Source organism: Cyprinus carpio, chromosome B5 (genome assembly GCF_018340385.1).
Source record: "Cyprinus carpio isolate SPL01 chromosome B5, ASM1834038v1, whole genome shotgun sequence".
NCBI classification, from domain to species: Eukaryota; Metazoa; Chordata; class Actinopteri; order Cypriniformes; family Cyprinidae; genus Cyprinus; species Cyprinus carpio.
In genome coordinates, this window is record NC_056601.1 from 21,065,921 (window position 1) to 21,210,099 (window position 144,179).

The window sequence follows — 144,179 nt, forward strand, 5'->3', positions numbered from 1 at the left end:
GTGCCCTTGAGCAAAGCACTGAACCCCCAACTGCTCCCCGGGTGCCGCAGCATAAATGGCTGCCCACTGCTCCGGCCGGGTGTGTGTTCACGGTGTGTGTGTGTGTTCACTGCTGTGTACACTTTGGATGGGTTAAATGCAGAGCACGAATTCTGAGTATGGGTCACCATACTTGGCTGTATGTCACGTCACTTTAAGACTTTCACTTTTTTCACTTTTATTATTCACACCACAATAGTCAATATGTGCTTTTATAGAAATTATATATTATCTTGAATATGACAAATAAAACGGTCTCTTCGTTTTAAATGGATAGAAATATATTTAATTGAAAATAAATATTTAATGATCTGTAAGCATTTCACAGATTTCAGTGTACACTTATACTTATTATATAAAACTATACTGTCAGGAAAACATATTCATATATATAAATCAAATCTATATATTTATTTCAATTCAAAGGGATAGAAAAAACTGATAGAAAAAGATTAGACTTAAAGATTCCTTACCCTGTGCCCCCTATTAAGATTCTGGCTCCTTTTTAGTGGACAACATCTTTCAGTTTAAATGGCCATTAGTTTAGAATTGTCAGATAGCATGATGAACTAATTAGGGTTCCAATTCACCTTTCCAATTCATCCTGTTACTTGCACCCCTAATAACAAAATACCAACATCCAAGGCACTAAGACGTTGTCTGTTAAACACACAACACATTATACATGTCTCTAAGCTTGATAGGTCTACCACCATATACATAAATAACATTTTTTTGTTGTTGTTTTGTTTAACAGCCCTGTTGTTTTCAGTAAAAACAAATACTAATGTTGAATATCAGGTTTGTGCAACAATCAAAGTTTTAAATGAATAATTCAAGTCAGTCATATATACTGTATTTCCAATAGAGAAAACCTAATCGTCCACAGACATGACAGGATCTTGTTCTCATCACCAACTGATTGAACTCATTAAGTGTTTTCAGTCACTGTCTTTAATTTTAACATATGATTCACACATCTTACACTTCTGTGATTTGGCAATTCGGAAAGTGTCTTTTGAGGAAATGAGATATCTTCTTGGATTTTTGTTGTTGAAGCACAATAGTTCTCAAAGCAGTTCTTAGGGTTTATTAGTCATTCTTTACAGTAATCTAAGAAAAGTAGCAATGTAAGCACTATCTAGTTATAGTGTCTAGGCTGGGAAAGACCAAAGCAGTGAGGTATTCCCAATCTGCCCATTTGTTTTCTTAATTCACCTGTTTTCATAGCTAATAGTTATAAAGCTTCTCAGCTGCTACATTATATCAGGAGGAGATTGTATGAATGCAAGAAGATTGTGTAGTTATCATAAAATGATTTTAAATGAAGGATCAGTGGTTTGAATCTTACCTATCAGATAGGTCCTTCAAAGTATCTTGGAGAGGTGAGGTGTCCAAGTCGCAACATCTAACTACTGGGGTGCCTCAGGGCTCAGTTCTTGGACCACTTCTCTTCTATGTCTACATGGCTTTATTAGGTTCTGTCTTTCAGAAACATGGCTTTTCATACCACTGCTATGCTGATGACACTCAACTCTCCCTCTCATTCCATCCTGATGATCCGATGATAGCTGCTCGCATCTCAGATTGTCTAACAGACATTTCTTGCTGGATGAAGGACCATTACCTTCAACTCAACCTTGCCAAGACAGAACTGCTTATGGTTCCAGCAAACCCATAATTTCATCACAATTTCACCATCCAGTTAGGCACATCAACCATAACTCCTTCAAAAACAGCCAGAAACCTTGGAGTTATGATTGATGATCAGCTAACTTTCTCAGACCACATTGCTAAAACTGTTCGGTCCTGCAGATTTGCTTTATTCAACATCAAGAAGATCAGGCCCTTTCTTTCAGGACATGCTGCACAACTCCTTGTTCAAGCTCTTGTTCTGTCCAGGCTGGCCTATTGCAGTGCTCTCTTGGCAGGTCTTCCAACCAGTTCTATCAAACCTCTACAATTAATCAGAATGTGGCAGCAAGATAAATTTTTAATGAGCCGAAAAGAATACACGTCACACCTCTGTTTGTCAATTTGCACTGGCTACCAAAAGTTGCTTACATAAAATTCAAGGCATTGATGTTTGCCTACAAAACCACCACTGGCTCTGCACCCCTTTACCTAAATTCATTACTTCAGACTTATGTGCCCTCTAGATGCTTGCGTTCTGCAAATGAACGTCGCTGGATTGTGCCATCCCAAAGAAGCACAATGTCACTTTTACGGACTTTTAAATGAAATATTCCCTCCTGGTGGAATGACCTGCCCAACTCAATCCGAGTCCTTAGCCATCTTCAAGAATCGTCTTAAATCACACCTCTTCCATCTTTATTTGTCCCTCTAACTTTAGCACTCACTATTCTAATTCTATTCCTAAAAAAATAAAAATTCTAACTAGCTTTCTAATCTTTTTGTATTCTATCTGTTTTCTTTTCATTTATTATACAATTAACAAAAGCAACAAAAAAAAAAAAAGACCGCTAACACTAGCTTGCTCTATTCTTTTTTTCTATTCTATCTGTTTTTTTTTATTTATTATGTTATTTAAAATCCCTTGCTACATGTACTGCCTTTAAGCTAACTGAGACTTGTTATAGTAAAGTATGAGTTATATTACCCACACAAAGTCACATGAAAAATGAAAATGTTTGGGAGAAAAGGGAAATGAGAAGTTACAAGACAAACAGTCCAGACATCAAGAAAAACAGCAGAAGAAGGGTGTGTGTGTTTATGTATGGGAGTATGTCTAGTGTGGGTGAAGAAATGTCATGAAGGAATCATGCAGACCACGAGTCTTTCACAAATTTCTTAATTTCTTCCACATTTAATGGGACATCAATAATGACTCAGAGTCAAAATGTTTACTTTTTATTATCTTGTTAATGTGGTAACACGCCTTCTGAAAAATGTCACTATCACAGGGAATCTTATAAGGTGTTCATGAATAGCAGTATTTTTTAAATTATTTATTTATTATTATTTTTTGGTATCATTTTGCCTTGTATCTTACCTGAAAAGCTGAATATTACTTAAAATGACTGCTTATTTACAAACAAATAAATAGTTTGTATTTACAATATGGTAATTAATATAATAAAATATTAACTACAGTGACTGTAGTGTCTGATGCTAATGACCCTCAAATTATCCCCTTGTGAGGGACCCTCTTCCAAAAATATAAATGCAGCAATATAATTTGCAGAAAGACCTATGTGAGGAAAGAAATTTAATAGAAATTAAATGTGACCCTGGCTGCGTTACTGTTTTCTACTTAAAATCATCCTTCATAAGGTAAAGAACATTCTGTGAAAATATAACCTGGATATTTTTAATATTGACAGACTAAGGCAATGTCAAAAATTGAAATCATAGTGAAATTAATGGTTGAAATCAAACGTTGATGCTAGTTGTCTCATAATTAGATTTTGAGACTTTAGCCTGGATTTCACAGACAGGGTCACAAATAGTCTGCTTTTATATACTGTAGTTACTGTACTGAAGCCGATTTAAAAAAACTTTGTATTAAATGTTTTCTTTCTAGCTACAGTACTATTAGAGTTATGTTAAATGTATAGACCAGAATTCTATGTATGCAGTACTTTTCACACTAAATATCAGTCCAGAGCACTTGTTGAAAAGCTGCAGAACTTTTTTTTGCGTTTTGTGGTGTGTGGGTCATGTATGTCATCACAATTCTTCCAAACTCCCCTGTGAAACCTTCTATCTTTAGAAACTCTGTCACTATAGGAAAATTAATGTGAAAATGATAATTAAGCTTTTATAAAATGACTTAAGAAGCAGTGTGGTGTTTCATCAACATAAGAGTCATGTCTGCTTCCAACTAGCAATATTCAGTGATATACAAAGCAATTTGAAGTGATAAAAAAGAGGAATAAGTGATAAAAGGCCATGACCACTTGAAAAAGAGCTTGTTTTTACATTTACTTCCTTCTCTTTTTAAGAAAACAAGGACCTCTAAAGACAAAGATGTGAATGTGAGGAACTGCTCATAGAGAATGTCTGCATTAACTGTAAGCCAAGAACGACATAAACTATTAAAAAATATGTTTGTGTGTTGAAATATGCACATATTTATAACAAGATTTATAGATTCACAAAACATTTTATCTTAAGATTTAGCTAAGAGTTTTCTCTTAAAACTTATTCACAAAGCTGCTGAGACAAACTTTTACTAAGGAATAGAGAGAAGGGCGGGGTTGGCCTCGTTGCTATGGATGATGTTAGCATGCTTACTAACTATGCCCACAGTGATCGGCTGATTGTCTCTGTCAGAGATTTATTCATAGAAATATTGTAGAGTGCAATATTATGTTGCCATATTCAAATAAAGGTTTAAAAATAAAAAAGGTTAGTTGCCACATTCAAATAAAGATTTTAAAATGCAGGATAAGTGTAACTAATTAAACAAGTATGTTCAGCTTATTGGCAGCCTCTTACATGTATGCTTTTCATAATTAGTGAATATGCATATAAACAGCCTTTTAATTAAAAGAGTAGAATAATCATGGCTGATAATAATACATGCAAATGTAAAAAAAAAAAAAAAAATTGGATGCAAGAACAGCTGTTACTTCTTGCCCACACTCTCAGAAAAAAAGGTACAAAAGCTGTCACTGGGGCGGTACCTTTTCAAAAGGCACACCTTTGTACCTAAAGAGTCCATATTGGTACCTTAAAGGTACATATTAATAACTAAAAGGTACAAAAGTGTACCTTTTGAAAAGGTAATGCCCCAGTGACAGCTTTTGTAACTTTTTTTTCTGAGAGTGCAACAAGGATATAATCAAAGGAAAATTTGGAGTTGGGATAACCTCCAAAAAGATGATATCTTTTAAAAGGTCATTATCTTTAAATGTTTCTCAAATGTTTATGTTCCGAGACAGATTGCCAGCCATTTAGGATAGTTTGTGGTTTGATCTTAGTGACGTAGGAGTCCTCTTCACTACTTCTAACCTTTCACAGATTTAGGAGCTAGTTTTAGAGCTAAAACGCTTTGTGAAATACTCTTAGAGCAAAAATTTAGGAGTCCTAAATTTAGGATTGACATGCCCATTATTTTTAAGATTTTCTCTTAAATTGGCGAGTTATGAGCTACTTTTAGCCTTAAGATGTTTTGTGAATACAGGTTTTTTGAATTTTTAACTTTTAATTTTGTGAAAGTTTTAAAGGGATTGTTCACCCAAACATGAAAATCCTATCATCATTTAGTCACCCTCAAGTTGTTTCAATTCTGTATGAGTTTTTTTTCTTCTGCTGAACACAAAAAATAATATTTTAAAGAATTTGTGTAACCAAACAGTCTCTAGTCCCCACTGACTTCCATAGTATTTTTTTTTCATGCTATGGAAGACATTGGCTACCAGCAACAGTTTGATTACAAACATTTTTTAAAATATCATCTTTTGTGTTTAACAGAAGAAAGAAACGCATGCAGGTTTGGAACATCTTAAGGGTGAGTAAATGATGACAGAATTTCAGTTTTTGGGTGAACTACCCTATAACTCATTAAAAAAATTTTTTTTTTCTTTAGTATGTAATATTTTTATTGTTCAACTGATTTATTGTAATTTATTTTTCACATTGCCCCTTTAGCGACTGTCTAGAAAGAAACATTTCTGTAATCGTTTGTGTACCTTATATTGTGTATTCTGCAAAATAGTGTCTAGTGTAAAAAACATTCTTTATCATCCAAAATATGTTAATTATCACACATAAATAAAGTTTGATACACTTACTGTAAAATGTTAAACACATAATGAATTCTGGAGTTTCCCATCAGTATTTCATCATCAGGTTGTGATGACCAGGAGTGAAAAAGGAAGTGCTTGAGTGGTCGCCCCTCCCACTGTCATGGTCTATAATAACCACATAAACCAAAGGTGATCATAACAGCAAAGCAGACTCTCTTATAGCCCTTCACTTCGTGTTCAGACCTCTGTTGTGCAGGATGGCTCAATCTTATGTGCGACTCGTGGAACTGTTAGGCTTTGAGAAAAGATTCTTCCCCAGCCAGCACTATGTAAGTAAGCTGCTCCAAAATTGTGAAGTACAGAAAACAAGTTAAGTGTTTTGAAGGTTGTCAAGAATGTTTTATCTATAAGATATAGCAAAACGGTATCTTTTTCATTCCTTGTACTAAAGGTGTACATGCTCCTGGTTAAATGGAGTGATCAGTCTGAAAAGCTGGTGTACAGGCGCTATCCAGAAGTCCACACATTTCATGTAAGTCTCTTTTTCTATTCTCTACAAGTGAAAGTGTAATAGAGTGTTACATTTCCCTTTCCCTACTTGAATTCAATTGCAAGAATTTCCTGTATTTCTAGTCATGCTATGTCATATTTATATCAGTTGATTTTCTGTAATCTATAATCAGTTATTTTTTATTTTTGCAGAAAACTTTGAAGGAAATGTTCCCTATTGAGGCAGGAGAAATTGATGCAAAGGACAGAATCATTCCCACTTTACCAGGTAAAGGCTTTTGTGATTAAAGCACAAATCTTTGGCTCATTTGCCCCATTTTCAGAAAGGACAAAATGGCATATCATAAATGATTTACTAAGTTCTACAGACTTACGGCAAGCAATAAATGTGTCATCATAATGTGATAGTTTCATTTTTCAGACAATACAGAAATAGGCTTTGGTTCTCAATGTTCCTATGAGAAGAGGAAACACCTGCTTAATGTCAAGCATATCAGATATATCCGTTTATTTATTTAGAGATCATGAAAGGTGCCTGACACGTAATGTTAAAACATTTCTATTTGCATGTCATGCATTGACATGTCTTCTTGGTTTTTTTTTTTTGGTTTTTTTTGAATACGAGTTTCAGTTCTGCAGAAGATTTTTTTATGGGGGATAAGCTGTATTTTCTTTGGACTTTCCAGCATTTCAGGCAAGATAGAGATATTGTAACCATGAGGTTAATAGAGTGTGTGCAACATGACCATACCACAGTGTTAAATTTCTCACACTGTAACACTGATTTGTGACACAGTGTGTAGTGTAGTGGTAGCTTACATAACATACAAAATATAATATATAATATAAAAGAATTACAAAATGTGTCATATGCAGTATACACTGAGTCATTTAAATGGCAAAATAAATGCTGGAAGCATTAAGTCAAAAGAGTTTGTACAACATGACCATACCACCGAGTTGCCTGCATTAAGACAATACAAGTTCCATCTGATGATCTGTAATTAAATCTCTCCCAGCTCCTAAATGGCTCGACAATCAGAAAACAACAGAGACGAGGCAGGTGACTCTCGCTGAATACTTTCGTTCTCTTCTCAACTTGCCTCCGAAGATCTCCCGCTGTCAGATTGTACGTGACTTCTTCAAAATGCGGCCTGAAGATGAAACTCCACCAGCACCACATCCGTAAGTCTGTCAGAATAGTTAGCTAGAGCTGTGGCTTAGTGGTTATTCACATGCTCTTAACGCTTTAAGTTGTAGCGGTTATGACAGTACATGATGTTCACTGATCATGTCCCTACTATAAATTTAAAAAGGCCATAAAATAATCAGATGTGAAACTGCAGCTTTGCTTTTTTACTACAGAAAATTTCTTCTTTACTTTTAACTTTCTATAGATACAAAAGAAATGAGACATTCATTATGTCCACAAACAGAGCACGGAGCAACACCACATCAGGTAAGATCAAATTCTACTTTTGATATATATGCCTTATGCCATTTCCTGAAAGGTTTTATACAGTAGCTCTCGTTGTTTTTGCAGAGATCACAGGGCCTATCATGCTTGAGAGCTACAGAGTGATTGCAGACTACAGCAAGAGCTCAAAGTATGAGCTCTCTCTAAAGATGGGAGACATGGTGGACATCGTGGAAAAAAGCCCAAATGGTGAGCAGGATGTAAAATATGGCTGTACTAAAATATGTATTAGATTTTTTATGAACTATTTTAATCCAAAATACAATGACATTTAAATTGTAAGTTATATACAATAATAAAATTAGTATATACATTATAAAGAAATATTAATACTTTTATACTTATATAATCAGCAAGAACAAGATTAATTTGATCAAAAGTGACAGTAAAAATATTTATACAAAATGTTTGCTATATATATAATATATATATATTTGCCACAAAAATATTAAGCAGAACAGTTTTCAACATTGATCATGATAAAAAATGTTTTTAGATTGGCCATCACAGGAATAAATTTCACTTCAAAATATAAGAAAATGTATTTATTTATTTATTATTATTATTGTAATGTATTTTTTATCAAATAAATACAGCCTTGGTGAGCACAAGAGACTCCTTTCAAAACTTTTTTAAGAAATCTTATACCAAACCCAATCTTGTGAACAGTAGTGTATAATATTTAATATATATGTTAAATTACTTACTAATACTCAGGTATTAATCTTCCCACATTTTCACATATTAGTAAAGGGAAACGCGGATCTGAATTGTGATGTGATCTGATGTTTACAGGCTGGTGGTTTTGTCAGTGTGAGTCCAGGAGAGGCTGGGTGCCAGCTTCATATTTAGAGCCTCCTGATGGAGCAGATGAATCAGATGAACCAGAGCCGAATTATGCAGGTTAGTGTGTTTTGCTGTGTTTACTGCCACTGATTTGAGACCCAAAACACTATTTTGGGAGTGATTAATTATGCTGTTTGTATTGTACTGATGATATTTACCCACAACAGGAGAGCTCTACAGAACCACTAAAGGGTATAAAGCTGTTGAAGAGGATGAGTTGACTCTTGAGGCAGGAGAGACGATCGAGGTCATCCATAAACTTCTTGATGGGTGGTGGGTGGTCAGGTATGAGTCAGCCTCTCTAAATTTAACTTGCTGGTGTTTTGAAACAATCGAAATGCTTGCAGTAATATGATGAGTCACAACTGAATCAGATTCCCAAATGTCTTATACAGGAAAGGAGAAGATACGGGGTTCTACCCATCTATGTTCCTGTGCAGGACGGGAGAGAGGAAAGAGGTGGATGCGGAGAAGGATGTGGTCAGAAGAGCAACACCACCACCCAGAAGGTAGAGCAATACGTCTCTGGTTGGTTGGTCAGAATTTACAAAATATCAGATTAAAACTTTTATTTATTTATTTTTTATTTTGTCCAACAGGTCTACTATACGCAATGCCCACAGCATCCACCCTAAGGGACAGCAGCGAATCAGTCAGGAGAGCTATCGAAGACAGAGTCGACGCTTCTTACAGCAGCGAGGAAGACTAAACTCCCAATCCAGGAATGTGACACGATCTCCGCTGCAGGAGAGGAAGACAAACAGAGGTGTGCATTCTCCGTAAAGAAACATAGTGCCTTATAGTAGGATATAGCAGACAGATAAAAAAAGATATATTTATGCAAATATTTTTTTTATTATATTTTTTGCTTATATATGAACAATAATATATCTAGCAATGATATAGATAGATTTTTGTGTACTGATTGCAGGATTTAGTAATTCTATAATTACATTTACATAATTATTTCCTCACATAGTAACTGTTCCATTCGTCTCTTTATGTGGTAACATTAATGCATTGTCAAATATGTATCTCTGGTTGACAAAGGTTTTGAAAAGATCAGTTTTACAGACAAGGATATATATATATATATATATATATATATATATATATATTGCTTGAAATTTATTCTGTTTGTGTTTATGTAGAGAACATCGTAAAATCAGGCTCTCCTCAAGCGGAAGATCCCGATAAAAGCATTCCAGTCATTCCTCCTCGGCCCAGTCCTCAGCTCATTCTGGAGCGCTGCACTGAGAACACATGCAAGAGAATCAGCATCCAATGGGCCAACTGAAGTGATGATGTGTTCAGTCTTGACGTGAATCTGTGTTAAAAATGGTCCCAGGCATTCAGATACTTGTTTATACAGAACCTGTTATAAGCTATGTAAGAGATTTTATACATGTAACGTTTATATTCCAGAATGCATTTTTATGACTTGCTGTGTTTGTAACTATTCTTGATGTTTTTGTAAACTGACAAATAAGTAAATAAATAATAATTTGCAAATCAAATGCATGGTGATATGATGTCAAGAAGAAATTCCATTGGTGCTGGGAGATGGTCAGTTGATAATATAGTAGCTTACATGATTAACATATTTATATGCTATAACTTCCTATAAAAAAGTTACCACATGCCATGGTAGCCTACTACCAAAGTTCCTGTCCAAAAACCCTCGGCAGTGCCATGGATCGTTTGGTATTTCTAGTAACGTACTTTTGCTAAACTTGTCTTTGTGTACAGGAACAAAATGAACGAAAAACATAAGTTACTCTAATATAATTGAGAACACAGGACACGTCCGTCCCCTGTCGGTTACTGCGACAATTACTTCACTAGTGTGTGTCCAAGAGTGAGCACAGTGGAAACAGCAGAGAAGAGACTATTTAAGACGATTAAGATTAGGACACAGAAAAGTAGTAAATAGTACGCTGTATATGACAGGGAAACACCCAACAGGACTTTGTGATCAGTGCCAAATACCTGAGAATGCAGAACATTTTCTTGTGTATTGCACAAAATCTGAAATTCAAAGGATGATCTCGGTAAAAGACATGTCGGAAATAGGATTAACTGGAAGTGGATTCAAGAACATAACTGGAATCCAGTAGGAGCGGACACGGAATTAAATATTTGATTTAATATCAAGAATATTTTAAAATAAGATGCTGTGCATGGGAAGTAACTAGCTCCAGGCGATGGCGGTAACGCAGCACCAAGGATGCACGCTGCCGTTAAAACCAAAAGAAGAAGTGGTTCGTGTGTACGTTATGCGTCACACGTCGTACGTCACCGTTCATACGGTGAGCTGTCATGGCTGCCTCCGTAGAAAACATGTCTGAGCAGCATAAAACACAGAGTAGACGAATTTCACATTACATTACTGTGTGCGTTTCATCTCAGCCGTCGAGCCAGTTTGGAGAGTCGCAGATATGCTCATGTGTCAATCATATTATATGACAGGAAGTATTTGAAGCGGTGTGTCAAATAAATTATAGAGGATTTTTCGATCATTGAGCGTGAGTATTGAGTTCACCTCCAAACAAAATAGAGTACAGAATGCTCCGGTATTATATACTTTATATATTTCATATACATATTCATGGAATATGGTGTTTACACCTGTGACCAAAAGTCATGCTAATATTACTTTGTAAATGCGACCATAATTATGTATTTATTGCTTTTACAAGCTGCTCCAAGGTACTCAAGAGAATACCAGATGAAGAACTACCACGATGAATGCTACTGTGCATTAATAAATAAGAAATTAATTTAAAATCATGCTTATGCCATGGTATTTCATGTTAGTGTTGGATAATCCTCTTCAGTATTGGTATAAAGTATATCAGAGATTATGTTGGAATTTTGTTTTATGCAGGTGACTGTCATAATGGCTTTAGTCAGCCTTCGCTCCTGTGTCCGTTGTGCTTTTCACCTGGGTCTCCGTGCGTATGCCACTCGTCCAGTTGGCACCCCAAGAAAGCGGGAGCAGCAAGATGACACCCCCGTGTTCCAGTATGTGGGGCAACACAGGAAGCCCCAAGGGAAGGTGTTTGTGTGGGGCTTCAGCTACACTGGAGCTTTAGGGATCCCTAGCTTTGTAGTGCCGGACAGTGGAAGAAAAAAGCCCAGGAAGTACCAGCTCACACCTTACCGCCTGGATACTGAACAGAAGGTGAAGTTCTACCCAAACTTAAACAAAAAAGTACCAAAAAATGAGAGAAATGTCATAAACATTTTAAACAGTGCTGTTCAAAAGTTTAGGGTTGTTAATATTTATTTACTGTTTTGAAGAAGTCTTATATATCAGCCTTTTTTTGGTTAAAAATACAATAAAAACAGCATTATTATGAAATATTATTACAATTTAAAATAACAGTTCTCTATTTTAATATATTTTAAAGCGTAATACATTCCTGTGATGGCAAAGCTGAATTTTCAGCAGCCATTACTCCAGTCTTTAGTGTCACATGACCCTTAAGAAATTAATCTAATATGCTGTTTTTTTAAAACATTATCATTAAAGTATTGCTTAATATGTTTGTGGAAACGGTGATGTGTTTTATAGAATTCTTTAATGAATAGAAAGTTAATTATTTGAAATCTTTTGTATCATTCTAAATGTTTTTACTGTCACTTTTGATCAATATAATGTGACCTGGCGGAATAAAAATGAAAAGTTTTTTTTTGAATGGTCGTATATGTTATGTTTGTATTCTGGTAGATTTCCTCAGCAGCCTGTGGATATGGCTTCACCTTATTGGCATCTAATAGCAGAGATCTGACCAAATTGTGGGGCATGGGCCTTAACAGAGACTCCCAGCTGGGCTTTCAACGTACTCAACACGACCGACGTAAGAAACCCCAAAATACCATTGCACTCTCCTGTCCGTTACTCATATGCTCACGGTAAAGCATTTCCAACAGTGGTTTGAAATAATTACCAAATTAATTGCAAGGTACTTTAAAAAACACTGCAGTTTCGTTTTTGTTGGGGAAGTAGGGTTTTTACAGTACAATTTTTCTTCTCTGTTCTTCTCTGATGGTAGCTAATGTGAAAGTGTTCTTCAGCACTTCCTATTGAACATGCCATGGGAAGATTCATGTAGTGGCCGTCGATGATCTACTCAGTTCCTCTTTAAAGGAATCAGCTGCCAACCGAATCTACTGGCACCATTACAACTAAAACCAAACCAAACAACCTTTTCCTCAAGCACATTCCTAAATCAGCTGCTCTGTCTTGTGTTTGCAGATAAGAGTTACGACTATGTCCTGGAAGCGTCTCCGGTGTCTCTTCCGCTGGTGAACCCTCAGGAGACACGAGTGCTGCAGGTCTCATGTGGACGTGCTCACTCATTAGTGCTCACAGACTCTGAGGGAGGTCAGCAAACACACCTTTCTGCCATTTATTAGCATTTTAGAGAGCCTTTCTGTAGCATGAGGTCTTCTCAAAGTGATTAAAGTTGTATTTATAGGTGCTCAGATTCTATATAAAGTAAATCGATTTCAAATGCTCTGCTGTGATGAGTCCTTCATGTCTCTCTTTCTCTCTCATTAGTTTTCAGCATGGGTAATAATGCTTATGGGAAGTGTGGGAGGAAGATTGTGGAGGATGAAGTGTACAGGTTTGTCCTTCAGCAGTATAAGTCCAGTATTTTTCACCAAAGGACTCTATTTCACATTATGTTGTGGTGGCTAAACCAAAAGAATTTCTTTCCCTGTATCCCGTTAGCTTTATATTTGAACTGCTGTTTATGTGTTTTATTTCAGTAGTTGCTTGGAGTGAAATGATTATTCAGCATGACGGGGAAATGCTGTTTTTGTGGGTTTATGATTTGAGCAGTAACATTAGAGGCAATGCTATCAACTCAAATACTAACCATTTTATCCAAGAAGAGCATGATATGTACTCTGGTTTCATTTGCCAATAATCTTTCTGAGCATGAAGCATAAGCTGCTTCTGTTGAAATGTTATTATTCTTCTGTTTCCTGCAGTGGCAGTCATGCTGTTCACAAGATTGAGGGCTTTGACAGTCGAGTCACCCAGGTATGTGATGACATTTAGTACTTTAGCATGATACAGTACATTGATGAATTCATAGTTGATGGTAAATGTAACAATATCAACATCTAAATATATTTCCTACAGACCCAACATTCTTAGTAGTTCTAATAATTCCTAATCTAGTTTTCTACTTGCATTCTTTTGATGGAAATTCACAGGTATAAAATTTGAATCTCAGAAGTCTTATTGTGTCATTTCACCCCAAGATCAAAAGAAATAATTACCCTATAAAAATGTGGGGTTATATTCAAACACAATTAAGCAGTTTCAACTAGATAATAAATGTTTCTTGAGCAGAAAGGCAGCATATTAAAATGGTTTCTGAAGACTGAAGTAATAGCTGCTGGAAATTCAGCTTTGCCATCACAAAAAAAAAAAAAATGTTAAATATATTATTTAATTAGAAAACAGCTATGGTATTAAAATTAAGTACATTTGTCAAAAAACATTAGATAGTGTACCATATCATACATTTTGTATTACATTTATTTATTTGAGTAATTTTTTTTATTATATTTTTAGGAAAATGAACGGGATGACTTTGAGTAGATTACATGTATTTCCTAGCATTAGGATAATGAGAATTTGGGGTTAAATGTGTTTAATTACTTTAAATAATTACCATGAAAATAATGTCACAATTCAAAAGTCTTTAAAGTCTTAATAAGCTTAATTTTCTTTATTCAAAATATGATTTATTGCATTTATTCAATAAAAAATGTTATTTTCTTTTTGGAATTTGGGCTGAAATATTACCTGGTCTCACTCCTTCTGTCCTGCTCCTCTCGTCCTGTAGGTGGCTTGTGGGCAGGATCACAGTCTGTTTCTAACAGACAGAGGCTCAGTGTTTGCCTGTGGGTGGGGTGCAGATGGACAAACAGGTTCGTTTCACCATCCGTCCGTCATTATCTTTGTCTCTTTTCTCTCAGTCCCTCTTTTTTGTTCAACTCCATTATGAAACCCAACTCTAGACATTTTCCAAAAACTGCATCCAGACAAACTCGGTGACTCATGGCTTATTCTTGTACACATCAGACCATGTGACCCTTCCCTCAGGATTAATGTCTCTGGTATGTATTTTGGTCTGGGCCATCACAACAAGGCCTCCTGTCCAGTACCCATCGGAGGAGATCTGGCTGGGGTTAAAGTTCAGCAGGTGGCCTCATATGGAGACTGTAGTTTGGCCGTGTCCAGAGACGGGCAGGTTTTTGGTTGGGGAAACTCAGAGTACCTGCAGCTGGCCTCTGTCACTGAGGCCACACAGGTGAAGAGCACAACTGGCAAACAAATACCAGTGATTGTTCACCATCATAAAAGCAACACTTAAGGATTTTTATATGAAAAAAGTAGTCAAAGTGCAACAATGACAGGCTGAGCAGCTCATTTGCAAAATCTGATTTTCAGATTAGCTCTCCACGGCTGCTGGCCCTGAAGGGTGTGGGTCGAGTCAGACAGGCGGCATGCGGAGGAACACAGGTGGCTGTACTGAACGGTAAGATTACACTCTTATTCAGGCAAACAACTCTTTAAGAGTTTGCTGGAACAATTCAATGCACTTAAAAAAATGACCTAAAATACTATGGTGCTCTCTGAAGTACAATGAAAATTGTTCTTGAATATGGTAAATAGCACAATTAAATATTTTGTTACGTACTTTGACTAAACAAAAATGATAAATGTTGCCATAGCAACTAGCTAAAATAAGTTAAAATTTTATTTTATTTTAAGTGATGAAAATGTTTTGTTCTGGTTGTAGCTAACAATAATAACCCCAATGCTATATAATATAATATGCTAGGTTTTGCCACCTCATAGTTTGTTTCCCAGACTGGGCTTTGTAAGTTGATCAAAAACTAATTTTTTATTTAAATCATAAATATATCAAATCATTTTGAAATAAAAACAATCAAAACACTAACCAAAAGAAGCTGAAATATTCTGTGTTGTCTGGCATGTCATGGTAGCAGTTAGTAAAGAGAACTCTGAGCATGAACGTGTTGTGTTCCTCAACTGTAAGTTGCTTTAGATAAAAGTGTCTGCTAAATGAATAAATGTAAATGTAAATTAAAAAATCTCAGGGGATGATTTAAGTATATATTTTCAAAGGGATAAATGTAAACCTGGTTTATTTTAGCTTTAAATTTTAAGTTTAGTTTATATAAATAATGTACAAAATATATTTAATATCAATACAGTAACATGGTTATATATTCAAATATGTTTTCTTCCAAACCTAGTCTTTTCATTGTAAATCATTGTACTTTAGTACCTTACCAACACACACACTTTACATGGTTACATGGTTTGTCATTATCATAATTTAAAATGCTCATTGGATTTTAATATTTGAATGCATAATTTTTGAACCAGCTATACAACTGTTGAAAATCATAAATTGTTGCAATGTTTGTTATGTAAATTAAATAACTCAATCTCTGTAGAGGAAGGAGAGGTGTTTGTTTGGGGTTTTGGAATCCTGGGAAAAGGCCCGAAACTTTCCGAGTCTGCTATCCCAGAAAGAGTGCCAGCCACGTTTTTTGGGAGGTCAGAGTTCAACCCTACAGTGAAGGTCTCGTCCATCCACTGTGGACTCAATCACTTTGCAGCTATCACAGGTAATCTACAGTCAAAACGTTATTACTTTGCATGTACATTCACTCAGGATATTAAAAATGTTGTTGTATTGACTAAGATTATGAGATTCTCCTGAAGTGATTTTAAATGTGCTCTCATGCAGGATACTGTTAAAACACCTGCTACAAATGCTTGCATAACCATGGTGGTATTAAATCCAGTCTGCTTCCTGGCTAACATCCATGTAAATAGATGGCTGAGTTATTTGCTACATGAATATTGTTTTCAGATCGAGGTGAGCTGTTTGTTTGGGGGAAGAATGTGAGAGGATGTCTCGGTATTGGAAAACACGATGACCAGTATTTTCCATGGAGGGTAAGAAACCAAAAACAGTGCATTCTGTCTTTTAACATGAAAAAGTGTAGATTGCTTGGATAGCTTGGGGTGCCAATCGATTTTTTTGACTAAAATAATTACATAAAATGCTGTTTAATTATTCTAATGAATCACAGCTAATCACAAAGATCGAAATTTGCTTAGAAAAGCTCCCAGTGAACAATTTCAACACGTTGCATTAGGTGAAATCATTGAATAGACAAAAACATATACTTTGTGAATTGTAGTAAATTAACATGTTAAATTAACAGAACTATATGCAGTAGACATTAGTTGTTAATCGGTTTTCTTTATGCTAATGCTTGCCAATTTTTCTAGGTGACAGTGCCAGGCCACGTGACGGATGTTGCCTGCGGTGTTGACCACATGGTGGCGCTGGTCAGATCAATCATATGAGACTGTCAAGGCAAATTCGTACTATTATTTCAGGCACTTTAGCGAACACCATCAGAATGCCACGTTTCATTATTTCTTCAGAACCTTTGGACTTGTTACAGGCCTTCACTAAGGAGTCTTCCTGTCACACTGCATCAAGCCAAGGCTGTACTAAATGTAACAAGGAAATGCGACACCTCCTCTGCTGTTGACAGTGCTGACCTCAAAAATAGACATGAGTCTAACTGCTAAATAACTCAAGACCTCTTAATGAGTCTTATGTTGGCTACTTGGAAATTTTGGAAGTTAATTATATATTGTTATCACCCGAGGTGGACACTGTGTGTTCAAAGAGACATTATCTGTGCTGTTTCAGTATCTGCTTTTCTTGTTAAAAATCACACTGAATTGTCAATAGGCAAAAAACTGGATCTAAAAACTGTACAGCTACATGATAAGTATATTTAAATTAAAATGCATCTGGCTTTACTGTGTTGTGGCAGAGGTTTTTGGCAAAGCACTACCCATCTTTTTAAAACTGTTACAATTTTTGAGTAATGAATAATCTTTTCATGCCTTTTTGTGATTACTGTATAAGAAAAAACAAACAACCTATATATGACCCTGGACTACAAAACCAGTCTTAAGTTGGATGGGTATATTTGTAGCAATAGCCTGTCATTACATTGACAAAATTTTACATTTTTATTTTTATTCCAAAAATCATTAGGATACTAAGTAAAGATCATGTTCCATGAAGATATTTTGTAAATTTCCTACCATAAATATATAAAAACTTAATTTTTAATTAGTAATATGCATTGCTAAGAACTTCATTTGGACAGGTTTAAAGGAGATTTTCTCTTTTTTTGTATCCTCAGTATTCCAGATTTTTTAATATTTTTCTCCTAACAAACCATGCATCAATGGAAAGCTTATATAATCACCTTTTAGTTGATGTATAAATCTAAATTTTAAAAAATTGACCCTTATGACTGGTTTTGTGGTCCAGGGTCATGTAGAATATATGGATCACATATATTATAAAATTATTAAAACTTTGATTCATAAGTTTGCTAAATAAGAACAATGAACTTTCAACTATCTCAAAGAACAACTGTGGCTTACCAGTTTTATGTTAATTGAGCAATTACTAGATGATTAAATATTTTAGAGCATAACAGATTAAATATAAATAAAATATTCTAAAGGATGTTTGTTTCCAGGCCTAAAAAAAATCATTTATATTATATATAAATTCATTGCTTTCAGGTGGCTGCAAAAATGTATAAATGTAAAGGAGAAGCAACTTATAAAGAATCATTTTAAAAGTATGTTTTTGGAGGCCTTAATTGAAGACATGCAAAAACAGACTTGGTCTTAAGCCACTTCAGGGATAGAAAATGTAATATTATATTGAAACTCTTGTATCCTTTAGAATAAAGTAAATGCTAAATTTGTACCAAACTGTAATGATAGATCACATAAGATTATAGTACCAATTATAAAGCAGTATACATTCTGAGGGAAAAGGGAATAGATGAAAGTCACCCTCTTTAATGTGCAAATATAAAGGGACAGTTTCTGACCTACACAAAGGAGGTCAAAGAAAAAAAAGTAATCAAGTCATGACCTTTTCTGGTGTCTAAGCTGGTTTAATCAACAATTTCTCCAAATCAATCATTTGTATGGGTATAGTTAGAAGAAGTAGCTTCAGCAAATATCATCCCACAGAAATCATTTGTAAATCACAGATATGACTAAATATCTTCATAAACTTGTCTAGATAACAAATCCTTAATTGGCACATGGTCTAGCAGTCGCATGGTGTAAACCCCCACTGTACGCTTAAGAAAACATGGTTCAAACAGTGAAAAAAAAAAAAAGTAACAATTGAAAATCAAATCTAAGCTGAAAAATCTATTGTTTCACGTCTTTAATTGTCAGAGAACAAACAGGTCACCCCTTCTTAACACTGATAAATATATGGTTTCTGGGTAGGAGCTGATAGAAGAAAAGCTTGCCGAAAAAAGACACCCATACTTGTGTAAAGAGCAACAAGTGACCCCTTCAAAGAGAGACTCCTTCAAAGAGGAAGATACTCATCCCCGGTAATTCACATCAGAAGAGTAAGATCTGTAAGATAGACCTTAAATAAAGTGCAGACAAGGAGAGTTTGAAGGCCTAAACTAACGCCAGTGTCTGCGACAGCTGACCTTAACTAACATTCAACAAATGACAGGTTTCCCCTAACAGTTCCTCTGTGAATGAAGAGAAAGCTTTGCGAAATATTCGAAAGAGCGAGTAGTGGTGAAGACTGAAGAGACATTTCATCCCATCGCAAGTGTGCGACGGCTCTAGGGCGGTAATAAAAAGCTACGTCCTCATTGGAACGATTTTAAAATCAAAATACAGTAAACTGCACGATTCATGCACTTGTTTGCGTAAATAACCTAAACAAGTGCGTGTGAACAAAAATGGTTTCACCTCACCTGAATCCTTGATTCCAATCTCTGTGCAACTCTGTTCGCTGCCAACTCAGCCGAGCGGACAGAAAAACCATTGATTGTACTCTGAAGGCAAAAACAACAACAACAACTAATTCATTACCCAGCCTCTTGGCATTGAAAAGTGAATATAGGATTGAGGTGAGGGGAAAGAAACAAAACCTCTAAACAAAAATGTGAAAAGCTTCTTTCAAAGACTGAACTTGTGACTGGACCATTTTGCAATGATAAAAACAACAACAACAACCCTGAACCATCAAATTGCATCCCAAAAACATCACGTTTTTAGACAAGGAGCCTGTTTATGCCCCATGTCTTGGCACTGCAAGGGAAAACAAGAAGTGGGGCAGGAAAAAGGAAATAAATCTCGAGAAACATTGGAGTACATTCTGTGTCCTCAAGGAGGAGGACCTGCCACTAACACATAATGGTTATTTGCAACGTCTTAAGAATTGGTAGCTAAAGTCCAGGCCCTGTTGCCATGGTAAAATGATGTGCGGAGGAGGAGTGGATAAGAGGAAGAGGGGTGGGGGAGAAAGAAGAGAAGAAAAACACTGGATTCACACCATCGCAGGCTTCCCTGTAGGTTTTTTTTTTTTTTTTTTTTGCAAGAAATGGACTGGAAGTGATGCTGTTGCTTTTAATACTGACTGCAATATTAGAGCCCCCCCACCCCCTCACTTATTCATTCCCCTTCCATCCGATCCTCCTCCTAGAAGCAGTCCTCAGGTAAGCTCTTGGCACTTTTAAGAGTTTGACATAAGAAATCAAAATGTTTTCTGGGACGCGGGACGCCTAGCCAATCGTAGAGTCTCATTGTCCTGTGCTCTCATTGGTCCTCAAGGCTCCGATCACACTCTGGATGTTCTCCTCAGGCACCTGGATGGACACAAGATGTTGCTGGTGTTAAACTTCACCTTTGCTAGCTGAATATTTAGTGATGGGAAAGTAGTGGGGGCTCAAACTCACCAGAGCGTGATCGAACTTGAAGGTACTGATATAGTAGGCTGGAATGTCAGCGGTCGCCAGCGGTTCAGATATCTGAGCCACAATGCCACATTCATCTGATGGAAGACAAACGACTTAGAAATTCAGCTACCAAAACTTTCACATGCTCAAGAAGCGGTCACATTTACTGCTGTTTGGGGAATTTTCATGGGTAAGTTTCACAGAAGGTCGAAACATTTCCCCATGTAGATTCGCCACACTGACCAACCGACAGCTGCTTGGTCTGAAAGTGACTTCTGTGTGACTCACTCTACACTATAGTATTGACAACAGACAATGGATCTTTTTTTACACACTAAATTTTGTAGAAATATGTGACTGGACCTTAAACTTTTTACAATCAAGAAAAATGTGAAGCATTTGTTAATGTGTTCTAGGTTTTATTTTTTTAAAGCACATTTCTAAGGTGTTCTGGGTAGTTGCCTACTGACCCAAGTCAAAAGAACCAACCCCCAAATTCTAGTCCCTAGATATTGAGGATCTCAATGTCATCTGAACTCACCAAACCCTAAAGGTTGTCCTCCGATGCGGACCATTTTCCAAAGCTCTCCTGAAGCACTGGTGAAGAGGACATTGTTTGGAAACCTGACAAGAAAAGCACAGCACGTAAACCACATGCAGTGATGACAAAACAATGATACTGTACATGTATTTAGAAATCTTTTCAATGGGCAAGTTCTATTTTAGCCACACTAACAAAGACATGGCGATTCAACAGGCTTCAAGCTAAAAGACTGGTATTTTAAAATAGTAGGAAAATTCCGATGAAACCACTGCAGACAGTTTAAGCACTAGAGTCGAAATACAAAGAAATCCACTTTAGGGTCCAATATTGCGGTGTATATACAGAATGTTTCAGTTCCTTAAAGTCAACATTAAATTACATTTCAAGCCATTTTACTTCTGTTTTCCTATTCGATTTCCTTTCGATTACTCACTCTCATGTCGTTCCAAACCCATAAGACTTTCATTTATCTTTGAAACACAAATCAAGATATTTTTAATAAAATAAAAAAGAGATGCTTCAAAATGTTTGTAGAGATAGTAAAAGTAATCCATATGAATTGATCAGTCTGATTCAATCTTCTGAAGAGACACGATCACTTTATATGGCCACTTTTAATACAGATTTAATTTTGGCCTTTATTCCTAGAAAATAATATTGATCAATTTGTAATGACATGACGGTGTGTAAATGATGAGAACTATCACCCTTTAATGTGAAATTTACATGTGAACAATGAAAAAAGATTTTATGAATTGGGAATTATTTGGAGAAATGGGTGCAGTGTTCCAGGTGGCTGGTCGAAATAGGTTGGAAAATAATAGTACAGTATATTTATACAAAAACAAACCCTTTCTCCTTTGTAATAGCATGCACTGCTGATTCATGCACTAGACCAGGGGTGTGTATTGGGATCAATTGTGTTTTCATGTTGACATTAATAGTGTGTTAGATGCAGGGCCAGGTGGTCTAACCTCCGGGTGGTTTGCTCATCCATAACTAGAGAAATGTAGCCCTCGATCAGCGAGAAGGAGAAAAAGCGGATGTGTCCAGAATCCTCGCTCTGCCCCCCGGTCTCTTTCGCTCTGTAATGAAGCGCAGCAGGGATTCTTGTTATTACACAAGCTACATTAGAGCTAAACTCAGCTGATGCTTTCACAAGAAATAGTGAAAATGGAATGGGGGAGGAGTATGATAAAGGGCAACTCTGATCTGATCTTTCCCTCTAACTGTTGGCCTGATGCCACTGTCTGAGTGGTAAACAAGTTCAGCCACTATAAGGAAGAGCAAAATAGTACATATACACACTGCTCATATTGTTTCCAGTGTTTTCTCCCCTGTCATAACATAATGCAATCCCTACAGTGACCTGTGTGCATTATCATCATTCTCTAATAGATCTGGCAGATGGCTCTCGGTTACTGCCATATGTAAGTCAGGAGGAGAGGCCTGCGTGGAGCTCTTACCCGCCCGAGTAGAACATGACGTCCATGAGCAGCGTGGCCACTGAGGGCAGCGTGTCGGGGTCCAGGCTGGTAACGCAGAACATGTTACTGGGGCTGGAGAGAGGATGAATGATTGGCCGAGGGACTGAGGAAAAGAAAAAGAGAGTTGATAAAGCTAAGAAACTGTAAACACAAACATCGATGGTGTGTCAGTCAGGATGTTTCATGAAGGAAAGATTATGTGAACAGGACATGATCAGCGATTTTTTATGTAATATTTCTATATAACAGCTTAGCGATGTTCTACACTGATGTTTTACCATGAAATCCATTTGGTCTCTGTTATGTACCAAAAGGCGCATTAGTGTTGATGGAGATGCCATTTAAAGTCAACATGGCATGCCATTCACAACCAGATTTACTACTGCAATGTTATATTTCTGAGAGAAATAGTGAGGGGACAAAATTTGAAAATAGATTTATGCATCAAGAATTGACTGGATCATGAGAAGTTGCCAATTTCAATCCCAGAAAGCCAGATCTGAATGGGGGTTTGCAGTTAACGTATAATACCAGGAACATTATAAATGTGTCAGACTGGTTTCATGTTGACTTTAAACACAGAACATACCAGTGAGCACGGAAAAATATTAAAAAGGTCTGTCTACCCAGTATATTCATAGGGCACACCAATAATTGACTCAAATGTGACAGGCAGAAACTGATGCCGAACCACACCACTGACACTTTTAAAGGGATACTCCGACCCAAAATTAACATTTTGTCATTAATCACTTACCCCCATGTCATTCCAAACCTGTAAAAGCTCAGTTCGTCTTCGGAACACAATTTAAGATATTTTGGATGAAAACCTGGAGGCCTGTGACTGTCAAGGTCCATAAAAGGTATGAAAGTCGTTGTCAGAATACTCCATCTGTCACAAGCTTTGATTTGAAAGAAAACAGCGCATCTTTGTGGCACGGATGATACAAAAGAGCATACGCAGCAGACGGTGATATGGAGAGACAACGAGATGACTGTTGACAAAGGAATTGTTGAATAAAGTGGTTATTTTTGTTTTCTTTGCTTACAAAAAGTTTTCACGTCACTTCATATAACCCAGATTGCACGTCTGATGGCAGATGGAGTATTCTGAGGACGACTTTCATACTAGAGCTAAAGATAGGTGCCCGACGGGTTCGGTCAGTTTCGGGCTTAAATTAATATCATTTTACATGGGCTTGGTCCGGGCTAGGGCTTGCGCGGTAAATGAGCGGTCATGTGATACGTTTCAACTGGTGCGAGAAAGATGCGAAAATGGATGCTGAGGAGGTGAAACGGAGGCTTGGCTCTGGCGATTATGTTTTGTTTGCACCAGCAACTAAAGCAAAGTCTGAGGCGTGGAAAAGTTTTGACCATGTGCATAATGATAATAATGATCCAGTGGGTTATGTTGCTGGACACACCATCAGTGAGCGCAGGACCGTGCTGAAGCCATCTACAGTGGATTCAATAATTTTCCTCCACAAAAACATGTAGCCTAATCTTGGTGAGTAAAGGTTTTTCAAATTATAACTAAATATTAATTGAGTATTAAATGCATAATGTAGACAGAGTATATAGGCTAATGTTGGCATTATTCTTTTATTAAATTTCAGATGCTATTCACCGTCGCATTGAGGCCGGATTGTGGAGAGAGGTGCGAAGCAAATCCCGTGGAGCCTTTATCTTAATTTTGTTATTGCTAAATACCCATCTTAATTTAGAATTTATTTTAATTTAATTTGTTAAGAAAGACTCCTTTTTATTGGCGTGTTGGCCTATTTATAGTGCTGAGATTTTAAGATGTTACAGAGGACTTATTTTATTTCTTTGTTCCAACTTCTGAGTGGCCTATAGCCTACGTTAGTCATGAATAAATTGTTAAAACATGTATAAATGACTCATTCTTGACAAAAGGCAAAAGAACTCTGTGTGTGCACACATTTGAATAATGTTGGGCTGTAAACGGGTTGGGCTTTTAAAAAACTGTCAATCAAATTGTACTTGTCGGGCTCGGGGCCTGACTTACAGCTCTATTTCTTACCTTTTATGGACCTTGACACTGTTATTTACTTGGCAGTCTACGGGACAGTCACAGGCCTCCCGGTTTTCATCCAAAATATCTTCAATTGTGTACCGAAAACGAACAAAGCTTTTACGGGTTTGGAACGACATGGGGGTAAATGATTAATGAGAAAATTTTCATTTTGGGGTGGAGTATCCCTTTAACAGGTATTTCAGATCTTATTGCTCAGTGTGATAAATCTAAGTTCAAGTCTTGGCATCATTTTGCAGTAAGTAGGTGAGCTATTTTCTATGAATATGCATAATTTCCAATTCATTAGTCACTACTGGTAAATAACTAGAAGAATAAAATTCAGTAAACGGTTAAACTATCTGTGCTACAAACCAGTGTCTTTATGATTATGATTATAAATTAAACAATATGATAAACACTAGCTTATGCTATAAAGTATCAAAACAGATTCTTTTTGTACAGGTAAAATAACTGGAAACGGCTGACACTGGAAGCCTCTCACATTCAAATTACAAATGGTCATGCTATGCTTATGTAAAAAATGATGAGTATACGAGGAGTCTAAACTGATCATTTGATTTAACAGTTTAAAGGGATAGTTCACCCAAAAATAAAAATTCTGTCATTAATTACTTACCCTCATGTCTTTCATCTTCGAAACACAAATTAAGATATTTTTGATGAAATCTGAGAGCTTTCTGACCCTGCATAGACAGCAACACAACTGATGGTTAAAATAATCCATGTTACATCAGAGGTTCAATGTTGCTGTCTATGGAGGTTCAGAAAGCTCTCGGATTTCATCAAAAATATCTTAATTTGTGTTCTGAAGATAAACGTAGGACTTATGGGTTTGGAATGACATGAGGGTGAGTAATTATTGATAGAATTTTTTGGGGGGGCTTAACTATCCCTTCAAGTTGTTACTGCAAATGCATAAAATGCCTTGTGTCAACACACCCTCAGAATAACGACAGATGATTACCCAGTTTAGGCTTGACAAAACCATTGGTGACCCCGGTACTGTTGGCAGCAACTGTTTCTCCATTGACAACCCTCAGGAGAGTGAATTCTGAAGACAGCGTGTGCATGACCATGGGCAGATCCCTCTCTCGAACCTATGGACAGAATCGCATGAGAATTTTTCCATTTAGTAAAAAAACTACAAATGAGCGATCGTCAAGAAGATTTAATGAGCTAATGAGTTATTAAAAGAGAGAACAAATAATCATAAACCATTAAAACTGTTTGCAGACAGTGGCAAACCCTGTTAGACAACATACACATGATGTACTGTGGTTTCTGAAGTACAGATGAGAAATACCAAGCAAGTTATCAGAATGTTCTGCTTCTAAACAGTGTACAGACACAAATTTTATCAAGCTTATTTTTTTTGCATTTCTGCCAGAGATGTTCAGATGTTTCAATATATGAAAACAGTATGAACGTTCAATAGAGCTCATCTTACTGAAAAACAAACATGCACATGTAGAAACCCTTAATTTAGACTCCACTTCTGCCATTTCATTCAGTAACCAAAACCAGCCGACTCAAACACATCACAAATGAATATTCAATTGCATTTTAAACACCACTACCAAACCCAGAATACATTACAGTAAAAACTATACATAAGGATGTCTTAAGCAACCAATTAAGCTGAAATTCATAGTATTCCAGTGAGGCCTTGATGGGTGCACTAAATGATCACCACACAGCATTTCAAGGGTAACTATCCATGGATTTACAGTTTCCTTGGATAATTTTACGATCTTATAAAAGCTCTAGAGAAACATTTTCAAGGTTTACATCGAATCATTACTATCTTGTGAGGAAACTAACAACAGCTCAACAACAGCAAACATTTTATATAAATACAACTACAGTAGGGCTGGGCAATATATCACAATATATATATGTATAATATACTATTAAATTTTGCTGGCAACACAAATTTATGGAAATCAGAAATAGAACAATTTTAATGTGCTTTTAATTTGGCTATTAGGTTTATGTTGTAATGGTCTCTAAATTTAACTTTAGGGTCTTGCTTATTGTGTTAATTTAGTGAAACTATGGTTTGAATATTTTAACTACAGTTAAAATTTTTGCTATACTTTACTACTTGCATTAAGAGGGTCATATGATGCGATTTCAAGTTTTCCTTCCTCTTTGGAGTGTTACAAGCTGTTTGTGAATAGATAAGATCCCTAAAGTTGCAAAGGCTAAAGTCCCAAACCCAAAGATATATTCTTTATAAAAGTTAAGACTTGTCCACGCCCTCCTAAAATGGTTTAAACAAGCCCCCACATCTCTACGTCACTGTGTGGGAACATTTGCATAATACCGCCCAAATGTTCACGCAAAGAAAGAAAGCGTAACTTTGATTCTCGCTGTAGTATTGTTGCCGCCGCTGCCATGTTGTGGAGACGCTGTGTGTTTCACTGCGAAAGCAAAAATACTTTGTTTGTCCTTCCAAAAGAAGACAACTAGAAATCAGTGGTTAAATTGTATTTACAACACTGTTCCAGAACAATTCAACCCAAATATTCAATTGTGTGCAGCGCATTTTACGGAGGACTGTTTCCTGATCCTGGGAGAGTAGCCTACAATGCCGGTGTTCTGACAAATAATGCTGACTCACAGCCTGTAAGTACGGTTTCATATTTAAATAATTTGCCACTGACTATTCAAACGCGAGGATGTAACAAATGACTCTTTGGAATGGGTTTTATTGTTTTTGTCTCGTCTCTCCGGCCGGGACACGGCATCACAGTATGTTTAGGGGCGTAACATTTTTGTCGCACGCTTGAGGTATTCGACTAATCACAACGCACTGGATAGCTAGCCAATCAGAGCACACCTCCCTTTTCAGAAAGATGAGCTACAAATAACTTTACATATATGTAATTAATAAAAATATCCTGCAGTTGTACTTTTAGTATACTAAACTGGTATACTTAAAGCCTGCTTAATTGGAACAACTGATTTTGTACTTGACGCACTTTAATTGTGCTGAAGTCCAACTAAAGATATACTGATGTATATTTAATTGTGGTAAAGTTGAACTATTGCACATATACTTCATGTACACTTTAAATATCTTGCTTTTCAATAGTGACATTAAAACATTTAATTGCTTAATATTAAGAAATGTGCAAAGTGCACAAATAGTACTCCAAATGAAGTTAAATTATCATTGTTATATCATTATAAGTCTCAAACTATATGTCAGTAAATATGTTAATAGATTTGAACTATACTTAGTATGACTTAAATGCATTTTAATTATATTCATTTTTTACTACAGGAAACATAATATCTAGAAATATGTTTAAAGCCATTTAGCTCGGCCTTTCCCAGGGCTGCAAAGCTTAAACCCATCAACGACTCCTCTGGAAGACAATATTCTCTTTCACTTGTTTTTTTTGTTTGTTTTTTTTTTAAGTGATCCAAGTGAAGGAGACATCTGTGTGCTCTAGACCTGATGGGCTGGATACAGATGGGTATCTCTGAATTGCTCTTAAAGTTTTGAGTAACCAGGCCAAGAGCGAAGGACAGGGTGAGGATGAGAAGGAAATGGCCTCTCCAGTGGCCGAGCACAGGAGGCAGGTCATCTCCTCTCTTTCTATAAAGCTCTGTGATTATTTCTCTGGCTGGGAGCAGCTGGTGTGGAACGTGAACTTTCCGGTAAATTTCCATCAAGCGGCTGCTGATCCACAGGCTTTATCCTCTTTACATAACTACCCCCAGATTACCATCACTCCCACATTGCTTGTTATTTTCATAAACAGGCTCTGGTGACCGTTCCACCACTGATAGACTGGCCATGTGTTCACAAACACACACAAAGTAGAAATGTGCTGAGATGACAGCAACTGGCTGTGGTCATGGTACATGGGTTTGGTTAAAGGAAAAGAGAAGTGATCAGTTGCTCAGGATTTACTGTATGTATAGTTTATGTAATAAGTTTGACTATACAAAAGCAATAATGAGACAATGTCATGTACCATATACTTGTATGAAAGGACAGTTTCAACTTGTGCAATAAAATGTTTTGAATCTGTATTTAAACCACTAATATGCTTATTTGTATATAATCTTTTGCAATAGACTGGCTTGTGTTTGTCATGTATATACTGCGGTTATTTTTTTCATGTTATATTTTTTAATGTGGAAGCAAGCTGCTTTCTGTCAATGTGCGAGACTTCCGGTTCATTACCCGCTGTAGGGGAATAACAAGAATAACAGTGTAGTAAATGGTTAAACTGTTTGCACTACAAGCCAGTGTGCTCATAATTAAGATAATACATTAAAATAATATGGTAAGACATAACAGTTTGCAATATCAAGCAGCAAAACACGCCGTTTTGAACAGCTTAAAATAGCTGAAAGCAGATTACACAGGAAGTCAAACACATTAAATTTACAAATGGCCGCGCCTGCTCCTATGGGAAAAATAAGGTGGATAACATTTTTTAAATTCTTATATTGATTTTTAGTTCTCTTATGTGTGGGTTCATATAATTTCCTACAGTTCAAGTAATGAGGGTTATCTAAGTAAATGTAAACTCCAGAATAAGTCAGAGACAATTCTATGCGATGCCGTATGAGCCAAAAGTGAAGTGAATCACACAAAAGAGAACAAAACTTTTCCCACAGACTTTATTTAGGTCAGGGGTGTTAAATTAAACTTTAAAGAGGTCCAGTCTCTGTATTTTCTGTCCCAGTCTGGGGATAGAACGTTTTTGGAATAGTTATACATTTTCATGTGATCAGCAGTAGTAAAAAAGTCAAAATAGTCATCGAGGATTAAGATACTGAGCCAAAGCTGCAGTGTATAATATTATTTCTCCAAAAAACATTAAAATATTTCATCATCAGTTGAGCCAAACTGGATATAAATATTAAAATGTAAGATCAGCTGTTTAATTAGGACTATTAGCATTGATTTTACATTTTAGCATTATCAAAAAACAAATCACCAGGATAACTAGTATTAGTATTAGTACTAGTATTAGTATACTAATTCAAAGTAACTCTTCTTGTTTTTATACAGTCTATGCTCCTTGCCCATCCATGCTAGAAATGAAATAATTCAGGGGTGTCCAATCCTGCTCTTGAAGAGCAAAGGTCCTGCAGAGTATATTTTCAGCCAGCTCCTACTTCCTTGCCTGGATCTTTCTATTAATCCTGAAGACCTTGCTTAGCTGCTTCAGGTGTGTTTAATTAGGGTTGGAGCTAAACTCTGCAGGACACCGGCCCTCCATGAACAGGTTTGGATCAATGCCAGTTAGAACATTGTTTTTGATGAAAAGCTAAAATAATAATTCTAACTGTAGTTGAAACATTTTGTGTAAAGGATCCATTAATTTTTCACAAACTTGATTTAGTTTAATGGACGGAGCTGCATTCTTGTTTCTATTATGACAAAAGGATCAAGTTCTTGTGTTGCTCACCACTACTGTTGTTAAAATAACGCAGTTATGATTTATTTTTTTTTAGTCAGTAATGCGACACTTTACATTTTTAGCGAGGGAGAGTAGCAATATACATGGAAGAAAAAGGGCTTTAAAGCACCAACTCTGGAGCTAAATATTAAATATTACAGCCCTAAGCACTTATGGTGTGAACCGCTCTGTTTGACTGCACTGCTCACTTAAACTGTACAAATGGTGAGCCCACTGTCTCACAGTCCAGAAGGAACCAAGCTAACTGATGACCCCTGAACTAGGTTTATGCTAGTTTTGTAGTAAATATAAATGATGCTTACATATGAATTTCCTTACTTGTATGAGGGTGTCATGTGCTTCTTTGTGTGTCAATTGTTTTAATGGAGAAGAATAACTGACTAAAAAAACTACTTAATTCTGGTGGAAATGCAAATATTACATGAATTTGGAATATAATAATTAGGCAATTATTTTTTGCTCTCTATAGTCTAAGCATCTGTGACACTCACCAAGATAAAATCAGTCTGGTATGTTGACAGCATGAACACGGAGATATTATGGTCTGCCAGTGGGGCGATGACTGATTTTGCGATTTTTGTTACTCCGATTGGTTGAGAGCTGGTAGCGCTTCCGCCCCCGGACACCACATTAAGAGCCAACCACGTAGCATCGGCCACACTGAGATACTCAGACTCCGGCAGCTCTGAAACAGACAACAGAAACCAGTTACCAACAGTTCTGTTCTGTTTTCTTGGAAAAATAAGATTTTGTTTATGTTTAGCACGGTCTCAAAGCTAACAAACATGAATTGATAGCACACAAATGCGAGGGAAGATCAGGACCAAAAAAAACGTTCTACCACTTTCATGCTTCAGATTTCTAATTCTCCAGAAGAAATATGGCCAGAAAAGCTGGCACTGACAGCTTAGGCTCTAGTAACCCATAATGGAAATGTGGGGGGACCGCTGATGGAGCAATATGTGGTCAAACATTGGCAGTGAGTCAAGCTACAAGGAATTAAAGAGAATCGGTGATACTTTACATGACTTAATCTTGCCTCACTGCACTAAACCCAGTGCACTCTTAGTAAAAGAGTAACCACAAGACCTACCTTTAAAGCCATCTTCATCCACGATAATGGTGTAATCCTCCGGAGTTTCGGTTAAACTAAAGAACTTACATCTGGAAAGAAGCAGAGAGAGAAAGAGATGGAAATTATGAGCCAAGAAGGAGCAGAGTAATGAATAGAAGTTAATAACATATTCCTGAGAAGCTTCTATGAACATCAATTTACTCAGCCTCACAGAGATCACAGGCCGCATGCAGGTCTTTTACTCAGGCCTAGGGATTTAAAGAATTAAACTTTGACGCATTACCGAATGGACAATTTTGTAAGTTCAAAAAGAGAGAGAGAGAGAGAGAGAGAGAGAGAGAGAGAGAGAGAGAGAGAGAGAGAGAGAGAGAGAGAGAGAGAGAGAGAGAGAGAGAGAGAGAGAGAGAGAGAGAGAGAGAGAGAGAGAGAGAGAGAGAGAGAGAGAGAGAGAGAGAGAGAGAGAGAGAGAGAGAGAGAGAGAGAGAGAGAGAGAGAGAGAGAGAGAGAGAGAGAGAGAGAGAGAGAGAGAGAGAGAGAGAGAGAGAGAGAGAGACCAGCAACAGGTCATATCTAAAGACCAAGAACATCATAGAGAATTTAGACAGTAAGTTAAAGGGATACTCCATCCCAAAATGAAAATTTTGTTATTACTCACTTACCCCCAAGTTGTTCCAAACCCGTAAAAGCTTTGAATTTTGGATGAAAACAGGGAGGATTGAGACTGTCCCATAGACTGCCAAATAAATAAGTGTCAAGGTCCAGGAAAGTATGAAAAGCATAACCGTAACGTTGTGAAGCAACGAGAATACTTTTTGTACACGTAGAAAACAAAAATAACGACTTTATTCAATAATTCCTCTCCTCTGTGTCTCTCCAAATCAGCGTAGCGCCATTTTGGCAATTCTGAGCAGTACGCTGACAGTCTCAAGCCTCCCTGTTTTCATGCAAAATATCTTAAATTGTGCTATGTATCTCAATCATTATTTTCATATATTATAAATATTTTTGGTCACACTTTATTTTAAGGTCCAACTCTTGCCATTAACAAACCATTGCTATATGACATTTATCTCAAACTAATTTGCTGCTTATTAATAGCTAGTAAGGCAGTTGTTAAGTTGAGGTATTGGGTAGGATTAGGAATGTAGAATATGGTCATGCAGAATATGTGCTTTATAAGTTCTAATAAACAGCTAATATGTTAATAATAGGCATGCTAATAAGGTTTACGAGGAGTTGCGCCATGTGACCATATGTGGGGGTGGTGTAGCTATATTTGTCAAGTATTTACTGTTATGACTTTGCGTTTTTTCCTCTCCAATATTAATAAGCTGTTGATAAAATATTTTTTTTTCCCTATAAAATAATAATAAAAGCTTATGCAAAATCTAAAGTATTTTTCACTTTAAGGAACTAATTCTTTTTTTGTTCATTATATCAGGAGGACAGCCATATCATGTCATAATCGTATCAAATTAAAAGCTTTTATCAAATGCTCTAAAGGAATCATTCAGGATTATAATTGTTCAGCTAAATGCTGATTTTATCTGCTTTTCACACACACAGTTTAATTTATTTCCCCAAAGATGACAAAATAGGAAAAATATATCTGTGCTGAATGTGCCTGTGCAAATATAAGCCTACATACATTTCTGCATAAATGCAAGGATTGCTAGGCTGGCTCATAACGCTGCCTGTGAACCCCAAACGGCTCCAGACACCAGGTAAGAGGAGTCCTTATTTATGGGCCTGTCCACTCACAGTGTATCATTTTGCCTCTGGGGGAAAGCAGGCGACTTGTTGACTCAGGATAGCAGCATCTTATCTGATACTGCCAAAGTGGTGCTGGGGGGAGGGGGATTTTTTTTAAGGATTTTGAAAGCTGTCGGACATTTCTGGTGCTGTGTGACCATTTGAAATCCCCTTCAGCCTAAAGGTGAAATGACATAGCACTGCAGTACAGAAAGATATCTAAAGCATGGTATTAATGAAGTACTGCTTGAATTGTTTTATTATTTAAAGCGGGGATAGGAAAATAGGAAATGCTCAGATGCTGTGCAATAGACTGACTCACTTTTTTTTAATGTAAAATTCCACCTTTCTGCAGCACTAAGAATTCATGAGTTACCGAGTGAAGAGAGAGATGTGATGGATCTACACTAATCTGAGTCCTGAGATGAGGGAAAAAAATCAAAGCAATAATCATAGAGAGGCAGGTCTTATGCCCTTAAATCAGAACAACAAAACATCTCCATTGGAAATTTTCAACAGGCTATGACTCACTCGCTCAGAGCCTCTGCTCAGAAATGTGCTGCTGACAACCGTTCCTGAGGTCTCTGAGGACAAACGCAATGAAACTTATTTTCAAACGCACAACCAAATAATTATTGATTCCAGCAGTTTATCTAAAAATACGTTTGCCGCATCCTTTTTATTTCCATTTTTATGGGAGAATCCCTGAATTTATAAGCCATTCCCATTTATCCCGTAATTTTGCTGGAAATAAAGACATAAAAACATCACACTATAACATCTCCCAGTGAAAGCCTCTGGAACAGAAGATCAATTTAATTATTATTATTATTATTATAGACAACACATGCGCATTTGGCTCACACCAAAATGACCCCCTAATCATGTCCAAAACTGTAAGACTTTCTTTCTTCTGGGAAACGCAAAAGATATTTTAATAAGTTTTTTTTTTTTTTAATAAAATATTTTTTTGTTCATACAAAGCTTTTATTTACTTGTTTGTTTGTGAACTATCCTTTAAAATCAACATTCAAAGTCTAAACAAAATCAAAACGATTCACATTTTACTCCTGTATCATGTATTTCTGAGTAAAATGAGAAGAATGTAGGCCCATACCTGATTTTATCCACTGGGAACTGATTGTATTGTGATATGATACAAACTAGAAGAGAGCCAGATGGTTGGAGGGGTTAAAAAACATGAAGTCTCGTTGACGTCAGCCGAAAAGGAGTTTCAGAGGTGGAGCAAGTTAATACTTCTTGATTTAGCATTACAAAGTCATTTTGTCTTTGGAATAATGCACACCAGAGAACTCTGTACAAAAAGCCCAAATGCAACTATTAAGAGAGTAAATAGGCCCAGCTATTATTATTATTATTTGTTGTGATGACTAATGCTTAATACTAGACTTACTGAACTGAACAGAACGACACCTGAAACACTGAAAAATATATTCTATTTTTGACAGGGGTTCTGTTTTTTTTAAACATAAATGTAAATCTTTTATATCTTTTTAAGCTAAAGACAATTTAAGCAATAAATTGAAGGGAACATGTCAATATGTTCTGTGAATGTAAACGTGTAAAGAGACAACAAGTTTAGCAACACTTCAATATTTGAAAATACAACTTCCAACGGATCTCTGTTGTCTTTTACTTTAATCGGTAAATAATTTCCACCATACCTTTGGCTCACTGCAAAAGTGATGCTCTTCCTTAGTAATTTTGTCTTGTTTTCCAGTGCAAATGTCTAAAGATGTCTAAATCCAGATATATTGAAAAGCAAAATGACTTGTTTTCTGGGAAATTGATTAAAATAAAGTCAGTTTATGATTAAAACAAGAAAAAAAATATTATGTTTGGGGTGAGAAAAATACTCTTAATTCAAAGGGAAAACAAGTTTTCATACCCTACTGACAGTTTTCATACCCCATTTACAGATATTTGTTCTTTTTTGAAGTATACACTCAATTTTATTACATTTCTCAGAAAACAAGACTTGAACCATTCAGTTTGCACCTCAAATAAACATTTTATTTAAGAATTTTTAAATACACACACACAATCACATTTTTATGCTTAATAAAGCAATAATATATTTAAATATATTTAGTTTTTTGTTTTGTTTCAGTGATGACACTGCATTTGGTTAACTTTGTTGTTTCATTTGAGTTAACAAAAACTCCTTGCTGGACAATGAGTGAGCCAGCACAACCCAAGGGCTGGCAACAATGTTTCAAACTGTAAGCAACTATTTCCAGAGCTTCCCTTGTGTTGTGTGCATTCTGCATCACACCGAGACACTTCGCAAACAGCCACGAAATAAGTTGATTCAAGCTGTGCCTCTGCAACAGAAAAACAACATCCCCTAGCTGCATAAAAGTGTTAGAAGTTAGAATCAATCCAAAGATTCAAAATAAGAAAAGAAGCTATATCAAAAATGCTTATTCTACATGAAATTGCATTTGGATCAAAAAAAAAAAAAAAGCTCTTAAAATGGATTTCATGGCCTGCTGGGCAAGACATACAGCACTGAATACAATAGAAAACCCTGAAGCAGTGCTGTTCACAGCCAGATGCAAACCACCAGGAGGAATATGTCACTGCAAACACAACCTGAATGTTCAAAACAGCCCAGCTGCAAAGCTTTCTACTGTGATAAATCTTCATTTGGCAAATTAATAACCCTGCATTTGCAGGCAGACCTTGAATGTTTTTGCTGAGACGTTACTTTGTGATTTTCAGTATTTTTCCTTTCGATCGGAGGTGATGTCATCATTGCTGTTCCAGGCTCTGAGTCATGACAAAACATCTTTGATCTCTAAAGAAAAGTTTCCTATTCAAATATGTCCAACTTGTAGTTGTCGACTGAGGTTTTTTTTTTTTAAATGGTCAAAGCCAGCATCTATCACACTTAGGCTTCTTGTGCGATATTGCTTAATTGCAGTCTCTTGAATGCATCGACCTTTTCAAAACAATAAGCCGAACATCACAGCCATTACAAGCATAAAACAAATAAAGCATTCTGAATGGTCCTAGAAAATTACATTTATGAAACGCAACAGCAAGTAAACATGCAAAATAAAAGGGGCCTGAGGGGAATTAGGCCCCTGATTTAAACCACTGAATTTTTTTTAATAAAAACACTAAAGCAGTCATGCAAACTAACCACTTTAACTCTAGCTAGAGGCCTGTGAGTGTGTCCACAGTCTAAATGACTGAGCAGGACGTTTCTCCCTGAGGTTCTGACTCCGGAGCCGGACTGGAGATGTGCTCACACACTCTGCTTACGCAAACACAGCAAGGGGGCATCTGAGACTCTATGAATAGATGGTCTTTTACAAAGACCCTCATCTGAGGGTGCATCAGTATGAGAGAGAAAACAACTGCAGAACGTAACCAGCAGCAATGCATGTGCATTGCCAAACACAAAAGGTGGTAAAAGGCACATTTCTGTTCACAGGCAGTGAGCCATGCAGCAAATCATGTTCAGGCCACAACTTTTCTCCTCCTCTTCCAGTTGTTTACAGGTTTTTTTCCCCACCAACTTCAAACAGATCTCTGTCAACCTGATCAAAACAGGTCAGTTTTTGATTAAAGCACCGAAAGGATAAGTTTCATATAAAGTCATCAGGAAGCCACCTTCATCTGCATCAAAGCCGTGATGCTGAATACGTGATCGTGCACTGAGCATCACAGACGGGGGCATTTAAAGCAACATCCCCCTCCATATATTTATAAGGCTGCACAAGAAGAAAAACAACCCCGAGCACGTACACACACCCCTCCACCGTCGAACCAACTTCAGCAGCAAGCGCACAGACAACCATTACCGCGAAACAAAACACCCATGACCGCTTGCTTGATGATGTCATGCGCCTCTTGCATGGAGCAAACAGACATTTGGATTAAAAACGTAAAGAAGCGCTGGACCTGCCTCTCATAAGAGGTGCGTAGCGGTAAGCTAACGCAATTCCGCGTCAGATTCTTCAAGAAGACATTTAACGGACAGTCATTGCAGGTTTAACACACCGCAGAGTTGATTCGTGAAGCTACTTACCTTGTTTTAGAGGGCAGAAAAGCTAGTTTGATTAATCCATGAGTGCAAATCTGGATGCCCTCTTTCGCTATACTTGCTACTTTTAAACTGTGCTCTAAAATGTGCAGCTCCATCTTTTGCGTCTTCTCATTTGTGGTACATCTAAAAAAATATATATATAACTGCCTATTCCGTTTTGATAAAACAAGAAAGAATAAATAAATAAATAACTAGAGCTTATGGACAGGGCTTTAAAACCTTCAAACGGAGCGGAAAGGAGGGGAGAGAAAAGGAAAAGTTGTCTGCCGAAGAAAAGAGAGAAAGAGAGTAAAGCGGGCTGAAATAAAAGAAAGCACAACGAGGTAAACGGGAAGGGAGAAAAAAAGAGGACTGTCGGCCCCCGTGTTTCCACTCCGACAAGGATTGGAATGGGCCAGCAGCTGGTAACAGTGAAACAAACAACCTGTCACTCAAAAAAAGGGGCGGGGCGAATTATACAGTAAGTGCATGTTGGGAAATGTAGTTCAGCTATGCAAAGTTAATCGATAAACTTTTTTTTTTTTTTTAATGTAGTCATATTTGCGTAAGATATGCTATGCATTTATTTATTTTTCATTTTTTTAAAATATAAAATAAATTAAAAACTCAAAATATGTCACTAAATTTCAGCAGTGTCTTCATTCAACTAAAATTAGCAAATAGTTTAACACGGGGGCATTGAAAATTGGCTTGAAACCGTGCTGGACATTGAACTTGTCTTAAATTTTAGCCATGGCCACCGCTGACATTTACAAGACAAAACGATTCAATAGATGACCTTATACCACCTCCAGGGACAATATTCATTTGATATAAATTTAGATTATTTTACCCACCACACAGAAAATTTACTTTTAATATTTTTTTCCTTAAAAAAAGTTTTATTAAAGCAGTATTTTAACGTTAAAATGCCTGCCTCAAGTTTCCTAGACAAAGGGTGACCTATTTTAGCTACTAAAGTACTAGATTATAAAGTATGTGACCTTTTCTTGAGCATAAACATCTTGCTAATCATTCACTGTGTAAAGATGTGATAGGGAGGTTCAATCAATATCAATCTGTTGTCTTCATCTAAACAAAAAATAAAAATAGGTGGATCTTTTGTTCCTTTTCAAGACTAAAGATTAGATGTTGGAATTTTATAACATGAACAGGGGAAAGAAAACAAAACAAATATACATACAGTAAGCAGTAAATAATTTGTACATGTAATAATCATCATGACACCCATTAATTGACCAAGTCCTGGCCCAGAGTGTGCATCATTTAATACAAGAAGGCAGAGGTTTAATAATTCACAAGTGCTGTCTATTGGCAACCAGGGCCGGTGCTGCAGAGCGTCATAAAACAACAAGCATTCTTTGTGTGCAGCTGTGATAAGATCCCTGGGACACTCGGATCTCTCACAGGGACAGGCATTGTTCAGTTCAAAGGACAGCACTCCTTTTTAGATGCTATTCTTTTCAGCATTACCACTCAAAACATATTGAGTGGTAAGCTTTGGACTTTGACTTTTTTTTTTTAAATATCAGGTATGTCCTTAAATACGTAAAACTAAAGAAAGGGCATTAATCCATTAAGAGTATTTTGAATGGAGAATCTTTAGTTTTATAGTTCAGCCAGCAGTAAATATTTCTCTTCTGTAATGCCTTTTAAAAAAATTACTTTTAACAAGGAAAGCCAAAAGGACCCACCATCAGATTACATCTTTCTCAAGTATCAGTTTTACACCTACAAGACAAAAGCAAGAAGCTTTTGACTATTCGCATATGGTCTTAATCCATGAATAAGAAAGTGACTTATAAAAGCCAATATCAAAAAAAAAAAAAAAAAAAAAAAAAAAAAAAAAAAAAAAAAATTAAAACACTTGCCTATTGTTGCTTAGCCCAAACAATTTATCTTTCCTAACCAGGCACTTTATGAACAAAATGCTCAGCTGAAAACTCAAAGAGCAAACAGTGCAATAGAACATTCAAGCACTCACAAATAAAGGCTTAGTTACACACTCAAAGGCAGCTTGTCAAAGCAGAAGTGGAGCAGAAGAAGCTGCGTTCTGCAGAGAGAATTCTTTAATCTGAACCCCATGACCCACATGAAGCCCTGAGAACCGATCTCCTACTGGCATGACACTGGCTATGAGGATTTGAGACTTCAAATCTTAATATTATCCTCTCTAAGGGGAGTTCTAGTAATGAGGAAACTGTAGTTTAACTGCAAAATTATATTCTCAAAGAAACCGTACATTCTCATGTTAGGAGATATTTGGGATTTCACATTGGTTCTTCACCCTTTTTTGAAAGAGGAAAAAAAAAACAAAAAAAAACCTTCAACCACACAGATATCTTTTGTACTTTATTGAAAACTACAATCACCACAAGACACTCCAAAGGATAAGCTTTACAATTTCCTCTGTAGTATGACCTCTTCAACAGCACCAACTGTTAGAGAAAAGCAAATTGCATTTATATTAAACATACTAATACAATATGCTAATAATATCACTAAGTGAATCAGGTGTTGCCCTAAAGACAGCAAATGGTTTATTTTCCAAAAAACCCTGCAAAACATCTCATAGGGCACTGATGTAGGATCACGGCGTTAAGGGTCACCAGTGAAAAGAAGTGGCTGACCCCCTTTGAAAGTGATCCAAAGGTGTGGAACAACTCTCACCTTCCAAGAAAAGTCTGGCTGGGAAACCCTTCACTCCCAACGGCAAATCTGTAACAGCACAAACCGTTAAACAAACACGTACAACTTCCCATTATGAGTTTAAGTGCATTTAAGGAAATGTTCCTAATAAGTCCCAACAGAAATAAAACTGAAGTGACTCATTAGAATGGGTTTTAATTTTTGGTCATGTCCACAGCAAGTCAGGAACCACGTATCCTAAAAGCCTTGGTATATGACCAAATTTATCACGTACATGCAACTGGGAAACGTTCAAGAACAAATGCCTTACTTCTCAGCTTGCAGAACTAGAAGCACGATCAGCTGTCAACATTCATTCTTCAATCTAGTCATATGGGACCTGTGGGAACAACACAAACACATCAGGATTATCAAGACACAGTGAGCTATTGAAACAATGTCACAAGGCTTCTAAAAGGAGCAAGTCGCAGTGTGTCGTTATCCTCCCCGGAGAGTGTCTTGGATGACTGCGGGGGGTTGTAAAGGGTTGGGGCATGCCGCGTATGTGGGAGAATAGAAAGCACACCAGTGACAGAACCATTGCACACTAGAGAGGCTGTGCAGGAAAGTTTACATCAAAAACAGCTTTGCTTCCAGCTTGATTAATTGAAATAAAACTGAATCATCAGACACCACAAATATTGTAGTCCAACCATCTTTACATACTAACAAGAAGCATTTATAAACTCTGGAAGAGGCCTTGTCTCGACCACCGCCAGGACCCAACAAACAAACATAAGGTCCAATAAGAGCAGAGGGTCGAGGTTCTCTAGCACTGGCATTTGAACATTCCAGTCAGAAATACAACTGGATGCAGATACCAACAGTGCATGTTATTCTGATAAGCCATTTTAATACTACAAACCTCTAACATACCACCAATCACCAAAAAGGGGTGTTGCGCCTTCTAGTGGACATCCTTCAGATCACACCTGCAGAGTGGAAATTTACAGAAGTGAGATGTTTGCTCTTTGCTATGCCTTACAAATTAAGGTTCATCCTTTACGCTCATTGAATGTACTGTAGAATTTTCCCACAAAGCTAATGATATAGGCGACATGGGTAAAGCGATACTACAGACTTTATCTCCGAGGCATTTCCAACGACTACGCTCTACTGAGAGGGGCAAGTCGGGATAGACCTCAGTTTAATAAATCAGATTTCCAAAATGCATTATCAAATGGAAAAATTATAAAAGTAACATTTACCATTAGGACAAGCTTCTTCAGCTACAAATGATGCATTTTATGCATTAATTCACAGGATTATTCACCCACATTGTGTTCTGGAGCCTGAAAGTAGAAGGAAACATTAGACAAGAACAACATGTCTACACTTAAACAAATAAAAGGGAGTTTGAGTGTTCAGAATGGCACATCCTCTTCATGGTTAATAAGAGCAGTTGAACATTAATGCCAATCATCATTACAAACTTCTAATTCGTCATTATCCCAATAAATTCTTACCTGATCACCCAGTCCGTTCACAGGAAGACCATTAATGTCATCCGAAACCTGAAAGCACACACATCTTATTTGAAATGACAAGTAAACGATAAAAACATGCACCATTTTCTGTGGTAAACTGTCTCTTCTCGATAGTAGCACTGTTACTTGGTGGCCACAACAGTGAGTTGCAAGAGAAGGGAATTGTAATTTTTGCACTGCACTAGTTCCTAAGCCCATTATGACTAGACCGTGACTAGTACTGTGCACTTACTTTCGAAAAACCAATCCAAACCACTTACCATACTGCATATGGTGCTTACTACTCCCGTCAAACAACACAGAGATGCCTACGAATTTCCTGTTGGGAGAAATAAAACAACATGTCTTCATATCGCCACGAAGTACAGCAGTAGAGGCATGTTCGGGATACACCAGGCCTCACTGTCATCACTGCAACGATTCTACAATGATGCAAGCAAACCTAGCCAAGCCGAGAGAAGAATTTGCCCTATCTGACTAATTGCGCATTTGATGATCTAACTTGGCAATCTACGATATCCGATAAATCTTTAAACACGTGTCCCCCTCAAAGACCAAATCACCTACAATTGATCGATATAGTGGAAGATAACTGATGCACTCAACTACAAAAGTAATCTGATTTTTTTTTTACCTTTTAGTTCAGTAGTTTTCTCTATGCACACGAGTCTGTATATTCACCACGTGGTGTAACGTTAGTCTACTATTCGCTAGAACGTATTAGAAAGCCTTTGCATTAAGCCTATTTAATGTTACCATAAAAAAACCACAAACTAGATAACTGAAATGCGGAAATAACAGCCACAGATATTTCCCCAAAAAATTAAACCCTAAGGAGCCTACCTAGTTTTAGGCCAGCCTTCTTCACAAACACTCGCAGGCGGGTTGAAGCTGAGAAGGACACAGGAAGAAAAGCGTCACGTTTTATATCTGACTTTACGACATTTTACGGCTCTGTGCTCTCCTCTGTGTTTCTGTAGTAACGTTAAAGGTGCAATATGTAAGATTTTTGCAGTAAAATATCCACTAGGCCAGTGTTATATATTTTGTTCAGTCGAGTACTTGCAATATCCCAAATGTTTCGAGTTATTTGTAAATCGTGAGAAAATTGCGACTTTAACCAAGGCTAGTGGACGTGTGAGGTAGTCGCCTGTCAATGGCGTCATATCCGCGTTCCTCGTGGACAAATGCGGAAGTAGTAGTTGTAGCAAGCAGTTAGCTTGTTTCTTGCAGTCCTTATGGAGCACAATTATTCTTTACCGTTTGCAGCTGGTCCTGTCGACAAAGACAAGTCCCGTGAACGTCGGCGTACGGGTCAACCAAATGACCCAAGAAGATTTTGGGACAAGAAGAGAAATAAAACGAGGATCAACATCGGTGTGGCATTTCCTAAATGGAGAGAACTTCGCGACAAACTTCAGCTTTACAGAGACGCCGATCTTGCATGTGTTTTAATAGACGGGTGAGTAACCGTTACTGACAGAACACTTCTGATTGTTATATCGATCAGCAGTGTAAGTCTTACTGAAAACCATTCAAATATGTGACGATTCAAATTGTTTGAGATGCTGAACTAATTATGATTCTCATTCAGCGCGTCTGCTGTTTCTGTTTCATGCTGATATTTTATGTCAAACCATTCTGTGTTTGCTTCAAATTTTGTAATTATACAGTTTAATTTAGATTAAAAACTGCTCATGTTGCATGCATGCAGCATCTTTGTTTGGATCATGATTAAAATGCAGTGGTTGCTTCTAATTTAAAATGGAAAGAGCACAGACAAAACCTTATTTTGTTTATATGAAAATATTTATTTTTATTTGTGTTAATTATTTGATTTCGGGCTTGTTTTTAAAATTTCAATTTAGTTTTGTTCTTTACATTTATATTTAAATTTTGTTATTTAGCGGACGTCTTTATCCAAATTAGAACAATAGAAGCAATCAAAACCAACAAAAGAGCAGATCAGTGGTAATATGAATGAAATTCGGACGTGCTACATCCGCCATGTTGAGATTGTCACGTGACATACGTCGTCACAACAGCGCGAAAACCCCACTCTACTGAAGGAATGTCGGCAAAGTTTTTCGTTATTCTTACCGCTTTCGTCAGCGTTTTTACGTCGTCTGAATTAACAGCTGCTCACAGATCACACCTTAGTTGACTGCTTGTAAATCTTTTACTAAATATACATTTATTTAGCTCGTAATTTTATTTTTTTTTTACCTCAGAATAACAGCAGCTACAGCTGTGAACAGAATGACAGCCTGATTTTATGTAAGGATAAAAAGTAATTTATTGTAATAAATGAATACAAATAAAAATACACAGAAGAAACAAAGGGAACATGAATCAATTAATAAACTTGAATGAATGCATATAGTAAACTTAGACATATATACACACACAAATACATTATAGAAATAAACACACATTTATACATACATAAATATACACACATATCTGTTCAAACACACGCAATATACACAAATACATAATATATACATTATAGACAATACACACACACACACACATACATTTAATGATAGATATAGATAAATAAGCAAAAAATGTGTAACCTATTTAAATTATATTCTAAAAAAAAAAAAACATATTTACAGACTGTGAGCATCATACAGGCTGCTGTCACTGGCCTTCGACATCCAAGTCCTGCATGACATTATGCACAGAATGAGCAGGTCTGTCATCGGGATTAGAGGAGGCTGATTGTCCTCCCCACCGCGGAAGACCTGGAGGCAGAGGGAGCAGGTTTTGCCCAGCTGGCTGGGTCTCCAGCTTTCCTTGTGGTAGCTGGAACAATAGATGGCTGACACATACAAATTGAACCACCGGCAAGTGACGCCCAATGTTATTTAACAGGAAGCTGTTTCATTCAGTTCAGCTGCAGGCCACCACCAGAGGAAGTTCCTCTATTTTTGTTGGGTATCCCAGGTCTGTGTTTGATGCCAGGGTGCTGAAGAACAGCCCTATTTAGACTGGCCGCCTGTATCCACCTGCAGGAAAACACATCCTGGGAGATGGTGGGTATCCTTGTTTGAGTGCCCCCACCTGCCTCATCACACCATACAGAGATCCTGTACAGAATCCTGTGTTTCAACACCAATGATGCTCATGCACAGAACATTGTTCGGGATGCTGAAGACAAGCTGGCACTCCATCTTCTTCTGCAAGGCCCTGGAAGTGAGTCCTGCCTTTGTGCCAGATGTTGTCGCATGCTGTGCGGTGCTCCACAACCTCTGTCTTCTGAATGGGGACATTGTTGATCCAGAAGTTGTGGAGGATCATGACGATGATGCACCAGAACCCCGAAACACAGAAGCCAGCACAGGAGAGCATGTGCGGGACAATCTGGCCGCAGCTGTGTCCGCACCAGACAACCGTGTGCCAGCTCTTCATGAGCTTGATTACCTGTAGGACAATTGAACAGGTTAAGACTCTGCAAATCAGTTCATGTTCTCATATTCCTATTGTTTAAGCTTGTGTAAATTATGAAGGTAATTTTAAGACATTTAAGAAATGTATATAAATATATATTATAAATCACATAAATATGAATAAATACACATGTAAATATTTAAATTTGAACGCGTGTGTATTTTATATATACAAATCAATATACACATTACACACATAACCGGGAATTCGTATTACAGTTATTTGAAATTCTAGCAACATATCACAAATGTCTCTTGGGGGTTATATTACTTTGAGTTTAATTTTATAAATGTATTACTTTATCCCTGGGGTAAATTTTAGATTTCCACTTTTTTTTCCCACTCATTTTTTATACCCAAATTTAAAGCCCTTATCTTGTAAACGTACAGTTACTGAACTGAAGCTGCTAAAGTTCATTTTCCTGACATTATTTCCTGACCATGTTGTTTAAAGAAAGCCGCCTTGACAAGCTGATGCACAGCATCTGATCGATAATTATGATTAAACATCTTTTTACACTCAATTCACAAAATCGCCTCATCAGTTTACAATGTGTAAACCTTCAACAAGTCAGTCGTTTACTTGGATTATGTTAAACAAGTACACTTTAACCACGATGAACAACGTTTATCCGTAAGGTGGCCTCATGGGATAGTGTAGTGTCAGAGAAGACGGGCTCTGGTAGTGTCCATCGTATGCATGCTACGGAATTCGGGCGGAAGTAGTAGGTCATCCGGGTACATCTTGCCTACTGTTTTTCGAATACTATGAATTCGGACATGCAACTTGCTTTTCATACTGTTTTTCGCCTACTATATAGTATGGAAGTATGAGATTTCGGACGCAGCGTCGACACGGGGCAGTGCAGTCGCCTGTCAATGACGTTAGTTCTTCTTCTTCTTCTTTTAGTTGTTTGGCCGTTCACTCCATAGGAGCATTACCGCCACCTACTGAATATTTTATCCACCTGGGTGATGAATCTGAATCTGTATTGTTTTCAAAAATTGAAGGGAGGTGGATACCCCACCCACCCCAAAGGATCAGAGCCCAGGCTTCAGCTGACGCTGCATGTTCAGCTCCTCCAACTTCCACACTGGGCTCCTCAGCCTTTAAGGCAGGCAGAGGCACCATACATCTCACCCTCAGACCCCGTATTTCTATATCCTGTAGCATAGACCTGTAACCTCCAAAAAGGTTAAAACAGCCCTATATATCTGATTGTCACTTAAACCCTTTTCCAGAAGATCCACAACGCTCATTGGCCTATTTTTAATACTATTAAAAAGGCTGTCACGCTGACCATCATATTTACCACAATTAAAAAGCACATGCTCAACTGTTTCTAAAATATTACACTCGTTACACATCCCACTTTCATGCTTCCCCATTAATGCTAATGTTAAATTTAATCCTGTATGTCCCATTCTTAATCTAGATATCATTACTACTTCTTTTCTATATCTTCCAAAAAACTGTACTTTTTTCCCTACTGATTTCTCAATACTATAAAACCACCTACCTGTTCTGCTATTTTCCTATCTTTGTTGCCATTCTTGTATTAATTTCCTATTAACCTCAGATTTTTTCACTTCTACCCAAAGGGACTTTAACTTCCACCATGTTTTTCTTTAATGCCTCTTTTGCTAATTTATCAGCTATTTCATTCCCTATTATCCCGATATGTGCTGGCACCCAACAAAAATATACAATTATACCTTCCATTTTCAATCTGTACAATAAAGTATAAATTTCCACTAACAGGTCTTCTCTATCACTTTTTGTAGACTTTATACTTTTAAGAGCTGATGAAGAATCTGAGCAAATTAATATCCTGTTTGGCCTAACCTGTTCAACCCATTGTAGTCCTACTATAATTGCAGTTAGCTCAGTAGAGTACACAGACAGTTTGACTACTTAGCCTCAAGCTTATTTCTGTTTTAAAATTTGGAATATACACTCCTATGCCCACTTTTTGCTCAATTGGATCCTTAGATCCATCTGTGTAAATCTGCACAAAAGAATTAAAGTTTTCTCTCATAAAACACATTAACTCTATAACTATTACTGCATATTTCTTCTGCTTTTTCCCGAGCCTTCAATAATCTCATTTCAACAACAGGTTCAGTAATATTCCACACTGCCACACCACTTAATGGCAAGTTAGGACAAATTGCTTCATCCTCTATACCATACTCCTTGACCCACTGTCCATATTTCCAGCCAAAGCTATTTCCTCCATTCTTTTTGTATTCCCAACAGTCATTTAATATTACGCGTGTACAATGATTCTTCTTACCACCTTTTAAGTTAGCCCAATACATCATTGCAAGCTTTTCTCTTCTCAGATCTAATGGCATTTCCCCCATTTCAACCCTGACAGCATCTAGAGGAGTTGATCTTATAGCTCCACAGCAGATTCTAAGCGCTCTAGATTGTATGTTCTCCAGTTTCTTTAACTGAGATTTAGCTGCATCACCATACACTACACATCCGTAATCTATGCTAGAACGTACTAGGGCTTGATATATACATAACATTGCACTTTTCCTTGCTCCCCATTCATATTTAGTTATTGAGGTCATACAATTTATTACTCTTTTGCATTTATTTTCAATTTTCCTAATATGTTGTTTCCAAGTCATCTTCTCATCAAAGATTAAACCAAGATACTTAAACTCTATCACTCTTTCTAACAGTTGATCATATAACTTCAGTGTAATCTGTTCAATTTTCTTTTTCCTTGAGAAAACCATATATTGAGTTTTTGATACTGAAAACTTCATTCCCCAGTCTACTGACCATCTTTCAACTTCATTTATAGTTTCTTGTACTCCTTTAATTACATTTCCTGTATTCCTACCTCTTTTCCATATAGCACCATCGTCCGCATACAACGCCTTCCCAATGCTTGGTTAAACTTTTTCAAATATATCATTGATCATTAAATTAAATAAAATTGAGCTAATCACGCTTCCTTGTGGGGTACCATTCAGGATATCATATGATGCTGATGTTTCTTCACCTATTCTTACCTGAAATGTACGTTCAAATAAAAAATCTAATATCCAGTTATACATTCTCCCTCCTACACCAATTCTATCTAACTTAATTAACAGTCCTTCCCTCCAAAGAGTGTCATACGCTTTTTCAATATCAAAGAAAACTGCGACAAGAAACTCCTTCATTATTAGTGCCTTCCTAACCTCATTTTCAACAATAAAGGAGCATCCATTGTTGATCTTTTTTTCCTAAAACCACACTGAACTGGTGTTAATATTTCTTTCTTTTCCAGAAAATTATTTAACCTTCTTACTAACATTTTCTCCATTACTTTGCATAATGTAGATGTAAGAGCGATTGGCCTGTAGCTATTAGATTTTGTTGCATCCTTACCTGGTTTCACTACTTGTATTACTATTGCACTTTTCCAATCTTTGGGTAAATAACCTTCATTCCATATATGATTATATAAATCCAACATTGTTTTAATTGCTATCTGGTAAATTTTTTAACATATTATAAGTAATCATGTCTTTCCCTGGAGTTGTATTCTTTTTAACTCAAAAGCATTAAAATCCTCATCCATACTATTTTCAGCTCCTTGCTTTTTCACATGAACATTCTCATATACTCTGCTTAACTCCTGTCTTCTATTCAAAAAATTTTCACTTAAATTTTCAATACTATGGACTTTAGAAAAAGTTTTAGCTAGAACTTCTGTCTTCTCTTTATTTGTTATGGCCACTTTCCCTTCCTCTTCAATTACAGGAATCTTCTTACAACTATTAACACCATTCATTTTCCTAATCATTCTCCAAACAACATTCATTCCAGTTTCTCTCCCAATTGTATTACAGAATTCCTGCCAAGCCTTTCTCTTTGCGCTTTTAATTACCATCCTTGCAGTAGCCCTTTTTTTTCTGATATTCTATTACGGTATCTTGAGTTATTACTCTTTTTAAAACCCGGAATGCCTTATTCCTCTCTTTCACTGCCAATGAGCACTCTTCAGACCACCATGGCACATTTTTCTTTTTCTTTCCATTACCTGTTATTAATGGTATAGTCTGATTTGCTGCAGAAATTATTCCTCCTACTACCTTATTATATTTCTCTTCAATATTTCCTTCCATCTTAATATTTCTGAAATTTTCTTCACACAACATATAAAACTCCCCCCAATTTGCCTGCCTAAATCTCCATCTTGCAAATTGACCCATATTTTCCTTTTGAACTGTACTCTGGATCTCACACATTACAGGGCAATGATCGCTGCCCAAGTTATCGTCAAGAACACTTCAAGTACACTTACCAGCTAAAGCTGCTGACATTATTGTTAGATCCAAACATGACATACCACCTTTTACTCCATTTATCCATTCTTGTTGGTTTCCCATCATTCAAGCACACAAGTGAGTTTTCTTCCATAAATTCTTCTATGATTACCCCATTGTTATCTGTATTTTTACTACCCCAAAGACCATTATGTGCATTAAAATCCCCACACATGATAAATTTGCCCTGAATATTACCCATCATTTCTTTTAATATAGCATTACTTATTTCTTTACATGGATTGTAGAAATTTGTAATTCTGATTCCTTCATGTTTTCCCAATACTTCTACGGTTACACATTCTAAACTTTTACTTGTGAATACTCTTTTATATGCCTATGCTCTCTTCAATAAATGTTGCACATCCTCCACCTCTTCCATCTTCTCTGTCTTTCCTTTCAACTACATATCCATCAATCTTAAAATTCAAGGAGCTATTTAACCATGTCTCCTGAATACACATGATGTCTGGCAATTTTCCCATTTCTACGATATGTTTTTTAAAACCTTGCCCATTTGATATTAAGCTCCTGGCGTTCCAATGTAGTAATAGGAAAGACATTATATACCTAAGTATTTTTCTGAGTCATATCCAACATTTCCTTCCTTAGCTTTCAAAATCTCATGGACCTCCTCTGCTGTAACACCTGCTAACTTCAGAAATTTATTAGCACACCCAACAACAATCTTTATCTTATCTGACTTCCTTTCCACTTGCGAGGTACCATTAACCACCGCACAAATAAAAGCCACAAAATCAATTTTGTTCATCACAAGGATTCATGTTGATCACATTTTCGTACACAATGGTTTTCAAAGTGCTTTACATTTAATAACAAAAATAAAAACAAGCAATTTTAAAACATAAAACACATCATTTACATCTTTCTGAGGAAAGGATTCTGCACATAGTACCTTGCACATTAGTCGCACATTGCTCATTCAACAAAATGTCTTTTTGTTTCTACTGCACCTTTCACCTTTCGAGTTGCTTCTGCATATGTTAAATGTTGTACTGTTTTTATTTTTTGTACTTCACGGGCTTCTTGTTGTACTGGGCATCCTGCATATGCTGCACTGTGTCTTCCTCCGCAGTTACAACATTTTATCTCTGCACCCTCCTCACACTTTCCATAATCATGCTCTCCCCCACATTTTGCACAACGCATTTTCCCTTTACAGACACTAGCAGTATTCATTTGGCGATAAGACCCATGCGTTGGCATTTGAAGCACCTTAAAGGCGGAGGTACATACTCTCTCACTGAGAAGCTTAAAAATCCTAGTTTTACTCTTATCGGCAGATTAATCCCTTCAAACTGTATCATCACGCTTATGCTTTCACATTTTTTATTGTCTTTCCACATCTGTAGCCTTCTAGCAGAAATGACTGCGCCTCCACTCAGACTGCCTTTGATATCATCCATACTTACATTAAGGGGTACTCCCGAAATAACACCTTGAACTTTATTGCCTACTTCTGTGCACGTTATCCGTGCCCCTGCTAGCATTTTCATTGTCATTTATTTTTTCCTTCTGCTTCTGATCCATGCATTTAATCATTATTCTTCCATTGCTAAGACAAGATACAGCTTTCACTACTCCTATCTCTTTCTCGATTATTTTCGATAATTTGACAGGATGGGCTTGCTGTTCTGTCTGCTTAGCAAACGTAATAATCACTTTGATTTCTTTTCCTGCCATCTCTTTAATAGCTTCACTTCTCGTATGTTTTGTTTGTTCACAATCAGATCCTTGACCGCCTTTACTGACGTAGAAACCACATGACAACAGTGTCGTGGACAAATGCGGAAGTAGTGTCTAGCGTCCAGCAAACCACTAACTTGCTTCAAGCAGTTCCTTATTTACTTCTTCTTGCACGTTTTATGGTGGATTGTGTTAGTTATTTATGGAACATAATTACTGTTTACCGTCTGCCGCTGGTTCTGTCGACAAGGACAGCTCCCGTAAACGTAAGCGTACGGGCCAACCAAACGACCCAAGAAGAGTTTGGGACAAGAGGAGAGAAAGAGCAAGGATCAATGTCAGTGTTGCATTTTCTAGATGGAGACAGCTTCACAACAAACTTCAACTAGAAAGAGATGCCGATCTCGCTTGTGTTTTACTCGAAAGGTGAGTTGTTTTGATTCGTATCTTTACAGAAAACCCATCATTCCACGCTCCTCCTTAGCGTCATCAAACCACGCGATTGTTATTGTTTTGGTAGTGTGCGCTCTAGTGGCAGGGCATACAAGCTGTACCTTTAATTTAGATTAAAAACTGCTCATGTTGCATGCATGCAGCATCTTTGTTTGGATCACGATTAAAACGCAGTGGTTGCCTCTAATTTTAAATGGAAAGATCACAGACAAAACCTTATTTTGTTTATATTAAGATATTTATTTTATTTATGTTATTTATTCGATTTGGGGCTTGTTTTAAAATTTCAATTTAGTTTTGTTATTTACATTCACATTATATTTAAATTTTGTTATTTAGCAGACGCTTTTATCCAACGCGACTTACAAATGAGGACAATAGAAGCAATCGAAAACAACAAAAGAGCAAAAATATGCAAGTGCTATATTGGTATATTATAATAGTGTCATATTTCAATTTCACAAAAAAAGTGCTGCATTTCATCCAAGCTATAATAAAAGGACACACTTAATTTATAATTTGTCTTAAATCTCATTTTGTTGAATAAATAAATAAAATCGTGAATCGTAAAATCATGAGATGAGTGAATTTTTACATCCCTATTTGAATGTCTTGTTCTTGTCTATGCATATGATGTGAATAATGGTAAGGTCACACCATCACACATATCACACCATTGAATTGACAAATACAGTAACGTCTATGACAACCAATTTAGTATTAAACCTTACTTTACTTGCCTCATCCATGAACATGATTTCTGATTCCAGTCTGATTGATTTCCATCAGCGGTGGAGCTGAAGACGACAGTTCCCATCATTCCACGCTTCTCCACAGCATCATCAAGCTACGCCGTTGTTCTTATTTGAATGTTATTGACTTTTACATATTGCACCTTTAAGCAATTAAAACTGACAAATCTCTTTATATTAAACCGGAATAAAGCTTGAAGTATTTGAGAGAAAATGCATTTTAAATAATACAGTAAACGATGTCCATCGACGAAATCTGTTGTCCATCTTATGTTTTTGTAATTGTATACACAAAGATTAAATAAAAAGCAATTAAAACTATTCATTTGGTTGTTTGTTGATATAATAATAGTAATTATAAAAAAAAATAAATGTAAGAAAAGTTTTAACAATTGTGAGACACATGACCTCACACTCACTAATTTTCACGCCAGTGTATAGAGTGGGAATGTGACGTCAGCAACGCAAGGCATTTTGGGACTTGGGGACACGGACGCTGCTGTATGTACTGTGTTGGATTGATAATAGATGGTTTTGTTTGCTTTGTACAGATTAAAATGGTGAAATCTTGTTGTGTAATTAACTGCCATAATTGCACTCACGACCAGCATGGAAAAAGAATTTCAAATGGAGTTTGATCTTTCAGCTTTCCCGCCTGGAAACAGCACCTTGGATCTCGGGTCTCCGAGTTAAAAAAGCGGCGTCGCATGGCTTGGATAGCAGCAGTAAGAAGGAAAACCATCACCTTCAACAACATTTCCCGAAACACGCTTGTTTGTTCACGCCATTTTCACAAAGGTAAGTTAGGAACAAAACACGTTTAACTTTTGTTGTTGTTTTTACCACTAGCAATGGAGTTATTGTTACACCGCAAACTTTACGAGCTAACAGTGTTAGAGTTCTGGTACTTTGGTCTGGTTTATTCTTGGTTATGTGACAGAGCCCTGACACTGGTGGGTATTGTTTTTGTGTAAACGTGTGTGCGCTCTTGTCTGTGTGTTGAGTGTTCATTTCCTCACCATACGCTCTTGTCTCCTGTTTTTTTTGGTTGTGTTCTCATGTCTGCCCTATGTTGTTTTTATTTTGCTTTGCTTTATTATTCAATAAAGCCCTTTGCTTTCTGTTTGAGTCATCTTTACCCGCAATCTTGACAAACACTGGTAACTGGCTGAATAACTACATAACCAATTAAATAATTTGATCTTTTATTTTTAGGCAAACCAGCCTATGAAATGCTGGACAGCGATCCTGACTGGGTACCATCATTGCATCTCAGGCACACAGAAGTTAACGCAACGCACTCTGGACGGTTTAACCGGAGTACAAGGAGACTGCAAGCTGTCACAGGGGATCATGCTGCACCTGCACAACTAGATGTAGCTGGCCAGGTGGATGAAGCTTCAACAGCAGGCAATGCTTCACAAATGGATGACGCAGGCTCAAATAACAACACTGCAGAACAGCAGGAATGCCATCTTTGTAGCTGCAGGCGTGCTGAATTTCACTGTTTGTTGGAGGAGAACAGGAGACTGAAGGAAGAGCTCGCCCAAAAGAGAATGGATGAGGATTCTTTTAAAGATGACGACGCAAAGGTGGAGTACTACACTGGGCTTCCATGTCTTACGCTTCTGATGGGTGTGCTGACACAGCTTCTTCCCTGCCTGCCACAGACTGGCCGAAAACTCTCACCTTTTCAGATGCTCCTTTCAACACTGATGCGTCTCAGGCTGAATCTCCCAATTCAGCACATTGCATACCTCTTCTCTGTGGATCGAAAGACTGTGTCCACCACATTCAGAGATACCATAGGTTCAATGTTTAGTCATCTCAAACCCTTGGTGCACTGGCCAGAGAGACATTACTTGCAGGCCACCATGCCACATCACTTTGTAGAGGCTTTTGGGAGTCAAGTAGCAGTTATTGTGGACTGCTTTGAAATTCGCATTGAAAGAGCATCAAATCTCAAAACTAGAGTGCAGACATTTTCCCACTACAAACACCAGCATACCCTAAAGTATCTCATTGGCATTACACCACGAGGCTCTATCTCTTTCATTTCCCAAGGGTGGGAAGGTCATGTCAGTGACAAGCATGTGACTGAGAATAGTGGCCTTCTTAATAAACTATTGCCTGGGGACTTAGTGTTGGCAGATCATGGATTTGACATCAGAGACAGTGTTGGACTCGTGTGTGCAAAAGTGAAAATACCTGCATTCACAGGAGGACACAGCCAGCTGGATGCAAAAGATGTGGAGGAAGCACGCCGGATAGCTCACCTCAGGGTTCATGTGGAGAGGATGATTGGATGTGTACGCACAAAGTACACCATACTAAATGGAATTGTACCAGTCAGCATGGTACTCCCATGTCAAGGTGAAGACATGACGTTCCTGGACAAGATTGTGACTGTATGCTGTGCCTTGACTAATATGTGCCCCAGCGTTGCCATGAAACCATAAACTATGGTCATAAACTAGGGCTGTCAAATTATTTGATCACCATTAATCACATCCAAAATAAAACTTTGTGTTTATCAATGTTTGTATACTGTGTATATTTAAATACACATGTGTGTGTGTAAATATTTCTGATATATACACATGTATGCATGTGCATTTATGTATACATATAAATACACACAAACATACATTATATAAACAACTTTTATTTTGGATGTGATTAATCTGTTTGACAGCCTTACATTAAACGTTACCTGTGCATAAACAGCATATCCTGCATTAAGTGTAATGCATATTGCATACCACCTGTTACAATAATAAACTGCAAAATGTATCAATTCTGTATTTGTGCATCATAACACACTGAGGTAAATGTGTACAGTTTACAGTAACACATATAACATACAGAACAGGTAAAGGGGCAGTGTAAAACAAAAGGGAATTAGGTAAACGTGTAACACATAAAAGGGAATTAGGTAAACAAGTATCATGACCACAGATAAGGCAATAAGTAAAAAAAGTTAAATAGAAAAACAATTATTTAATTTATAAGTTCAGTGCACTTGTAGTGCTAATACAACAGGAGTAACATGTAACAGCAGTGTCACCTTCAAGTATCAAGAACATAGACAATGCAATAAGTTAAACAGAAAAACAATTCAATTTAAAAGTTTAGTGCAAATACAACAGGAGTAACATGTAACACAGTAAAACCCAAAAATAAAAAAAACATATAAAACAAAAAAAGAAAAAAAAATAAAAAGAAAAACACAAAAACACTTAAAAAAAACTATGTTATTAAAAAGACAACTATAAGTACAAAAACACACTTGTGGTCCAATGTGTCAGTATGTACAGGAGGTACAAAGCCATGACTCAGCTTCTGAAGGTGCCTGACTGAGTCCCACACAGCTGAGGTGGAACCACTGGACTGCGCAGTTTTCATTGTCACAAGCCACCATGTCATCCAGGTCTTCAGGACCTTTGGAAATGCACCAGAGACTTTTCATGTTCTCATGTGCCTTTGTTCTTGCCATTTTTGTGTGAGATGGCTGTAACTCTGTTGAAACAGGTGTCTTTTTGGAGGCTAGTTGAGTATAGTAACAACACAAGCTCAGGTAGTAAAACTTTGTGGAAGAACTCCTGTGCCCTCTTTGTTTTGTCCAGTAGTCTGCATCCAGTAAGACCCGAACCACTGCACAGTCCTTCTCTGTCCACGCAACAAAGTCACAAAAGTGCGACCCAGTAATTAAGATCTTTGTTTGTACTTGGCTGTAGTACTTGTGTGTCTGTTAAGTGTAACATTATCTGGAGACAGATAATGGATTTATGATAAATCCACATTGCTCAACTTTTAGGTTTGTGTGTTGAGGTGCTGCCAGTGTGACATAGGCCTGCCTTGCTGTTCCTTCATTGTCTATCCCCCATCTGATGGCAGCTGAGGTTGCTGTTTTTTTTGGGATAGCACACTATTGACACAGTTGATGTGGCTGGTTTCTCAACACTAGCAGACACAACGGCATGCATATTGGAAGCTGTTATTCTTCCTGTTCTTGTTGTGTACCAGATCGACGTTGCAGTCTCGTCTGACTTCAGTTCCAGCTGCCTTTGTCTCTGTTACTGCCACCAGGTGTGTGAGGGTGTTGCAATGCTGGAACAGGACGGGTAGATCGCATCCATCCTTTCCTGGGTCACGAAGATGCTGTAGGGATTTGGCACTACATATGGCTTAACTGGGTCAATATAATGGTGGTAATACTCCTCCATCCCAGAAAGACAAACAGCCTTGCTGTGAGTGTGCAAAATCTGAAGCAGGGGTGACAGGTCTAAAAGTATGGGCTCATGTGCACAATGACCTAAACGAGTACGTATCCCTGACATTCCTCTCTCCCCACTGATGCACTTGTCAAGGGCCACTCTCTTAGTTGCACCAGAGGTGAAGTCGATCTTGTGGCCCACCTCTGCTTGGACCTTATCAACATTAGCGGGCCGGGCATCATCCAGTAGGCTGGAACATTGGTGACAGTCTTGGTCCCCCGTATCCTGATTGCTGCTTCGATTTTAAAAATGAGAGCCCGACATTTGTGCAAGACTCCGCTATGCCAGCCATGCATGTGCAGTGTGCACAGTCCACTTGACCACTGGAGCTGAGGATTACCCACGGCTTGTGTGGAGGCTCATTAAGGCGTTGAGAGTGCAAAACCTATGATATATAAAAAATACTTAGGTAAGTAGAAAATTAATAATTAATAAGACAAATATCTCTAATCATGTTATATGAACAGGCCTCACGATAGATAGATAAATAGACACAAACACACACACACATCGTGGGCAGCCAGATAGAAAGACAGACAGATAGGAAAGCAAACTCTCATGACTAAAATGTGCTGCTGATGTTCAGAGTGGTGAGTGACAAAAATGTGCATTTTATTACATACCTTTGTGTGAACGACCATTTTCTGCACATTGACGTGGAAAATCTGAAGGTCCTGCACCCATCCATTTGTAAATTGCAGGTGGGCCTCGAGAGATTTATAATTTTTAAATTACTCAAATGTGTACGCACTGACACTACAAACAAGGTAAGAAAATACTTAAGGGAAAGTTACGTGCGGTAGCTCGTTAAGATCATCGGACCACTCTTTGTGTAGAGTAGATTGTCTTACATTACCGCAACTTTGCTTCCTTGTTGAGTTTTTCTTTATATGTAATCTTACACTTGATCATTTTTCAGTCAATTGTTATTCATGTTTATTATCGCTGTGTACTAATACAATGACGGCTGATGAGCGTGTCCCTGATACCCAGAATGCAATGCGCAGTAACGTAGTTTCCCAAGCTCCATTCACGCAAGTAAGTTACGCTTGAGCTTTACTAACCTGTGTGTCTGGCATATTATTCTTTCATTATGGGGTTTGTATGTCAAGAAAAGAGATCCCTGATGAAATTTATAGATATTGGTCTGCTGTAGCATCTTCTCTCAATAATTAATTGAAAACTGATACCTCCCTATTTTTTTTTATGTGAACACCAATAGTTCAGAATCAGTTAACCGCCACGCCAGCGGATGGCGCTTGAGCGCTCCTGTGAAGCACACTATAGAGACTAGTTTTTTTCCCGGGTGCGACCTCAGAAGTAAAACTGACGCACCAAAGGAACGACACTCATTTTGTCTGTCTCTTTATTTATTCACAGGTAAAATAATATGCACTTTAAACATTCTTCTGATTGTTCACATGACTATAGGAAGGTTTAGGAACGTAATTGTGAAGTGTTTTGATTAACTTTGTCATGCTCTAATGTGTTTTATGAAAATTGAATTAACTCAAGGGTCTTAAATGCAAACGATTTATTGTTTAGTAAATGCATTCAAAAGTATTGTTATACAGCATTGTGGTGATGTTGGAGTGCATTGGCAGTGCAAGGGTGTGTGTTATTTTTGTGTTTTAATTGAGTAGTTGAGTATATCTGTTGCATTAACAATTCAATCGCCATTTTGAGTGCTTTGCGCACAAGCTTAATGAATGACACGAGTCAATCTGGGAGAAGTGGTGTATGTAAAATGGTGTTGGATTTTAGTTTACACATTCTGTGTGTTTTAAAGTGACACATTTGTCATCTTTCTAGTAATAAGTGACATTTATGTGAATCTTTATTGATTTATTTTGTACACACTCTTCTTTCCACATAATATGTAAATTATATATTGCCCTTATGTGAAACCAGGCTATGGAATGCAGGTGTGTATGTATTCATATATCTTATGTGTACACCATAAGTTAATGTGCAGATGAAGTTATTTTTGTATGTAACTAAAGAAGTGTTTTACAATTACTAAAGTTTTAAGATCTCAGAAGTAAACTGACGCACCAAAGGAACGACACTCATTTTGTCTGTCTCTTTATTTATTCACAGTGTTTTCACAGATACACAGTGCTTCACTGCCTGTGTGTCCTTTGTTGCCAGCCCAGATATCCCCTAGGTCTGAGGCCGGTAACAATTGGGGGCTGCGTCCGGGATTAGCACATCTCGCCTGGGACGGTTGTCATAGTAACGTGGGAATCCTGCACCCAGTGTTTCAGGGAAGACTGCTTCGCCAAGTGTCATCCAGAGAACAACTGCCACAGGTGATGCATCAGCATGACTACTTTAAGCCCACGGCGAGTGCTGCTCTTCAAGATCCAAAAGAAGCTTTCAGATTTGAGTTTTAGTCAGCTGCAGACTGTTGCAAGTTCGATAGATGACGGTCGTAAAACTTACCATGTAGCAGATCTAAGTGAACCCGAACTTTATGACATAATTGTCGACTACATCAGAAGTGATGAGTTAAAAGCTGCAGAAGATGAGGGCATGACTCAACTTCTCCTCCTTTCTGACCTACTTAATGACGTGCTATCAGCTGCAGGAACCAGAGCCGCTGAATCGGGTAATGTGGCACCTGTCTTGATGGGAGATTCACCAACACAGCAACAGGGTCACACTCCAACTGATGACGATGGAGAAGTTTGCACACAACCGTTACACATGGACAGAGACATTTCGCACACAATCATTACGCGTGAACACAGAGACTGACATGCACCCATCATTTCAGGGCAGAGACACCTATGCACTTACCAGAGAAGTCACCTCATCAACGCCTGGTATGCCAGACCAAATTGGTGCTGCTCCTTTGGGTAGGATGAACTCATCTAACATTTCTGACCATGTTGTAAGATTGTCCGATGTTTCAGCTTTGTTACCACGTAGAGAGTTTAAGTTGCATGGTGGTCAAATTTGTGATACAGGCTGTGACATGTCTTTCAATTGTCTATGTAAGCAAATGGATCAAGGGTTGCAGGAGGGTTTTCAGTGAGTCTGAGATTATCAGAGCAGTCCTTAACATAACAAAACCTGGTACATTCAGAGAGATGTTGGTTAATAAGGATGACCTCACTACTGATGGGTTGAAAAGATTTCTTCGCTCCCACATTAGAGACAAAAATGTAACTGAACTTTTTCAAGAGCTAACTAGTGCTAGACAAAATGACAAAGAAAGCCCACAACAGTTTCTCTACCGAATAATGGGCCTGAAGCAGCATGTTCTTTTTGAGTCACAACAACCTGGTGTAGGTTTTAGCTATAACAAAGAGCTTGTTCAGGGCACTTTCATTCACACACTTTACCAGGGGTTAAATGAGAGGAACAGCCATGTCAGACGTGATCTTAAACCTTTTCTCTCAGACATGCAGGTTAGTGACGACTTGCTCTTGGAAGAAATAACAAAATCAACAGCTAAAAAAGAAGGGCGATTCAAAAGACTGGGTTCAGTAGGTAAAAGCAGACCAGTTACTGTAAGCGCAGCTCAGCACTCCCAAAGTGAACTGAACACTCCAACAAAAGTTAACGCTGAGTTGCAAGCAAACCGTGATGCGATCAAAGAATTAACTGCTCAAGTTTCTTCTCTAACCAAGCAGCATCTAGCCCAGATGTCCACTCCCACTGATGCTGTGAAGCTGAAAGACTGCCGCTCACCTACTGACCGCACACAACCACCATGGTCTGAGACCAGAGGTAGATGCAATGACTGTGTACAAAAAAAAACAATACCAACTGTGTTCACTGCTTTGTTTGTGGCCAGGCAGGACATCGCGCCATTGGCTGTCTCCAACGAAGGTTGTCGGGAAACGGGAAGAGGTCGCTGGAGAGGGGCTGCCAGTGATCCTAAGCAGTGATGAGCCCCGAGAAAAGGTCAAAATACCTAAACACTCACAGTCAAACTTACAGTACCAGTCAGACCCAAAGAAAAGAGTAGCTCAACTCATTGGCAAGCGATGCATGGTCTCATGTTCCATCAATGGGGTACCTCTTCAGATGCTGCTTGATTCAGGGGCACAAGTGACCATGGTGAGCAAATCGTGGATTGAACAAGCACTACCATGTATAAAAATACAGCCACTTGGATCGTTATTTGATCATTTCCTTGAAATTTCTGCTGCTAATAATACTCAGGTTCCCCTTGATGGATGGGCAGAGATTGATCTTCAGATATGCAGCCAGCGTCATGGGCGCCTGACAATCAGAGTGCCACTGCTTATCAGTCGTGACTGCAATTACCCTCTTTTAGGTAGTAATGTAATTGCGGAGATGATCAAAGCAAACATTGATCAGGACGATATTGTTAATGTAACTGAAATACTGAAAGAAGCTTTGAGTGTCAGTGACAGTACCGTGGAAGCATTAGTCTTCACTCTCCAGACCATTAGACCCACGGAGATGCCACAGTGTAATGTACGCCTTGGCAAGAAAGGTGTAAATATCCCTTCAGGCAAGATCCGTGAAGTCCAGTGTAGAATTCGAGGATGGAACAGTGGAGGTACGATGATGTTTCAGCCGAGCCCTGAGAATCATTGCCCGGAGGGTCTAGAATTGTTCCCAGCTTTAGTTGATGTTCCTGTTGGCTCATCCAAGCGCATCAAAATCCCGATTCAGAACTCGACAAAACATGACATCTATCTTGCAAAGAAAACCGTTCTCGGTACTCTTGAAGATATACTTGATCTTAAACCAATCCCTCGTTCCTCCATAAACGGTGAGCCAACGCCTCAGAATACAGCCCACTTGTGTGCAGCTCAATTGTGTACTCATGAGCAGACTTTGAGAAAAAAAGAAATGCATAAACCCACACACATGACCAAAGACAAATGGCATCCTCCTGTTGACTTGTCTCATCTAGCTGAGGAAGAGCAGGAGATTGCGAAATGTATGTTATTCGACCAGTCAGATGTCTTTGCTAAAGATGACACCGATATTGGTTGCATTTCTGACTTACAACTCAAAATCTACTTAAAAGATGATACACCAGTCCAAAGGTCCTACAACGCAGTCCCAAAGCCCTTGTATAGAGAGGTTAAGGAACATGTTCAAAAGCTGCTAGATCATGGATGGATTAGAAAGTCTGCATCACCTTATTCCTCTCCCGTGGTCTGCGTAAGAAAAAAAGATATGAGCCTACGCCTTTGTGTTGATTTTCGTGGACTTAACAGCAAAACTATCCCCGACCGTCACCCCCTTCCACGTATTCAGGACCTATTAGATAGCCTGGGAGGTTACTCATGGTTTTCCATACTCGACCAGGGCAGTGCATATCACCAGAGCTTTGTTGAGGAGAACTCCAGGCACCTGACAGCTTTCAGCACGCCTTGGGGATTGTATGAGTGGATCCGTCTTCCTTTTGGCCTTTCCAATGCGCCGGCGGCTTTCCAAAGATGTATGGAAGGTGTGTTGAGTGGTCTGAGGGATGAATGCTGTTTTCCCTACTTAGACGATGTCCTCTGCTTTTCCAAATCCTTTCAGGACCACGTCAAAGATTTGAAGAGAGTCTTTTGCCGCTTACGGGAGCATGGTGTAAAATTACGACCAAAGAAGTGTGAATTATTTAAACGGCAAGTGCGGTATGTTGGGCGCCTAGTTACAAGTGAAGGCATTCAAGTCGATCCCAAGGACTTGGAAGCAGTGATGCAATGGAAGGAGCGGGAACCAAAGAACGTTGGAGAAGTAAGAGCTCTTTTGGGATTTTTGGGCTACTATCGGTCCTTCATTCAGGATTTTTCCCGAATAGCCCGACCACTGTTTAAGCTTCAAGAGAGTCCCGAGGCGTCTGGAGTGAAATCTGTCGAAACTAGGACAACTAAGCAAAGTATAAAAAAGGGTCAGCTGCCATCCAAGACACCAGTCCAGTGGACCCCTGAACACCGTGCTGTGGTTGCTTCCCTTGTCGACATGTTGACCACCTTTCCTATCTTGGCATACCCAGACTTTAATTTACCTTTTGTCCTTCACACCGACGCATCCAATGAAGGTCTGGGGGCGCGGTACTCTATCAGGAACAAGGGGGTAAACTACGCGTTATCGCCTATGGCTCGAGGACACTCACACCCGCTGAGAAGAATTATCACCTCCATTCTAACAAGCTTGAGTTCCTTGCCTTAAAGTGGGCCATTTGCGATAAATTCCGGGATTACCTTTACTACGCACCCACGTTCACCGTATTCACAGATAATAATCCCCTTACCTATATCCTGAGTACCGCCAAGTTGAGTGCTGTTGGGCATCGTTGGGTGGGTGAATTGGCCGACTTTCATTTTACCATAAAATATAGACCAGGCAAGACAAACACTGACGCTGACACCCTATCACGGTTCCCAGTGAAGCTCCAGGACCACATCAGAGAGTACTCTGAGGTTTTACCTCCAGATGTTGTGTCTGCCATATGGCAGGGAGATAAAGCCCAGAGAGAAAGAGAAGTACCGTGGGTTGCGGCTCTTCAGCTGGGCTCCACTGATGATAATATGCTTCCGGCCAGTATACCCTTGTTTCCTCCAGAAGACATTCGAGCTGCCCAAAAAGGAGATGCTTCCATCGTTGACGTGATTGCATTGAAAGAGAAAGGATGGAACCCCAATGACAAAGACAAGAGACAAATGGGACCCACCACACGACGACTCCTACACGAATGGAATAAACTTTGACTTGAACAGGGAATTTTATACAGATAAATCGGACAACACAGACAGCTGGTTCTCCCTGATTCTCTGAAGTCTCTTGTGCTCAAACACCTTCATGATGACATGGGGCATGTCGGCGCTGACAAAGTTACCCACCTGGCAAGGCAAAGATTTTATTGGCCTTTCATGCAGCGTGACATAGAAGATTATGTCATCCGCCAGTGCCCATGTATTAAACAAAAGCGGCCTGCTGTTCCTGAAAAGGCACCAATGGCCTCAATTACAACGAGTGTACCATTTGAGCTACTGTCTGTTGATTATCTGCATCTTGAACCGAGTAAGGGTGGCTACGAGTATATCTTGGTTCTTGTAGATCACTTTACTCGTTTCGCCCAGGCCTACCCAACGCGGAACAAATCTGGAAAAAAAACGGCTGCTGAAAAAATTTTCTTTGACTTTATACCACGCTTTGGGTATCCACAAAAGCTTCACCATGATCAGGGTCGCGAATTTGAGAATAACTTATTCCAGCGGCTTCAGCAACTGGCTGGCATTACCCATTCTCGAACGACACCCTATCATCCACAAGGGAACCCCGTTGAGCGCTTGAATAGAACACTGCTTCAGATGCTACGGACACTGTCAGAGGAAAAGAAATCTGAATGGAAAGACCACTTACCACACATAGTGCATGCATACAATTGTTCGAGACATGAAGCCACAGGGTATTCACCATTCTTTCTCCTCTTTGGAAGGGCCCCCACAGTTGCCCATTGATTTGATTTTTAACCTGGATCCTGAGCCACAGACTGAAACCCGTCAGGAATTTGCACAGAAGTGGGCTTCCCGGATGCAGGAGGCATACAAGATCGCCTCTGAACATAGTAAAAAGAGCTCTGCAAAAGGGAAAAATACTATGATCGTGGTGTCAGAGGAAGTGTGCTTCAGCCAGGTGATCGTGTGCTTGTACGCAACCTATCAGAGAGGGGCGGGCCCGGCAAACTCCGTCCTTACTGGGAGAACAAGGTTCACCGTGTTGTTGAGAGGATGGGAGTTGCCTGTGTATCGAATTCAAGCCGAAACTGGTGATCGCACTCTACGTGTCTTGCACCGTAATCTTCTGTTGCCTGTGAATGATCTGCCCATTGAACATAATGGAGAGGAAAATCGAACACCGAAACAACAAAGGCAGAGGCAACATCACAAGAACAGCCGACATCACAGGTCTGATACCTTAGAGCACGACTCCGGTGATTCAGGGGACGAGGAAGAATATGCTTGTAATCCCAGACCAGTCCCAGTATATGAAAGGGGAAAAGCCACTCTCAAACAGTCCCATCATGAGCCAGGTAGTGATCTACGAGTAGCGGCACCAGAGTTTCATCCGGAACACCATAGAGCTGAGCCAGATAACCCTCAAACATATGAGCAACCACTCCGGTTTGTGACACCAGAATCAGAGCAAGTACTGGCTGACCTGTTGCCATCTCTGGAAACTCAGGAACAAGTAGACAACTACATAGCTGGAAGAAGTAGTGAGGATACTGACCTGGGAGTGGAGCCGGTTGCACAGCCAATGAATGGGGAAGACATCACCCTGCGGAGGTCAGCACGGGCAGTAAAGCCAAAGGAGATGTTCACATATAATCAGATGGGACAACCCACATACCTACCTTGGAGACCAGGAGCGAATGCAATGCACACCTGTGTACTGTACCCTATTCATACTTACCCTGTCATACCTGATGCCTCTCACTATCCTTCTCCACTTGTGTGGGCATATTAGACTTAAGAAAGGACAAATGAGGCAGGACTGTTGACATTCAAAAAAAAAAAAAGAATGTTCTTCTATTCTGTTGGGTTAGTTCTGGATGCCCGGAGGCATCTCTTAAAGCAGGGGAGAGTGTAAAAGGGTGTTAAAATGTTTATTCAATAATTAATTGAAAACTGATACCTCCCTATTTTTTTTTTATGTGAACACCAATAGTTCAGAATCAGTTAACCGCCACGCCAGCGGATGGCGCTTGAGCGCTCCTGTGAAGCACACTATAGAGACTAGTTTTTTTCCCGGGTGCGACCTCAGAAGTAAACTGACGCACCAAAGGAACGACACTCATTTTGTCTGTCTCTTTATTTATTCACAGGTAAAATAATATGCACTTTAAACATTCTTCTGATTGTTCACATGACTATAGGAAGGTTTAGGAACGTAATTGTGAAGTGTTTTGATTAACTTTGTCATGCTCTAATGTGTTTTATGAAAATTGAATTAACTCAAGGGTCTTAAATGCAAACGATTTATTGTTTAGTAAATGCATTCAAAAGTATTGTTATACAGCATTGTGGTGATGTTGGAGTGCATTGGCAGTGCAAGGGTGTGTGTTATTTTTGTGTTTTAATTGAGTAGTTGAGTATATCTGTTGCATTAACAATTCAATCGCCATTTTGAGTGCTTTGCGCACAAGCTTAATGAATGACACGAGTCAATCTGGGAGAAGTGGTGTATGTAAAATGGTGTTGGATTTTAGTTTACACATTCTGTGTGTTTAAGTGACACATTTGTCATCTTTCTAGTAATAAGTGACATTTATGTGAATCTTTATTGATTTATTTTGTACACACTCTTCTTTCCACATAATATGTAAATTATATATTGCCCTTATGTGAAACAGGCTATGGAATGCAGGTGTGTATGTATTCATATATCTTATGTGTACACCATAAGTTAATGTGCAGATGAAGTTATTTTTGTATGTAACTAAAGAAGTGTTTACAATTACTAAAGTTTTAAGATCTCAGAAGTAAACTGACGCACCAAAGGAACGACACTCATTTTGTCTGTCTCTTTATTTATTCACAGTGTTTTCACAGATACACAGTGCTTCACTGCCTGTGTGTCCTTTGTTGCCAGCCCAGATATCCCCTAGGTCTGAGGCCGGTAACACAAGCATGATGTCAGACACTGTTATATGCTCTGGTCCCCTCCCTGCTTACCGTGGTGATGAGATGCATAGCAGATTGTCATCACTCAAAGGCTGGATGTCTAAGTGGTGCCCGCAGAATAACATAGGTTTCATAGACAATTGGATGAGCTTTTGGGGCAGACCTGACCTGTTGAAAAGAGATGGTCTTCATCCCTCCTGGGGTGGTGCTGCTCTTCTCTCTAGAAATATGGCACATAGTCTTAGAGTTTGTACTTGACTAACTAGGGCCCAGGTCAGGAAGCAGACAGACTGGCTAAACCGACCGTCTGCTAGCCGCCTCACGTCCCAGAAGTCAGTTAATTCTCAGCACATAGAGACTCTTTCACCTAGGATATAAATTTATATAAAAAACAGGAACTCTTTACATGCTAGGTCTGCAATTTTATGACTACAAATTTGTTGTTGATTATTGCTCTTGATATTGTAACAATGATTGTTAATGTTGATTAATAGACATACAAAACAAATTCTGTCTATACAGTTAAGAAGCACTTATAAACATTTATTGCTTTTTTTGCATTAGAAAATCAAGACATTATATGACTTATTTAAGTAGCTTGAAAAACAAAACAGCTATTTAAATGGGGAGTAAATTTTATATACAGAAAGCAAGCATAAAACAATGAAGAATTCTGCATCTAACGCAAATTATGCACACTTGAAAAAACTTTTAGAATCATTGAAGCTGTCTACACTGTGCAAAGAATTACTTGCATTGAATTTGCACTCATGGTTTATAATGAAAGAATTTATGAGAGTGCAGAATTCCGTCAGTGATTTGCCACTGCATTCATAAGTTCAGCAGAAATATGTGATTGGTTAAAAATTAATGCTGCCAAAAAAAAAAAAAAAAAAAACATAAAAAGGAATGTGATGCAATGTGAAGCAATGTAATGCCACTGTCACCACTTTTCTCATTTCACTTCAATCGCAACAGAAGTTGTGCAGGGTTATATTTTTGCCACAATCCCCTGTTAATTTCCAACCCTGTTGCATGCCCATGTTTACTGATTAACCTTTTAAATCACTAGGAGTTTGGAGGCGGTGGAGCTGTTAATTTCTGCAGGGGCACGTTTGGAAAAATCCTCAGAGGAACTTGGGGTTGAGATGTGCTGGTGAGTGGGATTATGTTTTTATACAGAAATTAATTTCACAAAAGAGGGCACTTGATAAAAGGTGTCAGTCTGATGAACACGTTAACCTTAATAGCAATAATTGTAGTCCTCTCAATATGGATTGTGCTTTTCAGTCTTGCATTCCTTGGAGACACAGAACAGATGGAGGTGTGAAAGAAGGCTGGAGTCAGTTTTAACGTTTCTGATTCTCACGGTTGAACTCCCTTACATGTTGTGAGGTTTTCTCAGAGATGTTAAGTCATTCTTGTTCCTATGATAAGCATTGAAGCCTGGCTCATCTTTCTTGATTTGATTAAATAGGCGGTGTGTAGCGATCAACCTGAAATGGTAAAGTTCTGTATCCGCAATGGATCCGATCTTGAGGTATGGACACACAGAGATTTTGAAATGCAGTCGTTTATTTCTCAAAAATTTGGACACATTTTTGGCCAATATTTTAGAATAATATCAAGTTATCAAAACACTTCAGATGCATGCTAGGTTTTCTATTAGTCTTAAGGCAGCTCCCATATGCTATGCACTGTTGACTGCTTTTCCATCACTCATCTTTTCAACTTGTCAATTAAAAAAAAAAGTAAATTAAATTCTAACTTTTTGTTGGAAAAGTCATACTATATGTATTCACAATTTATATGGTCTACAAAGAAATATCAGAATGTTTTAAAGGGGACCTATTATGGCGCTTTTTACAAGATATAATATAGAGAGTTTTCACGACGCGTCATCAGACCGGAAGTCGCCATATTGGAGGCACTCCGCATCACAACAAAGCACAGGCACTGAAGTATATCCGAACGTCGTCAAGGAAAATGGTTAATTATTGCCGTGTTTCAGGTTGTACCAATAGGACAGATCGAGAAAAACATTTGGAGTATTATCGACTTCCAAAAGTTATTAAAAACCAGGGAGAGGAATGCCAGAGATTATCAGAGGAAAGGAGGCGCTTGTGGTTGGCAAAGCTCAACCAAGATCTACGAGGGAAAAAATCTGGACAACATCCATATTTGTTCGGCACATTTCTTGTCAGGTATTGTGAAATGTTGATTGCAGCGGCTCATAACAAATTTTCTATTATAATGATAATAATATTTTTAATAGTAAATAGTAAAAACAATGATTGCTTTTATTGTTTTTACTGTGTGCTTATTTTACTGTAAAGCACTTTGGTAGGACACTGGCATTTTTGAATTTGCTATATAAATAAAGCTGACATTGACATAATATAATTCATATCAAGCTACTGCATGTGGCATTAATGACTTAATATGTTATCCTTATCGTTTTTAAAATGTAGAGCTAAAATGTGCTTTATTTCTCATTATTTTCCAGGTAAAAAGTCTGACCTTTACCAAAAGGATGACCCAGATTGGGTGCCATCTGTTGGACTGACAGGTCAGCAAGGAGGTTCACCTCAGTCAACCAAAGAAACAGGGAACTCACGCTACAAGCGTCGCATGAACCGAACCCAGAAGAGACTGAAGCTGCTGCTGTTGCTGCTGCTGAGACTGATGATGACCCCACCACAAGTTATGTCAGCGATAATTTTTGCTGCACAGGGACTCAAACTGAATTGACTGGTGATGCCATTGAGGCTATGACCACTAAACTTCAAAGTCTTAGAACTGAAAACATTCAGTTGAGCTCTGATGTTGCACATGTGTCCACTTCCTATGACCAAAGTGCCTTTGTTGATAAGGATGAAAAGGTTTTATTTTTCACTGGCCTACCTACATACCAGATACCGTTAGTACTCTTCACATTCCTTAGTCCCCACCTCCCTGTGAGGAAGTCACTTGATAAGTTTAAGCAGTTGATGCTGACACTGATGCGTCTTAGGCTTAATGTTTCCACAACCTTCCTGTCATATGCATTCAACGTTGTCAATAGCCACTGCTTCAAGGATAGTCACTGATGTCACTGATGTCATGTTTATTCGCATGAAGCCACTTATCATATGGCCAGATAGAGATCAGTTGCAAAAAACCATGCCAATGCAATTCAGGAAACATTTTGGGAAAAAATGTGCTGTTATTATTGACTGTTTTGAGGTTTTTATAGAACGTCCATCTAACCTTATAGCCAGAGCAGAAACATGGTCTTCCTACAAGCACCATAACACAGTTAAATTCATGATTGGTATTACACCCCAGGGCACAGTCTCCTACATTTCAAATGGGAGAGTAAGTGACAAATACATAACTGAAAACTGTGGCTTTTTGGACAACATACTTCCTGGTGATCTAGTTCTTGCTGACCGTGGCTTTAATATTCAGGCCACTTTAGGTTGTAGAATGGCTCATGTACAAATTCCAGCCTTCACTCGTGGAAAGTCACAGTTGGCTCCTGTTGACTTAGAAACCACAAGGAAAATTGCCCACGTCAGGATTCATGTTGAGCGTGTGATTGGTTGTGTGCGCCAGAAATACACCATTCTGGGCAGAATATTGCCAATTGATTTCTTGATGTGCAAAGATAGTGATGGGTATTGTACCATAGATAAGATTGGACTTGTCTGTTGTGCTCTGGTGAACTTTTGTCCATCAGTGGTTGATTTTGACTAAAGTATATTTTTATATGCACTTTGCCAATAAAAATATAAATTAATCCATGTCTGGACTTGTCTATATAGCCTTAAATGATCTATAAATGATTGTTAATTTACAGTCATTAAGTCATTGTTATTGTTTTGTTGTGGACGACAACACAGCATATCACTATCATCAGAAAACAGATTTATTAAAGGAAAAACACACTTTTATCAGAACACTTATAAACTATACACTACTATAAATTATACATTATAATATAGTGCAATACACTAACTGTAAACACAATTTTGTATGTAACTTGAGTATAACTTTCTCTTTGTCAGCATAGCTTTACAAAAATCTCACCAACTTGAAATCAAATGCCAAAAATATTTAAAGAACATGTCACATTTTCAAAAAAGGTGCACAATTCTAAATGAATTAAATATACTTTAACCTACATTAAAACAAAGTGCATGAAGTGCAAAACTTCACAGCAGCCAACTAAAAAAAAGTTAAATTTTTTGTTTTATTACATTGGAGGTTACTTTCCTTTTTTTGGCAGAGACTGGGGTAGCTTTTGGCACTGTGGGCAATACCATTTTCCCTTTGGTGCAACCTTAACATTAATGCACGAGTAGTGAAACCACTTAATATGACATTTTGCATTATCACATAGAATCATCTTTCCAAACTCAACCTGGCCACAGAAACACCAGGTTTTTTCCTTGGTCACTGGCACTTGCAGCACAATCAGAGCCATGTGATTCAGCTGAGGCAAATGTTCCAGGTTGTGAGGACACAGTGGCCATGGTAGATGAAAGCCTTGTGTAAAACTTGCCAGCTAACTCTGGCATAATGGCTGTGTCGAAAAATGTTATTGCTTTTCTGGCATATCATACCCCAGAACTCTTCATCAAATAAAAATTGCTCAACATGCAAATCCTTTTCTGTCCAAACAACAAAATAGGCAGATTCCAGTTTGCACACCCCAAGTTGAGTTTGCACCTGGTAGAAATACTGGTGGTTTCGGTTAAGTGTCAGTTTCCCTTCACTGTCCTTCTCCAAGTAAGATACACTCTCTAACTTGTCACTTTTCACGCAGAATGGACATTTCACTTCAATTACACTGACACCACAACAATCACAAGAAACAAAGCCATCGGGAGAAGCACCCAAGAATGGCACACTTGGATTTATAAAGAAACCTGTGTCGTGTACTTTCACATTTTCATGAGATTCCTTATGTACATCTATAAACATGTCACGTGCTAATTTCTCATGATTACATCCCCAGGCAGTGGCTTTTGATGTGAATTTGTATGATGGTTGTTTTGGATCAGTGCAACATGCAGTTTTCATTTTAGATGCTGTAATTCGACCAGCACGAAATCGAATCCACAGTTTAGAGGAGGCTTGATCCTTTGTAGCGGCCTCAACTGCCTTTGCTTGCTCCTCTGATACTGAAATGTCAACATCTTTGCACATGGACAACAGATCACTATAGTCCATGTGAACTGCTTCATCCTTTCTCAATTCAGTCAACACAGGAGGGAAGTTTTCTCCAATCACTTTGGGGACAAAACTGTCAGAGTAAGGTTCAATGAGGGACAAAATAGCAGACTTTGATCCAGTTGCACTAAGAGCACTGAATAATGATGACAGTTCATCACTGGTTGGCGGTTGTGTTTTCCTAACTGTATCAGTAGAAAAATCACTAGCACTTTGTTCCTCAAGTGACTGTCCATGAGCAGCATAATTCATCTTGCCAACTTACCCGAGATCTCTCTGTCACAGAGAAACTAAACTTCACTCATTCCCCGAATACAAACAATAACACAGCAGTAGGCAACAGCCAATATGCCTTTTCTAGTGTCACTGTCTTTGAGTCCCTCAACTTCACTGTTTCTTCGATGAGAAACAATAATGCAGCAACATGTGTGCATGTCTCTCCGAGGCCAGCCATACATGTGCAGTGGGCTCCAATTATACGACCAGACTTCTCAGCGATTATCCAGGGTTCGAGGGGTGTTTCTCGGATTGATTGAGAATGGAGTACCTGAATAAAAGACAAGAAAACCAAATATAAGACTCTAAGAATAACAAAATAGTTTCTCACCACTTTTTTTTTTTTTTTTTTAAATCAATAAATAATAACATGTAGGCTTATCTGCATCACTGATTCACAATTTGAGGCCCCCATGCATCTTTAACTGAAGGGTAGGCATATATAAGCTTGATAGCTTCAGCCTACTCTTTTTCAATCTAATAGTGTGTGGTTTTTTGGGATGTCAGATTGTACATGTGCATATATATAATAGAATAAAATACTATGAAACTAACTCAGATAGTGTACAGTGTAGATAGAAAAAAAAAGTTAAGGTTAGGTTGATTAAAGACGTTATTGCATTACTTACTTTGGCCTTCACAACACAACGGTCGTTGATAACTTGGTACTGCGTCTCCCTCACCCATCCACACACCATCTGGTTATAGGCCTCCAAACCTTTGTAGGATTTAAGGTCTTCCGCTGTGTATGGGCTCGGCGAGAAAACCAGGTAGTTGACTATATCGGGATATGCAACTGAAGGAAGAATCACCGGGTCGTCACGGATCCAAGAAGAGGGAGCTAACTCGTAGGGATCTGCACCGCCAATATATCGTAATTTCTCGAAATATCGCGCCTTTTCTTGTGGTCCAAGTCCTTCCCTATATGCCTTTGCATCTTGGACGCGTTTTGATGAGCTTTTCGGTTGTTTAGACATGGCTACATTCACTTAAAGTATCCAAAGCTCACAATACTCCATCGTACTCCGTTCAGTTGTTTACACCGAGTGACTCCACAATGGCCGCGCATCCGGGTTACCGCCCAGAGCGTGACGTCGGTGAAAACCCTCTCCCCAGAATGTGCCTGTGAAGTTTTAGCCCAAAATACCCAATATATAATTTATTATAACAGCTGGAAAATGTCATTTTTGGGTTGTCTTAAAAAAAAAAAAAAAAAAAATTGAAGTGTATCGCTTTAAATGCAAATGAGCTGCATATTCCCTCCAGAAGAGGGCATCATGTATACGTGTCTCTGCATTGCATATCTACAGCAATAAACAGCCAGTAGAAGCAACATAACAGAGCAAGAGAACCGGTGTTCAGCCATGGGAAGCCAAATGCACTGAAAGTGGAATAAAACAGTGCGATGTTACAGAGCTCGTGGCGCGCTGAACTGTCATCGGGGCGGATCAGTTGACCGAGAACTACACTCACAAGCGCAATGCCAATCAGTTAAAAAAATACTGAATGTACGCACACAAATATGGTTAAAATCCTAAGCACTATAATGACATGACATTCACAGAGGAGTCTGGAGTGATACACATATTTAGGTAGATTTTGAGGCGCATTACCTTGAAAAATGAAAGTAATCTACTGCATCCTCAGCAGCTCAGATGGTGGGAGAAAATGAAGACTCCTTTGTTCAGTCTTACATCCAAACACAGATCAACAGGATTGCTTGAGACTTTGTTGATGTTACAGCTGCTCGAGCACGGAGAAAATGGAGGACAGCGAACAACCACTGAGGGCCGAAACTATAGCAATGCAGGGGTGACAATCAACCCTTGTGGCCGAAACCTATGCAATGTGACGTGACACTGCATGAGAATCAAAATGGCAGGCCTAGTGGGCGATTAAAAAAAATGAGGAGCGGGTGGATTTTTGTCATTGTAGGGTGGGTGTGATAAGCACATTTATGTCCAAACACCATGTAAAAGTGGATTTTGCATAAAAGTTGCCCTTTAAGGTCATGAGAAAGCCAGATGTGTCCTTACTTTGGGTTCTGTAGGGGGGATATAAAAGCATCACTGTACCAGAATTAAAAGCAAGATTATTTCATTCTTCTCTGAAATGACAGCAAAGCATCAGTTTCAACAACCGGCCTATAGATGATGCTCAGAGACTAGGCTTACAACACATGGTGGAGCTGTTGAGTTTTTAGGCTCACTGGCTGAACAAGGCCATAGACGGCACAAAGCCCAGAAGGAACAGCAGGTGTCTGTACTTCTAAGAGAGTTTAAAGTTCTTTGTCATTAGTTTTTTCCAGATTGTGAAACTTTTTTTTTTTAAATGCAAAAATATGTTGATTCCTATTTTTAAAAGCATTATTATAGAAAGACTGGAGGAAGAGCTTCATGTAAACTTTTTTTTAAAGACATTTTTGGCACAACTAACAAAGGTTAATGAAACAATAACATTCCTAACATTTTTTAAAATCATTTTCATTCAATATTGTTTTTTTTTTTTTTTTTTTTTTTTTTTTTTTTTTTTTTTTTTTTTAAGTAAAGTTCCAAGGGCACAGTTTTCTTCCAGTTTGATATTAATGTCCAAGAAAAAAAGAGGTGAACATTTTATTTTTCTACTTTATTTGATATGGGTTTCCAGTTCTGAACATGTAAATAGCAAATATCATTCACCACAGTAAAAAACATACTCTAGATATAATACTTGAACAGTTTTGTAATTGGACAAAAATTAAAGTAAACAACAGATTCTGGTGTCTGACAGCACTTGATAATGACATTATAATTGAACCCTTAATGCTTTCAGTGGTTCATTATATTTCTACGATATTTTCACTTCAGGTGGCTTTTAACAACATAAACAACAAAGACCTGCACAAAAATGAACATGGATAACAAAACACAATGTGTTAAAGATTTTATAATATGGTTTAAATAAACAGAACACATGAGCAATTTAAGATATAAAATGAGTGAGGCAGCAAACAAAGCCAATAGGTTTCTTTTTTAGTCTGAATGTTTAACACTACCAGATGCCAGAATCTGCAGTTATACAAGCATCCTCCACCTCAGCCTTGCACCCATGCCATCAACGGCACTATCACACAGTGTAAGGATACCCATTATGTGTCTTTAAGAGCCATACTATAGGAGACAATGTTTTAACAGTGTAACACAGACAAGAATATAACTATGCCATATGTATTGTATTGTTTTCATATTAAAAGCTAATTTCAATCTCTGTAAAGTGAGTGGTGCAAAAACACACAGTTACAAAAGAAAAGGCACAATAATTCAGCCATTCGGTGCAAGATTAAGGTGAACCAGGAGAAGAACTATATTGACTTCATCAGAGAACCACTATCATATGCAAACAATTGCCTGAGAGTTAAGATGATCAAAACAAGACAAGATTTATTTTTTGTAACATGCAGTCACATGTCCAGTCAATAGAGCAAACTGACGGGCAATGCGATAGCGTTCCAAAGTACAAAAACGGTCCGAGAAGGAAGGCTGACATTCCTATAGCATCCAAGAGCAGCAACTCTCGTTTTACAGAGAACAGCAGTATCAAACATTAAGCAAAGTTTTTTTTTTTTTTAATGACAGCCCAAGAACATTGCATGCATTTTTATGCCATAGAGTCTGTGTACAAACGCAAAAAGATTACAAAAATGTCACGGGAGTGGCTTGTACAATGAACTGTTAAAGAGAGATACGGTTTCTCAGTTGGTGAACATACATTGTAGGGCTGTAGACAGTTCTGCTTGGAGTTTCAATGCGTTTAATAAATGGACAACATCTGAAGTCTTATCTCCTATCTAGAGTTGACCTTAATGAATAAAATCTTCTGTTAATGAGGGAAGAAAAAAACAACTTAAATATACAGTAATAATATCTATAATACCCATCAACGGCATGCTAAATATGCAATGACACTGAAAGGTTAAAATAATACACTGGTTATAACTTAATGCCACAAAATTAAAATGTTAAATGACTAACACAGTATTTAAAAAAATATATTTAGTCATCTTTAAAATGCTCAAAAACATGCCATTAATAAATCTCAAAACAACAGTTTGTCCAGTCCATTTTTTTTTTTGATTTACAGACTGAAAAATGTTAGAGTAAAATATGTTAATGCAATATATGAATTGGGCTTGTGCACCGTTTTTAATCCAAAAATCAATAATCAATCCATAGTATTCATTTCTAGAATAGAGCAATTTCAGCTTTTGTGTGTGTTCTTGCGTAAACTGTTTTCTCTCTAGAAAAATGGCTGATGAAACTCTGCTGTGTGCGGTCTTAATGTCAATGGCACACTGTTAATTTGCAGTGAGAGTACTAAAACTAAAAGGTTAATTACATTCATTAAGTAGACAAACAAGGAGAAGGGGCAAGTAAAAACTCTTTTAACAAATTTGTTGGGAGTTTCTATTGTAAGAACTACAATTCTTTAACTTCCACCAACAGATATAATCTTCACAATCATCTGTCTGTAAAATACAATTGTGTAGTTTATACCCTGGCATCAGAAAGGTTCTGGACTGTAAACAATATTGTTTTGGAGAGTGTATTTTCAGAGCCCCTTTGCTGCCATGATGCACACGCATAATCATACATTTACTGACAGCTAATTTCTGTAAACAGGATTTTTGAATACACATACAACTTCAAGAGAACGGAGAAAGAGAGCAGTAGAGTGTGGTTAAATATTTGAAAACAGGAACTGATCTCTTGTTGGTTGTCGGAACAACTACTCTCCATTTTCAATGAGGTTGTACAAGCACAGGCCGATTAAAGACCCTTATATAAGCCCAAAAGCCACACAATCAGACTGCAAGCTCAACACCAGGAAAGGTACAAGAGATAGAACAGGTGTGTTATGTGGGAACAGATACTGGCACCCATCTCTAAATCAGTGTCGATCCATCCATCATCACAGGCTGCTGGGTTTTACATGGACATCATGTAGGAAAGGGGCGGGCATCGGCGCATCCACTGGAAAGAGAGCCTCTCAGTCATTGTACCCTGAACCAGGGAGTTCATTGGTTAACGTGTGCCAGCGCTCGATTTTCTTGTCCTTGTTTTTCAGACAGTCAAACCAGTGTTTTAGCCTCTCGCCATTGGCATTTATTCCTAAAGAGACTCCACCTGGATAAAGGGAGGAAATGTTCATTAAAACATCTAAAATAACACAAAGGTCAATAGTTCCCCATGGGACTCAGACCTCAGCTACTGTATATAGAGGACCTGCTTGTCTGACTGGTGTCTATTGACGTCCTTCCACGGTTGAAACAAGATACTTTCTGAGGTTTGTTCATGTTCATGTTTATTTTGTGCTATAACTAGTAAAGAGGAAGAGATGATCGTTCACGTGCAGCTTGAACCGAGGCACTACAGCGATCTGTCACGACACATTAAAGAGCCGCAAAACGGTATTATTTTAATTTCTTACAAAATTTGAAAGCTGAGTCAGCTTCATACCAAAAGTATTGTTTGTTGTCGTTTTTTTTTCACTGCATAAGAGCATGTGTGATGTGAGAGCAGCATGGCTTGTTGGACGTAGCAACAGTAACGAAGGGGGTGCAGGTCTTTTTGCGAAGGGTCAATTGGGTCAGCATCTTGCATCTTTTGATAATGTGCAAACATTTTTTGAAAACTTAAACGTCTGGTTTTCTGTTACATCTGGTTGCTAATTCAGCTTCCCAATCTTACAGTTGGACGTCTAGCTGGCTGGTAGATGCACGGTTTTGTAGAAATAGTGTGAATGAATTGTGACACACATCATCATGACAACAGTACAGATGGGTTGAAAATTAAAAGCTAGTAATGTTTTTCCTTGTATTTTCTCTTTCATGTAATTGTTTATAGCAAAATAATTGTTGCTGTCTTGGAGCATTATAGTAATTATTTTATTAGACAATTACAGTACATGTGCTTTATATTTTATGAAATATTTAGTTTTTAATGAAAAACAATGTTTATTAATAATTTAATTTTTAAATGATTATAAATAAAAAAATTCAAATACAAAAGTTCATAACAATTACGCTTTTAAAATGCAAAAATGTGATTAGGGCAAGTAGAAATCTGAACCACTGGCCTGAAAGGGAAATCTACTGAGTCCTGGGATTGTATCTTAATTTAGATAACATTAGATAGTTAACCTTTGGTACTGCATTCAATAGGTAACATAGCATTAAAAATAGATCTTAATGCAAACTGTAACAATGAAAAATAAAAATATAGCTTAAAGATAATAATATAAAATAATAACAATAAAAAAATAAAGGATAAAAAGACAAATTAAACCATATTTATAAATAGGTCCTACCAATGAAATCATTGGATTTGCCAATGTCATAGTCCCAGACGGTCACCTCCAGGGTCTTTTTGCTGAGGTCAGCGTACTTTATCTCATAGAAAAACTCCTGTTATGGGGAGAATGGAATTAGCATTTATAAAAACAAATGTGAGTTACAGAGTCTGTAAATCAGGCATTGGTCAAGTTAATCTTACTTCATTGAATTCGGGGTTGAGGGTCTTCTTTTTGACAGCTGTCTTGTGCTTTGATTTTTTGTTCTCATCTGGCTTGAGATACCTGAAATACATTGGTGATATTGAGAGAGAGAGTGAGAAAAAAAGAGATGCGTTGAGTTTAATCTTTCAATAAAGGTTAAGTTGACTTCTTTCGGGCACAGGAATAATTCTGAAATAATTGCAACTTAGCAAAGGCATTAAAACTGGGAGCACATTTGAAACAAATGCAGAATAGTGTTGTCTTATTCTACAAGTCAGTTTGTCCACCAGAGGGCATTGCAGCTCCTGTATATAAAATGTGGAGGGCTGAAAGAAACAGCCATGAAAGGATAAACAAGGATCATTGCAGGACATTTCCACCATTTGCTCTAGGAGCATTCTTAAAATAAATAAATAAAAGATTAAACAACCTCACTTGACTTGTCTGCTGACTTCGAGGTCATTAAATGTTTCATTGCAGCTCTAATTCTGCAAGCCCTCTTAATGAGGGTCCCTTGCTCTTTTACAAAGACCACCAGACAAGCAGACAGCCAACAGACTGATTAAAGAAGATCCAGGCAGTGAACCCAGCAGCCTAATAATCACAGCCCGCGCCTTACTTTGTATAGGCAATACTATAATTTCCCTAGGTATTTATGTAGAATGGCATTCATTATTTTTATCCATCTACGAATCAAACAGAATTTGTTGAATAATAGAGTAAAAAAAATGAAATGAATCGAGCAGTGTCTTGTTCAGGATGGTACAGAGATGACAGTAGACATTTAAAGTAAAAGTGAAACTTGTAAAAGGCTCATTTGCCTCTTATTGTAACAGTCTCTCGACAGGGAATGACATTTGCTCCTGTAATGACATTTGGTTTGCTACTGGACAACTATTTTATTCAGCTTTCCCAGTGACTAAATGCACATGTAGTTTAAAATGAATGAAAAATCTATTTCATTTACTTCCCAAAAGGTGAACATCAAGTGATATTGATCGGTGAAAACTGCTCAGTGCGTAGATATGCAAGAAAAATCGGTACGACAGAATAATCTGAAAACTGCAGATGTAGACAAACTAATGACACAAATGCACAAGATTTGCACCGTTTGTTGTCACCAGCAGAAAAGCTGAATGGATAATTTACTATTCAAAGCTTTTGTAGATTCAGAACCAGGCTGTTTAAACTGACCGATGTTTGTACATATAAGAAACAAAATCATAGTGCCCCTTTGCTGTAATCCCTCTATTAATGGTTCGATTCAGGAAGCGAGGGAGTTGAGAGCTCTAATCCCCTCTGTGTGCTGACGCAGAGATCACTGCTTCATTTCACCCAACACATTCCAGTCCTCAAAACACATACATTTGCATTTCTGCCGATCAAAGACATAATTCTAAGTTTATGATATAACTGCTTTGGTATCAAGCATTGACTAATAATTCAGATGCTTGTGTTTAGCAGGATGAATGGATGTGCTGAGGATTTCTGTACACATATATATATGTGCACATGCATACATCCAACATTGTAGGTAAATCATTTAACAAGTGATTTATCCACAGTGATTTAATGGTACATTTATTGCAGAGATAATCCCTTAAAAATTTGGGGTTAAGTGCCTTGCTCAAAAGCAATCAGAAAGCCTACTTAGTTCTTTTTATTGTATGCAATTTATTCGATTTTAATATCCAAATGTTAGTGAAAAGAAGAAACTTTTTGATATCAGTTTGCATATGCAATGAACATCAGTTCATCTTTAGAAGCTTTTTTGAAAGCAGCTCTGTATTAAAGGGGTCATGAACTGGCTTTTTTTTAAATATAATTTTGTACTGTTCTCAGAGGTGCACTTATAATGTTATCAAGATTTTTACATAAAAAACATCATAACTTTTTTGTTATTTTCTGTCCTGTTTTAACCCCCCTCATCTGAATGCTCTGTTTGAATAGCTGTGGTGGACTGTAGACTCAGAAGGAAATGTCCACTGCTATGATTGGCTTATAGTTGTGTAATTTTGACTGCCTACATCCTTCACAGATGGATGCTGCAGAGATTTAAAATGAAATGAACAAAGGACCAAGTTCTTATTGATGTGTTCTGGAACTTCATTAAAAATAAAAGTTAAAAAGTTAATTCACTCTTCACTCTTGCAAAAACTGTTTTTTTTACACAGCTCTTTATCATTTGTTTTCTGCGTAGACCTGCACGTTTGCTTATTGTTATTTACACTATGTGTGTGAATCGGTGGGCGGGGCTAAACAGGCAATGATGTAAAAGCAGGTGTTGATCTGCAGAGGCGGTGTCTAGCCACACTATTACATCATAGAGTGGTACATTCCACAAGTTCTTGTTTTGGCAGATTGGCTTCAATAAAAGCTGTTTTTAGACTAACTAGAAAGTTCTGAGTTCTGAATCTTACAGGATGTTTTCATAGTATAATGACCTCTTATATGTCAAAAGATCAAGGGAATTTTGGTTTCTCAGTTAATGACCCCTTTAAATTAACCAAAAAGGTGACCTCGTTTTACAGAAGTTTTCACATAATCTGCATTCAAACCCACCTCCACCCAAAACAAGATACTCTAACGTCAGATCAGCACTTTAAAGTCAATGTGAAATGAAAATTCACCCCATTTTTTAAATGCATAATTGATCTTATTTAAAAATTTTTTGTATTTTTACATTGTTTTTATCTCTATTTAATGTCAATGAACTCAACAGAACATCTACCATTATTTTCTGTGGCGCATCTAATCTATGTAGGGAAAATCACTTGCATATTATTTGTCATTTTGACTAAAACATTAATGTATTCTAACTTCAATGCATGAAAGATCCTGTCTTATTTTTATACCACATATTTGAGTCAACTAACTTTACTAAATTCAGCAACAGGAAGCTGAATTTCCTTTGACATCTGTAATTCACATATTTATATGCATGGATCTTCTGTTCCACATGAAACGTTTTCACTAAAGCAAATTCCATGAATTCGGATTTTTTTAGTATTCCTGCACATGAACAGCTGAATTATGCTTTTGGCACAGGAAAAACGTACGTTTTAACATAGGGGTCAGAGAAGCCATTGGCATCCATGGCAGCAAGATGGGCACAGCGGATGATGCCCACCACTAAGCCACACTTCTGAGAGCTGTACTTCAGAGAGATCATGATGCGCCCTCGCTCCTCCAGAGACTTGTCATCAGTCTTGTCGATCTGTGTTGACACACACACACACACACACACACACACACACACACACACACACACACACACACACACACACACACACACACACACACACACACACACACACACAGAGAGAGAGAGAGACAAATAGAAAACACAGCTGTCAGTCCAATGGCTGAGAACTATGAAGAAAAGGATGGATGTAGCTTGTACATTATATATATATATATATATATATATATATATATATAAAAGTGGAAATTCTATGAATCTGGTTGCATTAATTATTAGCTCATAAACAGACAGAAATTTCTATTAAAACAAGTGTTGTGTCCCAGTAGATAATTTAATAATTCGCTCAACTAGTTTCATGCACCACTGTCTTCTTTCCAGTGTTTTCTTGTCTGGATTTTTATTTTATGGCAATCTCAGCTGTTGAATTTGAGGTAAATCTTCTCTCTCTTGCTTCCAGAACTTTGTGGACCCACCAAAGCCGTCAAGCATGAAGTTAATTAGCTGTGGAGGAGGCGTCTCTGTTCATCCCCCACACACTGCTGTCTCATTTCCGTCCCCACTGGAGATCACTCACTCACACACACACCCTCACATACACATTGCAGTCTCTTCACACAACAAACACGCTTTGTACTGTTTGCCAGCTGGTGGAGTCACTCTCAGGCCTAAGATCACATCCCAAGTCGGTCTTTGAGTTTAACTTTTGTCACCTCTCCCTATACTGCAGTCCTGAGAGCAGTGTGCTGATCTTTCAGGTGGGTGACAGGTAATTAATGGATAGAAGTGAATAGAGCTAAAAAAATACTTTTATAATTTTTAAAAACTTACTGGGAAATTTCATAATGTCAGGGTTGGAGAGCATTCCATACATGTCAAATGTAATTTTAATGCTTTTTTTAAATTGAAAGACTGATCTAAATCGCTGGTGCACTTATCTTTTTAAAACTGACTCATGAAGACTAACTGAAAAGTAACTTGGAAGAAAACTAAAGACTTTTGGAAAACGTTTGTCATTATATAACAGTTTCAGTCCTGCAAATTTATATTGACTAAGTGGTGTCCTATAGGACTGATTTTTATTATTATTTTTTTTTTAATATACTGTTTTTGTCACTCCCCTTGTCTGTGTTTGTGTGTTCCAGACACACTGTCAGTCTGTGCATCAGGGGCATTCAGTCCATAAAGCTGTGAATGTTCTGCATACCCAAGCCATTTAAAGGATGAGTTCAGGGCTGGCTAAATATTAAAATTTCTATAAATTTATTGTCATTTGAGGTGGAACATAAGGCTTATATAATAAAATGCTTGGCATGAGTAACTATGTATATTATTTCTTTGCCAAACAATGGTAATTTTAGGCAAATCTGTGCTGGTTATGGAGGTACGGAGGAGTTTATCTCCAACCCTAATTAAACACATCTAAACCAGCTAAGATGTTCAGACTCAATAGAAATTTAATGTAAACACCTAAACCTGTTTTCTTTCAGCTCACTGAAGTGCACAACGTTTCCCTTCTACTTCTAGAACATATAAAGCAGTGCTTTGTGCTGATACTAGCAGAGCTGTGTAATATGTGATATGTAACAGGAATGACTAACTGGTAATATTGAGTCTAATTTACTCAAAGGGATTGTTCACCCAAAAGTAAATGTTGTTCCAAACCCATAAGACCTTTGTTCATCTTCAGAACACAAATTAAGATATTTTTGATGAAATCTGTGAGCTTTCTGACCCTGCATAGACAGCAACACAACTAACACGTTCAAGGCCCAGAAAGGTAGTAAAGACATTGTTAAAATAGTCCATGTGACACCAGTGGTTCAACTTTAATGTTATGAAGCAATGAGAATACTTTTTGTGCGCAAAAGAAAAGAAAAATACATTAATTCAGCAACCTTTTCTCTTCCTGAGTCAGTTATTTTTGTTTTCATCGTACACAAGAAGTATTCTCGTAGCTTCATAACATTATGGCCAAACCACTGATGTCACATGGACTAGTTTAACCATGTCCTTACTACCTTTCTGGGCCTTGAATGTGTCAGTTGCATTGCTGTCTATGCAGGCTCAGAAAGATCTTGGATTTCATAAAAAATATCTTAATTTGTGTTCTGAAGAGGAACTAAGGCCTTATGGATTTGGAATGGCATGTGGGTGAGCAATTTTAATTTTTGGGTGAACTATCCCTTTAATATTAACTGTTTATTAAACTGCTGCATCAAAGCAATATCGCATTGTGATCTCATGCTTACAGCCAAATTCAGAACAACGGTGTTCTTGCTAATGTGATATTGCAGAAGTATTGAATAGATCTATGACAAGTAAGCGATAATGCACATACATCTGATTGTTATCACAAAATAAACCTTGATAGGGTGATCAGGACCCCGACGCAAAGTTATAATGTACAATGGCTAGATGTACATTATCCCACTTATTACATGGCTACTTAGCACATAAGTAAATAACTGGACAATATTGATTTGAGTTGGGAACATTTCCTAGCAAGAGGCTGTAAGCCAAGACAGATGAACCTTGGAATGTCGAGACTGACCAATCAGAATTAAACATTTCAGAGAGCTGTGTAATAAATAGCAATAAAAGGAAACAATCAGTTGAACGTTGATTCAATTGGCTACGGAAAATATGTAGGTTTATATGAGCCCTGTCTTTCAAGCAAGATACTACAGATAAAAGATACTATATGAGATTAACCCCCACCCATTACCTGCTCATCCTGTCAATCCATGAAGCACTTTGACACAGTAATCATGCCTTAAAACCTACATCCACTACCCTTTAAATGAAGACATGCCTACAATGAAGTGTATCGAATCGCTTTCCTTAATGTTTTCCTCCTCCTCCTGCAAGACCATATAATGCAGTAGTTTGTGCTGATCCTAGCAGAGATGCACCCAGGTACTGACGAAATACTTCCTGCTGAGCTGTAGCTTTAGTTTGTGACTTAGTATAACATTTCAGATATAAGGTATGGTCCAGGTACTAACGTGTGTGGGACTGTGTCCCTCCCGCATACATTCATCGTTGTATATTTCCAGTGAAACAAAAATGTATTCCCTCAAGGATATGTCAGGTTTTGAAACAAGTGATACAAGCTGCAATTGATAAACTGTTGTTAGTTTTCTTCCAGCAGCAAGCAGCCTATAGCTTTATAACATTGTATTGTTTTCTGGTGTTTGTAAGCTTGTCATGTTTGTCTCAGATGGGTGATGGATGTGAGGATGTTGCTCCAATGATAATTGATTTCTAATTAATATGTTGATTCTAATGAGAGTCATTTTGGATGTCCTAATCAATTTGATATCTGAATCTCCTTATGCAGATTTCAAACTTCCCTCAATTTCTCCATCACTCACAGACAACCGCACTGATGATTAGCACAACTGAGCTTCTTCCGTCGTCAGACTGATTCCTTTTCATAGCTCTAAAAGACTGTAACTCACAGGAAGTTGTTTCTCCAAACAGTTGCTGAAGTTCTTAGTCTGGTTGGGTTTGAGTTTCTTCAAGGGGATTCGAGTTTCACCAATGAATTCGTTGTGGCGGAATTTGTCCTCGTCACACACTGAAATCCTAGATCAAAACAAAAGATTGACAGTATGAGTTCTGGCTTGTAGATTTGATGTGTAACGGAATTATGTAGCTAGTGAGAAGACTTTCATCACCATGTTAATCTGATGTACCATTTCAAAGTTTTCAAAATACATTTCTGATACTTATATAGAACAGTTCTGACCCTGCCTGAACCTACTAATAAAATCTGTACTCCGTTCAGTCAAAGAAATATATGGAGGAGTCAGGGGCACCTTAAGATTTCCAGAGGACCCTGGGCTACGGCATTATGGTAGCCCTCCCTAGATTTTATTTATTTTTTATTTTTTTGCTTGCGGTTTACAGGTATGATTTAAACACAATAAATTACACAAAATATGAATTATTCATCATCAGTAGATTGAAACAAAAGTTGGCATAAATGTGAGCTATTTGGTTATTGCTAACTCCGTTTTTATTTTGAAACATGCCGTTCTCGTGATTGATTAATTAAATCATAGCCGTTTAAAGTATAATGATTACATTTAAGCAATAAGGTTACCCTTTTTCCATCCCCAGATTTAAAATTGAGACTTTGAAGCAGCACCTCTGATGGAACACAGTAACTGAACCTAAAACCTTCAGCTGACACATAGATTATATCCACACTTTTGTAAATTACTGAAGTCGCACTGTATGACATTACAGAAAGTTGTCTGGTCTAGTTCCTTTCTCACATCAGTGTTGTGTTAAGCTGCACATTATAGAGCCTGGCCCGTGTCCGACCCCCCTCCCCCCTCCCAAAACACCTTATACTACTGTTTCAGCTATTAAAATAGTTTAGTTTTGGATGTAATGGCAAAGTGATTATATTTCATTTCATTTTTTATTGTTAATTTAGAAAAACCTTTGGAGCATTTTTTGTTCGTTAAATATAAGTTATTGTTTTTTAATGAAATGACCAAGCAGCCAGTGGCAGACAATGAGTCTATGTTTGATCAATTTAGCCTTCTCAAATCATCACAACTTGCCTAAAATAAAATCTAGATATAAAACAGTTCAAGCATATAACAATGTTTAAACTTTAAACCTAGATAAATGTGCGCTATTTCAAATAGTTTGTGCGGAGAGTGGAAGCTAAAGCAGAGTGGAAGCTGAAGCGTGCTTTGCAGGACATGGAGGCACCAGCGTGATCACTTGCATTTTTTTCAGTGGATACGCTATTATTTTTGCTCATAAAGGTAAGAGTAATACATCATTCATAACCGTTGTATTTGTGTGCACTCACAATATCAACAAAAAAACAAAACGTCCTTTTATAAAATAAAGAAAACAGACATGATGCGCTTTCTGCCGTCTTGTCTTGAACAGGAGCGCTTCACAAAAATGAACCGAAACTCAGTGAATACATGCCTCACAGACATGATAAATGTATCTATAGAAACCTTTAAATTACTACTTAACGAAACAAATCAAAAACTCTTTCATTATAATCATAATCCGTAAAGATGCACTTCTCTCTAAAGGCACGTCTAATGAGGAGATGGCGAGTCAGGCTCGTCAACTTCATCCTTGCGACACTGATTCAGAAAACACTAGTTTATTAGTAAATATTTCAAATATCTCCTTACTGTTTCCCCCTGACACATTTATGGTAATTACTTTTGCCGTTTCCTTTCGGCAAGCTTAAGCCTATTGCGTGCATTTAAATGCAGAACTCTTCTGCTGCGCTGACGGCACGAACCATACATACTGCTGCTGGCAGGACACTAAACACCTTCAAACCGCTCTTGACAGTCACGGTAGCATGGTCTCGTGTGCTTTCCACCAGCGTGGAAATTTTTTTCAGAGGGGCGTAAGAAAGTCGGGGCCCATTGTGCCCGGGTTGGAATGCAGGACTCTAGCACGTTAACATAGAGACGAGCACATGGAATAGCGCTCATTCTAGGCTTCTTTACTGCGCATTATGCATTCTGCACACAGTATATCAGTTAACATACCAACTATACAAACTGTGTGGGGGAAACCTAAACTGAACTATTCACTAAAAATACTACAAGCAGGGCATTGCTGAAAATGAGTGTGTAAGTTTGTTTACAGAATGCTGTTGTCACTGCTGCAATCTCCCATATATACAAATAATTATTCTAAAAATATAATTTCCCAGCAGCCAGTAGGCCCCACCAAGTGTAGGCCCCTGGGGTTCAGCCCCTTAAAGCCTATGCATTAATGCGCCCCTGAGAGGAGTACATATCCACGTTTCCAGTCAAGTGTTGAAGGCAGGCATTACAAACTGATTCCCCACCACCTGTGCTTCAAAACGTTTTTGAAAAGCACTTATTCTCTGTCAAATACATAGTGTGACCGCAATCAATTATTCAGTATATTGCATATATTTAGAATCCATAGCAGAAGCTCTATGGGAGTATTTTTTTTTACTATAGATGTTCATTTGCATTGAGCTTGCTCACTGTGAAATGAGTTTTCTGTGCTTTTTGCAGTATCCGCAAGAACCACTTGATATGTGGGGGTAGGAACAAAGGCACGGCTTCTTTTAGTTTTGCACAGGTCAATAATAACATTTGACTGGATACAGAGGAGTAATTCACACAGGAAAAAAGAACTTACTGCTGATATCTCTCATTTACAGAAGGAACAGATGGCTGGAATAACAACAAATCCATCCGTTTAAGATAGTGATAAATTGGCTAACAGCAGAAAGAGACAATTATTTCACCAAAATATGATAATCTCTTTATATACTCACCCTCAAGCCATTTGAAAGCTACAGGACTTTCTTTCTGTTAAACAGATATTTTGAAGAATATCCTAGCTGCTATTTTCCACATAATAAAAGTGCATGACTTCAAGTTCCAAAAAGGGCATCAAAAACACCATACACATACCTTCAAAGTAAATATGACTATTGTGTTATTCAAAGTCTTCTGAATCTATATACGAGGGACAGACTAAAACGCAAGTCAGTTGCTGAAAATACTGTCTTCTGCTTAGGCTCTCAAATCTCATTCAAGCTTTTGCACATTCAAACCTGGCATGTCATGATAAGTGCGAGTTACCAATTGAGCTTATGCACTGTTTATTTTCCTGTGGCTATGTGCCATCCAATAAGTTCTCCTAAATACAATTCAAGGTTCTGTTTGTTGATCACTAAAAATAAATAAAGAAAGAAAGAAAGAACTTCTTTTATGGCACTATTATAACTCATTTCTAATACATCATTTCTGTCATGCCAGCAGTGCTGATCCAGACAGTAAAATTCAGACATATTTTCACTCTAGACACGTCTATTTGTCTCAGGTTCAAGGACTGCTATAATCCTCATGCTTTGGACCTCATAACATGATTGATTCCTTCATCTCCCTCTCCAGCAAATATCATAAAACTACACAAAACCTACGGTTCACTTTAGGTGTAGTCACTAATACAGAGTAGTCTGTGATGGTTTGTAGAAAATTTCCCCATCAGGACGTCCAACAATAAAATACATCAAACAGACTAATGCAGAAAAGGAGAGTCTAGGATTTTATTCTCATCAGAGCTGAACATAGTTGCATTTTATTTTACAACAAATACTATATAACATCAGCATCAAACACTAACAATTCCAACAAACACTTTCTATCATCAGCATCCACCAGTGGCAAGTGGGATAAAAAAGTTCTTAATAACTCAAATTGAAATAACCTCGTAATCTTAAAACTAATCAGATGTTTAGGGAGGCTAAGATGAAACACAGTAGGGCCAATGCCTTTCTAAATAAGGTCTAGCAATGTCTACGGTTCAATCGATTTGAGTTACACAGCCTTGTCGATAAAATAAGGAAGAACACACAGAATCCCTCCCAGTCCACATAATTTCCATTTGTTACCTTTCAACAGCATTATCAATGAATTCCTGTATGCTTGTTCTATTCCCATCCGGAAGTTAGTTGTGTATTTGTAACATACCATTGCTATTCATTGCTAACTTGTTCAGCTTGACTCAGTAGTTCTGCTCTTCAAAGACTTTTCAGCTAAACAGGCAATCACACTTTCTTTTCCTGGCAGATTGATAAAGGTCTTGAATGAGGCATGGGCCAGCTACAGCACCACTCAGGCATGTTCAAAAGGTCTGGTTAATAAAGGCACTTTCCTCTGCTGTGTTACATGTGGATATGATTGTGTCCCCAGATGGCCATGTGTGCTGGATTGCTCTTCATGCTGTTTCCAGAACAGTGCCTTTTCTGTTTGTTTTGATTATGGTTGATTACTGTAGTGCACATGTTTAATGCTAACTGTTCTCTTGGATAAATGTGCAGGGAGTTCTGGGATTTTTGTACAATGCTATTCTCACAGGCAATCACAGTACATTGTGTTTTTCTGCATGAGCCAGATATTTTTGTGCCTGGCCTTAAATTTGCAAAGACAATCCTGAATAATGGGAGGTAGAAAAGTTCTATTTAGTCAGATGTAAAAGCAATGGTCCTTACTAAAATATATTTTGATTTGGTTGTTTGAGAATTTAATCATTTTATTCAGCAAGGATGCATTAAACTGATAAAAAAAGTGACAGTGAAGACATGTATAATGTTACAAAAGATGTATATTTTATATATAAGCTGTTGTTTTGAACATTCCACACAAAGAATCCTGAAAAAATGTTTCTACAAAAATATTAAGTAGCACATTTGTAACTGTTTTAAATATAAGAAGAAAAAAATTTTTCTTAAGCACCAAATCAGCATATTAGAATTATTCCTGAAGGATCGTGTGACACTGAAGACTTGAGAAATGGCTGCTGAAATATTAAAATATATAAAAAGTTTTAAATGGTAATAACCAAATTAAAATAATATATTAAAATGTATGTAAATTATAAAATAATCCTAAATCTAATAATATATTACTATAACTATTCTATTACTAATTTTATTTACTGATTTATATATATATATATATATATATATATATATATATATATATATATATATATATATATATATATATATATATATATATATATATATATATACATATAAAATGAGTCGGAATGCACACAGGCTAATTTTGAGCTTTAGGGGAAAAAAGTAAACAAATGTCAATTTTGGTTGAATTTCAGATTTTCACAAAAATGAGAATGTGATGTTGGCCCATTCTTCCACAGAGTCTTCAACTCTTGAAGGTTTTGTGGGCCTCTTCTATGAACTCAGATTTTTTGTTCTTATTTTCTATTGGATTCAAGTCAGGTGATTAGCTGGGCCATTCTAGCAGCTTTATTTTGTTTCCCTGAAACCAGTTGAGTTGTTTGGGGGATCATTGTCTTGCGGAAATGTCCACACTTGTTTCATCTTCATCATCCTGGTACTGTAGGTGTCGAGACTGAATCAGCTAATATTTATTTCTACTGACTAGGGGCAGGATTGGTTTCTTATTACTGACAGATTTCAGCTGGTGTTTTGGCTTTCCATGCCTTTTTGCACCTCCCTTTCTTCATGTGTTCAATACTTTTTACCAGTGTCATTTCATTTTATTACACATAACTTAATTTCTGAACTTATTTGTTTTGTTTTCTTTGTATGTATGGATTACTTGGGTTGTTACCGACATCTGGTGAAAATTTCATGTCAACAGCACCTTCAGAAATATACTTACTGAGAAAAATGGTGATGTGTTCAATACTTATTTTGCACACTGTATATAAGGATATGTTAATATGGGCAGAACATATTATATTAGTTCTTGCTTTCATTCTTGAAATAATTATACCTTGCCAGTGAGTTAAATATATTAAATTCCCACTTAAAAATATTGGGAAGTAAAATTTCAGAGTTCATGAAGATGGCCAAATTGTAATATCCAAACAATGTAATAGAAATTTAGATCCGGCATATTTTGAGCTAATAGAATGCTGAGAAGGAAATTAATAAACTATGCACATTTGCCTGAGAGACAGACTCGTTATTTGAGATTGGAAGAGGATGGAGTTCCTGCTGTTAAAAAAAAGATATTCTAATAGCTTTCTGTTGTAGTCCTCTTTGTTTTAATATGCAGAGATGAATCCCGTTGAGTCATAAAATAAGAAAAATAAGAGGTGAAGCAGATCTAGATGCATCTAATTGTCTGTAAACGTTCCGGAAAATGTGTTTGCAAATAGTATTTTTGTATTCTTAAACGGCAAGTGTAAATTAAAAGGCTTTCTCGGGTATAAAGGCATGAGAGGTGAGCCTCTTGTATGGATAATCTGGCTTTGAATAGAGCGGTCACTGTCTGAGATGATGTTGGCAATGAAGGTATACCTTTTTAGATAAATCACATGCTTTTCATAGCCACGGAAGGAGTTCCGCCCGCCATTAAAACACCACTTTGATGTCCATCTGCGACACATGAAGATCGCCGGAAAATGAGGTTTGGTGAATAATAGGAAAGGACGAGTGTTGAAGGGAGATAACACCTCAGAGCTCCATTGTGTGGAAGTCTGAAAGACTAAAGCCTGACTTCTTGTTCATGTCTGACTTACACTCTGTAGGAGTGCTTTGGGTCTCTTTGTGAAGCTGTCCATAAAGATTTCCCTGCAGATGAAATGGTTTGAAGATTGTGAATAATAATGAATTATTCTATAAAGTGAGAATCGGAAAGGTATATGAGATGCTACATACATCCGTTCTTATATTTTAACTTGAGCGTTATCAAACTTTTTGATGCCACTGATCTCCAAAATAAAATTGTTGCTTTTTGAAGCAGGCATCACTTTATAAACAATATAGTACTTGTTGTTCATTTATACTGTGTGAGAGAAATATTAAGTGAAATATTAAGAGAAATAAATAAGATATTATAAAAACAAGTTTTTAGTTTTTTTTATTAAACATTTGGCTTTTATATTGTTTTATATAAAGCTGGATTTTATATTGGCTAATTATTAAATTATCTTGAAATGTAATAATATTTTAAAGAGAATATAAATAGTTAAATAGTATTTATTATTTTTTTTTAAATCATAACAGGTTTATTATTTATTAAGTAATGATTAAAAAAAGGCTGTCTTTAGAAATTAGAATTAAACAATAATATCAAGTTTGGCAGATAAAGTTAAAAATTATTGTTAACCATATAATATGTCCATATAATACATATTTTCTTTGATATCCCTAAAAATACATTATGTAAAACATTTTTACTTGCTCTCATATTCCCACAAATGTTACAGCACCCCTAGCTCGTAAACCCCTGCCCAACACACAGGCATTTTATTAATAATTATTTTAAAGTATATTAATTCACTGTGAATATTTCAGCTGGCAAAATGTTTCCCAGTGGTTCCTTTATACTTCCAGCACAACAGCACTTTAAACACTGCTTATATTCATGTGACTTGTCACATATTCACATTAGCCATGTTTGTTCTTGTTTTTTTTTTTTTTTTTTTTGCATTTTACAAGAAAACACGTTTTCAGTCAATTTAATGTGCTATTGCCATTTCTTTGTAATCATTTCTGAAATGTACAATCAGTTTCTGAGTGAAAATTGTTTCCTATGCAATTTATTATTATTTTTTTTTATTTCAGTGTACTAGAATTCAATGCTAAACCTCTGTTTAAACTACTCACTGGAGCACAGAATGCCAGTGTCATTTAATGATGACGTTATAGAGGAATTAAAATAGAAGATTTCTCTTCCTGTTAGAGAGAGTGCCTTTGTCTTTTTTCATTTGCACCCTCCTTTCAGAGTGATCAAGAGCAAACAAGACCAAGTCGGACGTAAGACAACAATTTTATCACCGGTATGTGGGCAAAGACCATCAGGGCTTTACTAGACAGGCTTTATTGAGAGAATTTAAGGTGCTATAAAGTGCCAGAATGCAGCAAGAGGAAATAATGAAAATGTAGTTTTTATAAACGCTACAGGTGAGACGCTGAGTATGCCAGTATTTGGAGTTTATCTACGTGAAGGACAAGAGCGATCCCTAAAGGAAAGGCCTATGATGGTGACTTTTGGTTTCCATGGAAACTGGCTAAGACAGCCCTAAAAAAATTCAATGGTGAATCATCAGGTGGGTCCTTCCCGATCCAGATGTCTACAGACGTGCACAAACACACTTCTCTACTTCGCCTCAAAACAGTAAACATCAATGATTTCAGTCAACTTGTTAGTATGTCCGGATCATTTCATCATACAGCCTCATCCTAAAGGAGCTCATCTTCTAAAAACAGCACAAAAAGCTTTTAAAAAAGGCTGAAACCCTTATCCCAGGCCTAAGGTCAACCTTTCCAACTCTTAAATCACCCAGCTTCATCCTAGCATCACCTCCCTCTAGCTGTGTTGAATGAAGCCGTTACTGCAGCGTTTAAGCACAGAAATGTGACCTTTGAAGCGCAGACTCTCTGCCTCATTAATTCACACCGAGTCCAGACAAATCTGGGAGCCTCCAAACCCAGGGCTGCAATCTCAGCGGGAAAAGCCTGCGACTCACACAATGACTGCCTGCTCTCGCTGCTCTGGCCTGTCTAGACAACTCCACCATGAACCTGGTGTCGGTGTCAAACTTTTTAGCCTCTTGCAACATCAAAAAGAGCTGCAGGTTCTGTCTCCTCTCTATAGGAGATTTATTGTTTGATTTATTATTTTCCTAACTTTCATAACTCACAAACTGCAATTTATCTGCCATCATTTGGTATAAACATATAGTATTTAAGTATCAACAGTAATAGTTCCATTAAAAATTGATCAGCTGTGTCTGAAAAGAGAGCATACCTCAAAGTAATCAATTGTTTTGATACTTAATATTTAACATTTATATGGTTCTAATTATTTAGCTGTTAGCAGAGGTCAAATTGTAAAAATAAATCAGGGGGATGGTTTGGTCAAATTTTTTTTTTGGGGATGTTGTTGGGGTTCATCCTGTAGCTAATTTTATATGATAATTCCAAAATTTGTCTAAAAAAGATTTTTATTTAATGAAAAATTAGCCTTATAAAACAAATTCTTATTTTTAAGCTTTTTTTTTTTTCTTCTGAGGTCTGAAATGGAGGAATCTGGGTCAATACTGCTAATTAAACAATATTTTAAAGATGACAATAAAATGTCTGTAGGTGGCAGCAAATCCCTGTTTTAATAAATGATTTATTGAATCATTCAAATCAATCGATTCATTCAAAACGGCTGATTCAATTAGAAATTAAACAAGTGAATGGACCGTTGAATCACTGGCTCACATGATTTATTTAAAAATCCGATTAATTCAAGGAATAAAACACTGCGTTGCTCTACACTGTTGTATAAAATTATTAGCATTTTTATGTTCTGATATTCAGAAAAGTACATTCCTTGTGCAATGAATATAAAAAATAAAAACTCATACATGGGTATTTTTTTCTTTCATTGCTTGAATTATAAGGGCATTCTAACTGCATTATAATGGGCTTTATCGTGCAGTGAATGTTTCTGGACTCTCAAGATGTGTTTTTGTTTTTTGCAAAGTCGTGACACTCGTCAGCTCTCCTATCGTCTCTCAGTACCTCACAGTCACACATACAGCACAATGACATTATGTCAGGGGACTTTATTTAAACTCTAATCAAGGAAAAATCTTTTTTTATTTTTTTTTAAAGAACTTCAAAAGTTGCGCTTGAACCATTTTGCACAAAAAATTACGGAAACTTGCTTCTGCTTGTACGCAGCTGTTTACAGTACCGAGTTCTGATTGGCCAATCGCTGTTATTTAGTTCGTGAATTATCATAAGAAGAGAATTTTAACATTTAATTTGCACAATAAATTTGACATAATACACAACATTATTAATCTAAAGGGATGGTGGTTTCACAGGGGGCATGCTTTTTGTCATTTTTTTCTACCAGGGGGATGCCACCAGGGGTATGCCATCCCCCTGCAAACCCAAACCCCCCCCCCCCCCCAATTCGAGCCCCTGTCAGGCAATGTGTTTAATGCAAAATTCTAAGCAAGAACTACAGTATAATTATTTGATATGGGTTAGATCTAAAATATAGTAATTAGCTGAAGAGTCAAAAATATTTGTCCACAACAGCCAATTTTTAAACTCAGGTCAATACATTTTATATTATAACTTTTAGTTCAATTGCCCTTGAACTTGCTGGCAAAAATTTTGATAAATTGTAAACCTATACAGTAGCAACCAGTGAAAATCTAAATATCTGGCTTTCAAGTTGCATTTAGATATATACATACATAAAATAACATTAAATAAGCTTGTTTAACCAACAAAATTTAGGTCATTACAGTTGCCCCTGACAGTATCCTTCACTTTAATTCATGGTCTTAAAACTGAACATTACAAGGCCAAATAAAAAGTAGTTTTATAGTCAGTATATTGTATTCTAATGAAAATGTATGAGATCCAATAAACTATGAATTCCTAATTTGATACAAGCTCATCTGGCCGAAGTATCGGGACATTAGTTAATATTTCTCCCCCTTGCAGAGGACACTTTTCCTTTATATACTGGTGTATCTGAGACAGAGACTAATGGTAGGTAGAAAAGTCCTCAGAGTAATGGCTTCCTTTGCAAGCAGTTTTCTAATGGAAAACTAATCCATATTAAGTAAGAGTTAATCAACACCAAATTGAAATCTGATTCCCATTTAATGCATTGTCAGCCCATATAAATTGTTAAGACTGACAAAGACCAAAAAGTGCTTTGTCAGTAATTCATGGCCATTTTCTGTAGTGACTTGTATTGCAGACAGCATGCGAAGCACTGAGGTGAATGTGTGCTGCAGGGGCGTAAATGTCCCCCCGACCCCCCGGGATTTCCGCCTATGGTGTGCAGGACATGAGTTCAATTAGCTGCACAATATTATTGTTTTCATTTATTAACATTTATTCCATTAACCATGAGGAGATAAAATTTAAATGCCCATTTATGTGTAAAACTTGTACTTTTGACCTCATTATCTGACACATTAAACCCTTTTCTTACATTTGCAACACTTAACTAGAAAGACAAAGGCAAGTGGGTTCTCTACTCAGGCAACTTGGTTAATCTGCTTTTAATGGATTTGAGGGGTATTGTGTGTGTAACACAGCTGTTACGTAATGATACACACAAGTGGAGACTAATGTTCCTCTGTGGTGTAATCTTTACTGCCACTTTGTCTGTGCTATTATCCTAATGCAGCATTTCAATCACTGCACAGGGTTTCAATGCAAGCTAAACAATCAAACTCTGTAAAAAAAACAACCCATTTGGCTACAGTCATGTTTGCGAGGCAGTAAAAGGGCCAATGCCATCTCAGCTGGGGTGAAATCACCAGGCAACACTGGATATGACTTAAAAGGGGTGGCCAAAATAAAGAATATGACATGAAAAACTTTAAAATGTTTGCAAAGGTGAGTCATGATAGGTTGATTACCAGCTGGCACTGAGTCTAAAGGCCTCTAGCAACTGCCACTTTGAATTATGACACAGGGTAATAATGAGAGTCAGGTCTAAAGAGACAGGTTACAAAACCTGTAAATAGTTTGTGTAAAATGTCTTACATATTATTAGAGTTAACTATTTCAGATTGTAAATTTAGTGTTTAATACAATTATCATTATTATTATTTTGTATTTTGTTTTTTGTAACCAAGGCCAGTGCACATCACTCCCTACTTTTTACACCCAAAAACACTGGCAAAAATAAATGGATGCTCTCTGCATTCCTGTTTCTGTTGGCAACAGTTAAACATTTTGAGGAAACTCCAATGGTATCAGCAGCCAGCTAATTGGAGTGATTAGATCCTGATAATTGCTCTGCAGGGTCACATAATGTCCAAGAAATATAATGCCATTTTACAGGATAAAGCACACACTGTTCTCTCAATCTACGGTCATACATCAGCACAGGAACAGAGAGGTTTCATGGACACCCCAAACACCAGATCTAAACAGATCAGTTTTGGAGGACTGAGTGAGAAGTAAATTTCTCCCTCATTCACCAGTCCTTCAACTGGAGGCTTTTTATTTTTATGAATGCCGTAACGTCCCACTATACTCTATTCAGTACTTTTTATGGCAGCGATCCAAGAATCACTGAAGCTGTTGAAGGCAAATGGTTGTTCAGCTTGTAATTAAGCCTCAGGTTCAGCACTGCATGGGGACCTGGTGTGGGCCTGACCCACCCAATTACAACTGGATCATGGGAATCATGTAACCATGGTCACTTAATTAAGAAAACATCTACATTCTCTCTTTTTCCTTATTAAAGTAGGTTCTCAGTTCAATCACCACTGACATTTATAAAAAGCCCTCATTAAACTTATAAAGCTGGTTTGCTTTGCGTGCCACTTTCTCTATTATCCTTTGCTTCTGATTCCACCTACAGTCTATGTCATAGGAACACTGTTTTCCCTCTCAATATGTAGCAAATGAATCTTTTGGGGTAATGAACCCTTTGCTGAACTCTAACAACCAAGTCACTTTTTAAAAAATTTTTTTTTTTTTTTACAATGGATAAGCTATTGTCAGTAGCCTTGACATATAAAAGTGATGATTGTATAGATTCTGATTGGGTACCTGAGTGTTTTGCGAACCATATCTTCATCAGTTATCCCATAATACGTTAGGGTCTCACTCCAGACAGGGTTGAGAGTGTTGCGTAGGGTCTTTGTGCGGAGCTTATTGGCCTGGAAGAGAGGACAGATGTGCTTGTAGATTAGTGGTTGTGTTCACTGGCACTAGTTCACTAAATGAGCACAAGCTAAGAAGAAGCCAGACCTTCCTGATTTGAAACTGTAATAAAATGTTATATAATAATAAAATGACATGAATCAGGGTTTTAAATTCTGCATTCAGACATGTACCACATTTTGATAACACGGTTGCAAAATGGCAAACCTTATTTAGAATTAATAGAAAATAAAACAGCTCACATATTATTTAGTTTGACCTTCCATGGTTGTTGATCACCATTTTATGAAGCTTAAGCACCTTCTTACAACATTTATTGAAGAAAAGTTAATGGAAAGGTAGAAAGTGTCTTACAGTGATTAAAGCAGGTGCAATTAATGCCTATGTCATCTAGCACATCTGTGAGGTGTTTCCTAATCATAATATGTTAACTCAGACATCCTATCCCATTCAATTATTCTGTAACCCTGTGAAGGAGAGTTTAGCTGCACTGTAGGACATATGATCCATACAGAAGGAGAATGACTTAGAGGAGTCTAATGTTGTCAGTAGCTAAGAGGATTGTTGGCAGGATGAGCAAGAAGGGTACCGGTCAAAAACCGATGAATTATAATGAGAAGCATGATGATAATTTGTAGAGCACAGAGGTTGTTCAGTGACAAAGAAAATCTGGCCTTTTAGATTTCAAGGTAGCACTGGTCAATTTGATAAACATAATCTAGTCCCATGATGGGACAGATAGAGATGGTATAAATTTGTATTTTTAAGAGTTCATTTGAAGTTGGTTACCTCAGACTAAAGAGTCTAAAGTAAAAAAAAAATATTTTTTTGTCGAGTTGTCTCATGATTTCTGAGATTTCTATCTAATGCCCAACTGAATATTACAGTTAAATATGCTATCTGACTATTATTAACAAAATGCACAAAAAACACTGTTGCAAAGTTACTGTTGTGATTTAAAATGGAATTTTAACTGAAATTACAGTCTAGAGATACACACATCTATTTTAAATAGACAAAATTATACTCTATGTACCACTGTTAAAGATTTTGAGAGCCTTTACCAAAAGTACAGTTGTTAGAATGAGCAGTTAAATGGTCAGCCTTTATGGATTCTGCACAGTGACAGACAATACCTTATGTGTAAATTATGTTTGGCTTGCTTTAAAGGCTGTATTAAACATTAAAATCTTTATTGTAAGAAATCAGTTCTCAACTGGGAAACAAACAGTACAATAGAACAGAACAAAAGAACATAGTTCTTGATTTTCTATTTTATAAATAATAATATTAATATATGTTCTTCATAATATATTGATCAGAACCTTTTTAAGTTATCCTGTGGAAGGAAGCTTCTTGAGGCCCCCTAATGGGTCCTGGCCCTCTGGTTGAGAACCATTGGCTTAAAACATATAAATCATATTACTACAAGCCTCCTTGTATTGTATAAAACAATGCATCTCCAAGGGAGAGCAGGCACATACCTTACTAGCTCCAGGCAGGAGGTGCAGCTTAACATAGGGATCTGACAGCCCATTGTGATCCATTGGTTTGAGTCCCTGAGAGAGAGGGAAAGGAAGGAAGAAAAAAAAAAGTGTGACTTATGGAAAAACAACCACTTTTAGACATCCTGTGAAGTCCACAGCACAAAGCACCATGTCAGCCTGATAGATTCCACAGGCTTTAGATATCCAATTCACGTCAAACTCCTGCTTTTGCTAAAAAGACGTACTGTTTCAGATCCAGCCAAATAAGCTAATTAGAAACACTGGAGGTGATGTCGTGCCATGACAGCAGAGCACTCTCCTGAAGCTTTTAGCTTTCTATTAACATGCATTTTAGTATGGGCAAAAAGCTCAAGCACTTTGGGCATAAAAAGCCCAATCGTTGCATGAACACGGCAGAAATATCAGTTGTGCAATCATCCAAAAATAAATTGAGCAATTGTGTTGTTGGTGCCAAAAATAATAATGGATGCTGTGTTTTTATATAATGTTCAGGATTGTCTGATGCATGTTTTGGAAATTTTCTTTATAATCAGATTCAACCAAAATCATTATTAAGTATATTTTGAGCTATTTAAACAGCCTTGGGGTCTCTGATACCCCACACAGACCTAGAGGGTTATAAATTAACTACAAGCTGCACAGGATTTTGAGTAAATATCAATACAAAGCTAGACAACGCTGTCTGCTGTCAGAGAGTCTGTGAGGCAAACATTGATTTTATTGAAAACCTCTGCACCACCTGACACCCATCATCTCCTCTGCTCTACTGCTTAATTACAGTCTTTGTGGTGGGTTTTGGTGAGGTAGCATTGGACTTTGGATTCATAGGTCTGCGTAGATCTTGAGGCCCATCAATATCACAGAGGGTATTAATGAATAATGCCATTTAAATTAGATCTTTTCAACACTGTTAAGCATTACATTCACAGTCAGAGAATGGCACCGCTGTCTCTCAGAAACCTCGAGGGGAGTGTTTTTGATTAAGGGAACATGCTCTTCACAAAGTCTGGATTTACCTTTGCAGTCCAAATAATGGTTTTCAGTTTAGCCTTTTGCATAACGCAACTTTGCAGTATGATTTGACAAAGGTGTTCCTTATCTTCAGAAAAAAACAGTCAAGAGAGCTTTTGCACCAATAAAATCAAGTTTATTCACACAGAGAACAGCTGCTGAAAGAGCTTCAGGTCTTTCCAGAAATGTCTCGCATGAAATCGTATTTCTTTAAATGTTAAGCAGGAACTAAGTTAGTGAAAGAAAAAAAAAGATACTTAAAAAGACAAACAATTTTATATGTCTTATTAATGTAGTAAATATCTTAATATTTAATTCCTGTTTATTAAAAAAAAAAAAAGAAAAAAAAAGAAAAGAAAAACTTTAAGGTCTTCTGGTCTCTAGCATTCATTGATATTTTTATGCATGTGTATTGAACACATTATGGAAAACTGTGCTGCAGATACAGTTTAACCAGTTCAACCAAGAGCACAAAAAATATGGAACATAACATTTAACTAATCTCATATGGTAAATTTGACAGCAGCACTAATAAATCTCCAGTGTATCCCCCGTTGTTTTCTTTTACAACATTAAAACACAGTATTCACACAGTATTTAGTAAATGCAACTTTAGAAATAATTCCAGAGCCTGTATGCGGGTCTCGTATCAGCTTTGCACATCTGGCCACTGCAATTCTCCCTCATTCATACTCCACTTTGCAGAGTTGCTCAATCTCAGTTGGACTCACATGTGAACACAACCATTGCAGGACATAAATGTTGTTTTTCTGTTATTGCTCTCTATCTGTGGCTTTACGCTCGTCATTGTCCTGCTGGAAAATAAATCTTCTGCCAAGCCAGATGTATCTTGTAGTCTTCATCGGGTTTTCCTCTAGGATTTGCCTGAATTGTACTGCATTTTTTTTACCCTCTACCCTCAGAAGCCTGCCAGGCATTCCCTCAGCATGATGCTGCCACCACTGCGCTTCACTGTGGGGATGGTGTGTTTCTGATCTGCAGTGTTTGGCTTATGGCCAAACATCTCAATTTTGGTCTCACCAGACCACTGAACCTTCTTCCAACTGGCTTCAGAGTCTTTCACATGCTGTGCTGAGACATTTTTCTTTAATAGTGGATTTATCTTTGACATTCTCCCATTAAGATGCAGCTGCGAAGCCCTGGAGCAACAGTTAAATGTGCAATCTCTCCAATCTCAGCCACTGTAGACTGTCAATCCTTCACAAGTCCCATTTTGCCTTCCGGTTAGAGGTGGATTTATTCTACTATTATACGTAATTCACTTGCTAAGGGGTCCTGATCACCCTGAATAGTATGATTTTTTTATTCCTTACTTTTATTAAGTAAGGATGTATTAAATTGACACTAAAGACATTTAAAATGCTACAAAAAGATTTCTATTTCAAATAAATGCTGCTCTTTTGAACTTTCTATCCATCAAAGAATCCTACAAATGTTTTCCACAAAAATATTAAGCAGCCACGGTTTTTGACATTGATAATAAGAAGGGATAGTTCTCCAAAAATTAGAATGTCATTTACTCACCCTTAAGTTGTTCCAAACCTGTATGCATTTCTTTTGTCTGTTAAACATATATATATATATTTTTTTTTTAAGAATATGGGTAACCAAACAGTTGATGGATCCCAATGACTTTCATAGTATTGATTTCCGCATTATGAGTCAACAGAAGAAAGAAATTCAAACAGGATTGGAATTTGAGGGTGAGTAACAGATGACAACTTTCATTTTTGAGTGAACTATCCCTTTAAGCACAAAATCAGCATATTAGAATTATATCTGAAGGAAAAGAAATCTTCTGCCAAGCCATTTATATTAACATAAAAACAGTTATTTTAAAATATCACTTTAAATATATAAACTAATGCTTTATTTTAGTTTTTACTGCATTGTATGATAAATGAATGAAGCCTTAATGAGTTAAAAAGATTTGCAGAGCTAAAAAGAGTTTTCCTGTTGATAAGTGGCATAAAAACTAAATTAAGTCCAAAACAACAAAATACGAAAAGACCATTCTTTTTTTATTTTTTTATAGGCACTGCACATAAAAATAGCACTGAATCAACTTTCACCATTTTTCTGGTAGGTCAGAAGGCCTAAGGTCTGTTGAATTTCAGCATTTAAACATCACAAGCTAAAATGAGTCACAGACAAACTGATTTTAATATAGATTCAGCATATTGTGCAAGTATGTATCCATGCTTCAGTGATGCATTTCTTTTCCCAGCAGGCTTTTTTTCTCTCTCTCTCAGGTAGGGCTCCTGGACCGTCCTCCAGACGGCCCCTCACACTCCTGTGTGCAGTCATGTGTGAGATGAGCAGACCTCAGAGGGCCAGAGAAAGGGCCAGACTCTCCAGCCTAACATATAAGGGCTGTCAGGACCACAATCCTAATTAGTTATTTTCTGCTTCTGTGAGCTATACAGTTTAAACTTGTCAAAGAGGCTTGCTTGGGCTACACACCTCTCTCTCCACTTTTGTTGAGCTTGTGGGTATGTGGAGGAAGCGCATAAAGACATAAATAATCATCACTTTTGCATTTAACACAACAACAGCGCCTGAGAAATAAAAAAAAACTGTACATGAGGGGGTGTGAGAAAAAGTTTTCTTCATGGGCAAAAGAACATGGCAGGAGGGGTGACAGGCGAAAAAATAATGTCTAGTCTAGTCAAACGAAATCTTATAAACTGTAGCTTAGTAAAGAAGACTCAAGAAACATGGGACTGTGATACTAGTGTATTGATAAAAAATTTAGCAAAACTACAACTACAACTTAACTACAACTTTTGCCTCAAACTCCTAATTTGCTGCTTATTAATAGCTAGCAAGATAGTTGTTAAGTTTAGGTATTGGGTAGGATTAGGAATGTAGAATATGGTCATACAGAATATGTGCTCTATAAGTACTAATAAACAGCCAATATGTTAATATTAGGCCCTCTCGCCCCAAACCATCGCACACCATTGGTTAAGCAAAAAGTTGACCTGCAGGCCACTAAAACAAACAGAACAGACATACTTAAAAGGTTAAAGTCAAATGAGTAGGATGTCTGAATGCTCAGCATTCTAAACCAGCAAACACTGATTGTTTTCTTAACATTAGCGTGTGGTTATGATTTGATTATTTTTTTTTGTTAATATTCTTGGAAGGTTCTTATAACCATAAACTATTATTCCCAGAACATTTTTTGGGAGTTTTTATTACAACCTATAAAAAAAACTAACTTTAATAGAATGTTAAATAAAGATTGTTTTTAGTTTTTTGTTTTCTATAATCATGAAGTAACCCTTAACAGAACATTACAGAGAGGTTAAAAACGGTGAATGAGTCCTTTCTTGGTTCACCAGAATAGAATGTTAGGACATTTATTTTGAGAATGTTCTGGCAACCAAAATTGTAAGCTGTCAACAAGGCAATTGCACACTCTTAGCAAAAATTGTCCCTATGAGGCTACAATTATGGCTTATGGCTCGTTTACACCGAGCGGTGTGGGTCAGTACAGTGCAGTAAGGTACAATTTGGGATGGTACACTCTTAAAAATAAAGGTGCTTAAAAGGTTCTTCACAACGATGCCACAAAGAACCATTCAGTCAAAGGTTCTTTAAAGAACCATCACTTTCTTACCTTTTTATAATCTGAAGAACCTTCTTTTGCCACAAAGAACCTTTTGTGAAACAGAAAGGTTCTTCTATGGCATTGTGAAGCACCTTTATTTTTAAGAGTGTACACCCTTATCCGAATTGCGTTTCCACCACCAACAGTATCCTTACTCGATAGGCATGGTGTATGCCGGGAAGTAGCGATCAAAGTCATTCTCGCAAGATAATATATGAAAATATAAAATGATAAAGTACACTGTTGTATTTTTTATGTTTGCGCACTCTTATGCAAACAACCCCAAAACACATGAGCAGCATGATGGAACAAGTGAAGGAGACGCTTCATTCCCCTTGTGTTGTCATTCTCCTTGTAGCAGTGCAAGTAACAATTCTCTATGAACCAATCAATGTTCAGCAGTGAGTCTAGTTCCATCTTCTGGGTACCAGACTACTGTGCTAGATACTTCAACGGAAGGGTCTCAAAAAAGTGTTGTGGTATGGTTCACTATTTTGGTACCATTCACAACTTCTGACAATGGAAACAGAAATAATTGCGTAATGTACTGAACTGAACCGTACCGCTCGGTGGAAACGAGCCACCGACTTCAGTACTTCAAAACAGTTTGTGTAAATACCTTAAGGGTACATATTACTATACTTTAAGGTACTAGTATACACCTTTGAGGGTATATAAGGCACAAAGTTGTCCCAGTGACAACTGTAGCAGGCCCTGAGAGGTATGGTCTTCATCTTATTCAGTACATTGTAAAAAAGTACAGGAATTCAGACACAGCATGGATTTACATTGATTGGGAAGTCACCCGTAAAACTGGCTAAGGAGAATGTGTTTTTATCAATAAAAAAAAAAAAAAAAGCCACACTTCAGCCTCGACAAAGGCTTGTCAAAAATGTAGACATCCTTCTCGTCTTTCTCTTTAATTCTGCTCTTCAGATTATTCACTCCTGCTGTTGGCCCATAACAGAACAACCCGTGGACACCAGTCTCATCAGAGCTACAAAGCAGTTTTTAAAGATCCACAGGTCTGCTGGGCTCTGTGATTGTGTTTGTGAGTATGTTTGTGTGTGCGTGCAGAGACTGCAGATGGTCGCTCTCTTTGAAGGTACTGCAGGCTGAAACAGCCTCTGAGGTCCACTTCACTATAGAAGAGGACTGATGCAACCATTCACGAAAAATAAGGCCAAGCACAAAACTGAACCTTGCTTTCAGCATACGTGTTTTCCCATCTCCCTACTGCCATAAATCCAATTCCAATACAGCTAAATTGCTTCGATTAGGCAAACACACAGGTGTATGTATGCTTTTGAGGGTAACGACTGAGTTATCTTCACTCTGTGTTGAGCCAGGCACCGGGTGTAATTCAGAATTTGTCTTGCATTTCAGGCCTGTGTGACATATGGGTGTCTGGTAAACTGTGGGCCTAAGGTTCCAAGCAGATCGATAAAGAAAAACAGTTCTTTCTGGTCCCTGCAAACTGATTGGAGGGGAGCGAGTGGGCGTAACCTTAACATTGCGTTTGTAATATCCCAGCTGACCTCAGGATAGCCGTAAAACAGAGAAGCGGAAGTCTCCTGAGAACACAACTAACAATAAACGTGTTATGGGGCATCCGATTGCAGTGTTGCAGGTGAATGGATGGTTGATCATAATTATGGAGAAGCAGGAAATGACCAGTGTGAAAGGAGTTGGGCGGCATGCATCAGCGTGTGTGTGTGAAAGCCACGTGCACACCCAATCATTCATATTGCTGTACTTACTGCTGCCACGCTGCCAGGTACGGCATTTCCTTTCCCATCTCCCCATCAACGGCTAACCAGTCAGATCTGTTTCATCTGCCAAATTATATCCCTTTATCCTTCAGGATAAACATGCACTAAAAAATGAAAGGGGCGAGATTCTGTTAAAGGAAAAGGGCCGGTTGAAATCAAGTGTGTTTCACCAGAGCAGATGGAGGCTCCAGCACAGATGACTCTCAATGGGTGAGAGCTGTACACGCTCCAAACAACATTGAGCCACATAGTACATAGCCCTGTGCCCATAATGCATTACAGATAAGCATTAGTACAGGCTGGAGGTGGGCTTGAAAAACACAGGGAGGGAGGAAGTGAGAGAATAAATGCTAGAGTAACATCTCAATAAGCAGGACCTATAGAATTATTGTTTAACACTTTCTCCTATACCAGTTTAATGTGCAGAGGCCAAATAGCCATTTGTAGCTTCAACAGTGTACACGGGGTCTCTATCAGAACATTGCTATTTTTGTTTGAGTGGTGCAACATGCCAACAAATGAGTTTGGATTTTTTTCCAAAACTCGATACCCTGTTGCAACGTTTGGACTATGAATATGAATGATGCTTAAAGGGAAAGTTCACCTGAAAATGTAGCAAATAAAAATTCTGTCATATATTACTCTTGGAAGAATGTCCTTCCAAACCTGTAAGACCTTCGGTGATCTTCGGAATACAAAATAAGGTATTTTTGATGCAAACTGAGAGCTTTCTGAACCAACTTCATTAACGGAACTGACACGTTCAAGGCCCAGAAACGTAGTAAGGACATGGTTAAAATAGTCCATGTGTCATCAGCGGTTCAACCCTAATTTTATAAAACTACAAAAATAGTTTTTGTGCACAGTTGCATTATTGTCTATGCAGGGTCAGAAAGCTGCCGGATTTCATCAAAAATGTCTTAATTTGTGTTCCCGAAGATGAACGAAGGTCTCACAGGTTGGGAACTACATGAGTGTAAGTAATTAATGACAGAATTTATTTATGTACACACACACACACACACTCAGTTGTAAGTCATTTATAAGTGATTAGTTAATAATGAACTAATAATTTACAATACATTCATAAGCGATTAATAAGTGATAAGATAACAATTTGTGCATGTTTTGTTAATTCATTTACAAGTCATTTATAAGTAATTAGTTAAAGATGAACTAATCGTTTACAAAACATGGCTATGCATTCATAAATGATCAATGCGTGATGTGTTCATTTTTTTATCTGTTTTGTAGATTAAGTTATAAATCATTCACTAGTGATTAGTTGATGATGAAATAATCATTTACAAAACAAGACTATTCATTCACAAATTATTAAGTAATACGCTAACTAATGATTTACAAATCTGTCGTAAATTATCTTAAAAAATAGCATCATGAAATAATCAAACAGATCCTTAGTAAATGGTTAATAGTTACTAGTTAAGTTATTAGTTATTGTATTAGCACAATATATCAGCACAGACTTGTGCTCTGTGTGGAGTGTGTGGGATCTTGAGGATGTCAACTGGTTTTACCATCTACTCAAGTGCACAGCATTAAAATACTCCATGTTAGTCAGAGAAGACATCTGTCTGAAACACGCACCAGTGAGCCTTTACATTGCAGTACACACTACAAAGTATTCAAAACCTGTTGTGTAAATGGATGAATAAATCATATACAAAGCTTTCTGTATCCCCTAATCTAAAGTGTAAACTACTCATCAATTGTAAATGTGTTACACATCATTTGTGGATTTTTTTCTAGAACCTGTTACAAATGATCTGTAGGTGTATCAAGGCATTTACAACACTTTCTGCATCCCCTAAACGAAAGTGTAAAATACTCATCAATTGTAAATGTTTTACAAACCTTCCGGTTACAGGTTCTGTGTGTGTGTCTGTGTCCGTTAAAATAAACCTACCATAAAAATTACAGACCATTCATTTCTTTGTAAGTGGGCAAACTTACAAAATCAGCAGGGTATCAAATAAATATCTTCCCCACTGTCAAATGATGTGTAACACATTTACAACTGATGAGTAGTTTACACTTTAAATTAGGGGATACAGAAAGCTTTGTAAATGATTTATTCATGCATACACAACAGGTTTTGAATACTTTGTAGTGTGTACTGCAATGTAAAGGCACACTGGTGATTGTGTAGACAGATGTCTTCTCTAACACACATGGAGTATTTTAATGCTGTGCACCTGATGTGGTCTGCAGTGGAGGGTAAAACTGGTTCGCATTATCACTAGATCCCACACACTCCAAACAAAACAAGTCCGCGGTGAAGAGGGAAAGGGTTTAACACAACCCACTGGAATCCCCTGACTAAGTCATTTACACGTTTATTCACTTGATGGCAAATCATTTATTATTCTTAAAAAAAAAAAAAAATGTTTTAGCATAATTGCATTTTTGTGCTTTTTAACAGACCAGCTTACAACTTAATGAAACATACAAAAATGATATACAGATCATTTACTAATGGTTTGATCATTTTTTCATGATTAAAAAATGTTTATTGAGACAATATTACAATGTTGACATTTCAATGAATAATAAGTGATTGCTAATATATTAACTATTAACTTATTAACCATTTACTAAGGATCTGTTTGTTTATTTCATGATATGCTATTTTTTAAGATAACTTATGACAAATCATTAAATTTAATGTAAATCATGAGCATATAACTTAACAATCATTTGTGAACGTATAGTCATGTTTTGTAAATGATTAGTTAATCATTAACTAATCACTTATAAATGACTTACATCTGAAAGTTATTATAAATTGTTACCAATAAATTCTGTTCTTTTGAGCTTTCTGTTCATCCTAGAAAAAATGTATCATGGTTTCAACTAAAATATTAACCAGCACAATTATTTTCAACTGTGATAATATTTTTTGAGAGCCAAATCAACTTATTAAAATTATTTCTGAATGATTATGTGGCACTGAAGACTGAAGTGAAAGAGCTATGTGATTCATTACCTGACTTTAAAATATACTGAAAAAATTACTTAAATTGTACTTTATCTTTTTACTGTACTTTTTGAACAGTTGAACAAGTTGAAAAGCATGAATATCAGTAAATATCAGACACATATCCAGTCACACTTTATTTTAACGTCCAGTTCTCACTGTTATTAAACCATTAACCATGACTTTTGCCTCAATAAACTCCTCATTTGCTGCCTATTATAGTTAGTAGGTTAGTTGTTAAGTTTAGGTATTGGGTAGGATTAGGGATCTAGAATATGGTCATGTAGAATATGTGCTTTATAAGTACTAATAAACAGCCAATATGTTAATAATAGGCATGCTAATAAGCAACTTGTTAATCGTGAGAATTGCTCCCTATACTAAAGCGTTACCATATATCCAAATCTATTATCAGTCAAATACATCTCTACAGGTAAGTACCCACCTGTCCTAAGCATTGTGCTTGCTGAGTTTTGCATGGTCAGAAATTCTTCAGATCATGAATCAGAGCCCCTCAATTTGTAGATGTTTGTACAAATATATAATATAATATGATATAACATAATATTGTACGATTAAGCCACTGAAAGATCAAATACTGAGCTGTGAGAGTTAGCTTATGTTAAACACAGCATGGCAGGAGGCCTTAACCAACCACACACACACACACACACACACACACACACACACACACACACACACACACTTTCACTCTCTTTCTACCTGATTTATGGTTGTGCACAGGCTGCTGCTGTGCTTCGCGGCAGACGCAATGATAAATGAATGCCCGCAAGGATGTGAAAGCACCCAATGGATTCATCTCATTCTTAAGTCATGAATGTATGTATGGGGGCGAGACATGGCCACAGAAAACTCTGGGCTCTGTGCTGCACTGAAGACCATATGCATATAAACACCCACCCACCTACATGAGAACAAATAAGAGAGATACAGTCTCTGCAGTCTCTTACTATGCATGGTCTACAGTGAAAAATTACCATTCAAGAGAGAAATGTACATTTACATTGTAACAGAAATGAATTAACCTGAGATAAATGTATCTATTAAACATAAATACTTAATAAAACATCACGCTTACATCTGCCCATGGGAAAGCACTTTATCTTAATTTGAAGCCAACAAGTGAGCCAACAAAAAGAAAAAAAAGCCAACCGTAAAGAACAAAATGTGTCAGGACAGATATAGGCATGACACACAAGGAACACACACAAAGGAGACTCTAAGATCTGGTTTTCACAAAAAAAAAAAAAAAAAAAAAAACTACATAGTTATATAGGTATATATTTTATGTAATATATGGTGTTTAAAAATTCTACATGCAAATGACTAGAGTTTACTTAAAAGTAAATGACTTCCTAGGAATTTGGTTAATGCAAAAAACACAAACTTGTATTTTAATCTCAGTATTTATATAGTATAGTTTCAAAAATTTAAATGTATGTCCCTGCCATGTAAAAATAAGGACGTAATAATGGCTCAAAAATAACAGTCTTTTCTTTCACATTTGAAAGAGTACATTCCAGCTAGCAAGAGTTTTTCAGTGTTGCTGGAGTGTATCAACTGAGTTTCGACAGGAAAGACGGAGGGAATTTGCTTGGGAAGTAGGAAAGTAGTGAATTAAGAGTAACTTACCTTTTTGTATCTGGGTATAGGGAGCTACACTCCATCAAGAACAATTTACAGCATGCAGTCAAGCCATGCAGAGAGAGAGATGTGTGCATGCAAGGCAGAAAAGGTGGAAGAAAGAGCAGAAAAACATCAATGACACAAACTAAAACTATTTACAGATATAAGTTTAGAAATAAAGACAACACAAAAAGCATGATGTAAATGAAAAACAGCATGTGAAAATACAGAGGGGAAAAATGAAGCGCCCAGGGGGTTTGACCCATGTGCTAAAAATGTATGTGGTATTGTGCCCACTGATTTTTCTAAATGTAGAACTTTTGTGTATCTGTATGACTCAATCTGATAGTCAGTACAACCCTAAATTTCGCTGTCATGAAGTGATGGAGTGTTGGGAGGTGTATTGCAGCCAACAAAAAATGTTTTAAATGCTGTTAGATCAACCCCCAATTTCATCTTCAGAAGATGTCAGGGCAGCACTTTTGTTCTAAATAAATGCTTTATCTTGGCTTTGCTTTCTCAGTTGGAAAGTTGTATTTAGTGCCCATAGTTTACATGAGAACATGTCACATTGTTCAAAACAAGAAAATCAAGTGAGAGGGAAAAGTTGGAGTGGAATATGTCAGTCAAATAAAACTTAATGTTACACTTTTAAATGTGTACTAACTAATACGAGTGACACCACAGGCAAAACAAATGATGAGAATGAATATCATTTTATTAAAAAAGTAGCATGTTAATTTACTGCCTGGGGGTTCAATTAAGTATCAATTTATCTAGTTCAGGGATGGGTAACTTTGATAGTGACGAGGGCCAGCATTTTTTCTCCTTTATAACAAAGGGGCCAGATTAGTAATCCATGTCCACACACCTTTTTCACCATCTTACTCAGTTTCCTTTTTATAGAATAAAAAAAAAAAATAACTAATAAAAATTTTAACTAAAAAAAATTAACTAAAAAACTTCTAAATCAAAACTAAAACAAAATTAAAAATATGTTGTCACTGGACAGAAATATTACCCCAACAAGCCAATGTAAACATCTCAATTACACGGTCTGTAAATTTGCAACAAACAAATGTACAGAGGTCCTTTTTTTTATTAGTGGCCTACAGAACATTCTCAAAACAACATAAGAGGACAGTTAAAAAGGGCTTATTCAAAAAAAAAAAAAAAAAAAAAATATTCCAAATGGTATCATAAAATAACCTGGTATCTGCATATTTAAGACCTTTAAAAACCTTTTTAAGATCTGCACTTCACATTTCAGACTTTAAACAATTTTTAAGAAAAATGATTATTCAAAAGTATCAATTATTATATTAATTTAAACAAATATTATCAATTAATTATTATATCAAATAACACAGAAATATATCTTAGTGTCTTAATAGACCCCTTAAAAGTTTGTAAACATTGCAACGTCTCCGGGTGGGCGGGGCTTAGCTGGAGGCAAAAAGAGGCGCGGACGCAATGTTGACAAGCGTAAACTAGCACGTTTTAGTAGGGATTTATTAAACATGGATGCAGAAGAAGGTTCGGAACTGTCTGAATATGTACAGTCACCAGAGTCGGCGTCAGAGCAGATCTACTGGAGGGGCATTGGATCATCGGCGGGGGGGCACTGTCGTTTGATAAATATTTTTTGACGCATTGGCAACATCATAGTAGCATGGAAATCCAGACCTAAATCTGAAAGATCTATATAGAATGACAATGAACGATTTAGACTTGGGTTTTTATCTAAAAGAGGAACAGAAGACAGCGCTGAAATTTGCTGTTTTGCCGACCGGATACGGCAAGAGTCAGTTAGCTCCAATGATCTATACAGAATGACATTCTACCCTAGAATGTTAGCTCCAATAATCTATCTATATAGAATTGTGACGAGTGGGGCGGGGCCGAGAGCCGTGGGAACGGAGCGAGGCCGGTGGAGTGATTAGGAAATGAGCGACACCTGTTCCACTCACCGGTCTCGAGTCCCACGGAGGAGATTGGGAGGATACAAAAGAGGAGCGACGACAGTGAAGGACGAGAGGGGACCAGGCCTGGGTTTTATTTTGTGTTTGGTTTTTGTTTGTGCGCGGCAGTCGACCGTGAGGGGCTGTCGCGCTGTTTTATCTTTATTTGGTTATTAAAGTTTTATTTGAATGTTCGCCGGTTCCCGCCTCCTTCTTCCCGTGATTATGGAGTTTTTATATTATTACAAGAATGTCATTATATAATTTTTTAATTTTATTTTTACCTGTCTTGATTCCTAATACACAACAGATGACGATTGTTAATTAAAACGTTCAGAATACGATTCCATATAAGGTTAGTATAGCCTAGTTCAGCACTTTGCGAATGGACAGCGACTCAAGTAGCACGTAGTAGCCTATTCTCGCGTTCTACGAGTTCAGTAGCCTACATTTTTGGGAAACGCGCGAGGAATTGCGGCTAATGTTTATAACCTTGCACGCAGAGAGCGCTTTTAAGAGCTAAGATAGGCTAGGCTACATCGTTATCGGGAAACCCGGCCCAGAACAGATAGCCTAAACAACAGAACAGGACAGAAAATAATAATATAAATATAATATAGGCTAAATAAAAAACATAAAATAGGCCTACAATAAATAGCAATATATTTTTTATACTTAAATAATTAACAAATTACGACGACAAAAATAAAACACTGAATCAGTTTGAAGCTTTAAAATACCGGCAAAAAAAATGTCCCCATCAGACAAAGTTTTATCGTATAGATGTTTCTGAAAACTTAAGGCTTTTTTCTTCAGATAACGAGTTGGATATCATCACACAAATGTCTGCGTATTAAATCTTTTGGCGGTTGTCCGGAGCTAGTATTCGCAGAAGAAGGGCCAGCTCGGCTCTCATAGACCGTGGTACTGGTGGTCGTGGCCGGAGTATCTAAGTCTGCTGATTGACGAGGCTGCGGAGGTCTAAACCATTTTCGTAAATCCATTTTTTTAAATTTTTTTTTTATTTTTTGAAAATTTTAAAATTAGTTGCTAACAACTGTCTATAATATAGACGGACAAACTGTTCTTCAACTTGAAATGGATTTTGCGCGCGCTGCAAATCAAATGTAACAAGTTTACTCGGCGACCAATAAGCATTCACCATGACAAAGCTTAGTAACGTGCCATGAACAACCAAAATTATGCATTTTCCCCATTCTTTTTATTTTATTTAATTAAAGTTACAGTTTGAACATTTAATATTAAAATAATAACTAAAAGGGATATTTTTTTGGGCCACGCCATGCCCTGTAGGAGGGGCATCAATGACCGCTAGGGGGGGCACGGCCCTCGAATGCCCCACCACAGCGCCGGCGCTGACAGTCACTGACTCTGCGGGACCGTGACAAAAAAAAAATAATAATAAAAAAAGTGGGAGTTAGCATACATTTATCAATTAATTCAGTTGATCACTCAGTTCACTGACCAAACTGGTTATCTGACCAAAATATAATGACGAGTGAATAACATAACAGTAGCCTAATTTATTTATTTATTTATTTTTAGCTAAGCCTGGTCTAGTTCTTGTATCTTGTTCTCATTGGAAACATTTTAACCAGGTTTTGGATATTTCCTAGACAACATATGAATTACTTCCGGGTGGTTTGGGGAATTTTGTCAAGGCTTATTGTCTAATGTAACCTATCGCTGGGCTAACTATGATTAGCAATGTGGATTATTTTAAGAGACCATTCAAAGGATGGCACACACATCTATCGCTGTATGTTTGTTTAACATTTAAGCTAGCTAGTGCGCTGAAGGTCGGCGACTTTTCACCTATAAAACATAAACTTGCTGATTTGTACTAGATAAAACCAACACACCAGTACATATGCATAGATTATTTTACCTAATATGAAGTGTGCACTGCAAACACGAGCATTATTTATGATCGTCTCTGTCTAGTCTGTACGCCGTATTGCATTCAACCACAATTGTCTTCTTGATTTCTGTGAACGAATGTCGGCCGGGATCCGGTGAAACTTTAGTTTTGAACCAAAAGTGCTGTTCCTTCTATTCTGGCAGCCAAAAACACAACAAGACGACATTTTAAAGTCAAAACCTCAAACTTTTAGCGCGCCTGCTATGAGTTCTTCCTTATGTTTTGCCTCCAGCTAGAGCGGTGACGTCACAGTGACGTAGGGGATTAAGGGGTCTATTGTTTAGATTTTTATAATCCATTAGATTTTTGTCGATCAACTGGTTCACATTTAAAAATATGTAGCAAAAATAGCAGATGGGCTTATTGAAACGTAAAACACAAACACAGCAACAATTCATCAAAATCATAGCGGCAAAATATAGTGGTTTCCCCGGTAATCGCAGTATACAAAGCTGATGGCCAGCGCTCAAGTTTATTCAATGAAATTGTAGCATTTTCAAGTTTAATCTTCATATTAATCCATATAGCAATTCTTGTCTTTCTGTCCCCAAAGACCTCTTATAATTTAGACTTTTTGTTTCATTTAAGAGTTTTCATAGCCTTAAATGTAAATAATTTAACTGAAGAAGGACCCGCAGAAACCATAATAAGAACATAGTTCAGTGCAAACATTTCTGTCATGCATTTGGCAAAAAGCTTTTGTTGACTATGAATTTTACCTTTGAAATTTGAGGCAAGTGCAACTCAGGCGTCCCCGTTGTTTGAGAGCAGTAGTAGTTTCCAAACGTATGGGTATTCCCTTGAACTTGGTTAAAAGATAATCTGTTTACCATCTTGACTGGAAAATACTGTTTTCATGATCAGTTTTTCATGTATTATTTGCCATTGTTAGTGAAAGCAACATTGTAATAATTTTAATCCCTGTTTTGGAACAAATCAATTGATCTACAGCTTTGAAAGCACCCTAATATGATCCAGCAGGCCGTACTAAAAGACACAGTTGTGTCTTGACGTCAGTTGCCCATCCCTGATCTAGTTTAATGCTTCATTTCTAAGTAGCATGTGTCACATCAAACTTTAGACAAATGCACAAAGTAATCCAAAGATAAGATGTTAAACACATATACATTGTTTATGAACAGATACAAATATAATTGCTAAATACTATTGAAATAACTGATAAATGTAATATTGATCTTGCTTATCTTACTTTTAAGCAGTATAGCTAATGCATTTCAAATGTAGGAAATACATTGTTTGGAAAGTGTGCTTTCTTTAAAATAAATTTCATTTGGTTTGATTTTTTTTTTTGATGCAATGACATTCATGTATATGATATCCAAACATCTGACACCCAAAAATGTAAATTCTGTCATCATTTACTCACCCTCATGTTGTTCAAACCTGTAAGACCTTCTTTGTTCTGAAGATATTTTTGAAAAATGTTGGTACAAACTGTTTTAGTTTCCACTGACGTCCAATATCATTTTTGTCAATATATAGTAAGCAAAACTGTTATTTTTACCGACATTCTTCAAAATGTTTAATAATGGTAAAACAGAGCTGAAACACCATGAGGTGAGAAAATGACGACAATTTTCATATTTTGGGTGAACTATCTCTTGAAATATAAAAAAACAAAACAATTTGAGGCCACTGTATGGAACAGATACTCCCTTTTTTGGCATGTTATTTAAAAGAAAGCACCCACAGCCACAAATCAAGGTAAAATCAGACAAAATCCAAAAATCAGGTCAAAATGTACATAATGGAATGGGAAGAGTGTGTTCCTTAAAGTTGAGTTCAATGACATCTCAGTAATGTGCACACAGGTTGGTGACCTCCTCTCATTCCACTGTTGATGTGACACATTCCTTGGCTTGCATCATAGAGCGAACACTCCTGGTGAGCCTGTGACCCCTGTACATCTGCAGCTAATAAGGGTGACCCTTTCAGAGCTGTCAGTTCCACGGAAAGAAAGAGCAGATCACAGACAGGTAACTTTAATTGAGTTGATGGGAGGGGGAGCATTGGGCCGGTGGCAGGGAGACCTGGGAAAATGGTGATGGGTGAATCGTGCGTTGAATTGGGGTCAGCAAAAGGGAGTGCGGTTTTCTTTAATGGAGGCTGTCGTTTGAAAAGGCAGTGCATGGTGCACGTTAAGGTTGGAGCAGATGTGTCCTTTTGTGACACAATATGAGCAATATGTGCTCTGAAATGGATCTTGGAAGGCACCTTTGCAAGGGGTGAATGAATGAATGGCTACATTCCTCTTTCTCATCACGTGTGTCTGTTCAGAAGGACGAATGGCCTGGCACTTAGGAAATGGTGAAATATTATTCTGATAAATGACTTTGGTGGTGAAAGGCGTCTACTTGTAGGAGATTTATATTTTAGTATATAAAAGCTACGGTTCTCCAATCTAAACTGTGTTCCAAGGGTGACGATACAAAGTCCAACAACACTGGAACTTTTCAAGCCGCTTGTCTGTGTTCACTAAGTTCCAGATCAGAGTATGTGAGGGAATGAAACTGGAGTGGGTGCTACTTATAATTGTGCATCACAATTCAAGAGCTTAGTCACATGCACTGACATCAAATTCTATAGAGTGCAACAGCTGGGATCTGGATTAAAAATCCCCTTTTTTTATACAGAAAAAACCTGATTTTTAATAATAATTTTAAACTCTTGAAGATAGACATACTGTGATCTATGAGGTTATTAATGATTCATATATGCTTCTGTTGAAGCCATCAGCCCAAGCAAATTTTTTTTATTAATTGTTTAACACATGAATTCCTGGTGAAAACTACATTACTCATAATACTGCAAAGAAATCTCCACCAATCAGAGAATTTCAAATCATGCCAAAAAAGCTCCTCCAGCTCCTATGAAGCACTGTGAATGACATAATAGAGCCTATCTTTCTTTGCTCACAAACTATTAAAAATTGAAATAAATAAATGTACAATAAATTTAAAATGTATTGTCTTTTCTCTCTCTGTATAATATCTTGTACCTTTGTCTTTTTGTCTGATTTTCAAATACTTTTTTTAATTCAAATCAAACTTCCTAATGTGATTCACTATGTAGCTGATTGGCTTGGTTCATAGCTTACTACTGTTTTTTTAGAATACTTTTTTAGAATTTTTAAAAAAAAAAATACTTTCAAAACCAAGGCTCCTGAAAAAGTAGATGGCCACTGTTGTAGTTTATTGGTATTCACAGTTGTATTTTGCAAGTGTCTTTGAGTCTTTGAACATCTGCCTAAGTCGCACATATCAGTTCAGTTTGGAAGAAAGACCTTAGAGACTCAGTACAATGATATAGTTTATGAATTTCTCTTGTGCATTTTCATTTCACGCTGTGTTTTCATTTTTGGTTACGCTGTCTGTATGTAGGCAGTAAGCAACTAGCAACGGTATGTAACATTCAGTAATATGCAGTTAATTGCCTAGGATGATGGGTAATATGTACCAGATGTCTCTTTTCATGCGCATGTCCATCATACAAGCAATGTTTTGCAACAAAATCATTACATTACAGTTACAGGCTGTAAACTTGATTCAATCACAAAGTGTCTGCTAACGTCATAGCTGTGCTGAAGTGATGTCAGAAGCGTAATCTCCATACAAAAACCAGCAGACAAATTCCTGGTAAGGCAAATGTTTTTGTGTGACGGTTCTGCTCTGATTACAAATATCCCATTATCTGTATTTCTGGATGTGTAAAACCCTGTAATCCCCCGTGCGCTCTCACTGATTACCATTCGGTTATCACCGAATACCAACACATTCACCCCTGACACCACACCTACACTCCTATCCAACCACCTGCAACACTCATTTCACAAAACATGACTTTTTGTATTGATCTTCTGGTGATATTAGATACGGTCAGATCGTTCTAACCACGTTAGCCACACATGCTACACATAGTCAGATTCTTTCTGGAACAGCCAATAGGAGCCAGATGTCCAAGACATGTTATAACTGCAGCAGAATCCAGCGCTATCCATGGTCCTGATCTGTCTAAGCTGTATTGTGCTATTGCCAGATGACTTCAACTGAAAGGTTAATCATAGGTTGGAAACTAGTTTTCAGTATAGCCTAAATCTAACAACAATCAAGCCAAAATCAAATCAGTGCAGCTCATTTACTAAAACGTACTATGTTTTTGAAGTAGCTAATAGGTGTGACTAGTAATGATTCAGTACAATGATACACTAGCATTTAAAGTTTTGGGGTCAGATGTTTTTGAAAGAAGTCTCTTATGCTCAACCAAGGCTGCATTTATTTGATCAAAAATACAGTAAAACAGCAATATTTTGAAATATTATTACAATACATAAGAAATTGTTTTCAGTTTGAAAATATTTTAAAATGTAATTTATTCTTGTAATGGTAAAAGGGAATTTTCAGCAGTCATTACTCCAGTCATGTGATCTTTCGGAAATCATTCTGATATGCCGATTTAATGCTCAGAAACATTTCTTATTATTAATATAGAAAGCAGTTTTTTTAATGAATAGGAAGTTTAAAAGAACAGCATTTATTTGATAGAGATATTTATAGAGATTTTTATATGTCAAATTCTAGGATAACCAATCAGATCCTGATTGCAGTTTCTGCAGGTTTTATGAAGATAAATAATAAAAAAATGACTTTTTTTATGACAAAGTAAATTTAAAGAATAAATTGAATGCAACACAATATGATAATATGGTCTCTAAATGTAAATGTCTTGCATTGCTTCCAAAAAAATCTCCATTATTTTTAAATTAATTTCACAAAAAACAAACTAATAAAAAAGCTTGGTTCTGCTCCCAACAACTAGATTATGGAAATAACTTTTACTCTACATTCTGATTAGACTGCAAAAAGTGCCATTGTTTTTCTTGTTTTCCAGTACAAATGTCTAAAGATCACTAGAATGAAGACTTTTTAAGATCTTTTTAAGACTGGCATAAACCCTGGGATTAACTTAAAGGGATCATGAACTACCTCTGTGTTTTATTTTGTACTGTTCTCTGAGGTCCACTTATAATGTTAGAAAGACTTTTACATCAAAAAACAATTTAGAAGTAATAGGCTATTTTCTGTCCTGTTTTTAACCCCCCTCATCTGAACGCTCTGTTTGAATAGGTGTGGTGGATAATAGACTCAGAAGTAAATGTCCACTGCTGTGATTGGATAACAGTTGTGTATGCTTGACAGCCTACATATTTCACAGATGGATGCTGCAGAGATTTAGGTAAAACTGCATAAATACTCTCTTTTTAAGAGACAAAGCAACAGTAATCATGTAATAAATACAGTTACTCACACTTGTGTTGTGACATTACTGTCGGATCCTATATAGTCGGCACAGCATCGTCTTTTACTTTCAATCTTTCTAAAAATCCCACGTCGAATTGTGCCTTGTTTGCAAATGAATCCGTGGTAAAATGAAGTGAACAAAGGACAGAGTTCTTACTGATGCGGTCTGAATCTTCATTACAAATAAAGTCCATTCACTCTTTCCTAATGTTGGGATCAGAAGGAATGTGATGCAAAGACTTGGCACTGCAAGTGTCTTTGTCTTCTTTTGGTTTCTGCGTTCACCTCTCGTTACTTACACTACGTGCACAACTTGGTAGGCGGTGCTAAACAGGCAGTAATGTAGAAGCAGGCAATGATCTTCTGTGGAGGTGGTGTTTAGCCACACTATTACATCATAGAGTGGTACATTCCACAAGCTGTTGTTTTGGCAGATTGGCTTCAATATAAGCTGTTTTTTAGACTAAGGAGAAAGATTTGAGTTCTATAACTTACAGGATGTTTTAACAGTACAGTGACCTCTTGTATGTTAAAAGATCAAGGGAATTTTGGTTTCTCAGTTCATAACCCCTTTAAGTCATGTTATTTTTATTTACAAAATGCAGATGTAAACAGGAGAACGGATGACAAATGTCTTGTCCGCTGCTGTCCGTGGTCCTGAACAACTGCAGTATGCTAGTCCATGCTATTTTTCCCTACCACATGAATTATGTGAAGCGAAAGGTGATGTGTGGGGCAAGATAGATTATTTGCAGTGTTTCCCTGATCTCTGTTTATGTAATGGACATGCTCTGGTAATTCCTACAATCCTCTCTTTAGACTGCACAAAATGTCAATGTTGTGACTGAGGTTTGTCAGACTGATGGCTGCAGTGATGTGATGGAGTAGATCCTGAATCATGTTCTTCAGTGGTCCAGAAGACCCAGCTGACAGCAGGAGAGTGATTGACGGCAGAGCTAAAGTGTTCTACACCAGCATCTGTTTCCATAGCTCTTTATAAAGGGACAGCATGGAATCAGTCAGTGAACTGTGTTACCAGCTAGATTTTGCTAAACAAAATTATTTATATTTATTGCAGTGTCTTGAGTTAGATTTCAACGATAATTTGTTCATAATAGTTGAAAATATGTCAGTATGTCAGACATCTTCACTACCAGTCAAAAGTTTAAAATTAAGATTGTTTCTGAAACAAGTCTCTTATGCTCACCAAGGATCTATTCATTTCATAAAAAATACAGTAAAATAGTATATTGTGAAATATTATTACAATTTAAAATAACTGTTTTCTACTTTAACATTTTAAATTGTAATTTATTCCTGGGATGTCAAAGCTAAATGTTCAGCAGCTCCTGTCTATAGTGTTGCATGTTAATTTAGAAATCATTATAATATGCTTATTTGGTGTGTTTTTTAACTCTATTTTTAACAATTTTTTTTCTTAAACAAATAGAGGATAACATAATTTTTTCCAAAACTATTATCAACCAAATGTGATGGCAAGTTTAGAAAAAAAAATTGACCAAATATTAAAAGAACACGTGACTGTACTACTTGTGCAGAACCAAAATTTGGATTATCAGAATAAACAGAATAAACATCAAAGATTTGATGGCACAATCCTTGCAATTCTGTCAAGTTCAGTGACTAGGTTGTCCTCTGAAATGCTAACTCTAGTAGCCTAGTGTCTTAAAATCATGGCTGTGTTCCCTGTTGGACTCATGTGCATCATTTTTAAATTGCATAAAGCCAAACAATTAGACCAGAATTGCCAATCTGATTGGAGCGGGAATTTCAGCCAGCACTTGCCAGTTTTATGCAATATGGATGAGACGGTGTGTGAATGGACTGTGGGCGGTATGTGGGTGTGCCGTCTGTAGCTAAGACGAGTGTAAAGCTAAACACACACAGAAGAGATTAAAGACAGCAGTTTACCATGCTGCTCTACTTTTGGTCGCAATCTGCTATTTGCAGACTTTGTCATCTCACCAATGGTTACTAACGCTCCTCTTTCTAACGCTTTTATTTTTCTGCACTGCATGCATTGTTTTACCACTTGATTAACTAAAGGTATATTTATGCAAATCAAATTCCCATTTTCCATGCAAAATTTCGTTTACCACTTGTTTTCCACAGGCAGTATTAGAGTGACGTTAATTGCATTAAACAAATAGTGCAGAGTTTTGTAAATAATAATTCAAAACAAGCTTTATTTACATAGAAATGAAGCATTTTTTGTGCTGAAAAACAGTGATATTTCAGCATATTTAGCCTCGAGATTATTGTTTTAGCAAATTAAATGCAGATTATTGTGCTGTAATAGAGTGCTGTAGGATGACCTTTTTGTAGGCGAAAAGGCTTTTTGTAGTTCTGAATGGCCTTTTGATAAACTGTCTCAAATAAGGTATCTAATTAACACAAACCTATTATGTAGTTTCATGTTTTCTTCTGACATAAAATACATCAGTAATATCCACTCGTGATTTTTTTCTTTAAGTATTTACTTGTCTTGAAGAAGGCAGTTTCTAACAAGTCTCTAAATGGGACTAGAGGTTACAGGGACATTAAATATCATCAAACAGAACATGTAAACTCATCTACTAACTAGTCCACTTTTACAGCCTTATAGTGCTGTTGCAAACTAGTCTAACTCAAAAAAAAGGGAAAATGTTTTGAAATGTTTTGAGTTGTTGGAGGTTGACCATGGTATTGTTTGTTCACAGCATTTTTACTTCTGCTCATTGTATTTAGGCTTCAAAATTTGTGTAGATTATCATGTTCACAACACAAACTTTAGTTGGTCACAGAGTTTAATTTTACGCACTTGTCCAGAAGCCAATGGAAAAATCCTATTGGCTTTTCTCGAAAGGAACCAGGGTGATGTGAACTTCTGAGTAGGCCTACATAAATACATCATCACTACAGAACTCAAAAGCAACTGGTTGGTGAATTCGACTCAGCGTGATCAACTGAGTTGAAACAGAGAGCAGATAGTGGACAGAATGACCTTCAAATGTTTGATTAGCATAACCCGACTACTGGCTGTACTCACTAAAAGCATTTAAAGGGCTCTGTAAGATGTGTGTTGAATGACATTGAAGGTAGTTTCTAAGCTTTTATTTATAATGTCAAATGGGATGGTACATGCTGTGACTCTCAATAGAGGTTTAGTGAGAGATCAATAGCTACACATTAAAGTACTGTTCTCTTCTTGTGCCTACGGTATATGACCAGTGTGTGTGTGTGGATTTTTCTATAGAAATAATGTGTAACTGGGCATAACTCATCATTTGATTAGACTCTAAATTATTCAACATGGACAGCAGACGGCAGAGGTCGAACATTCTCTGCAAAGTCAAACAACATCCTCTCTTCAGTGGAAAAACTAATTCCACCGACACTCATCATTACCTTCTGCTTAGTGTTTGTCCACTTATTCATTGAAGAGTTTTGGATGACTGACTACTTCATAATTCAACAGCTTGCCTTATCTGCATAATGTTGATAAGGGTCCATACAATATAGGACAACCATAATGAAATATTAACATCCTGTAGTCTGATGGAAGTCGTTGCTGGGTCTGTATATGGGCTGGGTTTGTTTTGGAAGCTTTGGCTCACTTTCAGATATGAGCCAACAGAAAGCAGATCAAAGAAGCAGGGGTCACTGTGATGGCTACAGAAAGCTCATCTTTGATCCCGTAAAACTCTCGTTGACTCTTTCCACCTGTCAGCTCTATGAGGGTATTGCTTCAACTATGGGAACTTTTGACCCTGTGGACTTTTTTTTTGGGGGGTGGGGGGATACTTTTCATTCTCTTACTGGTTTAATTAGTCCACTAGCAAGGTCTAAAGGGTGGACAAACATGATGCAACACTAGAGAATTCTGTCATTAATGTTTTCCTTACAGTGTCACAGCTTGTGATTGAAATAACAGTGATAAACATTTTTGGAATAAAATGCAGATGACCATTGGAACCCTTATGAAAATTAACCATGGCTTTACTACTAATAAAACAAAAAACATGGTAACTTTAGTTAAACCATGGTTACCACAAATTAACCATATTTTTGCTACATTTACCATAGTTTAACTATGATATTTGTAGCAAAACTGTGGTTATACAAAAACATGGTCACATTTTTACTATAATAAAACCATGGTTAATTTGTGGTTACCATGGTTTAACTATAGTAACCATGTTTTTTTTAAATACTAAAACTATGGTTTTGTAAGGGAAGTTGTAAAGTTAGTTAGCCAGTATACATAAAGTTTCTCTGTTACTGTGATTGTGTATTTCGTCAGCTTATTTGTGACCCTGGATTAGAAAAGTTGCAAGGGAATAATTGCAGCATTAGCCAAAAATACATTGTATGGGTCAAAATGATCGATTTTTCTTTTATGCCAAAAATCATTAGGATATTAAGTGACGTGACATACAGCCAAGTATGGTGACCCATACTCAGAATCCTTGCTCTGCATTTAACCCATCCAAAGTGCACACACACAGCAGTGAACATACACACACAATGAACACACACCCGGAGAAGTAGGCTGCCATTTATGCTGCGGCGCCCGGGGAGCAGTTGGGGGTTCAGTGCCTTGCTCAAGGGCACCTCAGTCGTGGTATTGCCGGCCCAAGACTCGAACCCACAACCTAAGGGTTAGGAGTCAAACCCTCTAACCACTAGGCCACGACTTCATAATTACACACATCATTTTTGATTAGTAATATACGTTGCTAAGGACTTCATTTGGACAACTTTAAAGGTGATTTTCTCAATATTTCGATTTTTTCGCACCCTCAGATTCACCTTTCAGAGTAGACACTAACTTAGTTTACATGGACATCAATAATCTAATTATTTACCTTATTGTAAATAAGGCAATATTATGATTAAGGTGTTAACATGAGTTCCTTTTAAAATATTCCTTTCATGTTCCTGTTTTACATGTTATAGTACATAGATCGATTATAATGGCACACATCATTACATCCCCACGCAACATCATCCGAAGTCCCTCCAGAATTTCACGTATAAACATAGTTCTTCTTCATATTTACAGTTTTTACAGTTTTTATTTACAGTTGCAGTATTTACTTTACAGTTTTGGGTGTTTCATTTAAATTTTACGAAAGTTTGAAGTGCAGTTAATTATTTGTCATGTTATAAGTGCAAACAGATGATGGCATGGTTAAAGATGTGCTCTTTTTTTTGCCGTCAAACGGCTGACCACTGTCATGTGTATCCTGCTGCAAAATGCGGCAAAAAGTCCTACATGACGGTAATAATGTGATTAAGGTGTGTACATGTCTATAGTGCACTTTGAAAATGTAACTAAAATAGGAATACTCCACATTTAAATTTTATTTCTGTTTACTTCAAATATGACTTTAGCTGGATAAAGGTAATCAAAAATCTGTTTACATGGTAGATTCTTAATCAGAGTATTGCCTTAATTGTGTTAAAATCATGTCAAGCACGTGTGTTATCAAAATGATGAAGATGTTTTCTTAATTTGCAGGTGCTTTTTCATTTGCAGAGCATTGAGCTCTCTTGGCCACCTTACTTTTTACATAATATGAAACAATGAGGTCTTGTTTGCAAATGGCTCTATTCATGGTGTTTACCGTGACACATTTTGTCTCCTTTTATCTCAATCTCTTTACCGACACTGTTGTCACAACTTTTGATAAAACTTTATTAAAAACTGAAATGACAAAACCAAAAACAACATTTATTCACACATTTAGCATATTTCTTTTAGGTGTTATTATATTTTAAAGGACTTTAAGGATTTTCATATTTTAAGACTGAAATCCTGAGACAAGGGTAAAACAATAATACTTAAATGAAAAATAAATGAAGGCATGGTAAAAATTGTCTAGACTGTTTTAATGTGATCTTGATATAACCAAAATAACAGTGAACCCCTGGGACACAAAAGTGCCTGAAGTTGAAGAAACACCAATCAATCCACTTTTATTGCAATGTTAATGCATTCATACAGTTTATGTTTTTGGCCAGTGCCAGAATTTCTTTTTTTTTTTTTTTAAGGCACACTATTTGCTTTTTAAAAACATTTGTTAGGGCACAGTGTTATGTGGATAAATCAACTAATGTTAATTCCAAAATAAAATCAACATAAAATACAAAATTATCTGTGAATTCAATTCAAGCTGTGAATAATGCACAATATATCATAGCAACATAAACTCTAGAATACTTTTTAAATAATTAATTTCCCCCCACATCATTTTAAATATCTAGGACATTTTTCTCCCTGAGTCCTGGTTCATTTCCCTCTCTGGACTCAAGGACAGACATGAACTAGACACATTTATTTCTTTATTTTTTTGTCAAACCCAGATTCTTTACTTAAAAGGCTCTTTCTGGTCATGCATGATTTGACGTTAAGGACGTGTCCTGTAAATGTGTAAATCAGAGTGGAATCACTGTTCTACTTCAGCTCTCAGGGAATTGGGAAATGATTCAGTACAAAGTGCCCTAATGAGACGGTGTTACTGATGGGAATAGCACATTCTCAGCCTCGGCACACTAGTAGTTATCAGAGAACACTACATGGGCTCATTTGCCTTATAGGTTTGTCCCGCTTGTGCAGTTCTGAGAAAAAAACTGAGAACAACCTCAACAGCACCTGAGCTAATGCACAAGCCCAGCAGATTAACGGCTGGGATGCTTTTCCTAACAACATACTGTAATCACATTCTATGTTTTATATACTGCAAAACAAAGAGGCAGAGACATTTTTGTTCAATAAAGATGACATCTCAGCCGCACAATAGCATTATCAAAGAGCCCAGCAAACAAACAGCACTGCTGACCGGTATCTAACCACACGCATTAGCTTACCTGAAGCCACCTGTTATTTATTTTATTTTTCAATTACCAGGTGGCCTGGTACATCTTGCTTTGATAAAAAGTGAAAAAGTGAAAGTGACGTGACATACAGCCAAGTATGGTGACCCATACTCGGAATTCGTGCTCTGCTTTTAACCCATCCAAAGTGCACACACGCAGCAGTGAACACACACACTGTGAACATACACCCGGATCAGTGGGCAGCCATTTATGCTGCGGCGCCCGGGGAGCAGTTGGGGGTTCGGTGCCTTGCTCAAGGGCACCTCAGTCGTGGTATTGAGGGTGGAGAGAGCGCTGTACATTCACTCCCCCCACCTACAATTCCTGCCGGCCCCAGACTCGAACTCACAACCCTTGGATTGCAAGTCCGACTCTCTAACCATTAGGCCATGACTTCCCCACAAATGATGTGGCTAGGGGTGCTCTGATTAGTAGAGATGTTCATAATGTTACAAAAGATTTCTATTTTAAATAAATGCTGGTTTTTGAATGCTCTTATCATCAAAGAATCCTGAAATAAATGTATCACAGTTTCCATAAAAATATTAAATCGGCCGATAATCGCTTTTGGACATTTGATCGGCAGTCTCTATAGGGCTGAGCTTAAAAAAAAAAAGGATCTCACGCTGACGCTGAATTAAAGTGACAGCACATTGTTTGCGGTAAATATGAACATGGATTGACATGAACATTTTGTAATTACACTATAAATGCATATAATTAAAGTCTACTGTGTTTCAAGTCAATAATAGATGGCACTTGTGAAGGTAGGAAAACAAAGTTCTTTATGAATCGCAGGAATGCTTGTAATAAAGATTTAAATGCAAAAGAAAAGGCAGTAGAGCTGACTGTTTCTGTCAATGATAAGTTTTAATGGTTGTGATAACGTAAGAAAAGTAGTTTAAATGTTTTGCCACTTGCTTGAGCAACCTAATATATAAATATAGAAGTAAATGCAAAAATAAAAAGCACTGAATAACATGTTTCTTATATTTATTGCGTTTAAATTAAACATGTCTATAAAAGATTGTATAATTGGACTGTTTAAAAAAAAGAATCACAATGCTGAAAAAACATTTTAAGTAACAACGCTTGGATTTGAAATCAAAATAATAGATAAATGTTGTGTTTGTAGTAAACAGCCATGGATTAGTTGCAGACTCCTGTGTGAAAGCACAATGAGTCTGTGCTGCTTCTGCACTGCTTTAGTACCTAAGTACACATGGACTGCATGCACACTGCAAACAGAGTATGTTTGAACCTGGTGTAAAAGGCCACCTCACATATAGCTCACAAAATCAGGCTTGTGCTGTGTGCAACAATTGTGCAATTGTCAAAACAAAAATGCAGTGCATGTTCAAATATTTAGGTGAGACAAATGTATATTTTTGAAAAATGTTTAAAAAATGCCCCCCTCCAACCCTCAAATTTAAAAATCCCCTTTCACAGGAGTCACCTAAGAGGGGAGTCCATTTTCAAAAATGAAATTCAGGTCCTAAATAAATGTCTAAAAATTGATTGGATTATCACTATAAATAATTCTACATGATCAAAAGAAGGCTTTAAAAAGATTGGTATCGGCAGATACTGCTTTCTGTGATCGGTGATCGGTAATCAGCCTCAAAAATCCTGAACTGAACACTCCTAGATGTGGCCACAAATCCAAAAATGCTGTCTTCCTAGATGTACAATGCATGTGTTGTAGTTCTGCGGTAGAATAAAGCACCAGAGTGTTTTTTGTTTTTACAAGCAAGGAACAAAAAGCAATTGCCTCGAGCATAATTTGTAAACAGTGAGTATTGGCACAGTAACGACGAATACAAGGTTGTTCATATTCCTCTGTAATTTCCCAGTTATTTCCCTAAGGGTTTTCAGAAAACAGTTGATGCAGCAACAATATCAATATTACACATTTATTTTGTCTTCACATGTGTGTTCATTTCACACAGGGTCGAAATAAAGGAAATGACACATATCGAATCATTAATAGCTAGTTTATTTTCGTCTGTGCTAAAGCCAGAAATCAGTGCAGGGTAAGTTACATGCATATTAAAGTTTAATACTTTACCACTATGCTTTAATTAAACACTACAGTTCAAAGTTTGTAGTTGGTAAGATTTTTTTATTGTTTGTGAAAGAAGTTTCTCATGCTCACCAAGGCTTCATTCAATTAATTAAACATATAGTTAAAATATTATTGCTATTTTAATGGTTTTTAAAATGTAATTTATTCATGTGATGGCAAAGCTGAATTTTCAGCACCATTACTCCAGTTTTCAGTGTCACGTGATCCTTAAGAAATCAATGTAATATGCAGATTTGTTGCTCAAGATAATTTTTTTTATTATTAATGTTACAAAACAGTTATGCTGCTTAATATTTTTATGGAAACTGTGATACATTTATTTCAGGATTCGTTGATGATAAGAGCGTTCAAAAACCAGCAATTATTTGAAATAGAAATCTTTTGTAACATTATGCACATCTCTACTGTAATTTTCTATCCCCTTAATCAGAGGTGCCCAAACTCGGTCCTGGAGGGCCGATGTCCTGCAGAGTTTAGCTCAGACCTGCCTCAACACACCTGCCTGGAGGTTTCTAGTATGTCTAGTAAGAGCTTGATTAGCTGGTTCAGGTGGGTCTAATTGGGGATGGATCTAAACTCTGCAGGACACCGGCCCTCCAGGACCGAGTCTGGGCACCCCTGCCCTTAATGCATCCTTGCTGAATAAAATTATTCATTTTTCATAAAAATTAAATAAAAATCTTACTGACCCCAAACTTTTGAACAGTAATGTAAAATAATAGTTATAATTTGCTAATTTTGCAAACACTGCTAATTACCGTTAACACAATGTTTTTAAATAAAATTGTAAATGAGTATAAATGTAAATGAAGTGTTTTTACATCAAGAGGTTGAACAAATGAAAACGAGTCTTGAGGACTGTAGGCGTCCTATAAAATCACATAACATAATGCCATATACAGTAGAGTCGGCAATCACATATTTAGTGCCTCTCACTTCTGCTCCATATGAGCTGATTTCAATAGCAGTGTTAATCTGAGGCTTCTGTTTCTCCAGAGGATATCTATGCTTGCCAGCAATGACTGCTGCCCTTTTTATTTACCTTTATGAAGGGTTTTTGTCACTGACACAAAGAACAGATTCCACAGACTACAAAACAGACTTATGATTAGCCTCGTTTTTAAGAGGGATGGGAATTTAACCATTCTGCCTCTAATTTCACTTAATGATTGTGGATCCTTAATGATTCTTCTAAAGAAGCATATATAAAAAGACCTAATTAAACGGAACTCATATTTTAGGCCTCAATATTTTATGCAATTTAGCTTCCCATGTAATGCATCTCATTTTAAGGATGTTTAGATATTTTTACTGTAAAACAAGATGAATTACTGGTCTAAAAAAAGTTTTTTTGTTTTTTTTTTTGAAAGGATGAGGTTTAGTAATTAAGTTAAGAACTGACAATTTAGAGAATGAGTAAGTGGCTAAGCCGAGTTCAAGACTGATTTGTGAGTCTTTTTAAGCGATTAATTAAAAACCAGATGATAATAGTTCATTTCTTTTTGAAGTATGACAATATAGAAATGCTGTTTTTAATTGCCTTTGGTTCATTTCATGGCACCCAGTCTTTTACAAGCATGAATGAAAAAATAAACATTGTGTTTGATGCTCAATACGATGCAAATATTTAAATGTTTGTATTATTTCTCACATGAATGCTAGTTTTAAATAGATCTGTTGTACTTGAAAAACTTAAAAGGAAAGTGCACCCAATAGAAGATTTTTTTGAATGTCGGTAACCAAACAGTTGACGGTAACCAGTGACTTCCATAGTAAAAAAAAACAAAACAAAACAAAACACAATAGAAGTCAATGGCTACAATCAACTGTTTGCTTACCAAAAATCTAAATATCTTCTTTTGTGTTCAACAGAAGAAAGAAATTCATAGAGGTTTAAGTAAATGATGACAGAATTTTCCTCTTTGGGTGAACTATCCCTTCAAAGCACTGTTTATGCCATTTGAATCTTTGATTTATTTTATTTGTCTTATTGTTTATAATATATATCAAAGATAAAATAAAATAATAACTGTATTGTGATTTATTTTGCTATTGTAAAATAAAATTACTTGTATAGTGAAATTTTAAAAATAAGATATTTAGTTTGACTATGGTGAAACTATTTGTGTATCAATAACTGCACTGGTTTCTAACTAATGTGTGAATAAATCTCCACTCTGTGTCTTTCATGATTCTTAATTCATGATTTTCAAACCAAGCACAAGTTAGGTTGATTGTTTGAGCATTATGTCATTATTGAAAGTGTAACACAGTACTAGAACAGGAAAAAAAAAAGTGACTCTCGTCCCACAGGCATCAGCACACCTCTGAGAGAGAGAAGCCTCCGCCAAAAAGATGCACAGCTGCTCATGCAGTGCATTTTGTCGCTGAAAAGACACTGATTAGATTTAGGTGGAAATCCTTCTCTCTTGCATTCCTGTTAGCAATTACACTGACCAATGAGAGCAATTATAGTACAATCTGTTGATTATCTCACTGTTAGAAATGCTCTTTTTCTTTGAAATAACATGCACTGATGAATCGACTTTAGAGAAGCCCTGTATAACTAGGTTGGTTTAGGGTCAAATCCACCAGACATATTTTTAGTGATATATGCAATGCATCACAGCCCTTCAGTCAGGCGACTGACAGACATTCAATAGGTTAAATAAACGTAACCTTTCAATGCAAGGAAAAAAAAAATTTGGAGAGAAAGACAGAGCTAGGGAATATGCACAATAATGAGATTTTCACACAGTCACAGATTTGAGGTCTGACAAACCTTAAAAGCACTATGCTAAAAAATACATATCTAATAAATCATACTACTTTACTTCACTAATCAACAGAGCACTAATCATCCTAATCACCTTTATTAAATCATTTTTATCATTAGCTAAGACTAAAACTTTTAAAAACATTTTTGTTCACTGAAAAATATATGAAAAACTTAAAAAACAAAAATTAGAAATCATGCCTTTGCAAATAACTGAAATAAATTTGAATCACTAAAATGATTAAAACAGAGAACTAAAACAGAAAGTAAAATAAATAAAAAAAAGACTTTTTTTAAACTTTTAAAAGCTAAAAATGTTAAACTAAAAGCTAATTCAAAACATTAATAAAACTATAAATAATACACTAAATAACACCATTTCAAACTCCACTGCCTTCTCATCACCTGTAGCTATCATATTAGAATATTACTATAATATATTGTGGTAATTAATGCACTGGTTGCTCCTTACCACATAATTACAATGAATAAGGACTGAAGCTTTCAAATGATGCAGAAACACCACTAAAGTGGCACAGAAAAAGTAGTCCACATGGTTTATGTCTTCTGAATATTAACAAGACATTTTCAAACATCTTGATTTCCAAACTTGACATTTTAAGGTTTCTCTCACACAAAGCTATTAAAAAAAGCTTCTGAAATCTCATTCTTGGATAATCTATTAATTTAAATGTAAATACCAGCTCTATGTAGTTCCCTTAATAGAAGGCATCAATATTCAATATAAATTAAGAAAATCTGAGAAATCACAGGAGTTGTTCTTCCTGCAACAGATCCTCTTGAAACAGAAACATTTGAGAATAAAGAGCAAAAAATAAATAAATAAAATGAAACTACTGAAGTGTTGCACTTTCGTTGCAGTGTTTTTTACTCGAGGCAACAAAGGCACAGAGGTAGAGTGTGAGAAACAGCATTAGAAACAGGAAAGAAAAGATGAGGGAGAGATTGCTTGTAGCATACTGCTGGAGGGACAAAGCTGGTCTAGACTGAATACTAAGCAATACAGACAGCAGCAGATGCTAGCAGCAGTCAGGGGAAATGCCTCCCACACGACAACAGAGAAAAGAGCACACAGGCACACACAGGCCAAAGGAATCCCCCGGAGCACAACATCCCTATTACAAAGAGGACCGTTCACTTTACAGAACTTTACAGACCCTATAAAAGACAGACTAGCAGAAGGAAGGAGTTTTATAAAGTGGCCCACTGCCTTCAAAATACTGGAGGTGCTGCCAAAAATGAGCATTTGGATTTGTGTATGTGAATCTGTCACACATCCGTTCCTGAGGAAAGTTCTTACCTTGGCTTTGTTGATAGTGCAGTGCAGGGCATTGTTCTCCTGATCATACAGAAGGCTGAAGTCCAGAGTGCCGAGTGTAGCTGTGAGGAAACAGACATAAAAGCATCAACAAAACAGTTCATCTCCAGAGCAGACCACAGCATATGCAACAGCAATTAGCAAGATGTTAAAGCCATATTTCGCTCCTCCAGAGACCATCTGATGTCAATTGTACACAAAAAGCCAAAGAGCTTTCTCAGTTTGACAAGCTCTAATTAAATTTGATTGGCCTGGTGCTATCAGGGTTGCACACGGTTTTTACAAGGTACTGGGCTGCAATGAGCACTTCTGATCTGTTGCATCAAATTAAATATTCTGTGTTTTGTTTGAGGTAATTAGTAGGAACTTTAGATCAACAAGCAGAATTGTATATTTCATGTTGAGTTGTGCTACAGTATATCAGAATGATTTCTAAAAATTAATGTAATACTTAACGCTAGATTAAAGAATATGAAAACCCAGCTTTGCTTTCCCAGGAATAAATTACACTTAAAATATTTAAAATATAAAACAGTTTTTTTGTTATTGAAATACTTCACAATATTACAGTAAAAAAAAAAAAAAAAAAAAACCTATACGTTTGAAAGATAATTATGTCCTTTTGAAAGACAACTATGTTATGTTAAAGCTGAAAAAGTTGTTGGAAACCTGCAATTGCAGTTATCTGAGGAATTATCGTCTTTACGTGGGTTAACACTGGTACAGCACGGATGAATCTAATATTTTGAGGTAAATGTGTGGCTGTCTGTCACCACACATATTGTGTGTGGATGTGTGGATATTCACTGTACTTAGGAATCACAGATTCTGCATCTTGGAAGTATGACCCAAATAAGAATTTTCACCGGAAAATGTCATCTGAACAAGCAAGTAACATGTCTGCCACTTTTGAGAAAAAAAAAAGCATTGCACGCTACCAATGGTGATTAAATCTAATGGTCGGTTAGCTCAAATCACATCAAACCATTCAAATGATTATTATTGTTATACTTCTTTCTCAAAATGTTAATGTTAAAGTGCCCCATTATGGATTTTTGAAAATTATCTGTCATGCAGTGTGTAACACAGCTCTAAGTGAATGAAAACATCCTGCAAAGTTTTAAATTTGAAAGTGCTCCGTATATAAAGTAATTATCTCTCAAAAGAAAGAGTCGACCCTGAATCATTGAAATTGACGTCAACATGAAACATTAGCATATTGCCCGCTCACTTGTTGGTCTTTTCGCTTTGATCTGAATGAAAATGCAATTTCATTCTTTGCCACTAGGTGTCGCTTTTGGAGTGGTAAAATAGCGGTTTCCCCGGTAACGCTGTACACAAAGCAGCACTGTGCTCACAAACGCTGCTTTATCAGGCATTACAGGCAAGATTAAATGAAAATGAGACCAATCCAACCAGTCACCGTAGATTAGCGTCATGCAAAGGAGGGGTTTGGAAAAATTAATTGTTGATTGAATTGTTTGGGAGTCGTTGAGCAAGGAAGGTAATAAATGCATATTATAATAAGATAATGAAAGTGTTTTTTGACTTTGCATGCATGTCAACCTGTTGTAGGGGACTCCCAAAACCAAAATATGAATCTTTCATTGCCCATAGTAGGGGCAATTTGCTAGTAGCAGCATTGCGTGACTACGTGTATTTAGTACCTTTTCTTTACCTTCAGACTACTGGTGACTATGGGTGAATCTTCAATTGTCACTGATGATTGTCGTATTGACCTTTCTGGATTACAATCCGCCATCAAAATTATAAGTTTAATTATTCCAACTGCTGTGAGAAAATGCTATTAATGATCCGCCACCTGCAGCATCCTGACATGTGATATAGCTTACTGGGACTCCTTCATGTTTACAGACGTGATGTAAAGACGCAAAGACAAATGGCAGCATGCTTGTATTTCCTGTAAAAACCTACCAGTACCATTCAGATTAGAAAACAGTATTACAAATTTACCGTTGTGAAGCGGGCAAAGGTAAGGAGACAGATTTGAACAGATTTGTTTATGTACTTGCTCAAAAATTGATTTTGAATCATTTTTAACCAAAGAAAAGAAAAGAAAAAAAAAGTTATGGACTGCAGATTTAGGTATGTCTGTGGAATTGGTTTGGTTGCACAGAAATTCTGATCAGAAAACTTTTTCTGCTCATTTCAGAACAGAACAACTGTTCACTCACACTGCTGATTATTTGAATTAACTTCCGATGTAATGTCCACCAGTCTATGTTAGGCTAGCTGTGATAGACGGTGTTATACCAGTGTTAAGCCGCAACACCGGTATGTCACTTGCCCACTGCAGCACAGTCCCCCACTGTCGTTTTGATTTTTATAGTAATAAAAATAATTTAGTTCAGTTAGAGAATAGACACTACAATTAAAAACTAAAAACAGCTGCTCAATACAGCGTGTCGAACAACTGTCATGAATCCTGTCCATGGACTTCCATCAGATTGCCACCAGAGGTCACCCTTTCTGATTACACTGACTCTCACACTACACAATCTGTTACACATCACCCTAGTCTACATTTCCCATGCTCCACTGCACTAATCACAAGCTCACCTGAAACCAGTCACACACACTACATAAGCCACACTCAAACCATTACAGACTGCCAAGTATTGTTAACAGTATTGCTGTCTACACGCAGCTACACAACGGAGCCTGTTCGGTAGCCATTGTTTATTTTCCAAGTCCTATTCTCAGTCTAGTTTTGCCTTGCCTGTTTCCCGGTGATTCACACCTCTGTATTTTGGATTACCCATTTGCCTGACCCTGCCTTGGATACTGTTTGCCCCAGCCTGGACTATTGCTCATGTTTAGAGATTACCCCTTTTGACAAGCCACTCAATGATTTTATTCGCCGATCAATGACCCACACCTGCCCTAGGAATACTCTGTTTTGCCTCATTCATGTCTGTTTGCTGATTATTGACCCATGCCTGTTTGTGACCACGCCTTTGAATAAAGCTCTGCATATGGATCCGCATGCTTCCTTTGTTACTTCTGTAACAACAACAGTCACATCATAGATTAGATTTCATTCATGTGAGGAGAGTGAGTCGAGCTGACTGCAGATTAAGGTGAGACAGACAAGATGACAGCAGAAGATTTAGTTTCGAAACAAAATGCAAAAGTGCATGTTTGGCAATATTTGGGATTTTTAAAAGCCTGTTGACTTTTGCCATTTATCTAAGGTGATATTGGAAGTTTTTCTAAACATTCGTTTCTTATTTAATTGGTTCCACAGTGTTTGCTGATTTTCAGTTTTGTATACCTTGGCTATTTAAGTTATTTGTTATTTTATATTAGTCCCAGCTATAGAATGGTGTATTTTGATATATATATATATATATATATATATATATATATATATATATATATATATATATATATATATATATATATATATGCTAAATTGAGTTTGAAGTTGTATGTTTGTTGATGCTTGAATTGACACCAGTTCAAAAGTGAAAGTAAAATGTGCACGGTGCTTTTAAGCTATTTAGGAACGAAGGAAAGTGAGGAAAAGAGGGAAAACTCAAACAAACTAACAGCAAACAAGTGCTTTATGCAAATTGAAACTATTTAAACTAATCATATTTCAGTGGAGCTATTTTTTACCAGAATGAGCTGTGAAGTAGATTTGATGGTGATAGTCAAACGTCCTGTTATGTGAAACTGCAAAGGCTGTGCTGAAACTGTGTGAGAAACAAAAAAAAAACAGGAGTGAAATTGTCCTTTTCTCCATTATCCTTTGAAATTTTGGACCTTCCCCACTGATAAGTGTCAAGTCAATAGTCACGCCTCTGAAAGTGAACCTCCCTGCTGGTTCTGCCTCATATGAATGCGGCAATGAGAACCAGAGTCAAATCTCATACGGACTCCTAGCAGGTGGCCTTCAGCTCCACTCTGCAGAGAGCATCTTAAGTTTAAAAATATCCATCATTAAACATACTAGAGTAATCAACCAACCAACCTTACCCTTAAACTAATTACCCTCAGCAAGAAGACTGAGGAAAAAACTCCAGTGGCTTGAATTTTCATTTAATTTGTCTAAAATAACATCAGAATTAGGGCCCTTTTTCTTAACCACTATAAGCCATGGCACCCATAAGAGCTCCTGCTACAGGTGGCCATGATGTAGGGCTGCATTTGTTAGACCTTAAAGGGATAAATGTATTTCTTCTGCTAAACACAGATGATGATATTTTGAAGAATGTTGGTAACCAAACAGTTTCTGCTACCCAATAACTTTTTCTCCAATGGCTACCAGCAACTGTTTGGTTATATGCATTCTTCAAAATATCTTCTTTTATGTTCAACAGAAACTCATGAAGGATAAGATAAACTTGAGGCAGAAATTACAGAAATTTTATTTTTGAGTGAACTATCCCTTTAATGCCATATGTCATGTCATCCTCCCATTTGTGTGCGTGTATTCTTATATGATGAGAGGAATCAGTGAGATTAAACCAGGCCTGTGTTTAATTACCCAAACTTGTACCAGCAATGCGTGACTTCAATTTCTAATGCAGAGAGCACTGTCATCAGTGATGGGCTTTTCTCTTCTGAAATTATGGTAAGTTTTATTATCTTATGCTATTTTACCCATGAAGGCTATGGATAGATTATCATTGGTAAGGATGGAGGAAATTATGTACAGAGCAAACACATTGGTGCAATGCTCATACTACAGCAAAAAGACATGTCAGTCATGTTCAAAATGCTAAATATGGTTTTGGTAAGTTAATTAAATGAACTTATCAGCTAGGTAATAGGAGAACCTAAATTTGCTCTCATGCTTGTGTATAAACATGGTTTTATTTCTTCTCAAAAAAGTTTTATGGATTTCAGTTTAATTGGTTTAATTAAATTTTAATAATCAAAAGGGCATCTAATTCAATAATGATTCACAAATGTAATAAACTTAAACAATAATAGTTTCCTATAAAATGTTTTTTCCGCCAAGAGATTCTGTCGTCTGCTTTAATTATTATCAATTGTGTTTCATGATTTCATACAAATGCATTATCAAAAGTAATCAAATTAACTAATAAAAATGCAATTGTATTCATCTTTTAAAATGTAATAAACTGAAATTAGAACACGGATAAAAACTGTGATATTCCTTAAAGATCTAATAATCTGTATTATTACTAATTTTGTTGTTATTATTACTTAGATAAACATATTCTACTGTATAACAGAATTACATTTTTAATTAAATATGCAATGAACATCAAACAGCCCAGTGACCACCAAATTGCAGTAATCACTAAATCAATGAACAGAGAAGCATAGTTTGCATGATTCATTCATGCTGCCGTGCATGCTGGGAACCTTAGTCCTGCCGCAGACATCACTTTCAACTTTTAAGGGAAACTTAGTTCATCTAAAAATTTAAATTCTGTCATCAATGACTCACCCTCATGTCATTAGAAAACCCAAAAGACTTTTGCTCATCTTTGAAACACAGCTGAAGCTATTTTCAATGAAACTCGATTTCTGTCCCTCCATTGAAAATCAATGCAACCCAAACTTTTAAGATTCAAAAAGTTTATAAAGACATTATAAAAGTAATCCATATAAATAGAGCAGATTAATCCGCTTAAGTATTCTGACAAAACATGATTGATTTATATGACGAACATTTAATTTTATGCTTTTATTCACATAAACATTGATCAACATATGGTAAACATAAACTAAACCACATGAGAACAATGTTCTTGAGCATCAAGCAAGCATGCTTGAGCTTCCATTTACCAAATTTGATGTGCTCAATGTGTGTTGAACAGTGTTTAGCCTATATGTAAAGGGATTGAGAAACCTAGATAAAACTGGGTGTAATGTACAAAACTGGAAAGTTTTTGACTGCACACCTTAAAGGAGGATGAAATTGATTTTATAATAGAACAAAAATCCTTGAAATATATCGTCTTTTCATATTTATTGTTTCTATGGTTACATCAGTGCTATCACTGGGATTGACTGCAGCTACCTGTGCATTCAGACGGTATTCGATTCCTGTCTGCTTTTGTATGTGCAAAACAATTTGAATCACAGCTGTTGGTAAATACTGCCTGTGTGAATGGAGCCACAGAAACACACAGAGAGGAAAATAAGAATGTGCAGAGAATGTAAAATAGAAGGGTAGCAGGATTATCCATCTTTTATCATTAACTTCAAGCCATGCTGCTATATGTTCATGTCAGCTAAAAAACAGCATTATACAACCTCACTCAACCTGTAATCATACACACACACCCCTTTCTCACTCTGGAGCACTTTACACTTCAACAACGTCCACCTGAAGTGCATTTCCCATTGACAGATTTTGATTGAGAGGGAAGGCCAACCTGCAAAACATGCCTTGACAATTCTCAGCATTTCTGGCCTGTGATCCACATGAACCGAAATGGCTTCTTATTGAGGATGATTTCTCTCAAGGATGAAACACAACCTTGCAAATGAGATGTCTAACATTAGGATTGCTTTGATCACAACAAACTTGTTCTAAATTTTTGTCCACACAACAGAAAATGGAAGTAATGAGCTTGCCGGTGAACAGTCATCTGGGATTATGTTTTCCTGTGGTTAGCTGCCAGTTTCCCAGCTATTCAGGACAGAAGGCATTCTGGCCTCTGCCAATACAGCGGAAGGAAACCAACAGTGCTGGAATTAGCGAAAAACAAAATCATATCCACTCTATCCTTGCTGGTTTTGTTATTTTGGGCTGCACACGTGACCGTAGTCTGGGCTTCTCTTTATTGCTGCAGCTTAAACTCTGAATTGGATGACAGGTGGTAATTAAGGGGAGGTATTCTTGAGGATACATATTTAGACTTGAAAGAGTCACTGTAATTAAATACTCTATTAATTTGTGAAAGCTCAAGATTTACAAACCTTTTTTTCTATGCCAGAAAATAAAATTCCCTTGCACTGAATGAATAACAGGAGTCATATCTATTGATCAGAATGCGTTTACACTTTGTCATTTCATGCACTTATACCAATAAGATAACTGTCTTACCAAGATCAGATACCCTCCAAGATGTAGTCAAGGTGGAAGCAGCTTATTGTTCAGGTCATGTATGTAAATGTTATATCAGCATACAGATCATTATCAAAAAATTATGATTTTTCTGACATAATGTTAAAGTTTTCTCAGTTCAGCTCACGCTGAGTTCAGTTTTCTCAAATTAAAGCTGAGATTACTACTAGGAACAAAGGATAATACGACTTTTTTATTTTATTTCACAAATTAAATATATTGTTACTTTTTTTTGTTTTCTCTTTCATTTCAGTTTTAGTATTTGTTACATGCTTTTGTCATTTTTTTAGTTTTGTTTTTTATTTTTATTTTATTATTATTTCAGTTTTAGTTTGTCATTCCACTAATTAAACTCATTTCAGATAGTTGACAATGCAGCATTTCTAATTTTCACTTAAGATTTTTATTTAATACTTATTTTATTTCTATTACCAGTTTTTTGTAAATATGTTTTATCTAACAATAACATGTCATAATTTTGTGTCAATGTTGTTTTGAATCACTTACCTATGACCAGACCATAATCAGGAAACATTTTGTTAACACTTTAGAATAGGAAACACTTATTCACTATTAACTATGACTTTTCCCTCAATAAATTCCTAATTTGCTGCTTATTAATAGTGTGGGATTACAAATTTAAGAATCTGTTTAAAATATGCTGATCCTATTTTCTGACATAGCATCACATGAAAAACTAAGGTTATTTTCATTGTGTATTACATTTCGAGGTAAAGATGATGACATTCTAAGAAGATCAAGTCAAGCAGCCCAGAACCTTTTGTCTTTATGCACTTCCTGACTATTGGGCTGGGTCCCAAGTTAAAGGTGGATGCTAAACTCAAGGCACAGCTGTGCCTTTGTCTCTATGTTAATGTGAAGGTATGTGTGTGATACTGTCAGGCTGATTGGATTAGCACCTATGCATTTGAATAACCCTGTTATGCTGATGAGATCAGGGCTGGGGAAACTTCGGTAACGGGCTGATTCCTGTACTGCATTTGCATGCATTTTTTAGATTGTCTCCACCTCTATGTATCCCTCGCCCTTGAAATGTTTATAAATTACAATGTATCAATGCCTTAGTTAGACTTTTGATGACTGCAGCGCCACACAGCGCGTTCTCAATAAAGAGTCCTGCTGAAGATACCCAAGAATCTCCTGGTCTTCGCTTCTGAGTTTCCAACAGTAGTGAGTAAGGTAGTTGTTACGTTTAGGTATTGGGTAGGATTAGGAGTGTAGAATAAGGTCATGTAGAATAAGACATTAATATGTGCTTAATTACTACTAATAAATGGCTACTATTCTAGTAATATGCATGCTTATAAGCAACCAATTAAGAGACCCTAAAATAAAGTGTTACAAAATTGTATTTAAATAAAATCCTTCACAAGTACAGATTATGAAACCATTGACACATACAGTTCATTAATTGTAAGAAAATAACATTGATTTAAATGCAAATAACAACTTTTTTAACATTTTGAATGACTCCTTCTACTCTGCACTTTGAGTTTGATGACCGTTTTCATGACAGAAAAAAGGACAAGTTTGCCACCATATTTTGATAATGACCCATACATACATACATACATACATTTGAGAGGCCAATAATTCATGAGCAAGCAATCATGGATGACACACATGGAGAGAGCTACTGCAAATATGGCGCGTTCAACTGAATATTTTGTTGCTTGGCATTTTCCACAAAGCAACCACCCAGAACAACAGCAACTGAAGATCAACACTGTTTGCACTGTGGTGTCAACTTTTGCATGGGGAAAAATTTAGTTTATTCTTATCATGCTGTGGAAGCTTATTTTTAACTTCCTGTTTGTGAAACAGACAGATTTGAAACTCCTGGCTCATGGACTGATGTACATTCTTGTCTATGTGTAATAGGATTCTGGTTAACTTTCTGGCTTATGTTGATTGTGGAGCAATGGAGACTGCTTAGTGTGATATGTGTGGCACACATGCCATTCCATTAAAGATCTTTTGCTTGCTCCGAGGATCTCATTTGTCCTCTCATCTTCTGCAAAACCCCCACACATAGACCTCACATTGCCACTCATTTATGACCAGAGACTCAGTCACCGCTCATTAAATCCACCTCAATTATGGTCAGAGGAAATATAATCAACACTGACTGACTTGATGGCCTCTGGTTGCTTCCATTGTATCTGAGGAGATGCCTATATAGCCTGCTTTTACATTGTAAGAGTACCTGGTAGAGATCAGCTGGGCCTGACAGGACATTTGCTGGTATTTGTAATCTCATGAAGAACAGTCCACATGGGCAGACAGCGTGTTTTATTGTGAAAACAAACTAGAAAGATATCAGAGTTCAAGGCTCAGGGCAGTGTTTGGATTTAACAGGAAGTCGACCGACAGGGAAGATAAAACAAGCCGACATGAAAGGGATGTAGGCCACATACAGGTCCTGGAGTTCAGATTGCAAATATATTTCTGCACTCTTTGTTCTGTACACATTTATGGCTAAATATGAGAGAATCATTCATATTATAGTAGTTCATTACTACAGATGGGAAGTGTGTGGCTCCTGCTTTCCATTAGGAGATTTCTTCTTAATGGGAAATGTGTGACAAGTTTATTTCATTTAGACACGTTCAACTTCGTAAAATCACTTGTGACCTTCAGTGCAAATGACAAGCCAAACAATACAAAACGCATCCAGACAGAACAAAAGATCTATCATAATCCAGGATTTGAAATGAATTTCTGCAGTATTTTCATTATTGCCGATGTTTTTCAGGGTATTCTTTTAAGCCTCCAAAATCTCCCTTGTCCTAACAAATCGATTCATTTCACTTTTTTTTATTTATTTATTTATTTTTTGCATTTCAGGAAGGAGATTCCTGTTGATGAGGTTTAAAATATGCAACTATTGACAATCAGTGTTGAGTTGTTCTTCAAATACTTCTTTAATTTGAATGGTCTACCCAAATAACAGCATAGTAAATTACACAAATAATAACAGCAAACTTCATTTTAACAAGATATGAGTGGTGTTTGGTGCAAAACTTACCACCATTATGCTAAGGTGACCTGATGGTTATAAGGTATATGGACCTATATGGTTGCTAGTGTGTTCTGGATGGATGCTCACTGGCTCATGTCAACAGAGCACACCCTCTAGATATGGCTCAGGTCTTTTCTTCAAATTTATAGGGCTCTTTGCTGCTAGGTGAAAAGAAGTTCACAAAAGCAGTACACATTTCCTCAATAAACATTTAAATACACATTTCCTCATTTGTTCATAACACAAACGGCACTAGTGTTTTTTAGTGTAATTTTGTTAATGAAAACTATGATGAAATATGTTCGTTGACAAGCTTTTATCCACCATGACTAAAACGAAATGATGATGAGAGAACAATAAGGTCAATAAACCTTATGCAATATCGTTGACGATAAAAGATGAGATTAAAATGTATTTAAAAAAAATCAAAACTATACCAAAATCTTTTTTTTCATTTTCGTTATCATCATCATCATCAAAAAAAAAAAAAAGGAGACAAAATACTATTGCTGACTGCTGAACATGCCTCTCCTAGACAAGCTTTCATACAGTTGCCAGATATCAAGAGTTCAAATCCCCAAATCAGAGCTTCTCTGTTAAAAGATACATTTTTGCCAGGTGTTTTGCTTAAATTTTCCAATCTGGCAACCGTGCGCACACGCTTGTTCTTCATTGCAGAAGCATAATGTAGACAGAGAGAGTGCATATCTAAGTCTTTGATATTAATTTATATATTAAATAGCCTACACTAAGTCAGTACACTAGATGAAGTAAAATAATCCATGTGCATGAGAAAGTGCAATACCTGAAATGTAAAAATAAATTTCTCAAATGACAACAATCATTGCAAAAGCAATTATAAGTAAAAAAAATAAAAAATAAAAAAAAATTATACAGCTTGACAAAAATGACTGAGTTTTCATTGATTAATACTAAACTTAAATTGTCAGACATTGTCAACTAAAACTTGACTGAACAAAAACAGGACAAGGTTGACTAAATATAATAACTAAAAAGTACATCTGACACAGGACTAAGACTAATTTAAAAGACTAAGACCAAATTAAAAATTGTTGAGAAAATTAACCCTATTATGCACCTAAGCTTGATTCTTAGGGTTACAATTTAGCAACAATGATAGCGATTTTGACTTATCAAGTATCACTGATTAAAAATGATTTCTCCAATTTAGAGGAAATATTATTAGATTATATGAAATATTGGTAACACTTTAGTATAGGGAGCAATTGTTGCTATATGCTTATTAGCCTACCTTTTAATACTTATAAAACACATATTCAACATGACCATATTTTACACCCCTAATCCTACCCAATACCTAAACTTAACAACTACCTTCCTAACTATTAATAAGCAGCAAATTAGGAGTTTGAGGCAAAAGTTGTAGGTAATTGGTTGTTGTGTGACCAAAACATTAAATGTTCAAACATTCAATCTAAAAATGCAGACTGAAAAAGAAAAGAAAAAAAAAAAGGTTTAAAGGTGCTGTATGTATTTTAACTCTACTAAAGCTCAAAAATACCATAATAAGTTTGCTGATATTTAAGAAACATGCTAAGTTAACACTTGTTTATCTGAAAAACAATGCTACAGTCAGTTATTCTCCTTTGAAATTGTGTGTTCAGGGACAGAATGTCGATCTTTGTTTTGGTTTATGAAACCCACCCACTGATAGTTTACCCAATTAGCCTTTTTCACAAAAATTGGAAATTACGTCAGCGCAGGGTAAAGTTAGTTCTGTTACAGGTCTGTACCTATTATATCAGTAAGCCTTTTCCTTAAATAATGCTTCTTACCTTTTCTGTTATGTCTGTTTTCCAACTTGTTGTTAGATAATCTACAAAGAAATAACATTTTACTTGTTAGTAACTTATATGGCCACTCAGACTGCTGACTCGTGAGATAATATGCTCAACATAGCGCCGGATGGTTTCTATTCTCCATCTCCGAGATCCCTTTTTTATATAGTCTTTGTTCCCCGGTACATTTGAGAGTATTATCTCAATTAACTCAGTGATTTCCCTCAAATCACCACATGTTAAATTACT

General features: G+C 36.9%; 5 protein-coding genes, 2 long non-coding RNA genes and 1 other non-coding gene across 13 annotated transcripts in view; 4 read left to right on the forward strand and 4 right to left on the reverse strand.

Annotated features, from left to right (window-relative positions):
* The first annotated feature begins 5,923 nt into the window (after window positions 1-5,923).
* LOC109066874 (neutrophil cytosolic factor 1-like) lies at window positions 5,924-10,103 on the forward strand. Its single transcript, XM_042724894.1, has 11 exons — window positions 5,924-6,082; window positions 6,205-6,285; window positions 6,456-6,531; window positions 7,283-7,448; window positions 7,661-7,722; window positions 7,807-7,929; window positions 8,536-8,643; window positions 8,754-8,871; window positions 8,982-9,095; window positions 9,186-9,352; window positions 9,738-10,103. The coding sequence occupies exons 1-11, from the start codon at window positions 6,011-6,013 to the stop codon at window positions 9,881-9,883; spliced, it is 1,233 nt and encodes a 410-aa protein (XP_042580828.1). The 5' UTR covers window positions 5,924-6,010; the 3' UTR covers window positions 9,884-10,103.
* Window positions 10,104-10,882: 779 nt separating this feature from the next.
* LOC109066873 (RCC1-like G exchanging factor-like protein) lies at window positions 10,883-17,494 on the forward strand. Its single transcript, XM_019083882.2, has 12 exons — window positions 10,883-11,111; window positions 11,474-11,770; window positions 12,320-12,449; window positions 12,848-12,976; window positions 13,154-13,220; window positions 13,591-13,642; window positions 14,457-14,541; window positions 14,743-14,924; window positions 15,065-15,152; window positions 16,102-16,275; window positions 16,524-16,609; window positions 16,949-17,494. The coding sequence occupies exons 2-12, from the start codon at window positions 11,486-11,488 to the stop codon at window positions 17,024-17,026; spliced, it is 1,356 nt and encodes a 451-aa protein (XP_018939427.2). The 5' UTR covers window positions 10,883-11,111; window positions 11,474-11,485; the 3' UTR covers window positions 17,027-17,494.
* A 1,145-nt stretch (window positions 17,495-18,639) lies between these two features.
* On the reverse strand, window positions 18,640-37,335 carry LOC109076044 (cytosolic arginine sensor for mTORC1 subunit 2-like). The gene is made up of 9 exons (XM_042724897.1): window positions 36,909-37,335; window positions 31,115-31,185; window positions 30,513-30,706; window positions 25,536-25,668; window positions 22,492-22,615; window positions 22,000-22,110; window positions 21,023-21,105; window positions 20,482-20,576; window positions 18,640-20,391 (listed from the first exon to the last, which is right to left on the reverse strand). Exons 1-9 carry the CDS (start codon window positions 37,019-37,021, stop codon window positions 20,326-20,328), a joined length of 990 nt encoding a protein of 329 aa, XP_042580831.1. The 5' UTR covers window positions 37,022-37,335; the 3' UTR covers window positions 18,640-20,325.
* A 1,930-nt stretch (window positions 37,336-39,265) lies between these two features.
* LOC109076043 lies at window positions 39,266-42,075 on the reverse strand. The gene is made up of 8 exons (XR_002015323.2): window positions 41,945-42,075; window positions 41,362-41,420; window positions 41,081-41,128; window positions 40,823-40,906; window positions 40,480-40,546; window positions 39,886-39,954; window positions 39,597-39,644; window positions 39,266-39,364 (listed from the first exon to the last, which is right to left on the reverse strand). It is a non-coding gene; the product is annotated as an uncharacterized LOC109076043 (long non-coding RNA).
* LOC122137527 lies at window positions 40,628-40,761 on the reverse strand. The gene has a single exon (XR_006154930.1). It is a non-coding gene; the product is annotated as a small nucleolar RNA SNORA18 (small nucleolar RNA).
* A 127-nt stretch (window positions 42,076-42,202) lies between the features above and the next one.
* On the forward strand, window positions 42,203-54,596 carry LOC109076042. 2 transcript variants are annotated; one of them, XM_042724895.1, is made up of 3 exons: window positions 42,203-42,563; window positions 52,450-52,601; window positions 53,019-54,596. In XM_042724895.1, the coding sequence occupies exons 1-3, from the start codon at window positions 42,340-42,342 to the stop codon at window positions 54,260-54,262; spliced, it is 1,620 nt and encodes a 539-aa protein (XP_042580829.1). In that variant the 5' UTR covers window positions 42,203-42,339; the 3' UTR covers window positions 54,263-54,596. The 2 variants fall into 2 exon arrangements, with proteins under 2 accessions (XP_042580829.1, XP_042580830.1); XM_042724896.1 differs by having other exon boundaries at window positions 42,431-42,563; window positions 51,822-52,601.
* An 11,479-nt stretch (window positions 54,597-66,075) lies between these two features.
* Window positions 66,076-69,028, forward strand: LOC109076039. Its single transcript, XR_006154894.1, has 3 exons — window positions 66,076-66,850; window positions 66,985-67,898; window positions 68,201-69,028. It is a non-coding gene; the product is annotated as an uncharacterized LOC109076039 (long non-coding RNA).
* A 5,558-nt stretch (window positions 69,029-74,586) lies between these two features.
* LOC109045715 (rabphilin 3A like (without C2 domains)) overlaps window positions 74,587-144,179 on the reverse strand; it is a 281,082-nt gene continuing 211,489 nt past the window's right edge. For 3 of the 5 annotated variants that reach the window (XM_042724898.1, XM_042724899.1, XM_042724900.1), the window contains 9 exons: window positions 131,975-132,054; window positions 109,695-109,718; window positions 98,600-98,674; window positions 97,002-97,111; window positions 84,385-84,511; window positions 80,778-80,935; window positions 77,718-77,799; window positions 77,533-77,629; window positions 74,587-76,349 (listed from right to left, as the gene is read on the reverse strand). In XM_042724898.1, the coding sequence (XP_042580832.1) occupies window positions 76,213-76,349; window positions 77,533-77,629; window positions 77,718-77,799; window positions 80,778-80,935; window positions 84,385-84,511; window positions 97,002-97,111; window positions 98,600-98,674; window positions 109,695-109,718; window positions 131,975-132,054 (890 nt within the window). In that variant the 3' untranslated portion in view covers window positions 74,587-76,212. The remainder of the gene's footprint in view (window positions 76,350-77,532; window positions 77,630-77,717; window positions 77,800-80,777; window positions 80,936-84,384; window positions 84,512-97,001; window positions 97,112-98,599; window positions 98,675-109,694; window positions 109,719-131,974; window positions 132,055-144,179) is intronic. The other 2 variants (XM_042724901.1, XM_042724902.1) reach the window with 1 other exon arrangement.

Bases quoted from the DNA above. Each gene is read 5' to 3' on its own strand.
- LOC109076042 (XM_042724895.1), top strand. From the start codon at position 42,340: ATGGAGCACAATTATTCTTTACCGTTTGCAGCTGGTCCTGTCGACAAA. The intron at 42,564-52,449 runs GTGAGTAACCGT...TTGATCTTTCAG, and splicing joins GCATGTGTTTTAATAGACGG to CTTTCCCGCCTGGAAACAGC. The intron at 52,602-53,018 runs GTAAGTTAGGAA...TTTTATTTTTAG, and splicing joins TTCACGCCATTTTCACAAAG to GCAAACCAGCCTATGAAATG.
- LOC109076044 (XM_042724897.1), bottom strand. From the start codon at position 37,021: ATGGAGCTGCACATTTTAGAGCACAGTTTAAAAGTAGCAAGTATAGCG. The intron at 22,616-25,535 runs GTAATCATCTGT...TCTTTTCCTCAG, and splicing joins TTTTGTCAAGCCTAAACTGG to TCCCTCGGCCAATCATTCAT. The intron at 20,577-21,022 runs GTGAGTTCAGAT...GTCTTCCATCAG, and splicing joins AGGACAACCTTTAGGGTTTG to ATGAATGTGGCATTGTGGCT.
- LOC109066873 (XM_019083882.2), top strand. From the start codon at position 11,486: ATGGCTTTAGTCAGCCTTCGCTCCTGTGTCCGTTGTGCTTTTCACCTG. The intron at 12,450-12,847 runs GTAAGAAACCCC...TTGTGTTTGCAG, and splicing joins ACGTACTCAACACGACCGAC to ATAAGAGTTACGACTATGTC. The intron at 14,925-15,064 runs GTGAAGAGCACA...TCTGATTTTCAG, and splicing joins CTGTCACTGAGGCCACACAG to ATTAGCTCTCCACGGCTGCT.
- LOC109066874 (XM_042724894.1), top strand. From the start codon at position 6,011: ATGGCTCAATCTTATGTGCGACTCGTGGAACTGTTAGGCTTTGAGAAA. The intron at 8,644-8,753 runs GTTAGTGTGTTT...TACCCACAACAG, and splicing joins ACCAGAGCCGAATTATGCAG to GAGAGCTCTACAGAACCACT. The intron at 8,872-8,981 runs GTATGAGTCAGC...TGTCTTATACAG, and splicing joins GATGGGTGGTGGGTGGTCAG to GAAAGGAGAAGATACGGGGT.